Source organism: Oculina patagonica, chromosome 5 (genome assembly GCF_052425735.1).
Source record: "Oculina patagonica isolate OP01 chromosome 5, crgOcupat, whole genome shotgun sequence".
NCBI lineage: Eukaryota > Metazoa > Cnidaria > Anthozoa > Scleractinia > Oculinidae > Oculina > Oculina patagonica.
In genome coordinates this window covers 7915042-8059220 of record NC_135762.1, presented here as the reverse complement: position 1 = coordinate 8059220, position 144179 = coordinate 7915042, and the positions used below count along the sequence as shown (strand labels likewise).

At 40.0% G+C, this 144179-nt stretch overlaps 7 protein-coding genes and 1 long non-coding RNA gene across 15 annotated transcripts in view; 6 read left to right on the top strand and 2 right to left on the bottom strand.

Moving 5' to 3' along the window:
* The window catches only part of LOC144655311 (scm-like with four MBT domains protein 1), a 21159-nt gene extending 11297 nt beyond the window's left edge, over positions 1 to 9862 (top strand). The window contains exons 10-19 of the mRNA XM_078515531.1: positions 439 to 768; positions 866 to 954; positions 1493 to 1733; positions 2206 to 2288; positions 2682 to 2911; positions 3463 to 3593; positions 3963 to 4197; positions 4808 to 5013; positions 5679 to 6034; positions 6852 to 9862. Coding sequence (XP_078371657.1) covers positions 439 to 768; positions 866 to 954; positions 1493 to 1733; positions 2206 to 2288; positions 2682 to 2911; positions 3463 to 3593; positions 3963 to 4197; positions 4808 to 5013; positions 5679 to 6034; positions 6852 to 6980 — 2030 coding nt within the window. The 3' untranslated portion in view covers positions 6981 to 9862. The remainder of the gene's footprint in view (positions 1 to 438; positions 769 to 865; positions 955 to 1492; positions 1734 to 2205; positions 2289 to 2681; positions 2912 to 3462; positions 3594 to 3962; positions 4198 to 4807; positions 5014 to 5678; positions 6035 to 6851) is intronic.
* A 2224-nt stretch (positions 9863 to 12086) lies between these two features.
* Positions 12087 to 14689, top strand: LOC144655281 (kelch-like protein 2). The gene has a single exon (XM_078515497.1). It carries the CDS (start codon positions 12158 to 12160, stop codon positions 13865 to 13867), a length of 1710 nt encoding a protein of 569 aa, XP_078371623.1. The 5' UTR covers positions 12087 to 12157; the 3' UTR covers positions 13868 to 14689.
* A 33128-nt stretch (positions 14690 to 47817) lies between these two features.
* LOC144654018 (kelch-like protein 7) lies at positions 47818 to 51227 on the top strand. Its single transcript, XM_078514140.1, has 3 exons — positions 47818 to 49588; positions 49941 to 49972; positions 50038 to 51227. The coding sequence occupies exons 1-3, from the start codon at positions 47823 to 47825 to the stop codon at positions 50367 to 50369; spliced, it is 2130 nt and encodes a 709-aa protein (XP_078370266.1). The 5' UTR covers positions 47818 to 47822; the 3' UTR covers positions 50370 to 51227.
* Positions 51228 to 74655: 23428 nt separating this feature from the next.
* LOC144655279 (kelch-like protein 7) lies at positions 74656 to 79178 on the top strand. Its single transcript, XM_078515495.1, has one exon. The coding sequence runs from the start codon at positions 74661 to 74663 to the stop codon at positions 76425 to 76427; it is 1767 nt and encodes a 588-aa protein (XP_078371621.1). The 5' UTR covers positions 74656 to 74660; the 3' UTR covers positions 76428 to 79178.
* Positions 79179 to 91713: 12535 nt separating this feature from the next.
* LOC144655321 (GATA-binding factor 2-like) lies at positions 91714 to 112244 on the bottom strand. Of its 7 annotated transcripts, none has more exons than XM_078515551.1 (5): positions 111896 to 112244; positions 97058 to 97933; positions 96159 to 96307; positions 95382 to 95507; positions 91714 to 93052 (listed from the first exon to the last, which is right to left on the bottom strand). In XM_078515551.1, exons 2-5 carry the CDS (start codon positions 97905 to 97907, stop codon positions 92696 to 92698), a joined length of 1482 nt encoding a protein of 493 aa, XP_078371677.1. In that variant the 5' UTR covers positions 97908 to 97933; positions 111896 to 112244; the 3' UTR covers positions 91714 to 92695. The 7 variants fall into 7 exon arrangements, with proteins under 7 accessions (XP_078371677.1, XP_078371678.1, XP_078371674.1 ...); XM_078515552.1 differs by lacking the exon at positions 111896 to 112244 and adding an exon at positions 109281 to 109588; XM_078515548.1 differs by lacking the exon at positions 111896 to 112244 and adding an exon at positions 106780 to 107303.
* Positions 101875 to 116898, top strand: LOC144655350 (uncharacterized). Of its 2 annotated transcripts, none has more exons than XR_013571075.1 (3): positions 101875 to 102238; positions 106575 to 106736; positions 116489 to 116860. It is a non-coding gene; the product is annotated as an uncharacterized LOC144655350 (long non-coding RNA). The 2 variants fall into 2 exon arrangements; XR_013571074.1 differs by lacking the exon at positions 101875 to 102238 and adding an exon at positions 105801 to 106019 and having other exon boundaries at positions 116489 to 116898.
* Positions 116899 to 126193: 9295 nt separating this feature from the next.
* Positions 126194 to 135931, bottom strand: LOC144655278 (synaptotagmin-7-like). Its single transcript, XM_078515494.1, has 8 exons — positions 135605 to 135931; positions 133672 to 133892; positions 132806 to 133043; positions 131917 to 132093; positions 129633 to 129709; positions 128053 to 128185; positions 127332 to 127463; positions 126194 to 126815 (listed from the first exon to the last, which is right to left on the bottom strand). Exons 1-8 carry the CDS (start codon positions 135812 to 135814, stop codon positions 126744 to 126746), a joined length of 1260 nt encoding a protein of 419 aa, XP_078371620.1. The 5' UTR covers positions 135815 to 135931; the 3' UTR covers positions 126194 to 126743.
* Positions 135932 to 140744: 4813 nt separating this feature from the next.
* Positions 140745 to 142406, top strand: LOC144654017 (uncharacterized). The gene has a single exon (XM_078514139.1). It carries the CDS (start codon positions 140745 to 140747, stop codon positions 142404 to 142406), a length of 1662 nt encoding a protein of 553 aa, XP_078370265.1.
* Positions 142407 to 144179: the final 1773 nt, after the last annotated feature.

Below are 144179 nucleotides of genomic sequence, written 5' to 3'. Positions count from 1 at the left end.
GAGGCGAACCTTTAACCGTCTACACACACACTTGTCACTAGAGACTTGAGGGAGCTGGACCATATAATTACAATCTTGGATGGAGTGAAAAAAGAAATGCCCCCCCCCCCCCCCCATAAAAAATGATGAATATGTACTAAAGCTAAATTGTCATACTGCGAAGGTTGATTTATCTCTACTTGCCCTAGGCCATCCCCATGTTGTTTTAGATTAGAGGACACACAGATGTATACTATACACAAAGTACGCACAGATGTTTGCATCATGCATTCATTATCATGATAGGAAGAAATCTAAACTTCAAAGGAATAAGATTCAATACAATTCACTTTTTAGGGAAGAACAATTTGATAGTGAGCTCTTGAAGACTTACTATGATAATCAATAAATTGGAAGTACATTTACTAACAGTATTACTAATTTTTTCCATCTCTTCAGCCATCAGAGAGAAATGTGGCAATTGGAGGGATTACCTGTTCAAGTGTCTCTCAGGAGCAAAAACCTTCTCAGTAGAATTTCTACAACAGATTCAAAGCCAGTCATACAATCGATTTCAAAAGGGCATGAAAGTCGAAGTGGCTGATCGTAAGAATATGTACTCCATGTGTGTTGCGACGATAGTTGATGTGATCGGTGACCGTCTGAGAATGCGATATGATGGTCTTGATGATGATGTCGCTGAAGACTTCTGGTGTCATTATCAGTCAGCGGAGATTCATCCCATTGGCTGGTCATCGCTGGTGACACACACGTTACAGCCACCTATTGGTGAGTGTAGTTAATGCTCAGGCTCTTTTAGATCTTGTTTGTTGTTTAAAAATATGTCGTAAATGTAAGCCAAGTTCTCATTTCTCTTGGCCTTTAGGTTGGAAACACAGTCTCAGCAAGTGGAACGAGTTCTTAGCAGATGATTTGGCAAATTCTTTAGATGCGCCTCAAGAATTCTTTGTACAGGTTTGCTTTTTTTACACATACATGATTAAAGTAAGAGACGCACACGAGTGTATGCACTTCACAAGTCAAGGACTTTCTTCCGGATCCTAAAAATCCAGTTTCAAAGTTTTGAGAGATAGAAATTTTATAAGCCTAGAAAGCCTACAAACAGGGAGAAGATGGCCGACACAGCCGGAAAAAAAAGGGGCGAAGCACAAACCCTAAAGTTGAGAGTCTCTTGAAATCAAGATAAATTATTTGCCACACCCCTTCAACTAAATAATAACAAACAAACAACAATGCTCATAGCTTTCATTTAAATGGTCACACATTAGGGTTTCATTAGGGTTGCCACCACAGACGTAAAAATAAGAATCACTTTGTACAGCTTATAAAACAGTACCACATTAAAGAACTGCTCAATAGCTTTCACTTGAATGGTCACACACTAGGGTTTCATCCACAAGCTTAAAAGTTAGTAACAAACTGCAAGTATTTTTTTTCTTCAACCTTGTCAAAGAGATGACAACACTCCATAATACAAATTCTTGTTTTCTAGGATTCAACTGGAACTGCTCCAGGCGTTCACCAGTTTAAAGTAGGCATGAAGTTCGAGGCAATCGACCCGTTTAACCCAAGCCATGTGTGTGTAGTGACGGTGATCAAAGTTCTCAAGTTTAATTACTTTGTCCTTGGAGTTGACTCGCTGGCGACGTACTTTGTGTGCCACGCTAACTCAATCAACGTGTTTCCCTGTGGATGGGCCAAAGAACATGAACTTCAGTTACACCCGCCAAGAGGTAGGGAACGAGTGAACGAACGAACGAACGAACGAACGAACGGTGTTAAGCTTAACAATACTTTGTTGACAGAATTAGAGCAGTTTTCAATTGAGTGTCGTAAAGCCAAAAAAAAGTAATTACTCTGGCCAATCACAAAGGACACAGACAATCCAGTGAACCAATCAAAACTCGAAGCAAATACATGTAGCCGACACGAAGCGCGGGAAAACGTGCGCGAGCGATTCACGATTGGTTTTGGTTTTAGTTCTGATTGGCTGAGAAAGTGGCGCGAGATTTTTAAGCCAATCACTAAGCGTAGCAATGCAAAACCAAAGCAAACGCAAAGTACTTTCGACACTCAAGTGAAAACCGCTCTATTAGAACAAGAGAATTAAATTAAGTACTTGAGGAATTGATAAAGCACATCCTGTATTTTAATCGCAGTCAGACGCATTCACGTAACGTAACCTTGTGCTTTATATTGTTTTAGACTATACTGTGGAGACGTTCAGATGGCCTGAATATCTTGCTAAGACGGGTGGTTTCGAGGCTCCTATTCAGCTCTTCAGACAGGTAATCGCTTACTCTGGTTCGACATTAGTACAGCATGGGTATAATGTCTGGTGACATCTTGGCAACTGGCAATCAGGGTATAGGGGTGGGGGTAGGGGGTTAGCTGTGATGGACTTGCCATCCCCGGGAAAATCGACAACGTTAGTCCTCCTCTGATTATTCCATGTTTTCGTCGGGGGATTGGCGCAGTGTCTCTCGGCCCACGCTTTTCCCGTTGTTGCTGGGACTGACTTCACGTATACTTTCGTGGCTCGTGACGTGGATCGATGATGACTCCTGTTCTTCAGAGATTCGAGAAAACGATCGTTGTCTGTTTGACGTTATTTTCTTTCTCGTCTTGACACCAAATCCTCTAACTATCATATTTTTGGTCTTGCTTCTTTCCTCAACCAGGACCAAAGAGGTGAAAACAGCTTCAAAATCGGAACTAAATTAGAAGCAGTAGATCTGCGTGAACCCGCTCTCATCTGCCCAGCAACAGTGACAGACCTGAAGGGACCTCTACTAAGAATCCACTTTGACGGCTGGGACGAGTCTTACGACCAGCTTGTTGATAAAGACTCGCTCGACATCTTCCCTGTTGGTTACTGTTCTTCTGTGGCTCATCCATTGCAGCCTCCAGGGTAAGGCATCGCGTTTGTTTGTTTGTTTGTTTTCTTTTTCCTTTTTCTGATGTTTCCTGAGTTTCGCGCGGTAAAGTTTTCCGTTTGCGTGTTCTTTATATTTGGTTCCCAAATTCCTTAGCCAATCAAAGAGCGAAAACAACCGCACGCGCAAGTTGTAGGCACTTGGCTGATGTTCATTGGCTTTTACCACGAGAAACCAACATAAAGATACGACTCTGATTGGTTATTGTCTGGTATTGATTTTCCCGCGCAAAAAGCAACCAATCAGAGACACAACACGGAGCTCTGTGGCGCTTAGTTGTTGCTATGGAATTACTTCGGGTCTCTGTTTCATTCAAAAACAAAAATTTAAAATACAGTCGAACATCTTTAGCACAGACACCAAGGGAATAGGCCGTGAGTGCGTCCGTGTTATTGAGGTGTCCGTAATGGCGAGGTTCGACTGTACTGACAAATCTCTTGTTCACTTTTTTTATTGGAAATCTTATAAAAGCGCAATGCCAGTGAATACAGAGCTTACATGTATCTACCCGTTGTCTTTGTTGTAGACCAATGCCTGATAGATATGTGGAACAGTACGGCCCAGGAGCTGACGTCAGCCGTCAATCAGTGCCCAGACCCCTGAGCCGGCCTGTCAAGAGACGAGCGTCGACTGAGGACGACAGCCAGAAGAAAAAAGGTTGTTATTATTTCTATTTTAGCTTCTCGATTAAGAAAAATGTTTAGCAGAGCCAAGTAATTCTCGTTTGCTTTGGTTTTTCATTACTACGCTTAGTGGTTGGCTTAAAAAGATCGCGCCACTTTCTCAGCCAATCAGAACTAAAACCAAAACCAATCCTCATTCGCTCTCGCACGTTTTCCCGCGCTTCACGCCGGCTACATGTTTTTTTTTTCGAGTTTTGATTGGCTCACTGGATTGTCTGTGTCCTTTGTGATTGACCAAAGTGACTACTTTTCTTTTGGTTTTACGACACTCAATTGAAAATTGCTCTAGTGTACAACATTTCTCTACCAAGTCACCAATACGTATTTTCCTCCCCCATCTTAGCCAAGTCTCTGTACCCCCAAGAGATAGTGTATTTGAACAAGCGATGTTACCCGGGTCCACTACTCAGTCGTGATTTGATGCGAAGCCTTCCCGATGCCGTACGAGGCTCCGTGGTCGGACCAGAGAAACACAACATCATGCGACTCTGTATGCAGCACTTGGTGTCTGCGTCGATCAATCCCAAACAAGTACTAGAGCTGTTCAGCCGCGAGTTTTACCAGAGCAAGAAAAACAGGTGGGAATTGTGGCCTTTTTTGCTCGTAGTTACGCCTACTTTGAATTAATTGAGCCTGCGATTTACGTCAAGGATGTTGCTAAGCGACTGACGTATGCTTTTGACGACAAGCTGACGTGACAACTCTCGGCGTGCACACGAGCGCCCGTGCAGTTTTCTGATTGGTTATTATATTCGGGAACGTTTCCTTTTTGGGACTACAGTCGAGGGAAATAAGTGCCGGTTTTGGCATATCTTCGTTGGAGCACTCGAATAATTTCCGAATTATTTCATCCAATAAAAAACTAGCTCGAGCGCTCACGAGTACTCCGAAAGCAATCGCGCGTAAAATACGTCATGTTGCTTAGCAACTTCTGGGACGAAAACCGCGGGCTCGGTCACTTCCTGGAGAAGTGATGTCGCCATCAACTAGCACTTGTTCCCCCGACTGGTCTAGGATCCGGTTGTTTTTGGATTGAAAGGTATAAGCTCGAAGAAACTGCGCCACCGATAGTGTCATCTGAAAAAAAAGTTGATAATATTTGTAATTCTCGTCACCAACCTTCCAAACAACTCATTTTTGTAAAGAGAGTGAACATATTCACCGCTTTTTCCCCCTTGTTTCTTGCAGGGAGTTACAGCTCGGCGGCACAGTGTGCATTGAGACCAAAAGCAAGAATGGCAAACGACTCATGCGCCGTGTTCGTGTGGTAAACAAAGCAGAGCACCTTCAGCCGTATCTTCAGCGAGTCTGTCAGGTGTTGGGATGCTGTTCAGAACTTGTGAGCGGCACTCGTTATCCACTGGGCTACTGCAATCAAGCGAGCTGCCTAAAAGGTCAGAAAACAAGTTATTTTTTTGCCCCGTGCAGTGTTCTGAAGAAAAAAAACTTAAAATATTTGTTTTGAAAAGAGACCTTGCTCTCCGGTAATTTTTTATTTCAAATCTTTAAATTTTTCAACCAGTGAAACCGCAATGATAATGAATCTTAAATGCCAAAACGAGGCCATGTTGCTAATCTCGTAATGCTTTTCTTATTTTTTTAATTTTTCAAGTCTGATTTCTAATGGGAACAGGTCATCTTTTCGTTATTTGCAAAGGGTCTATTCCTATTAATTTCTTAAAATTTCTCTTTCGAACTTCAAGACATGCCTAAAGTTTTCAATCCATGAACTAATACATATTTTTAATACATAAAACGATGTATTAATTTTAGCCCTTCTCCCGTTTTCAATGTTGTTATCAAAAACTGATATCAAGAAGTAGTATCAACATAAAAGTGATATTGATCAGGGGGGGGGGGGGGAAAGTGGGTATCACCAAGTAGAATTTTACGGGGGGGGGGCGGATTTTTCACTCGAGTGACTTCAAATTCTTAAAATCGTGTTGAATGGTAACCTGCTGAACAGGCGCTCTTTGGGCTTGTTATGCTTCGTGATTGCGTGACGAGCACAGAGAATATCCTTGTTCCCCGTAAATATTGTAACGTAATCTTGTTTTAGGAAAAGACAATGGCGTGACATCCTCAAGCGACGGACGCGCCCTCCAAGAAACAACCGTCCATGTTCCGCCGCCCCCGGCTTTTGCTGGCTACCCTCCTCCCAGTCTAAAGGGGCACTATGACAGCTCCGCTGCCGTCTGGCTACAGCCGGCGGAGAGAGATTCGTCACACGATTCAATGGTATCTTCCACCAGTAATCTTCCTTCGTCTGCGGCTCGAGAGTCGGACGCCGCCTCGGTCCTATTGTACCAGAGCTGTAACAGCGGGAAAGATCCTCGCTTGTGGAACGTGCAAGAAGTCACGGGCTTTATGTACTCCATCGGCTGCTCGAATTACGCGGACGCCTTTGTTAAAGAGGTACGTTTTGTTTGCATTTGTTTTCTTTGCGAGGCACGGTTGCCTCATGGTTAGCGCTTTGGGCTCCGGTTCCGGCGAGCGGTACGGATATGAGCGCTACTGGGATCACTGTATTAGAGCGGTTTTCCTTGAGTGTCGAAAGTAATTGCGTTTGCTTTGGTTTTGCAACGCTAAGTGAGCACTCCCCCTTTCTCCCAATCACTCCCCATCGACGCTGCGCACGTTTTCCGCCTTCGTGCCGCTCATTTTGCTTCGGTTTGTTGGTTCACTGGATTGTCTGTGTGTTCTGTGATTGGCCAGAGTATACTTGTTTTGGTTCGCACTCATGCTGCTCTGTTCTGGTGCCCTCTCCGTCCCTTTTCGTTTCCCCCAGCAATTAAATGGGTACCAGCAACAGTTTTGTTAGACCACTGCGAAATAAGCCGCTCAGTACGTTCTTACGTTGCTTAGTGAAACAGCGTCTAGTCAAAGTTACAAAAAAAACATTGCAACGAGAACTTTGCGTGACCGTTCATTTCCAGGTATGTTAAACTACAATGAGCGCCAAAAGTGTTGAGACACTTCGCTATTTTTGAGTACCTCGGACAAATTTCACCCCTCACCTCTTTGATATACCCCCTCCCCCCCCCCCCCCCCACCGAAACGACTTTGGAATTGCCAACAGGGGGAGGGGGGCGTTGATAATCTACATCGGATTTGAGTAGAAAAAAAGGAAATATTAAAATGAGCACTCATTTCAACCAACTGTGTCAACTACTTTTGACGCCCATTGTAGGTGAATTTTCATGCATTTTTCGTTTCTCGTCTTGTTTCACAGGAGATCGACGGTCGCGCTCTACTATTATTGACGCAAGAAATGTTGGAATCGTTAACAGAGAACAAACTGGGACCCATGACGAAAATCCAGAGCGCCGTGAAGGCCCTTAAACAGGCATGGGGCATATGAAAATATGAATGCAGATTATTATTATTATATATCATAAACGTCACAGTTTTATTTCGAATTCACAGTAGCGGTGATTTTGCTGACTGTACAAGTTTTTGTAGTAATATTTTAATTTCTTTCTTCTTTAACCCTTCAAGCCCCGAATATCAACGTACAAACTCTCCATGCGGGTCTGCATGCATTACCGTGGCATATGTTAGGAGAATTTTTGAATAATCTTATTGCGATCAGTTGCCTGCATGCCTGACTTTGTGGTGGTGTTAAGGAGAAATTTATTGTTGATTGATTTGTTAGGGTTCGAGGGGTTAAAGTAGGCTTATTGTGATAACAGTATTATTATTATTATAGTGGGCTTGAATGCGTGACATGCAAATAGTATATCAGAAGCCATTAGAAGCGATTTAAAGGAGGCTGTCATCGACTTTTCAATAAGAATGTTTTCAAAAAGCTTAAAAACAATCCTAAATCCAAGCAAACCTTACAATAATAGTTTTATTTTGAAGAACAGCTCTTGACAAATGACATGAACCCATTGGAAAGTGAAGATGACTGACGATGGCGAGGATGGAAATGGATTACAAATGGACAACGATGAAAACGTGACACTCGCGTTTCCAAGTCTCCTCCGCAGCCATTTTTTGGGATGTCGCGCAACGCTCCCCGTGACATCCCAAAAAAACGGTTGCGAAGGAGAATACTCATTTCTATGCTTGCCTCGGACTCCATAAAAAATTTTGCCATAGTCTCGATGCTTACAGCAAATTTCTCTTGTTATTTGAGAAGAGTTCCTAAAGTCTTTTTCATTGTGATAAATGGGGGGAACATTTTGTGCGTTTGATGGCAGCACTCCTTTAAATGTGTTCTTCGATATGTATTCGTTTTTGAGAGGTTTCTGATGTAAGACGCTTCTAGTCAAAAAGCTTTATTTATGCTGAAGTTGTTAAATAGCGTATTTGTTTAGTTTAAAAGACGTGCCGCGAATCTAGTGTATCGCGAAATTTTTCTAGAGTTGTGTATAGCTCACCCAAATCACTTAGTTTAACAGTTTTAACAGGGTTTTCTGAAGGCTTAAAATAACACAATTACTCAAACGTGAATACTGCTTCCAATTTAATGCATGTACAGTAAAATATTCGTAATTATAAAATATGACAATATATCCACTTGCAAACGATCGGTCTACAAAAATTTCCCTTCCAGAGGAAAACGTTACGGTGTAGTTATAGCGTAGTAGGATCTTCAGATTGGAATTTAAAAAGAAGATCTGTGGTTCAGAATTGATTTTGCTTTTTTATATTTCAAACTGCTTTATCAGTGACTTAAGTACTAGCTTTGCTTTTAACTGGCTTCTCGCTGGCCTGAGTTTATGATTGGTTTATAACAGCCCGTGGCCTTTTTTCCCGCGCTTTTTGTAGGGTCGGTGCTCTAGTTCGAATTTTGGTTGGTTTATTTTGCTTTGCGTAGCAAAGGTACCTTGTTTACTTTTGCGATAATTTTATGTACAACGGGTATTGGAAATTTGTTCTTGTAAGTAAAATCTTGACGAGATATATCATTTGTCTTGTACATTAATAATTCTTCATAGATAAATTCATGTCGCCAGTTGGAAGTTTTTTTCTAAGATAAATTTCTCGATAGGAGAAAAATATTGAAACTTTCTCTGCTCGACCGCCCGTTTGCTCGAAATCGAACTGTTACGTTATCAGAGGGTTTGTTTTAAACTTCCAGCCCCTAATTGTTGTCAGTTTAATTAAATTATTCAGTAATTTACGAACAAATCTTTGTCGAATCTTTCGTGGGAAACAAGCACCACTTTCGCTCGGAATTGGATTGAGCCAGCGGCTTTTGGAAGTGTCGTTGCTAAGCAACATGACTGGTCTTGATGACAACGAGGTGACGTCATAACTTTCGTAGTGCACTTGCCGTTTATGATTGGATGAAAAGATTCGGAAACGCTTCCGAGACTTGACGAAGATTTTCCGAAAACGGCACTTGTTTCCCGGTCTGTTTTAAACAGAAAGTTTCGAGAGAAGTTTACGCTCAATTGTTCAACGTTTTCTTTCCGAAAAAACTAGTGAAAGGCGGGCAGTATGTTAGCCTGCGAACGCAAACGTATTTCCTATAAACGACAGTCGGGAATAAAATTGCGTTCGCAGGCTTGCAGGATGTTGGAGAACGAAAAACCAGTGTTTGCCCTTGTATCCTCCGTATCTGCGAGCAAACTCTTCGCTTGTGGTACAGATCGGAGAGTCTGCTCGCAGAGTGCATCCCCAAATTTCTCTAGTAACCCGCTTTCAGTACACTCGAAGATGTAACGTAGACACGTTCTCTTTCTAAGTAGGGCACCAGTGTAAGCACAGTTCCGTTGCCACTTGTCAAATTTGATTGTTTTTTGAGAGCTTTTTTATGTGTTCTGTTTGATTTGTCAAATCAAAATGTTCCAAAATCTAATGAGTATGGGAGGAGTTCCCATGGCAACTGGTACCGGCGGGAAATCTGACAGTTGTCATGACAACTCCACGCCAACCTTCTTAACGTATGTATGTTCGATTGGAGAAATCAAAAGAAACTAATAGAAAATTGTCAAAAATTGGTCAAAAAACTTAAGTGACTGGTGAACCGCGCTTATTACTGCACTGTAAAGTTAAGTTTTGTTTTTACTGGCATGGTAAACTATACGATGTATTTTGTAACGGACTTAGAACGGGAGTTTACATAATCATGATAATCACATTAACAATGAAATAATGTTACCTATAAATGTAACAATTGAAGGATTGTTTAAGTGTAATTTACAAAAAGAAAGAATGAATCTGCTCATTTCTGTAAAAACCTGTGAAAGAGAAATGCTTCAAAACGCTCTTTGTATCCAGCGCTGTTTATTCAAGACTTGTGTTTTCAGTCGGACAAACAGGTTTAAGCCTGAAATTTCTGGTTTTCACTAGCGACGGAGGCGGAGTAGGAGTCGTGATCAGAAGCGCAGAGTGCTACGATCTACTACTGACTGATCAGACCGACGGAGTCATCAGCAGAGTTTCCGATTCCTTTTTTAACCCTGTTGCTTTTGACCCAAGAATGTTTGCCGATGACACCAATCTTACGTTAGCTGCTAAAACGCTAACTGAGCTTAAGCTGGCTTTAGCCCCTGAATTAAATAGCCTTAGTTGTTGGCTGAAAGCTAACAAGCTCAGCAAAACAGAGTCAATGATAATTGGATCAAGGCAAAGACTATCTGTTCAATGTGACGACGTAGAAATCAGAATTGATGACCAAATTATCGAGAGAGTTGATCATCATACCAAATCTTTGGGTCTTACCATTGATGCTCATCTCTCTTGGTGTAAACACGTTGAAGAGATTTGCAAAAAAGTTTCCTCGGCTATAGGCGCCCTTAAACGAGTGCGCCCCTTTGTATCGAAAGGAACTGCAATTCAAATTTATAACGCTTTAATTATGCCACATTTCGATTATTGCAGCCCCGTTTGGGACTATGAGTGGTTACTTGGGTGACAAGCTTCAAAAATTACAGAACCGTGCAGCCAAAGTTATAACAAAATCACCTTTTGATACGAGTTCAAACCACCTCCTTTCCACACTGGACTGGGAGAGGCTATTTTCTCGAAGAAAGAAACGGAAAGCCTTAATAATGTATAAAACCATGAATGGACTTACCCCAGATTACCTACAAAACCTTTTCTCAGCGTCACTCTGTTTACAACTTGAGAGACTCTGAAGGAAAGCTGACGCTACCCAAACCAAATACCAACTATTTAAAACGAAGCTTTTCTTACAGCGGCGCTATGCTCTGAAATAACATGCCCAAATGTCTTAAAAATGCCGCATCAGTTAATAATTTTAAGAAAATTATCAAGAAGGTAACTGACGTATCGGATTCCCACACGGCAATCATGTAAAGCAGTTTTAGTTTTAGTTTCTTTAATACTTGAGCTTATTGTAACTGATGGTTTCCCGTGTTTAAATAAAGTTTTTACATTACATTACCCAGTGAAAAGTGGATTGTCGGAGTCGCTAGCAGAAAGGAAGTACTCGGACGGCCTGAACACTAGCATTGTGATTGGCTGGTTCTTCTTTTCTGCATCAAGTTTAAATGTTGAAGTCATGAGCGGAATCGGATAAAAACGGAAACGTTCTGATTATGCGACTCCGATTTTGTCGAGCGTATGACTCTGCTTACGACTCGATTTTCACTAGGTCACAAGCGCTCTTAAGCGGCCTTCACACGACAAAATAAAGTTGGCAAACTCAAGTTGGTGTGTGTGAACGACACAACAACAGTAGGCAAACAAGGTGGCAAACTGTTGGTGAGAATAGAGACAAGTTCTATTTTGTCGCCAACAGTTGGCCAACTTGTTTGCCGTTGTTGGGTCGTTCACACACCATCCACACGAGTTGGCCAATAGTTTGTCGTGTGAAGGCCGCTTTACGATTCCGTCGCTAGTGAACCTTTAGCAGACACGGCGTGTTTATTGAAAATCTGAGAATCTGATTGGCTCTCTCAATGTCTATTCGCTGATAGAACACGATCGCATGCGCGTTACCCTTAATCGATTTTTGGCTCAGAAATTGTAGGCTTTTAGCTGTAATCAGAGCATCTACTCTAACAGTTAGAGTAATCATCCTCGTTTTCTATGTGCGATAGTCATCTCGCCTGCACCTCGACTATGTGCTCACAGAAAAATAAATCAGTCTCGTAACAGTTCTAAAGACCATCGCACTTAAAGCACAGTGTCAGAACCGCACAGTGCGTTACCCGGTTAATTTTTGTTCTCAATGCTGCGGAAGTGTAATGTGATATATATATTTTTTTTTCGGTATTTAAAAAATTGATAAAAAAAAAAAAAAAAAGAAAAAAACAAAACCAAAATAAGTAACAATAAGGATCGCCCCGATCGCTCAAGAGGTGGACAACTCTATCCACTGGATGAATCACTATCCAGTGGGAAAATGTTAACAAAACAAACTACACTATTTACTAGATAGTGATTTATCCTGATTTATCAAATGGATAGCGTTATCCACTCTTTGAACAACTGGGCCCAGAAGAATAAGTATAATTTATGCGAAACCACAGCAACCAGACAGTAAAATTAGCATAAGTTATGACGCATGCAAATTGCGTTCGAAAGTGAAATTTATAGTTTCCTTGTCGTATTAAAATGGCGGATCAAGAAGGATCCAAGACCCTTTCTGTATCAAACGAACAGTACAAGGATGTTCTTTTAAAAACCACCGACCAACTAAGAAAAGAGGGAGTACTTTGTGATGTTCGCCTGCTCGTGGAAGATCAGTTCTTTCTCGCACACCGTGGCATTCTCGCCGCTAGCAGCCCGTATTTCCGAGGTTTATTTACAAACGACATGAAAGAGAAGATTTTGATGGAGTGTAAACTTGATCAGCTGCAAGCATCGGTCATGGAACCTCTACTTTGCTACATTTACACTGGAAACGTGACTCTCGCGGAGGAGAACGCGCAGAGTCTCGTAGCGGCCGCTGATTACTTGCTCATTCAAAGCCTCAAAGATATTGGGTGTCAGTTTTTGGAAAGCCTGTTATCTCCAACGAAATGTTTCGCCTTAAGAGACTTTGCAGAGAAATACAGCTGCGATTCTCTAAAAAACTCCGCTACGAGCTACATTGTAAAACACTTTACTGAAGCCTGCGACACCGAAGCTTTCAAATCCGTCGACTACAGAGTGTACACCGAAATCATCGCGCGCGATGACCTCGAGATTTCGCGCGAGGAAGACGTTTACGAGACGCTCATAACGTGGGTGAAACACGACTTGGACACGCGAAGGGAGCATTTTGAAGAGCTTTTCAGCAAAATTCGTCTGACGTCGTTGTCCAAGCATTACTTGGTTGATCAGGTAGAAAACGAAGAGCTTGTAAACAGCAGTTTTTACTGCACAAAACTCGTGGTAAAAGCCTTGAACGCGTTCGTCCTTTACGAACACGATGATCGCGAACGCGCGCGGAACAATCTTAAAAGGCACTTGGATGTCATCACCGTGTGCGGCGGAAATTTAAGCAAAGAAGCAACTTGTTTTTCTCCGGCGAAGAAAAGATGGCTGCCACTAGCGGACATGTTGAAGGCTCGAGACGAGCACTGTACAGCGGTACACGACAATGTGCTGTATGCATTCGGTAGCACCCAGACCGAAAACGGCCAGTCTGTTGAGCAGTACAACGCCCATACCAACTCCTGGATAGCGGTTGCAAACATGCCTCAACAGCGCTGCGCAGCCACGGCTGTGACTTGCGGTGATCATATCTTTATCATTGGCGGGAGGATACCAAATGGCGGCTCCACCAAGCAAGTCATGCGCTATGAGGCAGACATCAACAAATGGTCCATCGAGACACCCATGTCTTCAAAACGCGCTGGTCTTTGCTCGGCGGCGTGTCACGGGTTCGTGTACGCGATCGGCGGTTTGAGCGACAGAAATGAGTTCCTGCGAACAGTTGAGCGCTACAACCCAAGAAAGAAGGTATGGAACGACGTCAAGCCAATGCAAGTGGCGCGGTATTTCGCCTGTGCGGTGGAGATGAACGGCAAGATCTTTGTAATCGGTGGCCAATCATCGACCGGAGCGTATCTCTCTTCCTGCGAGATGCTGGATCCTGTCACTGAAGAATGGGCTTCGCTGCCAAACATCTCCGTCCCGCGCCAGGCGGCTGGTGTCACAAGACTTGGAAACCGGATTTACCTGTTTGGAGGCTGTAATAACTCGGGGAGTCTGGATAGCGTGGAGTGTTACGACGAGCGCAAGAGGAACTGGGAAACAGTCAGCAAGATGCCTTGTAAAAGGTCCTGGGTCCAGTGCGGCGTGCTCAGAGTGGCAAAAGATATTTTTCAAATTAATTAAATAACATTTTTTATCGATTTCCTAAAGGAATATTAAGTTTACGGTATGACGAGCTTAGAAACTTGTACAATCTAAAGCCGGTGATGGTCTCTTGATATTTGCATTGGCTTATATATCGACAACTTGTCCAGCTTCGGGTGGGCTGTAAACTGGGGGGGGGGGAGGGGGTTATGCACGGCGGACCTTATATGTGGTATAAAGAATGTTTTATAAATGGGTTGACAAGAAACGACTATAACTCTTATGAGGGATTTATTGTAAGAAAGTCACTGTATCAAACGCTTTTAGCTGTCGGTTTTCTTTGCCTATTTCAACGTTCTGTGAGTTGGTTATGTTGTTATATGTTATATGTTCTGTTACACAGGAGAGGGTTATATCCGGCGGGCTCATAGCCGGAATATATTATTTTTGAGAGCCCCCCCCCCCCAATTCTAGGGTCTGGATGATCGTCCCGCCCCCCCTCCCTGAAGGTCTTGATCAGCCACTAAGATTTAAAATAATGTACAAAAATTCTGATGACTGCAATTTATTGTTACAGTCTCGTCACCAGTTGCTGTTTTTTTTTACGTTTTTTTTTTCTGATTCGCGAAATGAGAATAAAGTTCTCTCTATACCATCTCACGGCTCGTGCATAACTATTGTAAAAGGAACCCTATATTTAGAAAATTATATCAGCTATATTCATGGCAAGGAAGTATGTAAAATTACTAAGTCATTATTTTCATGAGGAAGAAAAAGAAGGACTAACAAAAATGCGGTCAATAAAAAGACATGCAATAGTTTGACGCTTGAGCTTCGCCTGACTGCAACTCGTGTCATAAAATTATGAACATTGCACGTACTTTTTCGTAACGATCCACTCGAAATACCTAAAGCAGAGCGACACGTACTAAAGGCCATGTTACGCGAGGCAATTTCTTCCCCGCCCACACTGCAAGTTTCAAAGGGAGTGTCACACGCTCGCAATTTTTGTTTACAATTTGCATGCAACGCACCCATTAGAAATTATTATCTTGAAATCTCCCCCGAGCGAAAGGTGAGCTCTGATTGGTTGATTTTAACAAAATTACATTGCAAGTTGCGCTTGACATGTCACACGCAGCAACTTGTCTCGCAACGTTGCGAAAAGTAGAGGATAGTTCTACTTTTCTTGTAACTCGCAACGCAACATTTTGCTACATTGCAGGTTGCCATAATGGCGTGTTACACGTGAATTTTTTTCGCAACTTGCAACAACGTTTGTTGCGTTGGAAGTTGCCTTGTGTAACATGGCCTTAAAGCTCGACAAAACCTCGGGATCGCGCGCGATGAGAGGTCAAATGAATGTGTTCCATTTCAAATAAGGCAGATGCTTCTACATCCCTTCCTCAAAATTTCTGGTCACTTATCATCAGCCCACGATAATATGCAGGCTAAAAAAACTGGGAATTCTATATTTATCAGAGTAAGTATTTTGGTTTATACTTCCGTGTTTATGGTTGGGGACCCGGAAGAACACTTCTGTGATTTTTCTGAACACGTCTAAGATAGTCTCACATATTTTGCTAGATAAAAAGATTGTGGTAGGTTCAACTTCAACTTTATTTATTTTTGCATAAAATAAAATTTTCATTATTTTTGTTACACGCATATAGCTAGTTGCTAATCGAGAACGGTAGCAAATAAGCATTAGAAAAGAAAAGTTACAAAAAACAATAGGAACAAATTTCAAAAGTGTAAACAATAAATAAGTATTACTATTCCACGATATGGCATGGATAAGCTTATAATAAATAAAAGGAATCATTAAGGAAGTGACAAATCCATGGTCTATTAGTGCTGTAGTTTAATTTTTGAAGGATCGGATCAAGAGAGAATTAGTTTCTTCCGCTTCCGTGAATTGTGAACGTTTGTTAGTCACTGGGTCGCGCTTCCGGAAACCCTGACCCCATACCCTGTGGGCCGCATATTTGAACAGCTTATGTAAGGGGGCACTCCTCCCCCGGGTTGTCAGTCCACCGTCCTCATTCCCAGCTGTCCGGGGCAAGTCACTCCGCTCATGCCTTTCTCTTGAGAGTTTCCAAGAATTGAAGTACACATCGGATACAATCTTTCTCCGAATTCAAGCTTTCTTTCCAAGAAAGTGAAGGCTTTCTCCGAATTCATAGACGCGGAGCTCTCGAATATCATGAGACTCCACATGAAGAATGCAATCGCCAGTAAATTCATGTGAATTGAGAAACTAATTGTGATCTGATCATGCAACAAGACAAAGAATGCGGAAAATATCCCGATAACTAAAGAGAAAACGATTTAAAAAATAAATAAATAAAACTACAACGCGGTAGCACCATGTTCTTCCGCAACGTAATCTCAAATTAAATTAATTAATTAACTAAAGTCAGGTCACAAATTATTTTTGGTCTTCAAGACGGAAGAACTGGGAGACTGGGTTCATTCATGCCGCATCACAGGGATCCCAAATCATTAGAAGCACATTTCGGCTACAAACATCGGAAGGCTTAGGCAGTAGGGATAAAAACAAAAATATTTAGAGCTCAGGGGACTTTGCTTTTAGAATGTCAAGGCTCTACATAACAGTAGATAGTCCACTTTGCATGGAAGGGAAGGAAGTTAACCAAGTTAAATCGTTCAAGTACCTAGGAGTCATATTAGATGAGTGTTTATCTTTCAACGATCACATAAGCTATGTAAGGTCAAAGGTTGCCAGCAGACTTGGCCTCCTGTCACGACTAAGAGGGTTTAACCACGGAAGCAGCAAATAAGATCTATTTGTCCACAGTATTACCAATAATAAGCTATTGTGATCCGTGCTTTTGCCCTTTGGGCAGCACTAACAGAAAGTCTCTTGAACGCCTACAACGACGAGCTGCGAAAATAGTATACGGTTTTAAACCTGACATAGCCACGGAAACAATACTCGAGAACCTACGTTGGCCGCCTCTTACAAAAACTATGGAAAAGCACTGTGCACTGTTAGTTAACAAGTGCTTGGTCGGAGACGTTCCCTCATATTTTAAAGACTATTTCCTGTTACGTAGCCAGGGCGACAAGCAACATGTTTTTAATCAGAGATGCACTAGATCGTCTTTTACCGATATTATACTTCCAAACATTCATTTAGATGTCGCTAAAAAGTCTTTTTATTATCATGGTGCATCCATTTTTAATTGTCTCCCGACGAACATTAAGACTATGCAGCCAAAGGAACGTTTCCAAGCTATCTCTGCTTTTTATTCTTAGGTTATTTTTAGAACATTTTTAATTCGTAATTTACTTATTTTTATGAGAACACTGGTACTTCTTTTAAACTTTTTTTAGCATTTTAGCGGTATCTTTTTAAAGTAGTTTTTATAGATAGATAGATACTTTAAATTTATTTTATTTTACACAGGGCCCCCGTTGATACCAGTCTTGCGACTGAAGGGGTCACCCTGTTAAAATATCGATTATTATTATTATTATTATTATTATTATTATTATTAGTAGATGCTCTTCACACTCGAGTGCCTTGCTAATTAGATGTATTTACCAATTAATTCACGCTGAAAATAAGTTGCTACTGTTATCTTACCTCTTACCTTGGCAAACTTATATTTTGAGGTTTCCCTCTATTTGAAGGTAGCTTTGTACATCATAAAAAAGTACTCACTATAATATGACATAGCCCCTTCAAAAACGCTTTGAGTAGCAATCATTTTCCACCAAGAAAATATGAATCGTGAAAGTGACAAACAAAAGAGTTAATATCAGTTTATATTAACTGAACCGTGTCGCATCACGCTTTGGAAATTGAATACCGTATTACACTCCTTCTTATTAAAGCGTGAGCACTTAAAATATATCTGGAATGTTCTTTGTGTTTTAACCAATCACATGCGAGAACTTCAGACCGCAGAAACCACAAACAACGAATGATGGGTTTCCATCGGTCACGGAACAATATTCGGTTCTCGTTTCGCTCCAATTTACAAGGAAACACTAATTGTGTAATAAACTGGTTTGATTAACGAACGGGTTTATAGGGTTTAGGAAACAACTGCATGAAGAAGTAATGTTGACTAGCTCAAGGCATTTATTAATCTGGGCGTAATCATACAAGAACGTGGTTGATATATTCGATTATCTTAGAGTATAAAATTACATGTCAATCAAACACAGGATATCGGTATTATTATTACATCTCCCTTTTTGAAAATAAAAGCATATCACTTAGAGAGGTTAGATAACTGTGTCTCGAGCTAGACAAAAGTAACGACATTTCCGGTAAAAAAGAGCGGTACACAATTTAGTGTCCAATGTTCAGAAATTCATGACATAGTCCTTGAATTTGGTGGGAAGAGCTCTGGTTCTGGTGGAAGTGCGTCGAGGAGGGGATGATGGAGACTCATCGGCAGGTGCTGTGGTGGGAGGCTGATTTTCCGTTGCGGGAGGTTGGATGGTCTGAGGAGTCTCCGTGATGTCGTTGTCCAAGGGTGCTGATATTACTGGAGGAGATTCTCCAGTCTGCAGCAGGTCCTTGCGATTGCGGCGGTACTGTTGTCCGGTGGCGGTTGTGACAACGTAAGATCGTGGTGTTGCTGCTTTCTCGGTTACAATAGCAGGCATCCAGGTTTTCTCTTGGCTCAGGCGGACAACTTCTTGTGGCTTTAGAGGTGTTAAGGGCTTATACCATGCCCGATATATTTTTCATAAAATTGCTTGAAATTTTGTTACGCGTAACTTGGCGTAACACGTAACACGTAACATTGTTGACCTAAAACACACGAAGAACACAATTGCAATCTATATATGTCAGATAGCGTATAATTGCATACATTTACCAGCCTACATGCACATTAAAAAAAAAACTAAAAAACTAGCCTGAACGCTTATTATCATTAACACACCATGTCAATTTTTAACTCCGGGTATCACGCCGTTACAGTCTGTAACAGGCAAGTAACATGTGGTATCACCCGGTTACACGCCGTAAATCTAAATAACTTTGCGTATCACTAAGTGACATGCAGTAACTCCCAGTATCTGTCAGTAACTTTGCTTAACAATATGTAACATGCAGTAACTCCCAGTGTCTGTCAGTAACTTTGCTTTACACTGATTGACATGCAGTAACTCCCAGTATCTGTCAGTATCTTTGCTTAACAATATGTAACATGCAGTAACTCCAGTAACTTTCAGTAACTTTGCTTTACACTGAGTGACATGCAGTAACTCCAGTAACTTTCAGTAACTTTGCTTAACACTGAGTGACATGCAGTAACTCCAGTAACTTTCAGTAACTTTGCTTAACACTGAGTGACATGCAGTAACTCCAGTAACTTTCAGTAACTTTGCTTAACACTGAGTGACATGCAGTAACTCCAGTAACTTTCAGTAACTTTGCTTAACACTGAGTGACATGCAGTAACTCCAGTAACTTTCAGTAACTTTGCTTAACAATATGTAAAATGCAGTAACTCCAGTAACTTTCAGTAACTTTGCTTTACACTGAGTAACATGCAGTAACTCCAGTAACTTTCAGTAACTTTGCTTTACACTGAGTGACATGCAGTAACTCCAGTAACTTTAAGTAACTTTGCTTAACACTGAGTGACATGCAGTAACTCCAGTAACTTTTAGTAACTTTGCTTAACAATATGTATCATGCAGTAACTCCAGTAACTTTCAGTAACTTTGCTTAACAATATGTAAAATGCAGTAACTCCAGTAACTTTCAGTAACTTTGCTTTACACTGAGTGACATGCAGTAACTCCAGTAACTTTCAGTAACTTTGCTTTACACTGAGTGACATGCAGTAACTCCAGTAACTTTAAGTAACTTTGCTTAACACTGAGTGACATGCAGTAACTCCAGTAACTTTTAGTAACTTTGCTTAACAATATGTATCATGCAGTAACTCCAGTAACTTTCAGTAACTTTGCTTTACACTGAGTGACATGCAGTAACTCCAGTAACTTTCAGTAACTTGGCTTAACAATATGTATCATGCAGTAACCACCTTGCACAATTATATATCAAGGTTCTCAAATCTGCCGACTTATCTTTATTTTTGCTGAGGTTTTATAGCCCTTTTTGGAACTCTTTAACAATTGGTTTTCCCTGCTCCTTATTGTACTGTCCCCTAGCCTTATTAAATAAAAGTGCTTTCTGCAATCTTTCCCTATTCATCCAAAATCCCGCTCTCCTTAGTTAACGTTATGGTCACTCATGGTGTTCGATGTTTTCTACTGTCGTCGCTCTGTTACTTTTTTTTGTTCGTTAGTAATATAAAGGAATTAATCGCACTACACACCTTAAGGCTGCTTTTCTCTATATTTTTCTTATTACTTACTTAATTTATACGTTTCCCCATTGATCTTCATCATATTATTATTTTTTTTTTCAACAGAAATATTGCCTTGTAAGAAAAAACAACTTAGAGGCAGCGCAAGAGATAGCGACGGAGGAAAAATAGCCGATCCTCTGGGTTTCAAGACCGTTTCAGCTGAAAGCGAAACTTGACGTCCTTGCGGTTACCCACAGTCGTCGACCTCTAAAGAAAGTGATTCCAATTGAAAAATGGTTTACGTTTTAAGTCGCTACGCTCACAATAACTTAATTTCTTTTCTTCCTGAATACTGCTCTGACACGACATCACACTAATGACCAATAATTACGATTGGATGCTTAGGTCCATTTTCGACTGTCATCCGACTTCTTACTTGAATATGCGAACTTAATTGGAAATACTTTCAATGTTGTGTTATCCAGAAATTTAATTTAATTTACCTTAATTTAATTTAAATAGCCCTTATGCATGTTTACGTCAGACTGGCTAGTTTCACCACCAAGCCTCGCTTTCGAAGTGCGAAATTGCAAATTTTATCGTGAACGAATTCCCTATGCAGCAAAGATGAAAAGAATACCCACGTGAAAACTAAATGAAGATGACAGAAGGTTAAAAATTATTCGCGTAAACGAGGCTTATTGGCCAAATTTTGAGCATATGACGTTATCATGCACAAGGCCTGTTCAATTGAAATAAAATGTAATTTAATCTAATTTATACGACTCGTATACTACTGTCTCGCTACTCGTACGATTCGTATGACTGGTAGGACACACTAAGTCTCACTAATCGTATGAACGTCAGCATCGCCCTTTGTAAGGTAATCCAAAACAGTCATGGATTTTGGATTCCGTGCTGCGGATTCCAGATTTTATGGACTGAATTCAAGATTCCCCAACATTGGATTGCTGATTCCAAAAATGGCTGTATTCTTGAGTTTAGTCTGTTTTCCTGCGTTTTTTTGTATTTCCTTTGCGGATTAGTGGAAAACACGGGGTCCCGTGGTCTAAAAATAAAAAGATTTAGACGGTGGAAAAAATTTTCTGGTTAAAAAGACATGTATAATAGTTTATCGTCAAAGTTATTACATTCGTAAAACGTGTTTCCTTGAATTGAAAGCCTATTATTCATGTCGTTAAAAAGCCATTCAAGTTTGTGAATCATATACTTGTCTTTGCGATCCTTTTGAATATCGTATTTTTTCCATTTTTAAAAAAGAAACTAAATATGACTTATATACAATTCGTTAGTTGGAAATAACTTTTTTTTTTGCCAAAATTAACCTACAAATTTTTATCCTGAATTCGAAAATTATGTCAAACTACGCGCCAGCATCGTACATGACTGTCACTGCGCTGACTTCATATAGGAAACAAGAACATTGAGAAGCTTGAGAAGCTTAAAATCGGGCGCTTTGCCTTGAAAGGCAGAGTTCAGTACAGCAGAAACCACGAAGCAGTTACTTAAGTAGCACTCAGTCCGACTGTGTTTGTGTAAGTCACAGGGCTTGCATGAGCTGTATTAGTGTGCATAATATAATATCTAGAACGTTGTCGAGATTGCATTATTACTTAATGACATGATGGTTTCAATTTATAAATGTATCTCACACAATACAAATAAACGATTGAAGTAGACGACTAGACAATGTAAAGTTTTAAGACTTAGCAAAGTGCAGTGTATTGGTAATACTGTAAGGTGTGGTTTCACCTGAAGGTCGTGTGCTTTTCGGTATTTTCCAGGCATTGCACTTTGATGGGACAGTACTACAACTGTTTACCGGGGAACTACTATTGTCAAGAAAATGATCACAACTTGTTGATGAATGATTGAACATTTGTTTCATACCATTACTGTAATAGCAATTGATGAAGGCTTTTAGTCCTGAACCAAAGTATAAGGACTGGGAAATACTGAAACCCATTATCAGCCACCTTAAACGGAAATATCTTGTTGGTGTTTCAAGGAATCCAAGGAAACTTCACTCATCCCATGTATCTATGTATTGCGGTATTTTGTAATTTTTTGAGTGATTTTTGGGGATGTTTGGCAGGTGATAGTTTTTTTAAAAGAATTAGTAAAATTTAGACAACTAAGAAATATTGAAAATTTAATGTGAATTTAACATTGGAATTTGAAGTTAGAAATTGGCAGACGGACACCAAACAGTCCCGTGACATCCTGGAGTGTTTTTGCATGGGGGTCAACTGTGTGATGATGTTTCCATTTTTTCTTCAATCCCCACTGATAAAGAACTGTTGTTGGTGTTATCACATGTCAAGCCTTTAACAAGGTATGAAAGAACACAAGGATTTAAATTATTCTGGTGCTCAATTTTTGCGTAACTAAAATTAATGTTACTCAAATTCCTGATGGATTCTGTCTTAAACTGTTACGAGCTTAGTATTTCCAAATTATTGCATGTCAATGTAAGGCAAGACAAGACATGCCTTGGTTCTTATGTAATTCTCTTAAAAACACATAAGATATTGACTATAATTTTGTCTGTGCTATGGCAATTCACAGTGGGGTGGTCTTGATGTGTCTTTAACTTGTGGACTGGACTGGACTAGTAAAACGCGGACTTGTAAAACGCCTCTAGACACTTCGAATTCCTTGGCCACAATCATCTTACGGCTCTCTTCAATACATAATGTCTCAAAAAAACAGTAACCTCAGAAAGAAGTCAGAAGCAAATAAGGTCGAAAGACCGAATTTGAACATATAACGGCAAATGTTCTAATGTCACGAACGTAGGAGTCGTGTAGGCCCGTCACCTTTATTTACCACATACTGCCCCCAAATTAAAACAGTACCCTCAGAAAGAAGTCAGAAGCAAATAAGGCCGAAAGACCGAATTTAAACATTTAACGGCAAATATTCTAATGTCACGAACGTAGGAGTCGTGTAGGCCCGTCACCTTTATTTACCATTGACTGTTGATTTCTGGACGGGCCCCGTTCTACGTCGTGCGAGCAATACAAACGACTGCACTCAACAGACGTCTAGTAGTGGAAAGAAAGAAACATATGCACACAACTCATAGCATCAATCCCGTTGTTTTAGTAGGGGTTTGCAGAACGAACATGTGCTATACTGTAAAAACATCTCCACGCTAAAACAGACCATAGAGTGCTCAAAAAAGCTAGAAATATGCCGTTGAAGAAACACACAAGAGCTTCAAACACAAATTGTTTCGCTCGCTAAACCGTTTAGTTTTATCCGATTTACAAGCGCTTGTTTTACAAGTCCGCGTTCTACAAGTCCGTGCTTAACAAGCCCTCGGTTTACAAGTCCGCGTTTTACTAGTCCTCGTTTTACAAGTCCGCGTTTTACTAGTCCGCGTTTTACTAGTCCTCCTTTTACAAGTCCGCGTTTTACCTGAGTCCGCGTTTTACTAGTCCGCGTTTTACAAGTCCGCGTTTTACTAGTCCGCGTTATACTAGTCGGCGTTTTACAAGTCCGCGTTTTACTAGTCCGCGTTTTACTAGTCCAGTCCAGTCCTCGAAATACAGTATCCCAAAACTCCCCGCCCTCTAAAGATAAGTCCTTGACGGTTCTTGTCGTTTTTCGGTGCCTATTCATCTTCGGCATCTTTCTCATCCACCTCTCGTTCTGTCCTGTGTCTGTCATCACACGAAAGAAAAGCTGATTCTCAAAAAATCTGCCACAAAAGGAAATTGACAAAAACAATATGAAAACCATATATCGAAAGTTTCTTATTCTAAAATTTTATCATATGTCTTAATTCAGAGCTACAAAGAAGTTCCTCCTTTTGAGTTATTGATACTGTTCTTACAGTACCTCTTTCCACTAGCGAAATTTTACAAAATTCCTTCGCGGCGAAAAGGTAGCGCGAATCCAGAACAGACTCCAATCGAGAGTGGGTTAATTCTAGATTACTATTAATTAACTATTACAACATTTATTTTTAAAATAGTTTCCCAAGCCGACTAAGCTATTAAACTAAACGTCGAGTGTATCTTTCAGTAAACAAAACATGCCGTTATGACGCCGGAAATCCAGCTCACGCATACTTTACCCCGTGACTCACGCAAACCTCCGACTTACGTGCTACTACAGTCATTCCTTTCTAAACATTTTTTTTTTTTTTGACCACCACCGTACCTTTCTACCCAAAAAACTCATGAAACCGCCCGGTTTTAACCTGTTTTAACCTTTCAAAAATTAGAGCGTTCGAAACTAAATAAGATCCGTAATCACAAACAACATACAACCGTTTTCCAGCACTCTTTAAAACTCCTGAAACCCTTCAAAATCAGGCAAAATAAATCTTTGAAATAACCTTTATCAATGTTTCTTATTTTTTATTCAGTTCTATAAAATGCCTTTCATACACTACTGTCAAACAAAAATTTCAATTTCCTCAAAGTTTCAAGACAAAAGAATAACAAATATTTCGTGCACAATGTAATTTGATTAAGCCAATATTATCACGTCTAAAAATACTTCAAGCAATTCAGTGAAAACCCGTTTTTTTTTTTCGTATCAACGAAAACCACTTTCGAATAATCAATACATGAAAATAACAATAAGATCAAAAGGAAGAAAGGAACCTTTCTAATTATTTGAAGACTTTCAAAGCCGTGATATTATGCATCCAATCCGCGATAAAATTTAATTACAACAAAATCCAAGTTCTCATTTTGAAGTCCATTTTTTTCAGTTGATACCTTTATCCAACTTGTGAAAAATTCCATTCAAGTTCCTATTAATACTGTACATTCCCAATGTTTTGCTCAGGTCTTCAGAAGCGTCTTACTAACCAAATCTAAAATAATTCCAAAACATGCTGTACAAACATTCTACTCTTTGTGACAAACGACTTGACGACCAATTGTTCAGAAATGAAAATCGACACAGTTCTTGCTAAATAAAAAAAAGTTTTACGGCGGAGTCAGGCTCAAAAAATATACCGCAAGATCACACCCCCATTCATAGTCAGAAACCAGCAAACCATCTAGTTTGCTAAAAAAAACACTGCGTGACATCAATGACGTTACCTTTTTCATTTACAAAAATAACTTTAACTTGTCAAAGTAAGTGCAATTTCACAATGGTGAATATCAGTACAGTATGGGGCCCAGTTCTCGGCCACTTTGTGTTTAACGCGTTTTTTCACACTCCAGTTGAATCAAAAGAAAAAGGTATTTCCTTCAAACTATAGACTGATTCATGTGCTTTAAGTATCTTGAGTTTGATCGTTCAATTCGATATAGAAAGCTCACACGTCGAGTTTACGCGGAGGTAGGTGAATTTGCATTCCCGAAAAAGTTGTTTGTTTACAGCTCCAAATTCATGGATGTAGTTCAACCAAAAGCCCCCACCATACGAGCTAATTTTTGGCATGTGAAACGTAGAATAATTCAGCTTTCTGCTTTAGTTAACTTTTCGTTGAACCGTTGTATTTTTTGGTCTTAATTTACTTCGAAATTTTTTCTTGCGACGTTTGCGTATTTGCCAGTTCTCGGCCACCCTGCTCGCTATCACAGCTTAGCGCTTGGTTTTTAATATAATTTCATCTGCTGCTGCCAGAATGAAAGAAATAAATGTTTTAAAAATAAAGTTCAATCTTATCTCTAAGTTTTGAGCTGACTCTTGTCTTGTCTATTATTTCTACAACACCTAAATCTTTCAAGACCTTTTCACTGCAAAATAAACCATCTAAATGCACGGGTCACACAATGCGGTTTTGCCAGAACCTGCACATAGGCAACTAGGCGCGTTAAAATCCTTCTTTTCTAAAGTAAAACAAAGCATCATAAAAATAATTTGGGATCGATATAGTATAAATAGGTTTACAGAGTGATTTTATGACTGTGAAAATTAATTGAGCATTTTTTTACAGATAATTACGCACAAGCTTTTTAGTGGCCGAGAACTGGGCCAAGGTGGCCGAGAACTGGGCCCACAAATGGAGCTTTTATTTTTATTATTGCTCGGGCAAATTAATTTTTGACCGGTCGATAGCTTTACACTAAAAAGCTGAATAATCTAGCTAGCTCTGGGAGAAATTTCAAGTTCCTGCGGTTCTTCTGAGGTAAGAAATACAAGTTTACGTCAAAAGTGGCCGAGAACTGGGCCAAGGTGGCCGAGAACTGGGCCCACAAATGGAGCTTTTATTTTTATTATTGCTCGGGCAAATTAATTTTTGACCGGTCGATAGCTTTACACCAAAAAGCTGAATAATGTAGCTAGCTCTGGGAGAAATTTCAAGTTCCTGCGGTTCTTCTGAGGTAAGAAATACAAGTTTACGTCAAAAGTGGCCGAGAACTGGGCCAAGGTGGCCGAGAACTGGGCCCACAAATGGAGCTTTTATTTTTATTATTGCTCGGGCAAATTAATTTTTGACCGGTCGATAGCTTTACACCAAAAAGCTGAATAATGTAGCTAGCTCTGGGAGAAATTTCAAGTTCCTGCGGTTCTTCTGAGGTAAGAAATACAAGTTTACGTCAAAAGTGGCCGAGAACTGGGCCCCATACTGTACTTTTCCCCGTAAGCTTTTTTCTCTGTCCTTCCGCCGAATCAAAAAAACACAACCTGATTACACATTAACCCAAAAGTCGACCAAGTGTGCCTGCAACGATTTCCTGTCAAAACTAAAATGAAAACCATTCCGGTATGCGTCACCCGTAGCGGTTTTGTAGCAACCCCGAGCTATCCCCGTCTTTTTGGCCGCGCCAGGAGACTACGCTCTAGGACGACCAAAGGGTAAACCTTAAATCGGCCACGCCCGATTAACAAGAAGCTTGAGAAGCTTAAAAAGCTTAAAATCGGGCGCTTAATAATTAGCTATTATTTTTGACTTGAAAGGCAAGGTACAGTACAGTAAAAATCACTGGAAAAACAGCTACTTAAACCTATTCAGGCCGGGGGGGGGGGGGGGGGGGCTTTTGTGGCCCGCGCTGACTTTGGACGCTTATAACTTTTTCAAGATTATCTAAAATTTATCTCGCAATAATTTGGTAGGATTACAGTCAAACCGGATGTTCTTTTGATGGGAACTTTGCAATGTTGCGGCGCAATGTTCCAATCTTGATTGACAGTTTGCTCGTCGCAACTTGCAACTTTCAATTTAAATTTGCCTGAGCAAGTTGGAAACATAATAATTCCTCCATTGTATCAAAGAAGGATGAAATAATTGTCCTAAGGTCGACTGCTTATCAACAGACTGTGATAAATTAGCGACAGGCATAGTTGAAATCGCCAAACTTGAAATTGCGCTTAAAAATTCAAATTTGCTCCGCAAGTTACGGCTTACGTTTGTAATTTAGAAGCGTAATTCCTAACTTAGCAATGTAAGCTAAGCCTGTCGCTTATTTCTCGCATTCTGTTGATGAACAGTCGAATAAGGGGAAATAATTTTCTGTTTCTTTGAAACAAAGGTGGTACAACCTCGTTTTATACGGCAAAATGAAAACCGGAATTTCAAGCAAATTTGAATTGAAAGTTGCAAGTTGCGACGAGCAAACTGTCAATCAACATTGGAACATTGCGCCGCAACATTGCAAAGTTCCCATCAAAAGCACATCCGGTTTGACTGTAGTTATTGTGCCAGTAACTTGTAACCATGGCAACGTCAATTTGACAGGCTTGTTTTCCCAAATTTGAATTGTTCGTGTTTCTATTTTAATAATGAAAATCTGGAATGTTTTCAAGATTGCATTATTACTTAATGACATAATGGTCTCAATTTATAAAAATATATTTCGCACAATACAAATAAACGATTGAACTAGACGTCTAGAAAATATAAATTTGTAACACTTAGCAAAGTGCAGCCTTTTCGCAATACTTAACAAGTCCGCGTTTTACTAGTCCGCGTTTTACTAGTCCTCCTTTTACAAGTCCGCGTTTTACCTGAGTCCGCGTTTTACTAGTCCGCGTTTTACAAGTCCGCGTTTTACTAGTCCGCGTTATACTAGTCCGCGTTTTACAAGTCCGCGTTTTACTAGTCCGCGTTTTACTAGTCCAGTCCAGTCCTCGAAATACAGTATCCCAAAACTCCCCGCCCTCTAAAGATAAGTCCTTGACGGTTCTTGTCGTTTTTCGGTGCCTATTCATCTTCGGCATCTTTCTCATCCACCTCTTGTTCTGTCCTGTGTCTGTCATCACACGAAAGAAAAGCTGATTCTTAAAAAATCTGCCACAAAAGGAAATTGACAAAAACAATATGAAAACCATATATCGAAAGTTTCTTATTCTAAAATTTTATCATACGTCTTAATTCAGAGCTACAAAGAAGTTCCTCCTTTTGAGTTATTGATACTGTTCTTACAGTACCTCTTTCCACTAGCGAAATTTTACAAAATTCCTTCGCGGCGAAAAGGTAGCGCAAATCCAGAACAGACTCCAATCGAGAGTGGGTTAATTCTAGATTACTATTAATTAAGTATTACAACATTCATTTTTAAAATAGTTTCCCAAGCCGACTAAGCAAACTTAACGTCGAGTGTATCTTTCAGTACAAAACATGCCGTTATGACGCCGGAAATCCAGCTCACGCATACTATACCCCGTAACTCACGCAAACCTCCGACTTACGTGCTACTACAGTCATTCCTTTCTAAACATTTTTTTGACCACCACCGTACCTTTCTACCCAAAAAACTCATGAAACCGCCCGGTTTTAACCTGTTTTAACCTTTCAAAAATTAGAGCGTTCGAAACTAAATAAGATCCGTAATCATAGAAAGTGCGCCGTACGGATTTATATTCACGAGTTGCAAAATTTTGGGAAACGAACGAGTGAGCGTAGCGAACGAGTGAGTTTTCCAAAGTTTTGCAACGAGTGAATAAAAATCCGTACAAAGCACTTTCTATGCTGTAATTTGTTTATTATATATATAACGAGAATTCAACCATTGAGCACTTTACGCCGATTTTTCCAGTTTATAACCTTTAGCATACAACAGTTAAACGGCGCGAGAAAACAAAGCTGCAAATGCACATAGCTTTACAAGCGAATTCGCTATTTCAATAATATGAAAGAAAAATTACTGGCGACAAACTCTCCTAGCAAGAACTTTATTTAAATAAACACACTGCGTTACATTTATAAACTTCGTATCGCATCGAGGAAACTTCGCCACAAGCGAATAAACTACTGGCGAATCAACTGGCGAATTTTGAACAAATTGTGACAACACAAGGAGTCGGTTAATTAAACTATAATTACGACGTAAATCCAATTAAAAAATACAATTTACTTTACCAAGACGATCCCAAGAGTTCCTGAATACTCTTAGAAAGTCCTTGGATGTGTTGTAAGTTCCGATGAAAGTCTTGTCTTCAACTCGCTTTCACTTATCGACACTTCGCCTTCGCCTGTCTTCCGACTTCGCCTTTGAAGAGTGATTTTTATCACTGCTGTATTCTTTAGGTTTTGCTTAGCGAGTTTCTGTTGGCTTGCATTTCCATTAAGTTCTTAAAAGGCAAAGTTTTGTAAAGAAACAAAACATGTAGCTATGTTTTCAAAGCATAAACTGCCGTCGAGAGCAAACTTGCCGCTCGCTTTCTCAACCTCGTTGGAAACCATTTAAATTCTCGCGCTGTGATTGGTTTAGTCGTACTAGTCTAGATGCTGATTGGATATATTTTTCACATGTGAAGAAAGCTATACGCGAAGCTGATTGGACGTATCGCTTTTTTCACATGTGAAAATATAGCAAATATAGAATTCTATTTGCAAGGTTTATTGCTCAAAATTCTCGCTATATATATAATAAAGCCGCTTACCAGCACTCTTTAAAACTCCTGAAACCCTTCAAAATCAGGCAAAATAAATCTTTGAAATAACCTTTATCAATGTTTCTTATTTTTTATTCAGTTCTATAAAATGCCTTTCGTACACTACTGTCAAACAAAAATTTCAATTTCCTCAAAGTTTCAAGACAAAAGAATAACAAATATTTCGTGCACAATGTAATTTGATTAAGCCAATATTATCACGTCTAAAAATACTTCAAGCAATTCAGTGAAAACCCGTTTTTTTTTTCGTATCAACGAAAACCACTTTCGAATAATCAATACATGAAAATAACAATAAGATCAAAAGGAAGAAAGGAACCTTTCTAATTATTTGAAGACTTTCAAAGCCGTGATATTATGCATCCAATCCGCGATAAAATTTAATTACAACAAAATCCAAGTTCTCATTTTGAAGTCCATTTTTTTCAGTTGATACCTTTATCCAACTTGTGAAAAATTCCATTCAAGTTCCTATTAATACTGTACATTCCCAATGTTTTGCTCAGGTCTTCAGAAGCGTCTTACTAACCAAATCTAAAATAATTCCAAAACATGCTGTACAAACATTCTACTCTTTGTGACAAACGACTTGACGACCAATTGTTCAGAAATGAAAATCGAAAGTTTTACGGCGGAGTCAGGCTCAAAAAATATACCGCAAGATCACACCCCCATTCATAGTCAGAAACCAGCAAACCATCTAGTTTGCTAAAAAAAACACTGCGTGACATCAATGACGTTACCTTTTTCATTTACAAAAATAACTTTAACTTGTCAAAGTAAGTGCAATTTCACAATGGTGAATATCAGTACAGTATGGGGCCCAGTTCTCGGTCGGGTCCGGTTCTCGGCCACTTTGTGTTTAACGCGTTTTTTCACACTCCAGTTGAATTAAAAGAAAAAGGTATTTCCTTCAAACGATAGACTGATTCATGTGCTTTAAGTATCTTGAGTTTGATCGTTCAATTCGATATAGAAAGCTCACACGTCGAGTTTACGCGGAGGTAGGTGAATTTGCATTCCCGAAAAATTTGTTTGTTTACGGCTCCTTAAAATTCATGGATGTAGTTAAATTCGTATTTTATCCAAAAGCCCCCACCATACGAGCTAATTTTTGGCATGTGAAACGTAGAATAATTCAGCTTTCTGCTTTAGTTAACTTTTCGTTGAACCGTTGTATTTTTTGGTCTTAATTTACTTCGAAATTTTTTCTTGCGACGTTTGCGTATTTGCCAGTTCTCGGCCACCCTGCTCGCTATCACAGCTTAGCGCTTGGTTTTTAATATAATTTCATCTGCTGCTGCCAGAATGAAAGAAATAAATGTTTTAAAAATAAAGTTCAATCTTATCTCTAAGTTTTGAGCTGACTCTTGTCTTGTCTATTATTTCTACAACACCTAAATCTTTCAAGACCTTTTCACTGCAAAATAAACCATCTAAATGCACGGGTCACACAATGCGGTTTTGCCAGAACCTGCACATAGGCAACTAGGCGCGTTAAAATCCTTCTTTTCTAAAGTAAAACAAAGCCTCATAAAAATAATTTGGGATCGATATAACATAAATAGGTTTACAGGGTGATTTTATGACTGTGAAAATTAATTGAGCATTTTTTTTACAGATAATTACGCACAAGCTTTTTAGTGGCCGAGAACTGGGCCAAGGTGGCCGAGAACTGGGCCCACAAATGAAGCTTTTATTTTTATTATTGCTCGGGCAAATTAATTTTTGACCGGTCGATAGCTTTACACCAAAAAGCTGAATAATGTAGCTAGCTCTGGGAGAAATTTCAAGTTCCTGCGGTTCTTCTGAGGTAAGAAATACAAGTTTACGTCAAAAGTGGCCGAGAACTGGGCCCCATACTGTACTTTGCCCCGTAAGCTTTTTTCTCTGTCCTTCCGCCGAAGCAAAAAAACACAACCTGATTACACATTAACCCAAAAGTCGACCAAGTGTGCCTGCAACGATTTCCTGTCAAAACTAAAATGAAAACCATTCCGGTATGCGTCACCCGTAGCGGTTTTGTAGCAACCCCGAGCTATCCCCGTCTTTTTGGCCGCGCCAGGAGACTACGCTCTAGGACGACCAAAGGGTAAACTATAAATCGGCCACGCCCGATTAATTAACGCGTCATGAAATTAACGCGAATTTCAAAACTTCGCGTTAATTTAAGTCGCGTTAATTTTTGTTAACGTTAATTTCCGCACCGTTAATTAAGTGGAGCGTTAATTTCCATGACCTTAATTTCTATTATTTTGACCCCAATTTCTCGTTACAGTCCAGACTTTCTTGACTCAAATAAAAAATCGTTATTTTAAAAGGGTGGACATCTGCCGCTATCACTGATACTGCGAAGACACCCTACTAAGAAAAAACTTAAAAAAATTTAAACCTATTATTACAACTATTACAATTAATAATCTAAAGTTAAAATAAGTTTTAAAAAATGAAGCTATTTACATAATAGAAACGGGTAAAAAAGATTGTTTTCTTTATGTGATAAAAAAAGACTATATACATGGCTATTATTAATAGTCAAAGAGGCGGCAATTGCAGCGTTCATCCTACTTTTAACCTACAAAGCCCTTAGGCTGCATTCATTATGTATGCTACAGGAGGAGGGGGAGGGGGGGGGGGCGAGGATTTTTTTTTTCAGCGGCTCTTTTTTTTTTTTTGTATCCCCCCTCCCCGAGGTCCATTCAAATTTTCATAATCCCCCCCATGCAATCAGCCGAAAAATGAACCCCCCTCCCCCTCCTCCCTCACAAGAAATATCAAAATACAGTCGAAGCACTCGTAAGCGGTCACCCGGGGATAAATGGCCGCTTACGGGAGCATATGCATCCCGGGATGCATGTAAGGGGTGTTTCGAAAATGAAACCAGACGTGGATGACGGCAAAACAACACTGAAATATGGTATTGTAATTACTGTAAAATCATTGTGACGAACGGCGATGTGAAGTTGATTGATAAAAATAAGATACAGAGGTTGTTAATAGGATTTTCCACTAATCCTTCGTTTGCTAATATTTCTATATTAAAGATGTTTACAGGAAAAGGACAACATTACCATTTTTTCGCATATGGAATGAAAGAATAGGTAATAATTTCCCAGATTTGTAACTTAAGTTATAGCGGGTCCAAAAAAGGTTTGGCGGGATGCGGGATGGGGCTCACAATCAAGGCGGGATGGGGGGTACAGTCGAAGCTCTCATAAGCGGACACCCTCGGGACGCGAAAAAAGCGTCCGCAACTGGAGCTGGCCGCTTACGAGAATGGTTCTTGTAAGCGGCCACTAGAGGTTTAGGGGATAGATGGCCGCTTACGGGAATGTCCGCTTAGGAGGATGTAAAAATACAGAGTTTGTATGGGAGTAAAAACTGGGTTTCTAACAAGGTGGCCGTAAGTATAGCTGTCCGCTTACGAGAGTGTCCGTTGAGAGAGCTTCGACTGTATTAAAAATTGTTTGTTACCATTCGTAGGCGGGATATGGGATGACATAGTTCAAAACGTGATTGGAAGAAAGTCAGTTCATTGTGTATTAACAACGACAAGCTCTATGTCGCACACCAAAAAGGAGTGGAAGAGGTATCACTCTTTAATCTGCGTACAGTACGTGTCATTTGTGCTGGAGGTGAAGAATGCCTAATGCCACACGCTCTTGTACCAAATGGGGACGGAATTGTTGTGTCAGATCTTGAGAGACACTGCGTCCTGAAATAGTCCAGTAGCGTAAGAAATGTTCAAGTGTTCGCTGGTGACACCACTTCTGGAAACAATGATGGCATAGCGACAAAATGCAGATTTTTCCAGCCCTCCGTGATCTGCTCAGAATTCATTTGTGTTTACATTTGTGACACACAAACAAGTTGTATTAAGGTGTTCACTACGCTTAAGAAGACCGCAGAATTCCTAAAGGGTATTGAAGAGTTATTTGCCGCATTCCCAATCCACGAAAAGCACCACAAGTACGACTTGTGTCATCTTACAACAGCCATCCGTAGAGTGGGCATGTGTTTACAGGTTCTTGAGGAGAACGTAGCGTCCATCAGAGAGCTAAACATTTGTTTGCCCAGTTCCTTAAATGGCCCTGAAGGAAGTGTTGCAGCCAAGATGCTGGATTCAGTTAAGCTGCTTAAATGGGGCTTGGAACGCCTGGAGCAGAATCTTGACCCGCTTGGCTTTGAAAACACTAACCTCTTAACTGTATGACACTGGATATCGAAAACCTACATTCAGTCCTTCATCACAAGAGCCAAGTCTCCACAGCATTTCGGTATGCACGCGACTTTGGAAGCACAACAAAAGAGGGTCTTAAGCGCACAACGTCATGGTCGGCCTATTATTTCACGAGCCGTGGATCCTTGTACCCATTTCCTGAGAGGTCCCTTTGTTTTTTTTGAAATTCCATCAATTCCACTACCTCCAGCGATCAAAGCGTCCCAAGAAGAAATTTCAATGATGCGAGAGTGAGCTAAAGCTCACGGATCGTCTGCGAGACAGAGGAATGTGCGCCAGGCAACCACAATGGCAAGGGCCGGAACGCTGCCGGTCTACCTGTACCAAAGAGATATCCAGGTTGGAGAAAAAATCTACCTTTCTTTAACCACCTCACCGGCAACAACAGAATCCCACCCAGAAGAAGAAGAAGAAGAAGAAGAAGAAGAAGAAGAAGAAGAAGAAGAAGTGCCGAGTACGATTCGAGCAGCGACGAGGAAGCTTGCGAAAGTGACGCATTTGTAGAGGAGGACAGTGCAAGCTGTAGTTTAGGAAATCAGCAGATAACTCGAGATGTTGATTTTCTAGTAGGGATAACATCCAGATTCGGCCTTCCCGTGCGGTTTAATAGTCGATTTGTTTAGTAGTAGAAAGATTGCCTTTGCCATCAGGCCGGTGTTTATCCTCGTTTTCGTAGGAGTGTTTCTGCTCCTCCCCGGGGATACGAAACGATGCAATGTTCTCTTTAACATTAGATCGCCGGTATTCATTTAAACACCAGGGTGTAAAGAGGCACTATGAAAGTTACGTGTCTAGCCCAAGAACGCAACACAGTAATCCTGTTCAGGTTAGGATACACACCGCTCGATTCGAAGTCCAGTACCGTGCCTTCCACTAACCTAAACCTGGTGAAACAGTCGCATTCGGGCCACAAGTGGCATTCAAAGCCGTAGTTCTAAAACCCGATGTCCATAAAATGAAGGAACCGGAAGCTCTTTTACAAAGCCTGCCGTTCAGTTTAAGCTTACGTAAGTTACGTTTTTCTTTCTTCAGAGTATTAAAATTAAATAACTGCTTAGTGGATGTAAATTGCGAAAATATTTTGATTTAATAATAGTACATGAAAAATGCGCGGAAACACGTTTTGTTTTATAACTTAGCAGGCGGGATCGGGATGAAGACTCTCATTAAGGGGGTATGGCGGGATAAGGGGTAAAAAAAATTGGCGGGATGCGTTATAAACTCTTGGCAGATCTGTTTGCTATAAAATACTCATTTGATAACACTAGGCTTTAGCCGATATTGCAGAATCTACAAAGAACAGTCGAACCCCGCTTTACGGACACCCACACAATACTGACACACCAGTATTACGGACAGTTTCGTTCGTCTCGACGAAAACCTCATGCATTTTCTCTTAAGTTAACCCGCTTAATACGGAAAGCCGTTCATACGAACAACGGACACTTATCCGAGTCCCGAGTTACAAACTGGTGCGCAATGTCAACCACGCTTTACAGACACTGTTTATCTGTGTACTGTCAAATTTCAGTGTCGCGATTATTAATCACTTGAAGACATTGTTTCTTTGACTGCTGTTGTTATTTATAATTTTCACTTTCTTCGCCTTTTGCTTCACCTATCACTTGTGTCGCAAGTGAAAAGCTGCTGTGCAAAGTAAAGGTATCTAAAACGTTTTGCTGTTATTGAAATGCGTTTCATTTCTTGTATATAGTTAAGTTGCATCATTTTCAAATAATTCCACTGTTGAGTTTATTAAAGTCTAGTTCGAGTGTATGACTAGATCTTAAGTTTTTTCGGAGACATTATTAATTTTAGTCAGAGCGTTCACAGTCGGCATTTGTTACAAATTTGAAAATTCTCCAACTGGTTTCAGAGCCACCTTCAATTTTCCACATTATTATATACTATTATATTAGCAAAGACTGACAACTATTTGAGGTAATAAAGGAGTACCGTCGTATCCCCTGTAACCCCTACTAAAATTTCCAGCTCTGGAAGCGGTGAAACAATCATGATAATATTACAATTATTATGTCATTTTTTTAATTAGGCTTAGGTCTTGCCTTCTCCAACACTTTTTTCTTTCTCTCAATTTCTGTGTCTTTATCTGTTTCTGGTTATATCCTAAATTCGTTGTTTCCCTAGTTGGTCCCTCTTTTACTTCTTTAATCCTTGCTTTTGGGTACTTTTCTCCCACTTTTATCGGTCCTTTTCTCCTTTTTATTTTTATAGCTGTTAACATGTGTTTGCTTTTTTTTAACCGAACCCTTCTCGTTGAATTTTTGTTGCTCTTCGTTGCTTTTCTGACAATTTCATGGGTTCATGAATTCTTGGAGGTGCTTGAGATAATGGCTTTGTCATTATCGCCTCAAGTGGTTTGTGGTCACTTTGAACAACAATGTCATTTCCGTAGACAAATTGATGAAATCGTTCGCACGCGAATACGATCGCCAACAGTTCTTTCTCAATTTGAGCGTAGTTCTGTTCAGCAGTTGTTAGCGATCTCGATGCGTAGATGACCGGGTGTCCTTCTTGGAGGAGACAACTGCCAATTCCGCTTTGCGAGGCATCGGTTTGGATCGTGATTAGCTTGTCGGGGTTGAAATATTGCAGAACAGGGCTGTTCGTGAGCGCGTGTTTCAGCTTATCTATCGCGGATCTGTGTTCTTCCTACCACACCCATTGCGTGTTCTTTTTCAGCAGTGCACGAAGAGGGGCCGTGATTTCTGACATGTTTGGAATGTATTGCGATGGATAGTTGACCATGCCAAGTAGGCGTTGCAAATCTTGTTTGCTTTGAGGTTCCGGCATGTCGATGATTGCCTTTATCTTGTCAGGATCTGGTTTGAATCCATCGGCGGTCACGATATCGCCAAGATACTTGACTTGACTAACGCGTAGCTGAACTTTGCTGCGGTTAAACTTGATGTTTCGCGATCTTGCGCGTTCCAGTACTTGCTTTAAAGCACTGTCATGTTCTGCAGTGTCTTTACCAGCGATGATGATGTCGTCATGAACTGCGAGAACTCCGGGAATATCGCTGAAATTGTCGTCCACCATTCGTTGGGCGACGTCACTGGCTACACAAATTCCGAACGGCATTCTGTTGAATTTGTACCGTCCGAAAGGCGTGTTGAAGGTGCAGAGATAGGACGATTCTTCATCTAGCTTTTTGTGCCAGTAACAATTGCTCATGTCGATGACTGAGAAAATTCGCTTTCCGTTTAGTTTGCTGGATATTGTTTCAGCTGATGGTGGCTTGTAATGCTCTCTCTTGATCGATTTGTTTAAATCTTTTGGATTTAAACAAAGTCTCAGTGATCCGTCCTTTTTCTCAACAATCACTAGGCTATTGACCCAGTCGGTTGCTTTGTTGACTTTGCTAATGACATCCATTTTTGTCATATCTTCGAGTGTTTGCTCGAGTTTCTAAGGCTCAATGGAATCTTTCTTGGCGGGTGTATTGTCGGTTTTGCGTCATCGCGCAGCTCAATGTGAAATTCGCCATCCACTAACCCAAGTCCGGTGAAAACGTCTTGATATTCGTCGAGGATGTCAGTTTCTTTAGCATTTACTTCACTCACATTGTTATTAATGCTTATCAGTCCTAATTCTTGGCATGTTTGTAGGCCAATTAAGGGCTGGGCATTTTCAACGGCGACAATAAAGAACTTAGTATCGATGGCTTTACCATTTTGCTTGACTTTCATGGTGCATGTTCCTTTAATAGGTACGCGTATACCACCATAAGCCGTCAACTTGACTCTGGTTGTCTGTAGGCTAGGCTTTCTTGTCAGCTTTTCAAAAGCATGTTCCGGAATAACATTGCACTGTGCACCCGTATCAACTTTAAAACGAATGTCTTCATTATTCACGTTTAAGTCCGTGAACAGTTCGTTCTTGTCGTTTTGTGAAGAGCCTAATTCTCCGAGGAAGAGATCTTCGTCTGTGTCGGTATCGGTGTCCGACTGCTGCTCAACCTCGTGGAGTTTTCGGTTGCCAGAATTTGGGTATTTGGTGAGGCACATATGGGCAAAATGATTTTTTCCTTGACATTTTTTGCATATTTGACCGTATGCTTTGCACTCCCTTGGCTTGTGACGAGAACCACAGCGACCACATGTTTTTTTGCTCTGTTTCGGGTCTGCCTTCGGGTGTGGATCCCTTGGCTGTTTAGGAGGCAGATCTCTTGGCTGTTTCGGCTTCCTGTTTTGGCCGTTGACGTTTACAGCTGCTGCTTCCAAGGCTGGATTTGTTAGTGCTTCAGTTTGGGTCTTGCTTGTTTCTGCGGCTCGTACATCGTTGATGGCAACTTCTAGGGTTAGTGCATTGTTGCGTAGAAGCCGCTGCCGTACGCTTTTGTTATCTATTCCACACACAATCCTGTCACGAATGAGACTATCGTGAAGGGTACCAAATTCGCAGGTCTTGGCTTTTGTACGTAGGTCAGTTACAAAGACGTCGATTGGTCTGCCATTTTGTGTGCAAGAAAAGAACAGATAGCGTTCGTACGTTACGTTCTTTTTTGGCGAACAGTAGGCCTCAAATTTTGCGATCACAGGCTCTATTTTGTTTTCTTCGCCTTCTGTAAAGGTGAAAGTGTCGTACACTTCAAGCGCTTCTTCTCCTATGGTGTGTAGAAAGACTGCGCATTGCGTTTCTTCATCTTTGGCGTCTACTCCGCTAGCTTTGGCGTATAGCGCCCATCTTTGCTTCCACTTTTGCCAGTTTAAGGCGACGTTCCCTTCCATTCGTAGAGGTCCGATAGGCTTCACGTGTTCCATGATTGGCCACTTCTGACACCATGTAATAAACTGGTTTGATTAACGAACGGGTTTATAGGGTTTAGGAAACAACTGCATGAAGAAGTAATGTTGACTAGCGCAAGGCATTTATTAATCTGGGCGTAATCATACAAGAACGTGGTTGATATATTCGATTATCTTAGAGTATGAAATTACATGTCAATCAAACACAGGATATCGGTATTATTATTACATGGAGCCTTTACAGTTTGCAGTCTTACGATCACGGAACCTCTGATTGCCTTAGGGTTGAAATCGTTTGCCGAAATAAATCGAATCCCTTGTTCTACCGAAAAGATTTACAATCAGTAACGAAAACTCCACAATTTTGTATTTTATTTTTGGTTTATCGTGTTTACATCTTATGTCTAGACGTGTCTACAACATACTGCATGCACTGAACCATGTCGTATAACGTCGCTGAAGGAACCGTCCTTTTTTTTCCCTTCAAAAATCCCTGAAACCTTGTTCTGGATGGCCCTCGATACGACAGAATAGCAGTTCTTTAAATTCCTGAAAAAGACAGAGCGTGTATCCTGAAACAAAATAAGAACTAAAGTTGCTCCGTGACCGATGGAAACCCATTTGTTGTTTGTGGTTTCTGCGGTCTGAAGTTCTCGCATGTGATTGGCTAAACATAAACATTCCAGACAAATTTTTTAGTGTTCACGCTTTTATAAGAAGGAGTGTAAATACCCCCCATACAAACAATTAAGTTTTCGCTTTGGAAATTGAATACCGTATTACAATATGACTGGCAGACAGCAAAATGGCAAACGAACGACGTAAGTTTAACGAAAGCAGCGAGGTTTCAGAGGTTTCTTATTCAAGCCAGATCCTTCGAACAATGAACGATTTCAGAAAAGAAGGTATGTTGTGCGATGTGACGATCAACGTACAAGGGGGACAGAAATATTCCGCTCACTGCACCGTCTTGGCCGCTTCCAGTCATTATTTTCGAAAGCTTTTCACTTATGATTCGCGGCCAAGGGATAATTTCGAAGTTGATTTACAATGGCTGTATCCCGAGGCTATGGAAGACATTTTAGACTACATGTACACCGGAGAGATACAGTTAGGAGAGAACGCTGAGGTGATCTTAACAGCTGCGGCGTATTTCTTCATCGAAGGCCTGTCAGACGTTGTCATTGAGTTCATGCAAGAGCACTTGGATCTTCAGAACTGCTTCTCCATTCTATCTTTGGCCGACGGACATTCGTTTCAAGCGTTGAAGTCTGCGTGCACCCGTTTTATTAGTGCTAATTTTGTTCAGGCTTGTGGTACGCCGGCATTTCTCTGTTTAGAGAAGACACATTTAAAGGAGGTCATCTCGAAAGATGATCTTGTGGTGACGAATGAGAAAGACGTTTTCAATGCTGTTGTACGCTGGATTAGCTACGACTTAGAGAATCGAGCTTGCCATTTTAAAGATCTTTTCACGTGTATCCACTTGGTTGGGATGTCAAGAGACGCTCTTTTGAGCGTCGTTGCCGGCGAGACGTTCGTTCGGGAAAATGCCACGTGCTTTACTCTCGTACAGGAAGCACTGAAAACAGTCGGCTTAGGCCAGATTAGCACAAGTCCCACTCAAGTCTCTAAGAGATCACCAACTGAGTTTATTAGCGCTATTGTTATGTGTGGTGGTACTGGTAGCAAGTATGTTACACAGAATATTAAACACACCGCTTGCTACGTGCCTTCAAGTGATCAGTGGCTCGACTTACCGGATATGCTTCATGGTCGTAAAGGTCACTCGACAGCCGTGTGTAGCGGTGTTCTTTACAGCGTTGGATATCATTCCGTTTTCAGCCAAGAAAGCAGTCGGGTGGTTCAGTGCTATGTCCCAGGTGACAGCAGCTGGAGTACCCGCGCTTCCATGCCAGTCGGAAGCTGCTTCTCCGCTGCAGTCGCTTTTCAAGGGCAGCTCTATGTTATCGGCGGCATCCACCACGAGAATGATCATAAAACGGTTTCCGCCCGAGTAAGTCGCTACAATCCCGCAGTGGACAAATGGTACCCTGTCACCAGCATGAACTGCGCTCGGCAAGGCTTGTGCGCGGTGGTTCTCGACGGTACTATCCTTGCCATAGGAGGATGCGGTGTTAACGATACCTTCCGGCGCACGGTAGAGAGGTACGAGCCGCAGCACGACCGCTGGACCTTGGTGGAATCTATGGTGAAGAAGCGCTGTTTCGCTTCCGCAGCGGTCGTGAACGGTAAGGTGTTGGTGGTCGGGGGTCGCGAGACCGACCATGACTCGGGAATTCTCAACTGTTGCGAGATGTATGATCCTGTCAGTGGTCAGTGGACTATAGAGCCTGGAAGACTGAACACGGCGCGCTGTGCTGCCGGGATAGGAGCACTGGCGAATCACGTGTTCGTATTTGGAGGCGAGAGTGAAGATGATGCTCTGGACAGTGTGGAATGCTGGGATGCTGAAACGCGCCAATGGACCACAGCAACACACATGCCTTTCAGCGCGTTTTACGTTCAAACTGAGGTTCTTTGCCTGCCCAAAAACTTGATAAGTATTTAGTGCTCAGATAAATATCAATCTGTTCCAGGTTACCACAAACAGAAACGTGATTTATATTTATGTGTCTGGAGTGGGTCGATTTAGGCGATTCTTTGATCAAACTGGTTAAAAGCGAACGAAATTGCTATGAAAGAATACATGTACAAGGCTCAATCCACCGTACGGATAAAGAACGGATAAAGACGGCGGCTGTACATTTTACCACCACAATACCTTGCACAGCCCTTCAAGTTTGAATTTTTTAGAGGTTTTCTGTTCGTTTGTGTTTTTATGAGCATTTTTAGTGTTTTCGCGCGCTTTGAGCTATGGGTTAATGTAACAGTCGACATCTTTTTCGGTTCTGTGGATTAGTAAGCACTCGCGCGTGCTTATCAAGGAACTCCGTACTGAGTGACGTAGGACTAGTGATAAACAAAAAAAAAAACAGAATCGGTTAACTGGTTAAAGCTGTAACAGAAACACTGAACGGCCAAAATGGAGATCGAATGGACAAAACGGAATGCAATAAACTGACAAGACGTCAGATATACATTTTAGCACAATATTTTTTGATCGCAACGGTGAACGGTAGTGTTCCTCAAAAGGCGGCTGGTGTCACGAGGCTTGGCAACCGGATTTACCTGTTTGGAGGCTGTAATAACTCGGGGAGTCTGGACAGTGTAGAGTGTTACGACGAGCGCAAGAGGAACTGGGAAACAGTCAGCAAGATGCCTTGTAAAAGGTCCTGGGTCCAGTGCGGCGTGCTCAGAGTGGCAAAAGATATTTTTCAAATTAATTAAATAACATTTTTTATCGATTTCCTAAAGGCCGATATTAAGTTTACGGTATGACGAGCTTAGAAACTTGTACAATCTAAAGCCGGTGATGGTCTCTTGATATTTGCATTGGCTTATACACGTATATCGCCAACTTGTCCAGCTTCGGGTGGGCTGAAAACTGGGGGAGGTTATGCACGGTGGGCCTTATATGTGGTATAAAAAATGTTTTGAAAATGAGTTGACAAGAAACGACTATAAGACTGTCACTGTATCAAACGTTTTTAGCTGTCGGTTTTCTTTGCCTATTTCTATTTGAAGTACAACGTTCTGTGAGAACGTTGGTTATGTTGTAAAAAAGGTCATGGGCTCCTGTGTTGTTATGTGTTATGTTCGATAGGGGAGAGGTTATATCCGGTGGCATTATAGCCGGAATATATCTTTATTAGCAGAATGATTGCCTATAACCATATTTTTGAACAAAAAGGGGCCCGAAGGTCCGTGAAAAATTATTTTCGAGAGCGCTCCCCCCTAATTCTAGGGTCTGGATGATCGTCCCCCCCCCCATCTCCCTGAAGGTCTTGATTTGCCACTAAGATTTACAATATTGTACAAAAATGTTGATGGCTGCAACTTATTGTTACGGTCTCGTCATCAGTTGCAGATAAACAAACTCTCGTTCACCCCAGTTGCTGTTTTTTACGGGTTTTTTTTTCTGATTCGCGAAATGAGAATAAAGTACTCTCTGTACCATCTTCTCGCGGCTTATGCATCACTATTGTAAAAGGAACCCTATTTTTAGAAAATTATATCAGCTATATTCACGCATCTGTCTAAAATTACAAGTCAATATTTTCATGTGGAGACAAAGAAGGACAATAACAAAATGTGATCAATAAAAAGAGATGCAATAGTTTGACGTTTGAGCTTCTTCTGACTGCAACTCGTGTCGTAAAATTATGAACATTTTACGTACTCTTTCGTAACTATTCACTCGAAATACTTAAAACAGAGCCACCACGTACTAAAGCCCATGTTTCACGAGGCAATTTTTCCTGCAACTTGCAACGCAACGGTGACGACTGAAAAACATTGCAAGTTTCAAAGGGCATGTCACACGCTCGCAATTTTTGTTTGCAACTTGCAATGCATCCATTAGAAGTTATTATCTTGAAATCTCCCCCGAGCGAAAGGCGAGCTCTGATTGGCTTATATATTACAACAAAATTGCGTTGTAAGTTGTGCTTGACATGTCACACGCAGCAACTTGTCTCGCAACGTTGCGAAAAGTATAGAGGTCAGTTATACTTTTCTTTTAACTCGCAACGCAACATTTTGCAACCTCGTTTCCAGGGTCTCTCTCTTCGACCCCGCTCTCATTCTCGTCCCCATAGCCCTTTCGTTTCTCTTAGCCGGCTGAGCCTTGGCACGAGAAAACGAAGGGCTCTGGGGACACAGAATTTCCAGTCCTAGATTCTAGGACGTCCGGTCTTCATGTATGCAGTCATGACGTTTCAAAAGAATGTATGAGAGAGTCGTTACGTTTTCGGCTTCCGTTTAGGAATTCTTTGTTCCAAACAGCCAATCAAAAAAAATCGAATTAATTCAAAAATCCTATGTCCCCAGAGCCCTCCGTTTTCTCATGCCAAGCCGGCTAAGAGAAACGAAAGGGCTACGGGGACGAGAATGCCCCGCTCTGGGCGCGGGGTGAGAGACCCTGGGAACGAGGCTAAACATTTTACTGGACTGCAGGTTGCCAAAATGGATGGAGTGTTACACGTGAAATTTTTTTCCAAACTTGCACTGCAACGTTTGTTGGGTTGGAAGTTGCAGAAAAAATTGCCTCGTGTTTCATGATCTTATAGCTCGACACAACCGCGAGATCGCTCGCGACGAGATGTCAAATCAATGCGTTCCACTTCAAATAGGGCAAATGCCTCTATATCCCGTACTCAAAATGTTTGTTACTTATCATCAGCCCACGATTATATGCAGGCGAAAAAAACATAGGAATTCTATATTTATCAAAGTAAGTATTTTTGGTTTATACTTCCGTGTTTACAGTTAGGGACCCGGAAGAAGATATGAAGACTTCTGTGATTTTCCTAAAAAGATAGTTACCAGACACGAGATCGCGACAGTTTTAACTTGAACTTCAACTAAAACTTCCAAATTTTTGCTACAAGCAAATAGCTAGTTACTAATCGAGGCCGGTACCAAATAACCAATAGAAAAGAAAAGTTACGATAGGAACAAATTATGAAATATAAAACAATAAGTAAAAGGAATCATTGAGGAAGTGACATATCTATGGTCTATTAGTACTGTAGTTTAATTTTTGAAGGATCGGATCAAGAGAGAATTAGTTTCTTCCGCTTCCGTGAATTGTGAACGTTTGTTAGTCACTGGGGCGCGCTTCTGGAAACCCTGACCCCATTTCAGATCAAGATATGCGATACCGTAAAATTCTGGTTATAAGCCCCCCCCCCCCCCGCTTATAAGCCCCTCCGGTTATAAGCCCCTCCGGTTATAGGCCCATCTATCTGGAAACAAAAAAATACATCCGATTATAAGCCCCCCCCGGATATAAGCCCCCCTCTGTCGGATGACAGTACTGAACAGGGCTAACTGTTTCGCTTTATTATGCGTTTTAAACTTAAAAACGTATTTCGACCAACCACTACCGTGGCTCGTTTTGAAACGGATTTTTTTATTCCGCTTATAAGCCCTCCCGGATATAAGCCCCTCCGCTTATAAGCCCACACAAAACCCCTTACGAAGTTGTATAAGCCCAGGGCTTATAACCGGAAGTTTACGGTATTTCGGTTCGGGTGGCGTAATAAACATTTGAGATGGGCTTCAAATTCCCAATGTTGCTTTAATCGTAATCCAAATTACGATAAGATAGCATGCATGCAAAAAAATTTTGCCTAACATATCAAGAACTGCTACAGTCTACAATTTCTTTTCGCAGTTTATTAAACCCCTTCGAATAAAAGACAATTTCCAATTTGATTCTGTCAAATTCACTCACTCATTTCATCTATGCAGACAGACGCAATCTTTCCTCCAAAACGTTGCATGATGAGCTACCTCTCTCACTCATCCTTTTCGCCCCTGGTGAGGCATAAGGCATAGTACACCGACGATCTCAGTCTTTTGCCACTGCCTAGCTTATTTTTTCCTGGTTGTATTCATCTCAAGTCAAACGCTCTCCTCTAATCTTTTATAGGTGACTAATAACAATGATAAAAATTAGTTTCTCTTAAGAATTATACCTAATTGCCGACCTGAGTGGACAAACCACACCCTATTTCAGTCTAATATGGACAAAGCCTTTTCACATTAGACCAAAACGCCTCGAAACCCATCCTTTTTAGGGCCCATGTAACGGAGTACCCTTATCCCACCGGGTTGTTAGTCCACCGTCGGCATTCCCAGTCACCACTCCTGCCTTTCTTCAAGAGAGTTTCCAAGAATTGAAGTACACGTTGGTACAATCTTTCTCCGAATTCAATCTTTCTTTCCAAGACAATCAAGGCTTTCTCCGAATTCATAGACGCGGAGCTCTCGAATATCACGTATCTCCACATGAAGAATGCAAACGCCAGTGACTTCATGTGAATTGAGAAACTAATCGGTGATCTGATCCGGCAAAGCATTAAAATACAAGACAAAGGATGCGGAAAATATCCCGATAACGAAAGAAAAGACAATTAAATAAATAAATAAATAAATAAATAAATAAATAAATAAATAAAACTACAACATGGTAGCACCATGTTCTTCCGTAACGTAATCACAAAGTAAATTAATTAATTAAAAGCAGACCACAAATTATTTTGGTCTTCAAGACGGAAGAATTGGGAGACTGGGTTCATTCATACGCATCACAGGGATCCAAAATCATAGACAGCACATTTCGGTTACAAACATCGGAATGCTTGGGCAATAGGGATAAAAACAAAAATATTCAGGGCTCTGGGGACTTTGCTTTTAGAATGACAAGGCTCTACTACACTAGATGCTCTTCACGCTCGAGTGCCTTGCTAATTAGATGTATTTACCAATTAATTCACGCTGAAAATAAGTTGCTACTATTATCGTACGCTTACCTTAGTAAAATAATATTTTTAGATTTCCCTTTATTTGACGACAACTTTGTACATCATTAAAAGTACTCACTATACCATGACATAGCCTCTTTAAAAACGCTTTGAGTAGCAATCATTTTCCACCAAGAAAATATGAATCGTGAAAGTGACAAACAAAAGAGTTAATATCAGTTTATATTAACTGAACCGTGTCGCATCACGCTTGAACACTTAAAATATGTCTGGAATGTTCTTTGTCTTTTAACCAATCACATGCGAGAACTTCAGACCGCAGAAACCACATGGGTTTCCATCGGTCACGGAACAATATTTGGTTCTCGTTTCGCTCCAATTTACAAGTAAACACACTAATTGTAATTCCTTCCTTTTTGAGAACATTCACTGCTCCACTGAAGAATAGGTTTGAGTGATTTTTTTTTATAGAAAAAATTGAAAAACCGATGCGCCCAACGCTACGATTTGCCCCAGTTGCCGCCAATTTTCAAAAATTGTAACGAATTCGTATCTGCAGTTACCGTTCGCCTGATGGCATGTTACAATTTGTACTGAGGTAAGCTTGCATTTTCCGGTTTTTATCTCACCCCAACTATTGTAGCAGACCTAAACACTGATAGAAGGAAGGTTTGTTTCTTCGATAACAGCGAAACGATAGCGGGAAGGAAAAGCGAAAATCAAACGATTGAGCGATTGAGGTGTTTACTTTGCACCAATCACGCCAACATTTTGAATAATTTTCGTCTGGAGCCTTTGCAGTTTGCAGTCTTACGATCACGGAACCTCTAATTGCCTAAGGGTTGAAATCGTTTGCCGAAATAAATCGAATCCCTTGTTCTACCGAAAAGATTTACAATCAGTAACGAAAACTCCACAATTTTGTATTTTATATTCGGTTTATCGTGTTTACATCTTATGTCTGGACGTGTCTACAACATACTGCATGCACTGAACCATGTCGTATATCGTCGCTAGAGAAACCGTCCTTTTTTTCTTTTAAAAATCCCTGAAACCATGTTCTGGATGTGGCCCTCGATACGAAAGAATGGCAGTTCTTTAAATTCTTAAAAAGACAGAGCGTGTATCCTGAAACAAAATAAGAACTAAAGTTGCTCCGTGACCGATGGAAACCCATTTGTTGTTTGTGGTTTCTGCGGTCTGAAGTTCTCGCATGTGATTGGCTAAACACAAACATTCCAGACATATTTTTTAGTGTTCACGCTTTTATAAGAAGGATATTCCATAGTATACCACTCGAAAGCGTTGCATAACTAGTATATATTAACTGAACCGTGTCGCATCACGCTTTGGAAAACCGTATTACGTAATGACTGTAATTTGTAAGTTTTCGCTTTGGAAATTGAATACCGTATTACAATACTGACTGTACTGGCAGACAGCAAAATGGCAAACGAACGACGTAAGTTTAACGAAAGCAGCGAGGTTTCAGAGGTTTCTTATTCAAGCCAGATCCTTCGAACAATGAACGATTTCAGAAAAGAAGGTATGTTGTGCGATGTGACGATCAACGTACAAGGGGGACAGAAATATTCCGCTCACTGCACCGTCTTGGCCGCTTCCAGTCATTATTTTCGAAAGCTTTTCACTTATGATTCGCGGCCAAGGGATAATTTCGAAGTTGATTTACAATGGCTGTATCCCGAGGCTATGGAAGACATTTTAGACTACATGTACACCGGAGAGATACAGTTAGGAGAGAACGCTGAGGTGATCTTAACAGCTGCGGCGTATTTCTTCATCGAAGGCCTGTCAGACGTTGTCATTGAGTTCATGCAAGAGCACTTGGATCTTCAGAACTGCTTCTCCATTTTATCTTTGGCCGACGGACATTCGTTTCAAGCGTTGAAGTCTGCGTGCACCCGTTTTATTAGTGCTAATTTTGTTCAGGCTTGTGGTACGCCGGCATTTCTCTGTTTAGAGAAGACACATTTAAAGGAGGTCATCTCGAAAGATGATCTTGTGGTGACGAATGAGAAGGACGTTTTCAATGCTGTTGTACGCTGGATTAACTACGACTTAGAGAATCGAGCTTGCCATTTTAAAGATCTTTTCACGTGTATCCACTTGGTTGGGATGTCAAGAGACGTTCTTTTGAGCGTCGTTGCCGGCGAGACGCTCGTTCGGGAAAATGCCACGTGCTTTACTCTCGTACAGGAAGCACTGAAAACAGTCGGCTTAGGCCAGATTAGCACAAGTCCCACTCAAGTCTCTAAGAGATCACCAACTGAGTTTATTAGCGCTATTGTTATGTGTGGTGGTACTGGTAGCAAGTATGTTACACAGAATATTAAACACACCGCTTGCTACGTGCCTTCAAGTGATCAGTGGCTCGACTTACCGGATATGCTTCATGGTCGTAAAGGTCACTCGACAGCCGTGTGTAGCGGTGTTCTTTACAGCGTTGGACATCATTCCGTTTTCAGCCAAGAAAGCAGTCGGGTGGTTCAGTGCTATGTCCCAGGTGACAGCAGCTGGAGTACCCGCGCTTCCATGCCAGTCGGAAGCTGCTTCTCCGCTGCAGTCGCTTTTCAAGGGCAGCTCTATGTTATCGGCGGCATCCACCACGAGAATGATCATAAAACGGTTTCCGCCCGAGTAAGTCGCTACAATCCCGCAGTGGACAAATGGTACCCTGTCACCAGCATGAACTGCGCTCGGCAAGGCTTGTGCGCGGTGGTTCTCGACGGTACTATCCTTGCCATAGGAGGATGCGGTGTTGACGATACCTTCCGGTGCACGGTAGAGAGGTACGAGCCGCAGCACGACCGCTGGACCTTGGTGGAATCTATGGTGAAGAAGCGCTGTTTCGCTTCCGCAGCGGTCGTGAACGGTAAGGTGTTGGTGGTCGGGGGTCGCGAGACCGACCATGACTCGGGAATTCTCAACTGTTGCGAGATGTATGATCCTGTCAGTGGTCAGTGGACTATAGAGCCTGGAAGACTGAACACGGCGCGCTGTGCTGCCGGGATAGGAGCACTGGCGAATCACGTGTTCGTATTTGGAGGCGAGAGTGAAGATGATGCTCTGGACAGTGTGGAATGCTGGGATGCTGAAACGCGCCAATGGACCACAGCAACACACATGCCTTTCAGCGCGTTTTACGTTCAAACTGAGGTTCTTTGCCTGCCCAAAAACTTGATAAGTATTTAGTGCTCAGATAAATATCAATCTGTTCCAGGTTACCACAAACAGAAACGTGATTTATATTTATGTGTCTGGAGTGGGTCGATTTAGGCGATTCTTTGATCAAACTGGTTAAAAGCGAACGAAATTGCTATGAAAGAATACATGTACAGGGCTCAATCCACCGTACGGATAAAGAACGGATAAAGACGGCGGCTGTACATTTTACCACCACAATACCTTGCACAGCCCTTCAAGTTTGAATTTTTTAGAGGTTTTCTGTTCGTTTGTGTTTTTATGAGCATTTTTAGTGTTTTCGCGCGCTTTGAGCTATGGGTTAATGTAACAGTCGACATCTTTTTCGGTTCTGTGGATTAGTAAGCACTCGCGCGTGCTTATCAAGGAACTCCGTACTGAGTGACGTAGGACTAGTGATAAACAAAAAAAAAAAACAGAATCGGTTAACTGTTTAAAGCTGCAACAGAAACACTGAACGGCCAAAATGGAGATCGAATGGTCAAAACGGAATGCAATAAACTGACAAGACGTCAGATATACATTTTAGCACAATATTTTTTGATCGCAACGGTGAACGGTAGTGTTCCTCAAAAGGCGGCTGGTGTCACGAGGCTTGGCAACCGGATTTACCTGTTTGGAGGCTGTAATAACTCGGGGAGTCTGGACAGTGTAGAGTGTTACGACGAGCGCAAGAGGAACTGGGAAACAGTCAGCAAGATGCCTTGTAAAAGGTCCTGGGTCCAGTGCGGCGTGCTCAGAGTGGCAAAAGATATTTTTCAAATTAATTAAATAACATTTTTTATCGATTTCCTAAAGGCCGATATTAAGTTTACGGTATGACGAGCTTAGAAACTTGTACAATCTAAAGCCGGTGATGGTCTCTTGATATTTGCATTGGCTTATACACGTATATCGGCAACTTGTCCAGCTTCGGGTGGGCTGAAAACTGGGGGAGGTTATGCACGGTGGGCCTTATATGTGGTATAAAAAATGTTTTGAAAATGAGTTGACAAGAAACGACTATAAGACTGTCACTGTATCAAACGTTTTTAGCTGTCGGTTTTCTTTGCCTATTTCTATTTGAAGTACAACGTTCTGTGAGAACGTTGGTTATGTTGTAAAAAAGGTCATGGGCTCCTGTGTTGTTATGTGTTATGTTCGATAGGGGAGAGGTTATATCCGGTGGCATTATAGCTGGAATATATCTTTATTAGCAGAATGATTGCCTATAACCATATTTTAGAACAAAAAGAGGCCCGAAGGTCCGAGAAAAATTATTTCGAGAGCGCTCCCCCCTAATTCTAGGGTCTGGATGATCGTCCCCCCCCCCCCCATCTCCCTGAAGGTCTTGATCTGCCACTAAGATTTACAATATTGTACAAAAATGTTGATGGCTGCAACTTATTGTTACGGTCTCGTCATCAGTTGCAGGTAAACAAACTCTCGTTCACCCCAGTTGCTGTTTCTTACGTTTTTTTTTCTGATTCGCGAAATGAGAATAAAGTACTCTCTGTACCATCTTCTCGCGGCTTATGCATCACTATTGTAGAAGGAACCCTATTTTTAGAAAATTATATCAGCTATATTCATGGCATCTGTCATTATTGAAGAAGTATGTTAAATTACAAGTCATTATTTTCATGCGGGGACAAAGGAGAACAACAAAATGCGGCCAATAAAAAGAGATGCAATAGTTTGGCGTTTGAGCTTCTTCTGACTGCAACTCGTGTCGTAAAATTATGAACATTTTACGTATTCTTTCGTAACTATTCACTCGAAATACCTAAAACAGTTCGACCACGTACTAAAGCCCATGTTACACGAGGCAATTTTTCCTGCAACTTGCAACGCAACGGTGGTGACTGAAAAACATTGCAAGTTTCAAAAGGCATGTCACACGCTCGCAATTTTTGTTTGCAACTTGCAACGCGCCCATTGGAAATTATCTAGAAATTTCCCCCGAGCGAAACGCGAGCTCTGATTGGTTGATCTCAAGAAAATGGCGTTGCAAGTCGCGCTTGAAATATTACACGCAGCAACTTGTCTCGCAACGTTGCGAAAAGTATAGAGGTCAGTTATACTTTTCTTTTAACTCGCAACGCAACATTTTGCAACCTCGTTCCCAGGGTCCCTCTCTTCGCCCTCGCTCTGGGCACAGGGTGAGAGACCCTGGGAACGAGGCTAAACATTTTACTGCACTGCAGGCATTCTCGTCCCCATAGCCCTTTCGTTTCTCTTAGCCGGCTTGGCACGAGAAAACGGAGGGCTCTGGGGACATAGGATTTTTGAATTAATTCGAATTTTTTTGATTGGCTGTTTGGAACAAAGAATTCCTAAACGGAAGTCGAAAACGTAACGACTCTCTCATACATTCTTTTGAAACGTCGTGACTGCATACATGAAGACCGGAAGTCCTAGAATCTAGGACTGGAAATCCTGTGTCCCCAGAGCCCTTTGTTTCCTCGTGCCAAGGCCCAGCCGGCTAAGAGAAACGAAAGGGCTATGGGGACGAGAATGCACTGCAGGTTGCCAAAATGGATGGAGTGTTACACGTGAAATTTTTTCCAAACTTGTAATGCATCGTTTGTTGGGTTGGAAGTTGCAGAAAAAATTGCCTCGTGTTTCATGACCTTATAGCTCGACAAAACCGCGAGATCGCTCGCGACGAGATGTCAAATCAATGCGTTCCACTTCAAATAGGGCAAATGCCTCTATATCCCGTACTCAAAATGTTTGTTACTTATCATCAGCCCACGATTATATGCAGGCGAAAAAACATAGGAATTCTATATTAAACAAAGTAAGTATTTTTGGTCTATACTTCCGTGTTTACGGTTAGGAACCCGAAAGAAGATATGAAGACTTCTGTGATTTTCCTAAAAAGATAGTTACCAGACACGAGATCGCGACAGTTTTAACTTGAACTTCAACTAAAACTTCCAAATTTTTGCTACAAGCAAATAGCTAGTTACTAATCGAGGCCGGTACCAAATAAGCAATAGAAAAGAAAAGTTACGATAGGAACAAATTACGAAATATAAAACAATAAGTAAAAGGAATCATTGAGGAAGTGACATATCTATGGTCTATTAGTACTGTAGTTTAATTTTTGAAGGATCGGATCAAGAGAGAATTAGCTTCTTCCGCTTCCGTGAATTCTGAACGTTTGTTAGTCACCGGGGGGCGCTTCTGAAAACCCTGACCCCATTTCAGATCAAGATATGCGATACCGTAAAATTCTGGTTATAAGCCCCTCCGGTTATAAGCCCCTCCGGTTATAGGCCCATCTACCTGGAAACAAAAAAATACATCCGATTATAAGCCCCCCCGGATATGAGCCCCCCTCTGCCGGATGACAGTACTGAACAGGGCTAACTGTGTTGCTTTATTATGCGTTTTAAACTTAAAAACGTATTTCGACCAACCACTCCCGTGGCTCGTTTTGAAACGTTTTTTTTTTATTCCGCTTATAAGCCCTCCCGGATATAAGCCCCTCCGCTTATAAGCCCACACAAAACCCCTTACGAAGTTGTTTAAGCCCAGGGCTTATAACCGGAATTTTACGGTATTTCGGTTCGGGTGGCGTAAACATTTGACATGGGCTTCAAATTCCCAATGTTGCTTTAATCGTAATCCAAATTACGATAAGATAGCATGCATGCATAAAAAAATTTTGCCTAACATATCAAGAACTGCTACAGTCTACAATTTCTTTTCGCAGTTTATTAAACCCCTTCGAATAAAAGACAATTTCCAATTTGATTCTGTCAAATTCACTCACTCATTTCATTTGTATACCGAGAAAATACAAGTGTCTTGTGGGATATTCCATAGTATACCACTCGAAAGCGTTGCATAACTAGTATATATTAACTGAACCGTGTCGCATCACGCTTTGGAAAACCGTATTACGTAATGACTGTAATTTGTAAGTTTTCGCTTTGGAAATTGAATACCGTATTACAATACTGACTGGCAGACAGCAAAATGGCAAACGAACGACGTAAGTTTAACGAAAGCAGCGAGGTTTCAGAGGTTTCTTATTCAAGCCAGATCCTTCGAACAATGAACGATTTCAGAAAAGAAGGTATGTTGTGCGATGTGACGATCAACGTACAAGGGGGACAGAAATATTCCGCTCACTGCACCGTCTTGGCCGCTTCCAGTCATTATTTTCGAAAGCTTTTCACTTATGATTCGCGGCCAAGGGATAATTTCGAAGTTGATTTACAATGGCTGTATCCCGAGGCTATGGAAGACATTTTAGACTACATGTACACCGGAGAGATACAGTTAGGAGAGAACGCTGAGGTGATCTTAACAGCTGCGGCGTATTTCTTCATCGAAGGCCTGTCAGACGTTGTCATTGAGTTCATGCAAGAGCACTTGGATCTTCAGAACTGCTTCTCCATTTTATCTTTGGCCGACGGACATTCGTTTCAAGCGTTGAAGTCTGCGTGCACCCGTTTTATTAGTGCTAATTTTGTTCAGGCTTGTGGTACGCCGGCATTTCTCTGTTTAGAGAAGACACATTTAAAGGAGGTCATCTCGAAAGATGATCTTGTGGTGACGAATGAGAAGGACGTTTTCAATGCTGTTGTACGCTGGATTAACTACGACTTAGAGAATCGAGCTTGCCATTTTAAAGATCTTTTCACGTGTATCCACTTGGTTGGGATGTCAAGAGACGTTCTTTTGAGCGTCGTTGCCGGCGAGACGCTCGTTCGGGAAAATGCCACGTGCTTTACTCTCGTACAGGAAGCACTGAAAACAGTCGGCTTAGGCCAGATTAGCACAAGTCCCACTCAAGTCTCTAAGAGATCACCAACTGAGTTTATTAGCGCTATTGTTATGTGTGGTGGTACTGGTAGCAAGTATGTTACACAGAATATTAAACACACCGCTTGCTACGTGCCTTCAAGTGATCAGTGGCTCGACTTACCGGATATGCTTCATGGTCGTAAAGGTCACTCGACAGCTGTGTGTAGCGGTGTTCTTTACAGCGTTGGACATCATTCCGTTTTCAGCCAAGAAAGCAGTCGGGTGGTTCAGTGCTATGTCCCAGGTGACAGCAGCTGGAGTACCCGCGCTTCCATGCCAGTCGGAAGCTGCTTCTCCGCTGCAGTCGCTTTTCAAGGGCAGCTCTATGTTATCGGCGGCATCCACCACGAGAATGATCATAAAACGGTTTCCGCCCGAGTAAGTCGCTACAATCCCCCAGTGGACAAATGGTATCCTGTCACCAGCATGAACTGCGCTCGGCAAGGCTTGTGCGCGGTGGTTCTCGACGGTACTATCCTTGCCATAGGAGGATGCGGTGTTGACGATACCTTCCGGCGCACGGTAGAGAGGTACGAGCCGCAGCACGACCGCTGGACCTTGGTGGAATCTATGGTGAAGAAGCGCTGTTTCGCTTCCGCAGCGGTCGTGAACGGTAAGGTGTTGGTGGTCGGGGGTCGCGAGACCGACCATGACTCGGGATTTCTCAACTGTTGCGAGATGTATGATCCTGTCAGTGGTCAGTGGACTATAGAGCCTGGAAGACTGAACACGGCGCGCTGTGCTGCCGGGATAGGAGCACTGGCGATTCACGTGTTCGTATTTGGAGGCGAGAGTGAAGATGATGCTCTGGACAGTGTGGAATGCTGGGATGCTGAAACGCGCCAATGGACCACAGCAACACACATGCCTTTCAGCGCGTTTTACGTTCAAACTGAGGTTCTTTGCCTGCCCAAAAACTTGATAAGTATTTAGTGCTCAGATAAATATCAATCTGTTCCAGGTTACCACAAACAGAAACGTGATTTATATTTATGTGTCTGGAGTGGGTCGATTTAGGCGATTCTTTGATCAAACTGGTTAAAAGCGAACGAAATTGCTATGAAAGAATACATGTACAGGGCTCAATCCACCGTACGGATAAAGACGGCGGCTGTACATTTTACCACCACAATACCTTGCACAGCCCTTCAAGTTTGAATTTTTTAGAGGTTTTCTGTTCGTTTGTGTTTTTATGAGCATTTTTAGTGTTTTCGCGCGCTTTGAGCTATGGGTTAATGTAACAGTCGACATCTTTTTCGGTTCTGTGGATTAGTAAGCACTCGCGCGTGCTTATCAAGGAACTCCGTACTGAGTGACGTAGGACTAGTGATAAACAAAAAAAAAAAAAAACAGAATCGGTTAACTGGTTAAAGCTGCAACAGAAACACTGAACGGCCAAAATGGAGATCGAATGGTCAAAACGGAATGCAATAAACTGACAAGACGTCAGATATACATTTTAGCACAATATTTTTTGATCGCAACGGTGAACGGTAGTGTTCCTCAAAAGCCATGTTTTTTTTAATTCGTTTTGTAGCTGAGATTCGACCAGGAAACTAAAACGCTGATTTCCATTTCAAGGTTCGCAGCTTGTAACTAAATAAGGGGCACAGGAATCCCGCCGCACCAAAAATAACCTGACCTGGCCTCTATTTTAGCAGGTATCAGCATAGCGGCCCAATTTCACGACTGTCAGCGAGCCGTTGAAGACCAATTAGTTGCATATTATAACCATATCCTTCTACGAGAGAATAATTTTTATGTGTTCCAAAAATAGTCTTTTTAAACCCAAAACAGAACATGGAGAGACTGATTGAGGTGAACAGAGGTCACCGAGAATTAAGTGAGAATTTACCTTAAGATTACTATTGTTAGCGGCTCCTAATTTTAGCGATTTTTTTCTGAGCAAGATTTAGCGGGTACTAAATTTAGCGATTTTTGTCCAACTCGCTAAGATCGCTAAAATTAGTAGCCGCTAACAATAGTAACCTTAAGCAGGTAGTACACAGATCGATCTTTACAGCTAAATCGAATGAGGTGAAATCAATCTTACTTCCACTGGGAATAAGACAATATATTCAAACTGAAATTTAGCGAAAATTTTTAGAGAGTTGTAAGACTATCCCAAACCAGCTTGGTTACAGGTCAGATGGTTTCACCTTCTGAAAATGTCAATGAAACATGTTTGATTTGAACTAGAAGTAGGAAACAATTATACCAGACTTAAAAGCCGATGTGTTCTCAAAACAGATATCATGCTTAATCCAATTTATGTCTAGACTATCTACAAATTGAGAAACGCTGGTTTTGTTTAACATACTCAAAATTTCAAGACGCTTTATCTCCAAAGTGAAGCATGATACTTTTTGCTGTATTATAGTACTGTCAGTGTGTGAAAATTGACTACGAAATCATTTTGAGCCTTGTCTCTCAGTTTATAATTTATTACCTATCAAATTAGGGTGCTACAAGATAATTCCACGAGATGAGAGAATTTACCCTCTAGGCAAATGAAATGACATTCACTTAAGGTATCACGGAAGGAAAATTGGCGTTTTCGTTCCAAGCCAAATTGTGTGCAAACCATCAATGGTAACCCCAATAAAGTTTATATTTTCTGAAAGCTTATTGAATAAAGATTGTAATTTTGGATTTTGTTTTGATAAAATAGACCATAATAAGCAACGTCAGCATTTTGTTTGCAATTATGATGTTGCGCAACTTTAGGTTTATTTGAGAACACATTTATGTGAGAGCCAAAACTTTTATATGGAATTTGATCTACATATATTGGTCTAAAAAACGGTGTCTCAGATTTTTCTTTTTTTGCTCCTTTAATTTTTATGAATTTTTAAACTTTAAAATGGCGTTATTAGGGCTTCTTTAAGTTTAAAAATTCATAAAAAATTAATGGAGCAAGAAACGAAAAATCTGAGACACTGTTTTTTAGACCAATATATGTAGATCAAATTCCACATAAAAGTTTTGGCTCTCATGTAAATATGTTCACAAATAAACCTAAAGTTGCACAACACCATAATTGCAAACAGAATGCTGACGTTGCTTATTATGGTCTATATTATCAAAACAAAATCCAAAATTACAATCTTTATTCAATAAGCTTTCAGAAAATATATACTTTGTTGGGGTTACCATTGATGGTTTGCACACAATTTGGCTTGGAACGAAAACGCCACGGCCCGCGCATGCGACGGCGGTCTGCAAAATTTTGAATAAATTTAACTTTATTCTCTAGTCTCGGGCCTAAATTCTTGGATCCTTTCAATACGCGATTTATGTAAATACCAATAATAGATCTAGACTGCGAACGAGCCTTTCCCAGTAGCCTCCCCACCACGGCGCCTTTTCCACGATAAAGTTCCATGTGATTTGATTATTGGTCAAATATCGCCAAACTTCCGGTGATCGTACTAATTTTCGAATGTCCTTGCTTGCGGACTTGAACGTTTTAGCGTTGTCAGATTGAAGATTAGCTGGAAGTCCCTTTCTGCTGGTGAATTTTCTGAAAGACAGAAGGAAATCTTGGACTCCAAGTCCGCGGGTCAACTCTAAGTGCACTGCACGCGTTGAAGCGCATGTAAATAAACATACGTAAACCTTGATACATTCAGCGTTATGGGCATTTTCCTTTACGTAGAATGGCCCAGCGAAGTCGAGTCCAACATTAGTAAAAGGTGGGTCGTCGGAGACTCGGGTGTTTGGAAGGTCAGCGAACGGTGGTGGTTTGCATGGAGCTGCATCGAAACGTCGGCAGACGACGCAGTGACGAATGATTTTCTTAACTGTCTCCCGACCGCGTAGAATCCAGAACCGTTCTCGTAGGGTTGTAAGCGTGTCTCTTATCCCAGAATGCTTGACTAAATCGTGAATGTGTTTTACCGTGAGATTGGTGAAGGCATGCTTGGATGGTAAAAGTATCGGAGTTTTTGTAGAAACCGATAGAGGAGCATTTGTGATCCGTCCCTTGCACTTGATAATTCCATCGTCGTCGAGAAACAGTCCAAACTGTGAAACACGTGTAGGTGGCGTTAATTTCGGATCCTTTCGCGTTAAGAAAGCAAGTTCATCAGCAAATGACGAAGCTTGAACCGATTGTAACCACAGATTCTCGGCGTTCTTCAATTCGGCGGTTGTTAAATCTTCGAACTCTCCTTTCCGGTTTTCAAGTGTTCGGTTCTTGAGTTTGTTGATGAACTTGATTACATATGCGGTTACTCGAAATAATTTCGTTACGTTGCTGAACCGCCCAATCCCGGGGGGGGGGTACTCCCATAAATTTCGGATAGGGGTGTGCCGCCAAGGTTCTTAAACCCTGACCCTATTTAAGGATAAAGAAAGCGAAAATTGATACCCTTTTTAAGGCCCAAAACCGAAAAATGACACCCTATTTAAGGGGAGGAGAAACGTTCCGTGACGACCCAAATAACGGCAAACCGCGTACGGCAAGACAAAAATCTTTATAAAATCGCTTTTCTAATACCTGAACTGAAAATTCAGTTTTCAGATATCTTTTTCTCGTCTAGCTGGGCGTTTATTTTAGCTAATAGAATTTAGGTACCCTATCTAAGGATCACAGCGGGAACACATTGCCAAAAGTAGCAAAAATGATACCCTATTTAAGGACCGAGAACCTCAAAAACCATACCCTATCGGGCGGCACATACCTATATAGGCCACATATGGGAGTACCCTCCCCGGGCGCCCAATGTCGATTATCTGGTCAACCTTCGGGTTGAGTTTATCGTAGACAGTGGTTACAAGGGAATGCGTTACATCTGGTACGTTTTTGACTGCTTCCTGTAAAATTTCTTCGTTCAATGGTTCCGTCTGAGAGGTTTCAGGCCATTCAGTCTCGGGTCGATAAAGAAAACTCGGACCGTTCCACCATGTATTGCTGTCAGAAAGTTCTTTCGCTGGTAGTCCTCGTGAGGGTAGATCGGCAGGATTTAATTCTCCTGGACAGTGCCTCCATAAATCTTTGGGAGTTAAACGTCGAATTTCTTCTACTCTTTGAGCGATGTACTGCTTCCATACTCTTTCATTTTTGATCCAGCAAAGAGCGGTTGTAGAATCACTCCAGAGAACGGTACGGTATTCAGCTCCAACAGACTTTAACTTGTTAACAAGACGGGCCAAAATTAATGCTCCTAGTAACTCCAATCGAGGAATTGTCTGCCTTTTGATAGGAGAAACTCTCGATTTTGAAGCGACCAATTTAACTTCGACTCGACCATCGCTGTACGTGTTTCGAATGTAAACCACCGCGGCGTAGGCGCGTTCTGAAGCATCACTGAAGCCATGTATCTGAATGGTTACTGGTTGTCGCGAGAAATAGCATCGAGGAATACGATAGCTGTCAATGAACTTCAGATCTTGGAGAAACGATTTCCATCGGTTAAGCAAAGTTCCTTGTAATTCGTCGTCCCAATTTGTTTTGTTGATACAAAGTTCTTGAAACAAGATCTTCATCTCTATTGTTAGAGGCGTCAAAAAGCCCATGGGGTCGAAGATCTTGGCCGTAACCTTGAGAACAGATCGCTTGGTGAGAGGAAGTGAACTCGCAAATGAGCAAAGGTCGGAAAAACTGAAGAACATTTCGTCAGTGAGAGTGTTCCAGTTCATTCCTAGAATTTTAATCACTGTATCCTCGTTGTCAGAAGTCGCTGAGTCACAACCAACACTCGATTTAGCGAATGATTCGTCATCTTCTTTGTTGACATTCATGACTTCCTGTTGTGTGTTTGTTGATCCTGGTGAACTTTCAAATTTCGCAATTTCCATTTGTAATTTTCTCGAATTGGATCGCCACTTTCTGAGATTGAATCCTCCACTTGACATAACTTTCTTGCATCTCTTGTAAACAGCGAGACCTCTTTCCTCGTCTGACTCCCCCGTTAACAGGTCGTCCACGTACAGAGATTGTTCCAATAATTCAGCAATTTCGGGGTCACTTTGTTTGTTGAGCTGCAAGTGATGCAAGATTGTCGCGATCATTACTAATACACCACACGAGTACTACGAGTGACATACGGGTAACATACGAGTAACACACGGAACATACGGGTACATACGGGTACATACAGGTAACATACGAGTAACATACGGATACATACGAGTAACATACGGATACATACAAATAACAACGGATACATACGGGTGCATACCAGTTCCTATTTCATTTCACTTTATTTTATCTTATTTTTCATTTTTATTTTATGCTGGGCCGTTTGCAACAAAACACTCCCCTTGTTACTGGACGTCGAAGTTGTTAACTGAGTTGTTGGGGTTTCTGCATTAGCCGTGTTGAATCGTGTGGCGTTACCATGATTTTGAACTTGTGTCTCCGGTTCGCTTTGAGGCGAATTTTCCTTGGGAGTTGGTGGCTGAGAATTCAGTGATTCACCGGGTGATTGTGCTTGACAAATCGATTGATGATGTCTTCGCTTGCAATTTCTACAACTCTTGTCGCACTGATCAACTAAATGTCCCTTCTTCAAACACATAAAACACCTTTTGTCGCGTCTAAGAATGTCTCTTCTGGCGTTGATATCTGTTACCTTGTTGCAAGACGCTGAGAAATGTCTTTCAGTGCAGTAAACACATTTGGGAACAGTCGATTCTGGCTTTGAAGTGGCACCAAAAAAGGCTCCAGCTGTCGGCAACGGAGGTTTGGGGGGCGGTGGACGCTTAACTTGCTCGGTCGCGGCCTTTATCTTCTCGCTAATCTCTCTCGCTTCAATTTCACTTTGTATAAGATCAAGCAAAGACTCGATTTCCCAAACGTCTTGAGACGTATTTCTCGCCACTTGTACGCGAATTTCGGCAGGAAGTTTCGCCATAATGATTGGAATAAGCAAGCTGCCATACTGATCCGACTTGACTCCCAGAGCTTCAAGTCCCCTGATGTTTACGCTTATTTTGTCGTACAGAAAACGAAGTTGGCTTGGTTTATCCACCGTACAGATGTTCAGTTTAAGAAGCTCTTCCATATGAGCGGAAATGAGCTGTTGCGGTTTGCCGAATCTCTTTTTCAAGATGTCCACTGCTGACTCGTAGTTTTCCTCTGTTACTGGCAAACCTTCAATCGCGCGTGATGCACTACCTTCTAATAACGAAACAAGATAGCTAAACTTGTCGACGTTTGTCAACCCAGGATTAGAATGAACTGCACTTTCGAACGTGTCCCAGAAGGTGCGGAATTGTGTAACATCTCCTTTAAACCTACGAAGTGTCAGTTTTGGCAATTTTGTTCGAGCCACTTTCGGAGTTTCTGTTCCAGTTCCCGAGTTTTGCTGCTGTAGTGATGGACTCGCTGAATACGATCCAGGTGGTGGAGGAGGAATGTAAACATCGTCCGTTCCTTGAGATCCTTGAGATCCTTGAGCGAGGTAAGAGGGTTCACTTGAACTAAGCGGGTTAATGGGCGTTGTTCCTTGTGAAATAGCTTCGATCGCATCCATTACGCGCATTTTTAAATCTTCAGCGTATTCGATTTCCTCTTCGATATCCTCTACCTTGCATACCGCAATGATTTTCTCGTCGAATTGATGAATTAATTCTAATTTTTCCTTTAAAATCCTTTCGATTCGCGCCAATTGATTCCTTGCCTGTTGATCGAGTGGATTTTCACCATGTAATATAGTGTCGGCTTTTCCGATGAGCTTTGTAACAACTCCCTTGTTGCCGCACGCGTCGCTCGCAGTCTTGGAAGTGGTCCTCCTTTGGAAGTTGATCTTCATTCGGCTCAGTTTGATCCCCTTCTGTCGATGTCATGTTTTCCCCAATGTCGTGAATCAGTGCCCCACGTTGGGCGCCATGTTTTGAAGACGCACAAAATTCACGCTTGTTGCTCGATTAAACCATTTATTCCAACTGAAATTGAATCTTCAAAACAATTTTAAAACCGGAAAATCAGGTTGTCAATCCACAGGCATCAATCAAGTTGTGTCTGTACAAACAAAACCGCAAACGTGACTTGTGTTACATAACAAAAATAAAAACGTGACTGTCCGCAACATGTTGCTTTAATCGTAATCCAAATTACGATAAGATAGCATGCATGCATAAAAAAATTTTGCCTAACATATCAAGAACTGCTACAGTCTACAATTTCTTTTCGCAGTTTATTAAACCCCTTCGAATAAAAGACAATTTCCAATTTGATTCTGTCAAATTCACTCACTCATTTCATCTATGCAGACAGACGCAATCTTTCCTCCAAAACATTGCATGATGAGCTACCTCTCTCACTCATCCTCTTCGCTCCTAGTGAGGCATCAGGCATAGCACGCCGACGATCTCGGTCTTTTGCCACTGCCTAGCTTCCTTTTTCCTGGTTGTATTCATCTCAAGTCAAACGCTCTCCTCTAATCTTTTATAGGTGACTAATAACAATGATAAAAATTAGTTTCTCTTAAGAATTATACCTAATTGCCGACCTGAGTGGACCAACCACACCCTATTTCAGTCTAATATGGACAAAGCCTTTTCACATTAGACCAAAACGCCTCGAAACCCATCCTTTTTAGGGCCCATGTAAGGGAGTACCCCCATCCCACCGGGTTGTCAGTCCACCGTCCACCGTCCGCATTCCCAGTCACCACTCCTGCCTTGCTTCAAGAGAGTTTCCAAGAATTGAAGTACACGTTGGTACAATCTTTCTCCGAATTCAATCTTTCTTTCCAAGACAATCAAGGCTTTCTCCGAATTCATAGACGCGGAGCTCTCGAATATCACGTATCTCCACATGAAGAATGCAAACGCCAGTGACTTCATGTGAATTGAGAAACTAATCGGTGATCAGATCCGGCAAAGCATTAAAATACAAGACAAAGAATGCGGAAATATCCCGATAACGAAAGAAAAGACAATTAAATAAATAAATAAATAAATAAATAAATATATAAATAAATAAATAAATAAAACTACAACATGGTAGCACCATGTTCTTCCGTAACGTAATCACAAAGTAAATTAATTAATTAAAAGCAGGCCACAAATTATTTTGGTCTTCAAGACGGAAGAATTGGGAGACTGGGTTCATTCATACCGCATCACAGGGATCCAAAATCATTAGAAGCACATTTCGGTTACAAACATCGGAATGCTTGGGCAATAGGGATAAAAACAAAAATATTCAGGGCTCTGGAGACTTTGCTTTTAGAATGACAAGGCTCTACTACACTAGATGCTCTTCACACTCGAGTGCCTTGCTCATTAGATGTATTTACCAATTAATTCACGCTGAAAATAAGTTGCTACTGTTATCTTACCTCTTACCTTGGCAAACTTATATTTTGAGGTTTCCCTCTATTTGAAGGTAGCTTTGTACATCATAAAAAAGTACTCACTATAATATGACATAGCCCCTTCAAAAACGCTTTGAGTAGCAATCATTTTCCACCAAGAAAATATGAATCGTGAAAGTGACAAACAAAAGAATATCGTAATACAATACCGATGGAAACCCATTTGTTGTTTGTGGTTTCTGCGGTCTGAAGTTCTCGCATGTGATTGGCTAAACATAAACATTCCAGACATATTTTTTAGTGTTCACGCTTTTATATATAAGAAGGAGTGTTCAGTTTATATTAACTGAACCGTGTCGCATCACGCTTTGGCCGTATTACGTAATGACTGTAATTTGTAAGTTTTCGCTTTGGAAATTGAATACCGTATTACAATACTGACTGGCAGACAGCAAAATGGCAAACGAACGACGTAAGTTTAACGAAAGCAGCGAGGTTTCAGAGGTTTCTTATTCAAGCCAGATCCTTCGAACAATGAACGATTTCAGAAAAGAAGGTATGTTGTGCGATGTGACGATCAACGTACAAGGGGGACAGAAATATTCCGCTCACTGCACCGTCTTGGCCGCTTCCAGTCATTATTTTCGAAAGCTTTTCACTTATGATTCGTGGCCAAGGGATAATTTCGAAGTTGATTTACAATGGCTGTATCCCGAGGCTATGGAAGACATTTTAGACTACATGTACACCGGAGAGATACAGTTAGGAGAGAACGCTGAGGTGATCTTAACAGCTGCGGCGTATTTCTTCATCGAAGGCCTGTCAGACGTTGTCATTGAGTTCATGCAAGAGCACTTGGATCTTCAGAACTGCTTCTCCATTCTATCTTTGGCCGACGGACATTCGTTTCAAGCGTTGAAGTCTGCGTGCACCCGTTTTATTAGTGCTAATTTTGTTCAGGCTTGTGGTACGCCGGCATTTCTCTGTTTAGAGAAGACACATTTAAAGGAGGTCATCTCGAAAGATGATCTTGTGGTGACGAATGAGAAGGACGTTTTCAATGCTGTTGTACGCTGGATTAGCTACGACTTAGAGAATCGAGCTTGCCATTTTAAAGATCTTTTCACGTGTATCCACTTGGTTGAGATGTCAAGAGACTTTCTTTTGAGCGTCGTTGCCGGCGAGAAGCTCGTTCGGGAAAATGCCACGTGCTTTACTCTCGTACAGGAAGCACTGAAAACAGTCGGCTTAGGCCAGATTAGCACAAGTCCCACTCAAGTCTCTAAGAGATCACCAACTGAGTTTATTAACGCTATTGTTATGTGTGGTGGTACTGGTAGCAAGTATGTTACACAGAATATTAAACACACCGCTTGCTACGTGCCTTTAAGTGATCAGTGGCTCGACTTACCGGATATGCTTCATGGTCGTAAAGGTCACTCGACAGCCGTGTGTAGCGGTGTTCTTTACAGCGTTGGACATCATTCCGTTTTCAGCCAAGAAAGCAGTCGGGTGGTTCAGTGCTATGTCCCAGGTGACAGCAGCTGGAGTACCCGCGCTTCCATGCCAGTCGGAAGCTGCTTCTCCGCTGCAGTCGCTTTTCAAGGGCAGCTCTATGTTATCGGCGGCATCCACCACGAGAATGATCATAAAACGGTTTCCGCCCGAGTAAGTCGCTACAATCCCGCAGTGGACAAATGGTACCCTGTCACCAGCATGAACTGCGCTCGGCAAGGCTTGTGCGCGGTGGTTCTCGACGGTACTATCCTTGCCATAGGAGGATGCGGTGTTGACGATACCTTCCGGCGCACGGTAGAGAGGTACGAGCCGCAGCACGACCGCTGGACCTTGGTGGAATCTATGGTGAAGAAGCGCTGTTTCGCTTCCGCAGCGGTCGTGAACGGTAAGGTGTTGGTGGTCGGGGGTCGCGAGACCGACCATGACTCGGGAATTCTCAACTGTTGCGAGATGTATGATCCTGTCAGTGGTCAGTGGACTATAGAGCCTGGAAGACTGAACACGGCGCGCTGTGCTGCCGGGATAGGAGCACTGGCGAATCACGTGTTCGTATTTGGAGGCGAGAGTGAAGATGATGCTCTGGACAGTGTGGAATGCTGGGATGCTGAAACGCGCCAATGGACCACAGCAACACACATGCCTTTCAGCGCGTTTTACGTTCAAACTGAGGTTCTTTGCCTGCCCAAAAACTTGATAAGTATTTAGTGCTCAGATAAATATCAATCTGTTCCAGGTTACCACAAACAGAAACGTGATTTATATTTATGTGTCTGGAGTGGGTCGATTTAGGCGATTCTTTGATCAAACTGGTTAAAAGCGAACGAAATTGCTATGAAAGAATACATGTACAGGGCTCAATCCACCGTACGGATAAAGACGGCGGCTGTACATTTTACCACCACAATACCTTGCACAGCCCTTCAAGTTTGAATTTTTTAGAGGTTTTCTGTTCGTTTGTGTTTTTATGAGCATTTTTAGTGTTTTCGCGCGCTTTGAGCTATGGGTTAATGTAACAGTCGACATCTTTTTCGGTTCTGTGGATTAGTAAGCACTCGCGCGTGCTTATCAAGGAACTCCGTACTGAGTGACGTAGGACTAGTGATAAACAAAAAAAAAACAGAATCGGTTAACTGGTTAAAGCTGCAACAGAAACACTGAACGGCCAAAATGGAGATCGAATGGTCAAAACGGAATGCAATAAACTGACAAGACGTCAGATATACATTTTAGCACAATATTTTTTGATCGCAACGGTGAACGGTAGTGTTCCTCAAAAGCCATGTTTTTTTTAATTCGTTTTGTAGCTGAGATTCGACCAGGAAACTAAAACGCTGATTTCCATTTCAAGGTTCGCAGCTTGTAACTAAATAAGGGGCACAGGAATCCCGCCGCACCAAAAATAACCTGACCTGGCCTCTATTTTAGCAGGTATCAGCATAGCGGCCCAATTTCACGACTGTCAGCGAGCCGTTGAAGACCAATTAGTTGCATATTATAACCATATCCTTCTACGAGAGAATAATTTTTATGTGTTCCAAAAATAGTCTTTTTAAACCCAAAACAGAACATGGAGAGACTGATTGAGGTGAACAGAGGTCACCGAGAATTAAGTGAGAATTTACCTTAAGATTACTATTGTTAGCGGCTCCTAATTTTAGCGATTTTTTTCTGAGCAAGATTTAGCGGGTACTAAATTTAGCGATTTTTGTCCAACTCGCTAAGATCGCTAAAATTAGTAGCCGCTAACAATAGTAACCTCAAGCAGGTAGTACACAGATCGATCTTTACAGCTAAATCGAATGAGGTGAAATCAATCTTACTTCCACTGGGAATAAGACAATATATTCAAACTGAAATTTAGCGAAAATTTTTAGAGAGTTGTAAGACTATCCCAAACCAGCTTGGTTACAGGTCAGATGGTTTCACCTTCTGAAAATGTCAATGAAACATGTTTGATTTGAACTAGAAGTAGGAAACAATTATACCAGACTTAAAAGCCGATGTGTTCTCAAAACAGATATCATGCTTAATCCAATTTATGTCTAGACTATCTACAAATTGAGAAACGCTGGTTTTGTTTAACATACTCAAAATTTCAAGACGCTTTATCTCCAAAGTGAAGCATGATACTTTTTGCTGTATTATAGTACTGTCAGTGTGTGAAAATTGACTACGAAATCATTTTGAGCCTTGTCTCTCAGTTTATAATTTATTACCTATCAAATTAGGGTGCTACAAGATAATTCCACGAGATGAGAGAATTTACCCTCTAGGCAAATGAAATGACATTCACTTAAGGTATCACGGAAGGAAAATTGGCGTTTTCGTTCCAAGCCAAATTGTGTGCAAACCATCAATGGTAACCCCAATAAAGTTTATATTTTCTGAAAGCTTATTGAATAAAGATTGTAATTTTGGATTTTGTTTTGATAAAATAGACCATAATAAGCAACGTCAGCATTTTGTTTGCAATTATGATGTTGCGCAACTTTAGGTTTATTTGAGAACACATTTATGTGAGAGCCAAAACTTTTATATGGAATTTGATCTACATATATTGGTCTAAAAAACGGTGTCTCAGATTTTTCTTTTTTTGCTCCTTTAATTTTTATGAATTTTTAAACTTTAAAATGGCGTTATTAGGGCTTCTTTAAGTTTAAAAATTCATAAAAAATTAATGGAGCAAGAAACGAAAAATCTGAGACACTGTTTTTTAGACCAATATATGTAGATCAAATTCCACATAAAAGTTTTGGCTCTCATGTAAATATGTTCACAAATAAACCTAAAGTTGCACAACACCATAATTGCAAACAGAATGCTGACGTTGCTTATTATGGTCTATATTATCAAAACAAAATCCAAAATTACAATCTTTATTCAATAAGCTTTCAGAAAATATATACTTTGTTGGGGTTACCATTGATGGTTTGCACACAATTTGGCTTGAAACGAAAACGCCACGGCCCGCGCATGCGACGGCGGTCTGCAAAATTTTGAATAAATTTAACTTTATTCTCTAGTCTCGGGCCTAAATTCTTGGATCCTTTCAATACGCGATTTATGTAAATACCAATAATAGATCTAGACTGTGAACGAGCCTTTCCCAGTAGCCTCCCCACCACGGCGCCTTTTCCACGATAAAGTTCCATGTGATTTGATTATTGGTCAAATATCGCCAAACTTCCGGTGATCGTACTAATTTTCGAATGTCCTTGCTTGCGGACTTGAACGTTTTAGCGTTGTCAGATTGAAGATTAGCTGGAAGTCCCTTTCTGCTGGTGAATTTTCTGAAAGACAGAAGGAAATCTTGGACTCCAAGTCCGCGGGTCAACTCTAAGTGCACTGCACGCGTTGAAGCGCATGTAAATAAACATACGTAAACCTTGATACATTCAGCGTTATGGGCATTTTCCTTTACGTAGAATGGCCCAGCGAAGTCGAGTCCAACATTAGTAAAAGGTGGGTCGTCGGAGACTCGGGTGTTTGGAAGGTCAGCGAACGGTGGTGGTTTGCATGGAGCTGCATCGAAACGTCGGCAGACGACGCAGTGACGAATGATTTTCTTAACTGTCTCCCGACCGCGTAGAATCCAGAACCGTTCTCGTAGGGTTGTAAGCGTGTCTCTTATCCCAGAATGCTTGACTAAATCGTGAATGTGTTTTACCGTGAGATTGGTGAAGGCATGCTTGGATGGTAAAAGTATCGGAGTTTTTGTAGAAACCGATAGAGGAGCATTTGTGATCCGTCCCTTGCACTTGATAATTCCATCGTCGTCAAGAAACAGTCCAAACTGTGAAACACGTGTAGGTGGCGTTAATTTCGGATCCTTTCGCGTTAAGAAAGCAAGTTCATCAGCAAATGACGAAGCTTGAACCGATTGTAACCACAGATTCTCGGCGTTCTTCAATTCGGCGGTTGTTAAATCTTCGAACTCTCCTTTCCGGTTTTCAAGTGTTCGGTTCTTGAGTTTGTTGATGAACTTGATTACATATGCGGTTACTCGAAATAATTTCGTTACGTTGCTGAACCGCCCAATCCCGGGGGGGGGTACTCCCATAAATTTCGGATAGGGGTGTGCCGCCAAGGTTCTTAAACCCTGACCCTATTTAAGGATAAAGAAAGCGAAAATTGATACCCTTTTTAAGGCCCAAAACCGAAAAATGACACCCTATTTAAGGGGAGGAGAAACGTTCCGTGACGACCCAAATAACGGCAAACCGCGTACGGCAAGACAAAAATCTTTATAAAATCGCTTTTCTAATACCTGAACTGAAAATTCAGTTTTCAGATATCTTTTTCTCGTCTAGCTGGGCGTTTATTTTAGCTAATAGAATTTAGGTACCCTATCTAAGGATCACAGCGGGAACACATTGCCAAAAGTAGCAAAAATGATACCCTATTTAAGGACCGAGAACCTCAAAAACCATACCATATAAACCACATATGGGAGTACCCTCCCCGGGCGCCCAATGTCGATTATCTGGTCAACCTTCGGGTTGAGTTTATCGCAGACAGTGGTTACAAGGGAATGCGTTACATCTGGTACGTGTTTGACTGCTTCCTGTAAAATTTCTTCGTTCAATGGTTCCGTCTGAGAGGTTTCAGGCCATTCAGTCTCGGGTCGATAAAGAAAACTCGGACCGTTCCACCATGTATTGCTGTCAGAAAGTTCTTTCGCTGGTAGTCCTCGTGAGGGTAGATCGGCAGGATTTAATTCTCCTGGACAGTGCCTCCATAAATCTTTGGGAGTTAAACGTCGAATTTCTTCTACTCTTTGAGCGATGTACTGCTTCCATACTCTTTCATTTTTGATCCAGCAAAGAGCGGTTGTAGAATCACTCCAGAGAACGGTACGGTATTCAGCTCCAACAGACTTTAACTTGTTAACAAGACGGGCCAAAATTAATGCTCCTAGTAACTCCAATTGAGGAATTGTCTGCCTTTTGATAGGAGAAACTCTCGATTTTGAAGCGACCAATTTAACTTCGACTCGACCATCGCTGTACGTGTTTCGAATGTAAACCACCGCGGCGTAGGCGCGTTCTGAAGCATCACTGAAGCCATGTATCTGAATGGTTACTGGTTGTCGCGAGAAATAGCATCGAGGAATACGATAGCTGTCAATGAACTTCAGATCTTGGAGAAACGATTTCCATCGGTTAAGCAAAGTTCCTTGTAATTCGTCGTCCCAATTTGTTTTGTTGATACAAAGTTCTTGAAACAAGATCTTCATCTCTATTGTTAGAGGCGTCAAAAAGCCCATGGGGTCGAAGATCTTGGCCGTAACCTTGAGAACAGATCGCTTGGTGAGAGGAAGTGAACTCGCAAATGAGCAAAGGTCGGAAAAACTGAAGAACATTTCGTCAGTGAGAGTGTTCCAGTTCATTCCTAGAATTTTAATCACTGTATCCTCGTTGTCAGAAGTCGCTGAGTCACAACCAACACTCGATTTAGCGAATGATTCGTCATCTTCTTTGTTGACATTCATGACTTCCTGTTGTGTGTTTGTTGATCCTGGTGAACTTTCAAATTTCGCAATTTCCATTTGTAATTTTCTCGAATTGGATCGCCACTTTCTGAGATTGAATCCTCCACTTGACATAACTTTCTTGCATCTCTTGTAAACAGCGAGACCTCTTTCCTCGTCTGACTCCCCCGTTAACAGGTCGTCCACGTACAGAGATTGTTCCAATAATTCAGCAATTTCGGGGTCACTTTGTTTGTTGAGCTGCAAGTGATGCAAGATTGTCGCGATCATTACTAATACACCACACGAGTACTACGAGTGACATACGGGTAACATACGAGTAACACACGGAACATACGGGTACATACGGGTACATACAGGTAACATACGAGTAACATACGGATACATACGAGTAACATACGGATACATACAAATAACAACGGATACATACGGGTGCATACCAGTTCCTATTTCATTTCACTTTATTTTATCTTATTTTTCATTTTTATTTTATGCTGGGCCGTTTGCAACAAAACACTCCCCTTGTTACTGGACGTCGAAGTTGTTAACTGAGTTGTTGGGGTTTCTGCATTAGCCGTGTTGAATCGTGTGGCGTTACCATGATTTTGAACTTGTGTCTCCGGTTCGCTTTGAGGCGAATTTTCCTTGGGAGTTGGTGGCTGAGAATTCAGTGATTCACCGGGTGATTGTGCTTGACAAATCGATTGATGATGTCTTCGCTTGCAATTTCTACAACTCTTGTCGCACTGATCAACTAAATGTCCCTTCTTCAAACACATAAAACACCTTTTGTCGCGTCTAAGAATGTCTCTTCTGGCGTTGATATCTGTTACCTTGTTGCAAGACGCTGAGAAATGTCTTTCAGTGCAGTAAACACATTTGGGAACAGTCGATTCTGGCTTTGAAGTGGCACCAAAAAAGGCTCCAGCTGTCGGCAACGGAGGTTTGGGGGGCGGTGGACGCTTAACTTGCTCGGTCGCGGCCTTTATCTTCTCGCTAATCTCTCTCGCTTCAATTTCACTTTGTATAAGATCAAGCAAAGACTCGATTTCCCAAACGTCTTGAGACGTATTTCTCGCCACTTGTACGCGAATTTCGGCAGGAAGTTTCGCCATAATGATTGGAATAAGCAAGCTGCCATACTGATCCGACTTGACTCCCAGAGCTTCAAGTCCCCTGATGTTTACGCTTATTTTGTCGTACAGAAAACGAAGTTGGCTTGGTTTATCCACCGTACAGATGTTCAGTTTAAGAAGCTCTTCCATATGAGCGGAAATAAGCTGTTGCGGTTTGCCGAATCTCTTTTTCAAGATGTCCACTGCTGACTCGTAGTTTTCCTCTGTTACTGGCAAACCTTCAATCGCGCGTGATGCACTACCTTCTAATAACGAAACAAGATAGCTAAACTTGTCGACGTTTGTCAACCCAGGATTAGAATGAACTGCACTTTCGAACGTGTCCCAGAAGGTGCGGAATTGTGTAACATCTCCTTTAAACCTACGAAGTGTCAGTTTTGGCAATTTTGTTCGAGCCACTTTCGGAGTTTCTGTTCCAGTTCCCGAGTTTTGCTGCTGTAGTGATGGACTCGCTGAATACGATCCAGGTGGTGGAGGAGGAATGTAAACATCGTCCGTTCCTTGAGATCCTTGAGATCCTTGAGCGAGGTAAGAGGGTTCACTTGAACTAAGCGGGTTAATGGGCGTTGTTCCTTGTGAAATAGCTTCGATCGCATCCATTACGCGCATTTTTAAATCTTCAGCGTATTCGATTTCCTCTTCGATATCCTCTACCTTGCATACCGCAATGATTTTCTCGTCGAATTGATGAATTAATTCTAATTTTTCCTTTAAAATCCTTTCGATTCGCGCCAATTGATTCCTTGCCTGTTGATCGAGTGGATTTTCACCATGTAATATAGTGTCGGCTTTTCCGATGAGCTTTGTAACAACTCCCTTGTTGCCGCACGCGTCGCTCGCAGTCTTGGAAGTGGTCCTCCTTTGGAAGTTGATCTTCATTCGGCTCAGTTTGATCCCCTTCTGTCGATGTCATGTTTTCCCCAATGTCGTGAATCAGTGCCCCACGTTGGGCGCCATGTTTTGAAGACGCACAAAATTCACGCTTGTTGCTCGATTAAACCATTTATTCCAACTGAAATTGAATCTTCAAAACAATTTTAAAACCGGAAAATCAGGTTGTCAATCCACAGGCATCAATCAAGTTGTGTCTGTACAAACAAAACCGCAAACGTGACTTGTGTTACATAACAAAAATAAAAACGTGACTGTCCGCAACATGTTGCTTTAATCGTAATCCAAATTACGATAAGATAGCATGCATGCATAAAAAAATTTTGCCTAACATATCAAGAACTGCTACAGTCTACAATTTCTTTTCGCAGTTTATTAAACCCCTTCGAATAAAAGACAATTTCCAATTTGATTCTGTCAAATTCACTCACTCATTTCATCTATGCAGACAGACGCAATCTTTCCTCCAAAACATTGCATGATGAGCTACCTCTCTCACTCATCCTCTTCGCTCCTAGTGAGGCATCAGGCATAGCACGCCGACGATCTCGGTCTTTTGCCACTGCCTAGCTTCCTTTTTCCTGGTTGTATTCATCTCAAGTCAAACGCTCTCCTCTAATCTTTTATAGGTGACTAATAACAATGATAAAAATTAGTTTCTCTTAAGAATTATACCTAATTGCCGACCTGAGTGGACCAACCACACCCTATTTCAGTCTAATATGGACAAAGCCTTTTCACATTAGACCAAAACGCCTCGAAACCCATCCTTTTTAGGGCCCATGTAAGGGAGTACCCCCATCCCACCGGGTTGTCAGTCCACCGTCCACCGTCCGCATTCCCAGTCACCACTCCTGCCTTGCTTCAAGAGAGTTTCCAAGAATTGAAGTACACGTTGGTACAATCTTTCTCCGAATTCAATCTTTCTTTCCAAGACAATCAAGGCTTTCTCCGAATTCATAGACGCGGAGCTCTCGAATATCACGTATCTCCACATGAAGAATGCAAACGCCAGTGACTTCATGTGAATTGAGAAACTAATCGGTGATCAGATCCGGCAAAGCATTAAAATACAAGACAAAGAATGCGGAAATATCCCGATAACGAAAGAAAAGACAATTAAATAAATAAATAAATAAATAAATATATAAATAAATAAATAAATAAAACTACAACATGGTAGCACCATGTTCTTCCGTAACGTAATCACAAAGTAAATTAATTAATTAAAAGCAGGCCACAAATTATTTTGGTCTTCAAGACGGAAGAATTGGGAGACTGGGTTCATTCATACCGCATCACAGGGATCCAAAATCATTAGAAGCACATTTCGGTTACAAACATCGGAATGCTTGGGCAATAGGGATAAAAACAAAAATATTCAGGGCTCTGGGGACTTTGCTTTTAGAATGACAAGGCTCTACTACACTAGATGCTCTTCACACTCGAGTGCCTTGCTCATTAGATGTATTTACCAATTAATTCACGCTGAAAATAAGTTGCTACTGTTATCTTACCTCTTACCTTGGCAAACTTATATTTTGAGGTTTCCCTCTATTTGAAGGTAGCTTTGTACATCATAAAAAAGTACTCACTATAATATGACATAGCCCCTTCAAAAACGCTTTGAGTAGCAATCATTTTCCACCAAGAAAATATGAATCGTGAAAGTGACAAACAAAAGAATATCGTAATACAATACCGATGGAAACCCATTTGTTGTTTGTGGTTTCTGCGGTCTGAAGTTCTCGCATGTGATTGGCTAAACATAAACATTCCAGACATATTTTTTAGTGTTCACGCTTTTATATATAAGAAGGAGTGTTCAGTTTATATTAACTGAACCGTGTCGCATCACGCTTTGGCCGTATTACGTAATGACTGTAATTTGTAAGTTTTCGCTTTGGAAATTGAATACCGTATTACAATACTGACTGTACTGGCAGACAGCAAAATGGCAAACGAACGACGTAAGTTTAACGAAAGCAGCGAGGTTTCAGAGGTTTCTTATTCAAGCCAGATCCTTCGAACAATGAACGATTTCAGAAAAGAAGGTATGTTGTGCGATGTGACGATCAACGTACAAGGGGGACAGAAATATTCCGCTCACTGCACCGTCTTGGCCGCTTCCAGTCATTATTTTCGAAAGCTTTTCACTTATGATTCGCGGCCAAGGGATAATTTCGAAGTTGATTTACAATGGCTGTATCCCGAGGCTATGGAAGACATTTTAGACTACATGTACACCGGAGAGATACAGTTAGGAGAGAACGCTGAGGTGATCTTAACAGCTGCGGCGTATTTCTTCATCGAAGGCCTGTCAGACGTTGTCATTGAGTTCATGCAAGAGCACTTGGATCTTCAGAACTGCTTCTCCATTCTATCTTTGGCCGACGGACATTCGTTTCAAGCGTTGAAGTCTGCGTGCACCCGTTTTATTAGTGCTAATTTTGTTCAGGCTTGTGGTACGCCGGCATTTCTCTGTTTAGAGAAGACACATTTAAAGGAGGTCATCTCGAAAGATGATCTTGTGGTGACGAATGAGAAGGACGTTTTCAATGCTGTTGTACGCTGGATTAGCTACGACTTAGAGAATCGAGCTTGCCATTTTAAAGATCTTTTCACGTGTATCCACTTGGTTGGGATGTCAAGAGACTTTCTTTTGAGCGTCGTTGCCGGCGAGAAGCTCGTTCGGGAAAATGCCACGTGCTTTACTCTCGTACAGGAAGCACTGAAAACAGTCGGCTTAGGCCAGATTAGCACAAGTCCCACTCAAGTCTCTAAGAGATCACCAACTGAGTTTATTAGCGCTATTGTTATGTGTGGTGGTACTGGTAGCAAGTATGTTACACAGAATATTAAACACACCGCTTGCTACGTGCCTTCAGGTGATCAGTGGCTCGACTTACCGGATATGCTTCATGGTCGTAAAGGTCACTCGACAGCCGTGTGTAGCGGTGTTCTTTACAGCGTTGGACATCATTCCGTTTTCAGCCAAGAAAGCAGTCGGGTGGTTCAGTGCTATGTCCCAGGTGACAGCAGCTGGAGTACCCGCGCTTCCATGCCAGTCGGAAGCTGCTTCTCCGCTGCAGTCGCTTTTCAAGGGCAGCTCTATGTTATCGGCGGCATCCACCACGAGAATGATCATAAAACGGTTTCCGCCCGAGTAAGTCGCTACAATCCCGCAGTGGACAAATGGTACCCTGTTACCAGCATGAACTGCGCTCGGCAAGGCTTGTGCGCGGTGGTTCTCGACGGTACTATCCTTGCCATAGGAGGATGCGGTGTTGACGATACCTTCCGGCGCACGGTAGAGAGGTACGAGCCGCAGCACGACCGCTGGACCTTGGTGGAATCTATGGTGAAGAAGCGCTGTTTCGCTTCCGCAGCGGTCGTGAACGGTAAGGTGTTGGTGGTCGGGGGTCGCGAGACCGACCATGACTCGGGAATTCTCAACTGTTGCGAGATGTATGATCCTGTCAGTGGTCAGTGGACTATAGAGCCTGGAAGACTGAACACGGCGCGCTGTGCTGCCGGGATAGGAGCACTGGCGAATCGCGTGTTCGTATTTGGAGGCGAGAGTGAAGATGATGCTCTGGACAGTGTGGAATGCTGGGATGCTGAAACGCGCCAATGGACCACAGCAACACACATGCCTTTCAGCGCGTTTTACGTTCAAACTGAGGTTCTTTGCCTGCCCAAAAACTTGATAAGTATTTAGTGCTCAGATAAATATCAATCTGTTCCAGGTTACCACAAACAGAAACGTGATTTATATTTATGTGTCTGGAGTGGGTCGATTTAGGCGATTCTTTGATCAAACTGGTTAAAAGCGAACGAAATTGCTATGAAAGAATACATGTACAGGGCTCAATCCACCGTACGGATAAAGACGGCGGCTGTACATTTTACCACCACAATACCTTGCACAGCCCTTCAAGTTTGAATTTTTTAGAGGTTTTCTGTTCGTTTGTGTTTTTATGAGCATTTTTAGTGTTTTCGCGCGCTTTGAGCTATGGGTTAATGTAACAGTCGACATCTTTTTCGGTTCTGTGGATTAGTAAGCACTCGCGCGTGCTTATCAAGGAACTCCGTACTGAGTGACGTAGGACTAGTGATAAACAAAAAAAAAACAGAATCGGTTAACTGGTTAAAGCTGCAACAGAAACACTGAACGGCCAAAATGGAGATCGAATGGTCAAAACGGAATGCAATAAACTGACAAGACGTCAGATATACATTTTAGCACAATATTTTTTGATCGCAACGGTGAACGGTAGTGTTCCTCAAAAGCCATGTTTTTTTTAATTCGTTTTGTAGCTGAGATTCGACCAGGAAACTAAAACGCTGATTTCCATTTCAAGGTTCGCAGCTTGTAACTAAATAAGGGGCACAGGAATCCCGCCGCACCAAAAATAACCTGACCTGGCCTCTATTTTAGCAGGTATCAGCATAGCGGCCCAATTTCACGACTGTCAGCGAGCCGTTGAAGACCAATTAGTTGCATATTATAACCATATCCTTCTACGAGAGAATAATTTTTATGTGTTCCAAAAATAGTCTTTTTAAACCCAAAACAGAACATGGAGAGACTGATTGAGGTGAACAGAGGTCACCGAGAATTAAGTGAGAATTTACCTTAAGATTACTATTGTTAGCGGCTCCTAATTTTAGCGATTTTTTTCTGAGCAAGATTTAGCGGGTACTAAATTTAGCGATTTTTGTCCAACTCGCTAAGATCGCTAAAATTAGTAGCCGCTAACAATAGTAACCTTAAGCAGGTAGTACACAGATCGATCTTTACAGCTAAATCGAATGAGGTGAAATCAATCTTACTTCCACTGGGAATAAGACAATATATTCAAACTGAAATTTAGCGAAAATTTTTAGAGAGTTGTAAGACTATCCCAAACCAGCTTGGTTACAGGTCAGATGGTTTCACCTTCTGAAAATGTCAATGAAACATGTTTGATTTGAACTAGAAGTAGGAAACAATTATACCAGACTTAAAAGCCGATGTGTTCTCAAAACAGATATCATGCTTAATCCAATTTATGTCTAGACTATCTACAAATTGAGAAACGCTGGTTTTGTTTAACATACTCAAAATTTCAAGACGCTTTATCTCCAAAGTGAAGCATGATACTTTTTGCTGTATTATAGTACTGTCAGTGTGTGAAAATTGACTACGAAATCATTTTGAGCCTTGTCTCTCAGTTTATAATTTATTACCTATCAAATTAGGGTGCTACAAGATAATTCCACGAGATGAGAGAATTTACCCTCTAGGCAAATGAAATGACATTCACTTAAGGTATCACGGAAGGAAAATTGGCGTTTTCGTTCCAAGCCAAATTGTGTGCAAACCATCAATGGTAACCCCAATAAAGTTTATATTTTCTGAAAGCTTATTGAATAAAGATTGTAATTTTGGATTTTGTTTTGATAAAATAGACCATAATAAGCAACGTCAGCATTTTGTTTGCAATTATGATGTTGCGCAACTTTAGGTTTATTTGAGAACACATTTATGTGAGAGCCAAAACTTTTATATGGAATTTGATCTACATATATTGGTCTAAAAAACGGTGTCTCAGATTTTTCTTTTTTTGCTCCTTTAATTTTTATGAATTTTTAAACTTTAAAATGGCGTTATTAGGGCTTCTTTAAGTTTAAAAATTCATAAAAAAATTAATGGAGCAAGAAACGAAAAATCTGAGACACTGTTTTTTAGACCAATATATGTAGATCAAATTCCACATAATAGTTTTGGCTCTCATGTAAATATGTTCACAAATAAACCTAAAGTTGCACAACACCATAATTGCAAACAGAATGCTGACGTTGCTTATTATGGTCTATATTATCAAAACAAAATCCAAAATTACAATCTTTATTCAATAAGCTTTCAGAAAATATATACTTTGTTGGGGTTACCATTGATGGTTTGCACACAATTTGGCTTGAAACGAAAACGCCACGGCCCGCGCATGCGACGGCGGTCTGCAAAATTTTGAATAAATTTAACTTTATTCTCTAGTCTCGGGCCTAAATTCTTGGATCCTTTCAATACGCGATTTATGTAAATACCAATAATAGCTCTAGACTTGCCTAGACTTGGATATAGGCCAAGGGGCCTAGAGTTAAAAGGCATGGTGTCCTTTTTGAAAATTACCTGACTGAAAAATTGTTTCCAGGCTGCAGGGTCTTCCTTTTCCCGGAAAAGGTGGGTAACCTTGGGAGGTGGATAGGCCCCTGTATACGCCAATGAATACATTCTGTGCTATTTATATTATGTCAAGTTAACGATCTTCTAGATTATTACAGAACTGTACAATTCACTCTTATCTTTAACAGCATTTACTTTGCTCTACTATTATATTATATTATACTTTCTTTTTCGGCTGTTTGAGTACAAAAATATATAACTTTTGTAAATGATGACTGCGAAATTAAATACGATTTCTTCTATCGTTTTAGGTTTATATTTTTCAGATACTTAGATTCATATGCACTGGAAATGATGCGAATATAAACGCGTATAAAAATTCCAAACAAACTTAAAATTCCAATAGTGCCTGAAAAGAACGACATTTTTTTGGCTAGCGTTTAAGGTGGCTCAACTGGTTCCCACCCTACCGCCCGTGCCTGGGATGTGGGACCCTCCTCTCCCCTCGCCGGTGATCTCGGCCCAACTTCCCCCTTCCGCCCTACATAGGCCCTCTTTCCGTAAAATCCATGGTTTTAAATTTTTTCCTTTTGTAGGCAAAACACAGCACCTCGACGTTTCTTTCTCCTCATTTTTGATTTAATGAATGGGCGCGTCTTTTAGCATCTTAGTATTACTGTATTATAGGCCCGAAAATTCCGAATTAGCTTCTAGATTTCAGCCATCGGCGCCTTGTGGTCAGTCCTTTGAGCGATTTTCGAAAAATCTCCTGGTGCCGAGTAATACGAGCGAAAGTAAAAAACGCAATGACGTCATTTCGTCGCTTGCATCTGATGTCAATATCACTGGTCATAAAAAAATTCATCTTTATCTATACAACTGTGGTGATCGTTTTTCGATAGCTGTTTTGGCGACGTAGTTATTCTCAAATTGGCGGTGTTACCCCTTGATAATCCAGTTGAGCACCTTAAAGATTGATATACCAATACTAAAATACACGTTTATATTCACTCGTAGTGGGCAATAAAAGGAGAACCTCTCTCTGACCCTCTTTAACACCAAGAAAATGATTTAATAAGATGTTTATTATAATTGTCGCTCTGTAGAAAGGAAGGCATTTCAAGTCAAGGGCGTGGCTATGCCATCGTTGACTATTCGCTGATAGTTCCCATACCGTTTATGGCGGTAAAAAAAACATGAAATATGTTTCTATACCGTAATGATTCGATTTAGCGCCCTCCTTCCAATAAGCGCCCCCTTCCGAATAAGCGCCCCCCTTCGAATGTGTTTTTGTAAATAAGCGCCTCTATTCCAATAAGCGCCCCCATTCTAATTAGCGCCCTCATTCTTATAAGCGCCCCTATTCTAATAAGTGCCCCTATTGTGGATAACTGGCCCTACTGAAGTCATTGACGTCAACTAAATAAACTCCTGGCCGTTCACCGTACAGTTTATGTATATATTTACTGCTAAAATGAACAATTATTTTAAAAGTAACTGAACTTTTAACAATTTCTAACTGTTACAGTTTCTGTTATTGTTAGATATATTTGGTTGTTTCTCAAAAAATTAAATAAGCGCCCTGTCCCGAATAAGCGCCCTGTCTCGAATAAGCGCCCTCCCTCGAGATGCCAAAATTAAATAAGCGCCCCGGGCGCTAAATCGAATCATTACGGTATATCACTCACTTACTCATCCTCTTCGCTCCTCTGACTGGAGCATAAGGCTACATATTTCTATATATAACACCTTACAAAAAGTTTTAAGTCTACAGTCGAACCTCGTTATCTCGAACTTAAATCCATTAAACTCGGACGTTACAAACATTGAAAAAAGAAAGGATAGCGTGCAATATGATACTAGATATGATACTTTAGTCCGAGCTTACCCTCAGAGTCATTATACGTAATACCCTGAAGAAGAAAGGCAGTGCCTTTCGAAATAGCCTGCGAATACAGCCACCTCTCATTCGCTCCCGCTACTACGTGTTTCGCACATACCGGTAGTAGCGGGAGCGAATGAGAGGCGGCTGCATTCGCAGGCTACTTTTGAAATATTTTGGCATTGACATAAAATTCCTTTACTGTCAAAAACACCTTGAGTTTTGTCAAAACTCAAGGTGTATTTGACAATACATGTCAACGAGAACAGCCAGGGAGCTCAAATATTGCAATTCTTTGGGTGTTTTTAATAAAACAATTATTCCAAGAGCGCGCGTTTAATATAGTAAAAAGTTGGCTATGTAATATCCAACACGTGCTCATGTAATAATCGGCGTACCCCCTCCCCAGGTTTGTCAGACTGCCCTAACAGATATCGTGTTGATAACCATTTATACACCTCGCCTGAGAGGGGCACTGGAAGAGTAAAAAGTCTTGCCCAACGCAATGACCGCATCCAGGGTTTGAACCCGGACAGTTCGATCTTAGATGCAGCCTATAAGAATGAGCATTATGAAAAATATGGTCGATTTCGTAGCTCATATAGGGTGTGCGCCCTTCCTAAGCTCATCTTCAGAGTGCTTTTTCTTTTGATCTGTCATTCCCAAATTGAAGAGAAAAGCGCCTACAGCGGTACAACCGCCCTCCTTTTCCAGTAAGAGACTAGACTACCTTTCTGGAACCTATATTTCCATGCGCCCGTTGTAAACACTACTACTATTTTGTTTTCTTGGGCTAGGGGTATTGTTATGACCTGTTATCTACTGTTTTAAGAACCAATGAAGTAACTCGTTCCGAGAGGTAGTGGCGACACTCCTTTTCCCTCGCCCCCACCCCACCACACCCCACGGGCTGTCAGTTCAGCTAGTGTTTAATTTAAAGAGCCTTGACGAAGTGGGAGTATTCAAAGCGACTAAGAAAGGAGAAAAATCGGACTGAACAAATACAATGAAACGACGGAAATGGAGGGCGAATAAGAAAACCTTTTCCCAAACTGTAACTGCTGTTTTCATTTCATTTGATGGCAATTTAAAGGATAAACTGCGCAAAGTACCTTCCCTTGTTGGGAGATTTTTTTGGCGAATAAAAATTATCGGAAAAGTGCGGTACCGAGAACTTTTTATCTCAGCAGAATGCGTTGCGCGGAAAAAAAACAACAACAGAAAAGCACAAAACTACCTTCGAATTGAAAGAAGGCCCTCATAAACTTTTTCCAATTATCAACGGTTTTTTTTTCAAATTATGTTATGTATGACGTATCTCCTTTATCAGAACATAAAATATAGGGAAAATACACTGTTTTTTATTGACGAGGTGGTACTCCAACATATTGTTGTTGAGTTGATATATAAAAAATATCGCGAGATCTTGTTCTGAACAGTTATTTACTTATCACGAGTTTAAATTTTCCGCTCACAACTGGCAGTTTCCAAACACCCACAGTGGAAAGCCGCCTCCCAAAACACAGTTTATGTATTATTGTTATCTTTTAAGATTTTTCCGTATCCTCCTAAACAGTAGTTAACTTTCCACGAGTTCCAATTTTCTGCTCACATTTGGTCAGTTTCCAAACACCCACCGTGAAAGTCTCCAGCGAATCTCGGTTGGAGAGAGCATTAGTTCTCAATAGATTCGCCGTCAGAGTAACAGCTAATTTGTGAATGCATATTGTTCATTTATTTACAATTTTGTCAGACAACAATAATTTCGCAGTGAATCTAAGTGAGATAACTAAATTAAAACGTCGTTAAAAGTATATTTGAGACAAAGTGTTTGGCGACAAGCTGTGTGACATGTGGATTTTAACTGAGCCACTGAAATCGTCGGAAATTTATCCCTGTTCGTAATTCTACACCATACGCAAAACAGCTGGTTTTCCTAAGCCGCTATTCTTAAAATTTGTATATTATTTTGTAAAAAAAACCTTTGTTTGAAATCCTTGAGAATTCAAGAGAGCCTTGAATAATAAGTAAAGCGTGCCTTGTTATGTTAAACTTGATTTACATTTAGTGCACGACCGAAGCTTGATCTTGTCTGAAAATATCGTTTCTCATCAAGGTTATTATATTTTATCGAGTCTTCATTGGTACCCTAATAATTATCATGTTTCTTCAATCTCTTTTCATGTCGCGTTCGTTTTATATCAATATGTATTTGAGCAGTGTTTGTTGAACTCAATGTTCCATTCAACTATTGTTGAGTCTTCGCAAACAAAGAACAAAAAGGCTTCGTGATTCATTCAAAGACCAGCTTAAGAACAAAGATAGCCTCTTTCTTTGCCAAAGGGTTTTATTCAATCAAAGGAAGACGGGTTATCTGCATTATACAGTGTAGAAATTGGATAAAAAATTACCGGTAAAAGCCGTTTTATAATAGGCGGCCAATTTTGTATGTATATGGAAAATATCAATTACAAACTAATCATAAAAGCATTGATGGTAGACTTGTAAGGTCTCGCGGAATAACAAGTTTGCTTTTGTCGTGTCATAATGATATACGTGTTTCAGGAAATTGCAAAAACTTTCAGTTCTTGTCATATAGAAGCGCGGCAGCAAATTAAGTAGATGCCTTAAGGTTTCGGTAGAATTAGCTTAAATACTTACAAAATGTCAAGCTTCCTAAGTGGCTTTTAGGACTGAATTGCTATTTTAAGAAGAATCACTTGCAAATTATAAAACGAATTGTATACTAGAGTAAAATACATTGTGGTTTTCAGGCAATTGGAGATTTTGAAAACTTTGCACACATAATTCGATTTTATTGTTCTTATTAGGTAGACACAGAAAATTTAAACAGAAAAATCGTCGGACGTAACAAGACAAGAAGACAGATCCAAAGTTATATCACCAAAAAACCTATAAAAACTTATCTAAATTGAACTTTTAGAATTGATTACTACCAATTTGGTTGTCTACCAGATATTGAGATCACTAGGAGAATTAATTAGACATTATGGGCTATGTGATAATGTGTTTCAAATTGGCAAAACATATGTATAATTTCCTGGGTTTTCGAAGCTCATTATACTAGCTTTTTAGTAGATTTCTCGTCTTGTTTTGCCTGCGGGAATCAACGAAAATTAAGCGTGGCGGTGCCATTTAAATCCTCATAGAAATCGCTTTCTTTTTGCACTTTGTATCTGACTGGATGTCCCACTGTTAAAGCAGTAAACATCATTTTATCCCATGTTATTGATTATTATCGAAGGCAAGGAATAAACCACAAAATTTTACAGTCAAATTTGCAGGGTGGGAATCAAATTTTTGTCGCGCGCTGTGAAAGCTAAGCTGTTTTTTGAGAACTTAGCATACAAACGTAATTTGGTTAATTTAGAGGAAGGAAATATCGCTCGTGTTATTCATTTTCGGTTTCTAAAAGCCTATTTCCTCGAATATTGGGTAATTTAATTGTTAAAGCCGTTTTTCATGTATATTTTGCGTTTATACCGATATCCTCGACATCTGTTCTACTTTTATTAAAGGTGTTATTTTGTTCTTAAAGGACACAACAAAGGAAATAAAGCTTACGATATTATTTTCAATCTAGCAATATCAACTTCCTTTCAAATCAGTTTTCAATTGCTTTTTAGTGTTCAGCATAAGGCTTCACTCCAATTGACACGAAGATAAATACGGCCCTCTCTAAAACATGCGAGGTACATGAGTTTTAAACAGTTGTTTCTTGTACAGTGACTTAATGATTTTAGTTCCCCATCAAAACAACAGCATGTATATTCAAATAAGGTTAAATTAGGGACTGATAATAAATTTGAAGAGATGATTTAAAAAGATAATTAATAATATTTCGTCTCAAAGCTTTCGACTACGATAGGGATGCAAAAGTAAGCACGCTTTCTGCGCATTTTTTATTTAATTTCCACACGCCATCAAGTTCGTATGCCTTCTGCGTAATTCTAGGCTTGTTGTGTTAAATTTGAAAACAGGCATAATTCAATCGGTGTACTAAACTGAGCTAGGAAGCGCCCAGTCTAAAACCAAAACAAACCTATGTGAATTTTCTTCATCATAGAGGGCTGTTAGCTGAGATAAAATACTTCAATTTAGAGGTCATTGCCACCTCATGTTTTGTGCTATATCACTTCTTTTGAAGCGATATTGAGATTCGCTGATAATCAAATGAAGGAGGGCCACCAAAACACATGTAGCTTTCTCTCACAGCACAAAACATAGTGTTTTAAACAAGCCTATTCTTTTGTGACAAAAGGATGTAGTTGCGAGCTTAAAAAGGTGTAGATTTTTCTGTGGTGTTTTCTCGAGTTTCTAGCGTGATTTCCATAGCTGAAAATGCCGCCAAACAAAAGAACTACTTTTAGTGGAACGACAAGTTGAGTAAAATAAGATACACTATACGACAAAGGACTATTAGTTTTAAATCTATGAATAACAAATTTTAAGTGTTAAATTACCCCTGTTTCGCCTTCGATATCTGAACTCAGAAATCCATGTATTTTAAGAACAAATCTATCCTTCAACAAAAGTATCAGTTGAAAAACATTGTTGAAAACACCTCAACTTAAAGTACGCCGACAATTTACTTTGTCAGTGCTATTAAATAAGCTTAACAGTTTGTCCTTTTTGTTCGGCAATCTTTTGAAGCATCTCAAAATGATTTTGTGTCAATTTTAGCTAATTTTTTCGGCTTTATTTTTTTGTTAATTACCAACAAGTAAACGAAGAAGCCGGGACTGAGAAATCAGGAAATATGTAGCAAGTATTCTTGGTGTACAAACAATATTTAACAAATGACTCCCCGCTTTAACACGAGCAGTGCAAGAACTTTATTAATGATGGTCAACTAAATAAAGATTTCTGGCAGTCATTTTGATAAATTTTGCTCTATTTTATTTGCAGGTAAATAGAGAACTAGCAAATCTTATCTAAGGAACACTAAATGGCAACTTTGGCTAATCATAACATTATTTGACTGATTAAATATGAAATGGATTTCAAGGATATTTGTAATGTTGCAATGCTATAAAACGAATGCTTTCATTTAGGGACCGACCGATTTCGGTTTAAAATGAAGTTTTTAAAATAAATTAAAGGTTGTAATATAATGCTTAAAATCATATTTAGTTTTGAAGTGAAACAAGAGAGCTGTTTTTTTCACTTGGCCCAGCCCGGCTAGCTATATAATTTGCCGCCGTCAGCTACTGAAATTAAAGGGAAAACAAATCTAAAAGGCAAACATTGAAGGCTCTATCAAAGTTATGTGTAATGTGCATCGACGGACTTATGCTTAATTACAACATATATACTGACTTTATTACCTATTAAGATTGCTGCAGTTTTTTAAAGGATGTTTTATGCATCACTACAACATGAACAACGTTAGTGGAAACTGAACAAAGTCGCACTCCTTAAACCCAACATGAAACATTTTAACACAGAACGGCAGCAGTTCTTAAAAGATTGTACTACGAAGGGAGAATTTTTCTCCAATAGGAGTGATTTCTAAATCAATTTGTTTCTTGAATATAATTCAGTCTTTCTAAAGTTTAATACAAAATCATACGTCAAAAGTCATTAAATTGAGTAGATTGGATGAAGAAATAAAGAGATTGACTGGCCAATTTCTTAGTGGATTTACTGAATTTGCAGATTGTTGACATATCTGCATATGTAACACTTCCAGGCAATAAAATATGGCGGACGTTTGGATGCAAGCCCGACAGAAAATTAACCACTTATCTTAGTATTTTACGTTCGAAACTCTGTAATACAATGTCTTTGTTTGAAAAGCGAAACAAGTTACTTAAAAGGCTCAGCAAAGTGTACTGATAAGCTAATGATCGCTGTAATTCCAGCAAATAAGATAGTTATCAACAAAGTTCAAGACGTTCTCCAAGGAAATTCGCGCGAGTGAAACACGTTCGCGCGTGAAAGACGCGCGTGTCTTGTCGCCTTCGATCTTTTAGGTTTGTATGGATGTTCAGCAACTTTTATCGATTATGAAGAACCACAAGGAGAAATACGAAAAACGAGACTTCGTGTTGTTTAAAGAATTTGGACAAACTAACGAATTCTATAGCTAAGCATCCTTGCATATCAAGTCTATCAATAAATTTGAATTCTTATGACTGCTGAAATAGGGTAGCCGATAAACAGATATGTTTTCTTGCAAGGATAAGAATTGACACATATAATGAAAAATAGCAAGACTTGTTTAAAACTGTTTAATCTAAAGTGATTGATAATGATAAACGAGTTAACATTTGACAAACTAGCTGGAATTCAGGTCTCTTAACACTGGAGGTGATTTTAGTAGTGACAGTAGAGACAAGATAAAGTTAATAAATTGTATGTACCTTTAGCGCCACTATATTAACAGTAACTGAATTTACTTTATTTCCACACCGTTTCTGCTAGCTGGGAGAATTTCTTGAAATATTACAACAATTTCTCTATTGAATTATGTTACAACATTGTATGGAGAATTAAGTTTGATCATCCTTCAGTCAAAGGGAAAATCGCCAGTAAAAGGTTACGTCTAAAAAATAGACAGAAATTTCAATTCTTCTCAAATCCATTAAGAGCAAACATGGACCTTCAGTTTCGAGACATGGTATAAGAACGTCCGCATATTTTAGTTAGAAACTCATGCTTGTAAAAAAAAAAAAAAACTAGAAAAGCTTCAAATTAACTTCCTTTGATCAAATTGCTTAAATTTGTGCGTTTTTTGGTAATGTGTTACAGTCATGTTTCAGTGTCAGAGATGAGTTTTTCCGCACCATAAAAGCAAAAATATTTGCTCCCATTTGAAACGCTGTACCGCCTGGAAAAATAATGATAAACCGTTGGACATAGACTGTGATACGCTACTCAGTTTTGTGCGCTTTCTGGAAAACTGAGAAAGATTTTTATCAATCGGGTTATTGGCCTCTCTAAATGTCAGTTTAATCGTCAAGTTTGGTAATTGAATCATGGAAAAACAGGGTTTTGTTCTGCTCAGAAATGCTTGCGGAAAGTTTCGAGCTGGAAGCGGGAAACGGGAAAATTACAAGTACTTGTGTTCGCGGGCGTAACCCTATGTCCAGACCCTTTTTGGATGGCCGCGCTTTGAGGAGAGCTCACGCTTGGCGTAAATATCAGTGCAGCAAACAAGGGCAGCGAACCATATATAGAAAGAAACGAACGTTTTGGAGGATTGAAATAAACTCGGGAACAAACAAACCTCACACTTTCGAACTCCGAGATACAATCAGAAATAAAACGAGATTGTTGTTCAGAAACCAGGGAGTATTTTAGTCTCTTCTATAAAAACCTTTCCCGAGAACGCACGATATTGCTTGCTAGCGAAAATTTCCAATATAAGTGTAAACATTTATTGCTTGTAATAAAAGATTCAAGATAGAGCTTGCCGCAAAAATCATGTTAAGTTTTACGCATGGCAATGAGAACTGTATGAGATTTTCTTTCTTTCTCAGTAACTCGCGCGCTTTTTAAGGTTCGGAAATTTTAATTTTAGGCAACGTCACATCAAATATTTAGACTTTAACTTGATTAAAAAAAAATCGCAAAACACACTTCTCGAAGGTATACCGTAAACTTAATTACATCGAATGAGTAATTAAAGTCAAGAAACTCTGCAAACTGCATTTCACATCAGTGCCAAGGAAATGACAAAAATATTTGTCGAATGAAAAATATCAAATTTGTTGCACGTCAGATTCGCTTATCGTGCATCGCAAATTCATAAATAGTGAGAATATATCTACGATTATTAACAGACATCGCCTTAAGACAGTTCAGATTTTACTCTCATCTTAGAGGATCAAAGATAACATATATCAGAAAATATATACGCTGGTAAAGTTCTTCTAGTGGAAAATGACTACGGTAAACTTAAAAAAAAATTATCAGTGTTGTTTGTATTTTTTTTGAATTTTTATGATAAAATGTCGTACATCAAAAGAAATCAGATTTTAAAATGTACTCGTCCTCTTCTATCTGTTTTATTTTCCTTTTTTGTAGTTACAAAGGTGGAAAAAAAGAAAACAAGAATTTAAATTAATTAAAAAATGGTCAGAAATTTTGAATTTTAAATTTGTTCTCCCTCTAATATTTCTGTTATCAGTCGTTTTCTTCGCCGTGTACTGATTAAATGATAACACCTTGATTAATAGTTTTCGAAGATATAGGAAGAGCTTAGAAAGCCATCGGAAGTTTCTTTCCCCACACCAGCCGATTTCATTGCGGAAAATCTTTGAATACGTTAAAAGCAAAGGCGCTAAAAGACGCTAAAAGGCTATTATGATTTCAAATCAGAGAAAAGACAGTGATAAATAAAAACGTGAAAGTCTTGGCACTTTTCCGTTTTCATACAAATTGGAGAAATTCCACAAAGTTCCGTCCAAGTCTCGCCTAGTAAGCAAACAGAACTTACACGAAATAATTAAAAACTCATTTGGCCTCGAGTTGTGTTTGCGAACTTCAGCCGCCAACACAGGTGTAGGAAATACGCATTTCGGCGTTATCTTGATGGAGATAACACTTTTCGTGCGAATCTTTTGGATATCGCGAATATGAATCTCCTTTATTAACTGCACGCGTATTGGCGCACTGTTCGCGCGCGCTGTTGACAACACGTCAACCTACTTCCAGTCCGAACGCCATCCACTAGCGATGGCCGCTTTGATAAGCTAGTAAATGGGTGAGCGCCGAGAGCGGTTCCGAACTGACAATCAAAACTTTTTATAGCCGCTATCGAAAGCTTATGTACAGGAGATGAAAGTCTAGACCTCAAAAAGCTACGAAACGCGATCTTTTATCTTAATATCTTGCTGATCTCCTTGAAAAAAGCCCCTGTAAATCCGCTTTTTTTGGTCATGAAAACACGAAATATATGTCGATATTTGACCGGGTTTTTACACTGAAATAACCTTCTTTTTAGAAGTTATAAAACCTCTCTTAATAAAATTTCTTCTATCTTGTGTAACGAGTAAATAAAAGAACTTTTTGAAAGTCTGGCCTTAAATCAAGATCAATCTAATCATTTTATCGTGAATGCCGAACATTTTGAAATATTTGGCAGGAAAGAAAAAAAGAAATTCAGATAACTATATCAGAGAAAGTAATTCTGACAAGAAAGTCACTTGTGATCGCGATTTTCTTGATTTCTCTCTTTTCAAAACTTACCCCATTCATATTCGACTGACAACTAAGCATCCCCGTAACAACACATAATTTTTATATTCACCATAAAGAGAACAGCTTTTCATTACACTTCATTACCTTTCACAAATAGAATTCAGGATTTTTTCCCCGATAGCGATCCGAGGAAATGTCAGCCTCAAAAATCATTCTCTTGTCGTCGATATAATGAAATAAATTCGGCTGTGTAAATAATGTTTATAGCTGGAGTAGATATCTCCTTTTCTAGCCCACGTACATGTCTTGTTTTCGCCGGTTAAAATTCCTTTGAATGGGCGGGAAACGAGCTAAATATATTTCTCTGTGCTCTCGATTCTCGTCGCAAAATGGCTGTTTTTTATTTTTAATTTGTATGAACAATTTTTCGCTTTAAAGACGTCTTTATAGAACTAGAAACTGTTCGTTTGCAACTCAGCTAAGACATTTGACGCTTCAAAGTACATGTTATTTTTCTCTCCCTGAATAATTTATTCGGCTTCGTTGAGAAAAACAAAATTCACCCGTTCATCTGAATGAAATCACTTGTCGTTTTAATCGTTAACTCTATTCGAGCACCTTGAAATTCAGTAAAAACCTGCACTTTTTTTTAGACAAATGACAGAACTAAAGAAGCCAGATGATTTAGTTTAGCTATATTCTCTTGCGGTGCGGTTTGCGGAATACCGAAATGCCGTCTTCTCGTCTGAGGATTTGCCCTGGCTCTTGCCCTTTTCAGAAGCGAAGGCGTTCGGTATGTCTTCTGTGCACGAAACCATTGTTAGTTTTATATCTGTTTGTGAATTTGAGTTAGTTTGGTAACCAATTCGTAAGAAAGGAAGGAGATTTTAAAATGAGTTCAATTTTAAAGTGATCTTTGATATAAAGTGTAGGGTTTCGGTTTTAATGGCTTGTTAGTAGTAATGTGTTGTATAATCAACTTCATCTTTGGACAGAAAACATGACTCAAAATTCAAACTAACGAGCCGACATTTGTGTGGGATGCAAAAAAGGAATTTATTGTTCAAAAACGTAGTATTTTTTTGGGCAAAGCGGTTTCTGACGGCAAAACCTTTAGTTACCCAGTTACGTTCGAATCAATACAAAAAAAAATGGCCTAATTTAGACGACTTAGTAGAACTACCGACTTTGTTTTCGATGTAGCTTGCAAAACAAGAGAACCTAAGCCTTCCAATTTTAATGTCATACATCGATTTAAATCATAATTTAATTCCTGTTAAAAGGCGATTAGGAAGTACTGTTTATACCGCTATAAAGTCTTATAATTAAACATAAAAACTTCTGCAAGTACCGTACGGAAAAAATTTCAGTCGAGCAAAAGCTGTAATTTAGCGAGAGGTATAGAGGTCTGTGGATTGTATTTTAGTTTCACCATTATGATTTCTGCTGTAAAAACAAGATATATTGATCACTTTAGCAGTCATTTGCTGCCGCGAGACTTCAATGTTCAATTGGAAATATTAGGGCTAATTTACACCTTTAGGTTGCTTTTGTTTTCGTTGCTCGGAGCAGCGTAATAGAGTCACAAATATCGAGGAAGATTCGCTTATTTATCTGTTTCAGAATGGCTCGAGATTCTGAGCTTGAACTGTCCTAGTATTTCAAGTTTTTCAACTGCTTTCCCGTGTCATATTTTTAAACATAAAGCCTGATAGAACATGCATAACTTAAAAGGCTTTGGTGACTTTGTATGGTCCCGCTCGTTTTAATAAAGCAAGAACAAGACAGTTTTCCAGTGGATTTCACTTTATTTATTTAAGTTTTTTTTGGAGTCTCAATGTTCATTTATTTATATATAATAATTATAATACTATTCTTGTTCGCTAACATAGCGAATGACGAGTATAGACATTCATACAGGTCTTACTATGGTGAAGGTGGAAGAAAGGATTGATAATTCAACGAACGCTACGATAGGAAAAACTACATGAACTGCAAGATAGAATCTTTCTTTGACGATAACCAGAATGAACTATAGAAGAAATCTGTGTCGATAACATAACCTGTATGAATACATTCAGTATTTTCTCGAGTTTAATATTTACAGCGTATATTTTCTTTTCAGGGCGATACGGTCTCGTATCTCACGGATTTTTGAGCCTTGAGACAAGAAGCGATATACGAGTACACGATAAAGCTTTTAATTACACACAAATATCATGAAATCAAATATGAGGACTTTTTATCATCTTGCAAGCAGGGCGGCTTTATCTGTTGCAAAGTTAAATTCTACGGCGTAACACCTAATCTTATCACGGGCTTGTACAATATTTAACCTGTCCAAAACTGCAAAACGAACAACATTACAAACCTCTTCAATTTGTACACAACCGAATCGCTCTGCTTGCTTCTCTTTCCAACACAACTTTTTCAACGAATCTTGCTAAATTCTCGCATGGCTATTCCACGCGTGAAACGGACTTAAACGACGAGAACGGATTTGAGGTACGCACTTGTAGCCGTTTTTCTTTTTCTTTCCCGGCCTTTCTGCGGGTGAAAATTTAATTAATGAATAGATATAGGAGAAAGTTTGTACTTATAATATAACTTGATATCGAGTACGTTTTCTTTCAAGCGAACTTGTTCAACAAGAGACGCTTGTCGTTACGATAAAACATGCAGTGTTCCTCAAAGTTCCAGAAGGAATTCTCGCTGTAAAATGTTTTTCTGTTTCCTCGAAGACGTCGTTTCATGTCTTTCCGTTAGTTTCCTACGAAGCGTTCATGGATACGGCCGGTGGAGCTGGTAGATAACTTGAAGGATTCGAGGTCGGAGCAGGAATAAGCGGTCCGTATAGACCTGGGTGAAGCGTTGGTATCCCCGTCATTGATGGTCTTGAAAACGCGGTTGGCGTGTAAACTGAAGGACTTATAACTGGGCTGATCATGCTTGAAGCTGAGCTCCCTGGGCCGATGTTTGACATGGAATCACGGGTATTCATTAGCTTCTCTTCGCTGCCATGTTTTTGTTCTTGTTTCACACCCTTGGATTTGTTCTTGTTTTTGGAAGAAACTTTTCTGTTTCGTGTCTGGATGCCATCTTTCTTCATCGAAAGCGGACGGTTCACCTTTGAAATAAAAGACAAAACCAGAATTAGTCAAAAAATTAGCGGCAATTACGAAAGGGAAGTGTAAACCTCTAATCCCTTGCGTAAACTATCGACTCTAAATTTGTCTTCATCTCAAAATCAGAAAATGATCAATTTATATCCAGAAGTTTAACAAGTCTTCCCGAATCAATCTGTATAGAATAGAAATTCACGGAAAAACTACGGAATCGAAAACCCATAAATGTTTGAATATCTACTGGCTAGACTAAGTGCGATGCAAACTTTAAGAGAAAAAGGAAACTTTAGAAAAACCCTAACCGCAAAATCGGATAATTTCGTGACTCGCGAGTGAGAGCACTTTCAATTTTTTTCCATTAGGAACGGAAATTAGATTAGAGTCTGAAGTAGTGCACAGAGAGAAAGGCGAAAGTCTCGTTTTTCATCAAACACAATTGCATAAACTCTAAAGAAAATCTGCTGTATTTTTAACGTTTATAACCAACTCAATTTACTTCAACAGACGAAATTCGGCAGTTTAAACACGCATTAGTATCAATGGCTATTTCCCGCTTGCCGGCAACCTTTTTTCTCTCTCCATTGTTTGTCAATGTGCATTTTTATTAAAACGAACTATTATGACAATTCGGCTAAAACGGTCTCTAGTAAAATTTGCCGAAAGAAATCGTCTCGAGTTTAACTGGTTTCGTGGCAACCACACGTAATTCTCTCAATTTCTTTCTTTAATGCTGTGGGCCGCTCTTTTGTAAAACAAAGAAGCCATACGTTTCAAGACTATATTTTACCGCGGCCTTTAAAATGAAATACAAAGGAAAATAGGCAGGTGGTCTCTGGTTTAAAATACCATAGATCCTTGTTTGACCATTGAAAAACCATTTTATGTCTTTGCAATGCCTAAAGCGAGATTGAAAATCACTATTTTAAACAAGAAAAGAATTGTGCCTTTCCAATTGAACGAAATATGTACTTGCGTGCATAATTTTTTTTAAAATCAATTCACAGAATGGTGATAAAAACAGTACAATTTGTAAATTAAAAATTCATGCAAGTAACTCATTATGTGTTAAGACAACGCGAAAAATAAAAAGACCTTCGAGTACACAAAAAAGTTTAAGGAAGCCAGCGTGATTACCTAATAAATAATCAGACAAAAGTATTTTTTTAACCACAATTACGGCCTTGGCGTTTTATTTGAAAGCTGAAAATTCAAGACATTTGTTCGTTGACTTATTGAAAGCGCGATAACACAAGAAATATTAAACTCTCATTATCTTCGTAATGCACAGGAAACAGCAGAAAATTCAATTCCCGCCAGCGTAGAAAGGAAGCTATTAACTCGATATAACCGACAAGTTGATGTCTTGAGTTAAAATTCAAGCCAAAAACACAAAAGGCTCTTGGCTCACCAGAAGGCTGCTTCGCTGACAATTAAATTAGCGCAGGAAATACATGTTTTTCGGTGTTTAACGGACACAGAAGTCATTAAAGTTTAATACATTAACATTAATTAGCATGAAAAGTCCAGCTTTTCGCTATTGAGAAGGTGTCGAAGCCGTGTTTTTTGAATCGTGTAAAAGAAATTACGAATGTACACAATACAAAACAAAAACCCCACTATTTGCTTGAAGCCCGCGCGCCATGTGAAATACTTATGCCACGCTAAGCCAAACAAAAGTCATTGAACATGTAAAAATATTTACAAGCCTCGCAAAAAATCGGAAGCCAAAAAAGCACAGCACATTAAGCTTTTACTCAAAATAACTCAACCGGATATTGAGATGAAATTACCCCAACTTTGCTAAAGACTAATTGATGAGCTTTGTAATAAAATATAATCATCTACACATAACGGCTTTCGCAACAGCTGGAGACGATCTCAGCGAACGGCTTGGAAAGCTTGTTCGTCAAAAGAGCGATTCACATTTTATTCAATAAATAAAATGCCCAGCTCATTTGCATTCTTGATTTGAATTTTATTTTCTCGCTGGCAAACGGCTGAGAAGGAAAAAATCATTGTTCGCGAAGAGATGAGCGATTGCATTCGGAAATTTCTTATCTAAAACGAAGGAAATTCGCTTTTCTGAGCGTCTTAAACCTATGTTTGTTTATCGTTTCTGAGCCATTAAGGATAAATGAATTTCTGATAGTGTGATAAATAAATCAAGCAACCCGCCGTTTTATCGACGAACATCTTATCTTTTGTGCTTATTAATACGTTCATCTCGACGCCTTTCTTTTCCACGAGAAATCTTTTCTACTCAAACAGAAGACGCTTAACTGTTTTCTATCCACGCGCGAACACACACGCTCCACTCACTCACTCACTTACCGCGTGAAGTTTCCAGTAAAGTCCACACGCATTGCAGACAGGGTCTCCGTTTTGGTTTCGACGCCACAGTGTAGTTTGTGTGGTATGACAATTAGCACACGATGTTCCAGCTCTGCGGGCTGCCGACTGTTTGAAACAAAAAAGAGAAAAGCAAATTACAATTAAGAAAGAAAACCTCACAATTCACAAAAAGAGAATAGCGTTGAAGAAGCCCCACTGAAAAGACAGTAAATAAACGCCATGAATTTGAAGCTCCTCGCAGGGGATTTCTTGTGCCATCAAAAGCATTTTAAGGGTTCCATTAGAGGCGTTGACAAGTCGCAGTTTTGTGTTAGCCATAATTTATACAAGGTCTGTTCGCAAAATTTACGTGAAAAGGAACACGAAAGTTCTAATTGCCAGATTATGCATCGCGCTTAATTTTTTTTATCAAATTCCCCATATGGAAGACTATTAAGATAAATAAAATTAAAAATTCCTACGCCCCTCAAAACGTTTTACTCGGGCTGTCTGTCTGCATTCATTCATCTCCTTGAGTCTTTTAGTTAGCAATTATATTGAAAGGGCTTTGAAAATTTTCACACTCTTTGCTGTCAACGATTGCGAGCGCATCAGATGTCGACCGTCAAATCTTAAAGCGACAATTCGAAAATTAGCTTAATGCCACGATAACGTAGGAAGTTTTTAATTTCGATGCGTGCCTCTGAAAAAATGAAATTAAAAAAGAACTTCTAGCTGGATTTACGTCTTTTTTTACAAGCCTACCAGATGACTCACCAATCTTCGTTTAGGTTTTATGAGAGGGCGGCTGGCTCCGTTCATCTTGTGATACAGTCCGCAGGCGTTGCACAAGTAATGTCCTCCACCATCTCTGCGCCATAGCGGGGTTGAAGTTGCGCCACAGTTGACACATTCGCGCCCATCCGCTGGTTGAAAAGACGAACAGACCCAAGATCAGCTTGTTTCCGCGTTTCGAGGATTTTTCTACCTTCCCCTATGGTAACCACTCGCGAGAAATTCAAAATGAAATGTTCATAATAAAAACAAATGTGTGCCCGGCTTTTACATTATTTTGTGTGTGTTTTGTCTCGTTAGATCGAATCGCGTTCCTTCAAGTAAACAGCTTTCCCAAAAGGTCATTCTTCACGACAACAAACGCGTCGTTTTATTACACAATCATCCTTCTTTGCTAGATCTTAATAACTGCCTTTCAAAATAACCGTTTTGTACTAAAAACTCTTTCTTCACGCTTTAGAGAAAACCGCCGGAGCTAGAAGCTAGAACAAAACTTTCGTTCAGAGAGTCTGTTGAACACATCTTAGCGCGGTGGTTACCATTCATAATCTAAACTAAAATATTTAACATTTATAGCACAAGACGACAAACTCACACACATATATTATCTATTTATCAAGGAGTTTCTGAAAGCAGGAATGCCGCAAGTAGGAGAAGTTTCAACGGTGAAAGTTACCGCACAGTAATTAGATTTATTTAGGGGCATAATTAGAGCCTCCAAATTGGAACAGGCGTAAAAGAAATTTTGCGGAGAGAAAAACTTCAACTCCCGCAGGTTCTGTGGAAGGAAATAACGCTAATCTCGCCGGGAAAGTGGCATTTTGGAGATAATTCGATTTGGCGATTAGTTTTTGTTTGCTCGACTCTAAATCCGTACTAACCTGAATTCGATCGGCTCTTCGTTCTCGTTCTAGGAAAGTTTCTATTCGCCATTAGCCCGGGCAAACCCGGCAGTGGTGCGAAAGAGGACATATTAAACTCTGAACCAACGTAATGTGGGAGAGCACCCGTGAAAGGAGTCGTGTCGGGTCTTGGGGAAACAAGCGGCATTCCGGCTTTCAAACGTGCCTTCTCTTCACTACCGTAGCTGAAAATATCATTGCCAATGACTCCGCTCTCGCCAGAGTTATCCTTTGGCGGTGTTGGCGGGAAAGGAAATAAATGCGCTGAGCTGTGAGACAGTGACATCGAGCCCGAAACTGCCGAAGGTGGCATGGAAACAGGAACGGGACTTGGTCGATGGCCCTGCTGGAAAGAAGGACACCAAACGGACGGTGGAGTTGTCGTGGAACAACCGTGCGACATCAGTCCAGGCGCTGGCTTGCTTTCAATCCACTGAATAGGAGTGTGAAAGTGCGGACGGCAAACCTGGCCTGGCGGAACGCGAGCGGTTGGCAAGAACACCCGGCTGCAGCTTCCTTGAGGGCCAGATTGGCTCTGAGGATCTTGAAACGCTGTAGCACCGTGCGCGGCCATTTGGCACATTGACGGGCGGTAGGCTCGACCGCCAGGAGTGTACGACCAATTTGTTGCGTTTCCCGAGCTGTCTAGGTGGTGAAAGAAAACGTCGACTTCGTCTGGTGGCAGAAGTTGGTTGGTTTCAACCAAATTCATGTTGTTCGGTGCGCAGTTCGAGGCAGAAGACTGCATTCTATCGCTGATATGAGCGCCTTCGTGCTGCTGGCTAACTGCGGGATGAATCCATCTGTGGTCTGGGTTGACTGCTTCCATCTTCAGAGTGCCAACTCGCGAGAAACCTTCAAGAGAACAGAGGTGTTGCTCAACGCAAATAAAACACAGAACTGACAGAGTGGCATATATTTAAATGGTTTAATAAGTCCCATAACAATAACTACAGGAAATAATAGGTAAGAGGAATTTCATTGTCATGGCATTATATTCAATGGGAAATTCGTCGAGCGGTGCAAGGCGTCAAGACATAGCGTGCATCATTAAACGGAAGTCTCTATTCACAGTTTTACAAGTAAAATGAACGTTGCGCTACTTATCAGATGAACACACTCTAGAAATCTGTAGAAGCTATTCAAATAGATATGGAATTTCTCCAGGGCTCCTAACACACAAAGGGAGATCTCCGAAGCTGTAGGGAATGATGATTGGGCAGATAAGGCGCTAAAATAAAGTGTGAGGCATTAGCTTTGTTAGCCATCGATAGCGCGGATCTTCGTTTGTACGTGACGCCGGACGGACAGAGTGAGAGAGAGTAAAAAAAAAAAATCCCCACGGACTCTAAACTCCACTGCGCACCTCGTGAAAAGCCTGTCCTTCACCCGAAGTAGGTCGCTGAAGAACCCTAACGTGTTTTGTAAATAGTCGCACTGTTGAGTCTTATGGGATAAACCCCGCAATGCACAAGCTGAGATGTGGTGTCTGGTTATATTCAAACAATATTTGAAAGGTTTTGTAAGCAAACCAGTCTACAGTTCACTCCCGCTTGGTTGGCGCCTACAGACCTGCTTGTATATACATTAGGAGTGACAGGTCAGCCGATCAACCAATCGCCTCGCGCGCTGCTTGACATTTTGTTAGATTCTCTCTTCCATTCAAAACTTCATTGGTACACAAATCAAACAATCAATTCCTCGGCTAAAGTGAGTTGTCAATCAAGCGGTTGGGCGCCATGTAAAGTTTTCAAACAGTAAATTAGCGGCAATATTTTCACGTGAGCTCTGTTTAGCATCGAAAACACGTGATGGACGCGCGTAAGCATAGCAAAGGGATCGTGCGATGTCGCCATATGTATTTTGGCAAGCTCTGCCAAGGAAAGAATGTATACCCGGTTTGAACTTCAAAACACTTCGGGTTCGCGCCTGCATAGTTTAAATACACAACTCTTCAAAGTCAGATTTAAATTTAGATCCGGGGCAAAGAATTCCTCACTTATCTATGTAAAATCAACCTCTTTGACTGTATTTGTTATCATTATATACTTTTCTTACAAGCGATAAATAATCATCCTATTTGACGAGCAAAAATTAACGGCTTTGTGATCCGCATTAGTGATGCCCCAGTGGTTTTTCCATGACATCCCGAGAAAACATCCCGTTGTGTATGTTTGTCGAGGCTATTTACTCAAGCGGTGTTCGGCTTGATGGGCGCATCCGCCATTACAGAGCAAAGAAAAACAACATGGGTGCTTTGCTTTACAACTAATTATCCGATGCTGCGCGCTGATTGGCTGTGGTGTTAAGTTCATTGTTACGACAGGTGGAACGTGACCGCAAGATAAAACCGATAACAAAAGATAAGCTCCGCAAGGATTTTATTGCGTATTTCAGGGCTTGTTATCAGTGTAAATGTTTGCAAACGAAAACCTCTTTACGGATGATAGGAAATAAATTGAACTCTTATTGCACTCGGTGGCTCCGGACTGTCGTGCAACGCTTGGCCACAAACGCGCCCGTATTCGGTTCAAGTCGCGCTACACCCTATCATACATCGGTGATGACCTTTCGCGCGAAGAATGAACAGAATGACAATGTAATTGGTTAGTGTTATCTGAGTTTCAAATGTTCAACAATGTTGATGATTTGCGTGCGTAGCATTAGAGCTTGCAGACAGCACGACGCTAGTTCGCAGCCTGTTAAATCGAGATCTCGACAACTCGAGATGAAGATCATGAAGCATTTCCCGACCTCCGGAGTAGATACGACTGTTTGATGCATGAAGCGAGGACAAAAAGAATTCCCGATTTTGCAAATCGCTTATTTAATCTCTCTGATCGAATTCCTGCAGAGTTTGTGTCTCGAATAATGAAAATATTTATGCTTTTATAATCACGAAGCAGCAGAAATTCGTAAACAAGCAATAAACATAATCGCTATAATCACAGCGATTACCTAGACAGTGCAAAGTTTGAAATGTGTGATAAGAACGAATCGATCATGCAATTTACACTCTACACTGAGAGTGCTCAAAATGTACAATGTGTACCGCAAGAATTACACTTGGGAAATGATATTGAAATCCATAGCTACTAATATTAACGGACAACTGCTGCTTGCAGCGAAAATAATTTTTTTCTTTTTCTTAAATGCTGAATCATTAAAATTTCTTCGTCCCACCTGCGGGGCACAAGAAAGAAACACAATAAAACCGAAGACAGGGTATTTACTTGGTGCGGTCGAGGGCACAGGCCCACGTGCCGAACGAAACGAACATGAAATCGACCCCTTTTCGCTTCGCTTCATTAAATGCGAGAAATTTCTCTTTATACGTGATGTACTTTCGCTGCTCAAAATAGTCGCTCTATATATTTTCCCTCGGTTGTTGCGTTATCAACATTTCAATTATTTTCCATTATAAGTCATAAATGTTTAAAGCCAAAACTCTTTAGGATAACAAGAAATAAAGATAACCCTTTTATGAAAAAGAATAATAGTTTTTGAAAGAAATTAGTGTATTTATTTCAACAAATGAAACGCGTTGTCCTTGAGAAAACATACTCAGCTGAGAGCACGAAATAGCCAGCGCTTGAAAAAAGGTAAAGTCTTTTAAAGCCTTCATTAAAATATAGCGCAATTATGAGTTTTTAAGAGCACGAGCTGTTTAGAAATGAGTAAAGTTATTTTATCGTAATTAAGATCGAGAAATTGAATTACTTAGCTGCTCAGGAAGAAATAACTTTTTCATAAAAGATTCATGTTCGGCAAATTCCCAGAGCTGCCATTGCGTATGCGGTTTGTTCAATTAAACGCAACTTTCGCTGATGAAAATAAAAATGTCCTCAGCTCTTTCACTTTGAAGGAAGACTTAAAAATGTTGGCTGTCCCTTTAGAAGGCCAAGGTATTAAAATTTCTACTTTACTAAAGTGTGTCTTTGTTTTATACGGATTTATTTTGATCGCGTGGGGTTGTTTTAACTGCTGGCTCCGTTGTACAGTTAGAATGCTATCTAAATTAAGAACATAAAACATTTACCAGGAAGAGGCGTTCGAAGGCTCTCGGGCACAGCTCTTCCGTAAACTAACGGGCATAGACTCCCCAAGATGCAGGTCTCTTGGTTAACGCTTTCCACAGACATGGTCAAGTTCCCTACTTTGCCGGCTACTACTTTCATTTGCTACGCACCCAAACTGCAACGAGCTGCGAGGTCCGCCGCTTATAGCCTCGCGTCACGGCAGCTAGCTAGATATATCTATCAGTACACATTGCCGCTCGTCTAAATCCGTAAAACACACAAGCATCGCTTTGCTGGCGAGATAAGTCAAAAGAGGAAAGGGGTTATCAGTCAAAATATTCCCATTTTCCTTTGTGTAAGGTGGCGATGAAATCTTTTGTATAATCGCCAGCATGCTTGATTGCATTTCTGATTTCTGAATACACACAACTGTTTATTACGCGTTTTCGTCCTGTTTTGAAAATTTAATCTTTGGAAATCCTTGAGCTTTCTAAGCCGCCGCCCACAACAAAAGACCTAGACAAGGCTCAATGTCGCCGTACATGGTTTCGTGGCTAGCAAGATCCTTGAGCCCCGTGAAAAAAGGGTGATAATTTGAAAACTTCCACAAACAGGAAACTCCGTTTAGCTTTATCTGATGCTGGGGTGCCATATCTTGCTCACATACTGAGCACGGTCTGGTACAGTATCAATTGATCGCTAAAACAAGTTTTAATGTCCGCGATCGATTTTATATCTGGAAACTGAACTAGAGGGCTTTAAAGCGCCCTCGACAGGGCAAACTGATAAAGCTTTGAATCGTGATAAACACGGATTATAGGCATAAACGGCCGCCAAATTTACAAGCGCTGCGACCAGAGAAATTGAGCGCGCGTCTTCACTTGACGTGTGAAGTTGTTCACACAAAACATGCAAGGTGTTGCATAAAAACACGGAAAAACAGATCTATTGCTGGGCCATAACAAAGATCGTAAAGTGATATATTTTCATAGCGCCAAGACAATTTATAGCTGGGAGATATATCGGTTGAACATCAGATGAATATCGAATGCTCCAGGCTTCGTGGAGTCGCTGTACATGCAGGAATTTTTATGGAAAAAAACATCTGTGGTATCATTTGTGACTGAAGCGTTTATCCGCGGTAGGTAACTTTGATTTTGCTACTGTTTCATCGTTGGAGGGCCTGTAGCTGTTTTTCATTGAACAGGGAATGGCTTTCTTCACAGGAAACGCTGTCGAAGGAAATTAGAATTATGCTGACAATATGAAAGAGCGTGTAGCACGACCGCAGGAATCTGCACAACAGAAGTGCAAAAATTGTGGCAAAAACGGCTTCAAAACGCATTTAGAAACAATCAATTCAGGTGTCACTGCGCTTAAATTGCTGCGTATCCGCCGTTGTGGACAAAATATTAAGTCGATGATTAAAAAGTTTAAAACAGACGACGAGTTGATGGTTTTTTTCCGTTTGCGGAAGAAAATAAGTAATAGTGAAAGACATCGTTTTGTTTTTTCTCGAGTCGACAACTGCAATGGCAGTTGTGAACAGACACTAAACAGTATCGACTAAATCGGATCACTTTTATACCACACACAAGTGAGGCATGGTTTGTTTTACATCAAACTTGTTGAAACCCGGTTCGGAGCTAGCAGTACACCACAAATCTGCTTGCGTTTTCCCAAGTCGTTTTATCTAGTTAAGCCTACCTTTTAATACCTTAAATAGGATTGCCATAAGTTGCCAAACAGGAAATTCAGCGATTCTATTTGGGTTTTATACAAGATCAGTACAGTTTCTATCTTTAGCTTACTCAGTCCAATACCGAAGTGAAACAGTCAATGACTTCTAAGCTATATACGTTTTACAAGCTACCTCTATATTTATGATAGTGAGTCCTGAGGCATATATAGATTTAAAAATAGATTTCTGCCCAAACCCTCGCCTTATTCAACTTGTGACCTCGAGCAATAATTTGATTTTTTTGCATAAAAAAGAAACTTATCTATTCTTCTGTTGCTCAGTATTAATAATGGCAGACACATCTCTTAACTAAACTAACAAATCTCGCACACGTAAACAGAAGTGTTATCTGCACGGAAAACTAACAAAAGGTTAACCCAACAAAAACTCGTGAACAAAAACGATAAATCCGTGTCGCACATTTGACACACGTAAAATTTCCATAACAATGAGCTGGCTAAAGCAACTTGTAAAATTGGGAAGGCGTTTAAATGACAGGATATTGGTCTGGATATATCTTACAAAAAAAATTAACTGAGAAACTCTGAAATTTCGAAGTTTGAAAGAAGATAGTTTGGAAGATTTTTTGCATTGCAAGCTCTTCTCTAAGCCCCTTCGGTATGACACACGAGTTGGTAGACGCCCGAACGATCAGCCTCCGCATGCAAATTTGGCTCTTGTGGACACGAAAAATGTCTTATCAGTAATAAGCAATTTACTAGTCCTTAAAATTCATCATTTCGCTGCGGAGGGGTTGAAAATTACAAAGCGAAACGTCTTGAGGTGGTCAATTGAGTGCGCGAGAGTTGAGCTTTCTTGAAGAGTTTACGTGATTCATTCTGATTGACACAAACGGTATTTCAAGTCTCTTGAATTTGATCCACTCTGCGTCTCTAAACGGCTCTCGAAGAAGGATTACTTTAAACAAAATTACTACAGCAAGCCAATTTAGGCCTAAATGTCTTAACTGCAAGGCTCTTATAAGCGGATTCAGATCTCTTATTGAAGGAACTCAAAAAACTCTTGAACTTTGAAAAGCGCGTTATGTAAGAGAACGTTGGTCGGAGAGAGAGAGCATTGTTCCTTTGTGATTTTAAACATTTGTGAATGCAAATAATCCGTCGTGAGCTAAGTACATTATTAAATTCACTGAAATTACGATGCGTAAAAAGAGACAAACGATGCAGCAATTATATGTTATGGTTACTGTCGCTAGAGTTTTATTCACGCACGGTAGAGACCTCGCTTTATGTTGTGATTGTGTAGATTCACTCCATTGCGTGAGCCGTTTGTTTGCAAATGGTGTTAAAAAATAAAAAGACCATTGTGTATAATTCGATAAAATTTACGAGAAGTTTGCCTGTTTCCTTATCGCCTTTTTAAGGGCGCAATCAGGAAACTTGGGACCTGACCAAGAGATCACAGCTAAAAAACAGATAGGAAACAAACTTTAATCAAAGTGGTTTTCTTGGTTCAAGAACGTACCCCTCAAGCAAAGTCGCGACAATCCGACTAGAAACAAAGACAGACGCGTGCTGTTGCCGCTTTAGAAGAATACATGTTTCTGAAACTAGTGACTCTTTTATCTTCTCAATTTGCTTAAATTTTAGGGGCGAATGACCCGGAACACTCTGTACCATTGTTCTTTGACTACAACAGTTCTTATTTGACAAACGTGCGCACGTATGGTCTCTGGGCGTAGGATACAGTTTTATAAAGACGCGCGAAGCTTCTCTTAGGGAGAGTTTGCAATGGACACGAGCAAATAGGGAACCTCTTTGAAAGCTAGGCTGTCAACTGCCCTCGATTCTGTTGAAGTAACCGTGTGAAATAGCATTTTTGGCTTAATGGGAAAATTCTTTGAGGGTCAGAGTGGCGACAGAGAGTCGGTTGTCGGTGTCTTTGATTTCTCAACACTGTGATAGCCCCTCGACAGTGCAGTTTGTGTGCAAAGTGTTTCCAAGTTCCTGTCCCAGACGTTTATTTATCCAGCGCAGCGCAACCCAAAACAATTCTTCTCCGACATTGCTGCAAACTTTGCAGAGAGTGTAAATTCTCGCGGAACAAGATAAATGTGATCGTGGTTTGCAGCCGGAAATGCCATTGAGATCTCGATATAGCTAGCCACGTTCCCCTCTAATACCTGCCTCAGTTGAGGTTCCTGTCAGAGAGGGCTCGTTCCAACTTATCAATCACTCTATCTAAAATCGATAATTGCATAATTATCACGTTTTTGGATCTAAGCTCGATACTGAATGATATGAATTTTTACCTACCAATGTTGAGAAATTTTTCTTGGTTCTGAATGAAATCGGTTCCAAATAAGCGCTGCGTCTGTCGCTGACAATATTTTTTGGCTGTTTTCTTCTTTCACGAATCGCATCGCACCCTTTAACCCGACCACATGGTGGAAATTGCGCTGGTTTGCAGCCTAGAATTTATTGCCAAATAAGCGCGCTAAATAATTAATCTTGTGTCGTCTGTTCTGATTTCCCACCCTTTTGGCGTAAAACTCAATAACTCGGTGATTTGATGGTAATAATTGTTTATTCAAAGGGAGCACTGGATAAATATTTCTCGATATTTGAACAAACCAAAGCTGATATGATTGTTAGAAGTGAGAACATTTCCCACCCCCTTCATTGGCAAAAGTTACGAAAGCAAAACTGCTTTAGCAGCGTCTTTGATAGGCTGTGAACTATTATGCTTTTCATTCAAGAATTTTGTCGAGCTATTAATTTTTGATGACTCTGGCCATCCGGCCTCATTTCGCTACTAATTGAATCCTTATAAACGCATTTTAAGTTTTTTACGAAGACGAATGGCTTGCTGTCAGATTCCCGCTTGCACTCGGTCAATTCTTGTTGTCTGTGTACTTGTATAATGGCTTTGCGACACGAGTCATCCGCATATCAATGGCAAAAGATAATACGCTAATAACAACGGCCTAAGTAACTTGTAGCAAACGGGTAACAGATAATTGCTCAATCGAAAACCGAAACAGTTCCCCGTCTAAGTTTAGCTCAACGGGCCAATATAGGCCAACGCGAAAACGTCGCGCTCGGCCACTCGATGGAACCGCGAAAGTGTCTTGCAATTAGTCGATCGTGGTTTTTCCAATATTTGCGTGGAGCATCTGCGGGAATAAGTGAGGCAAAAAAGCTGTCTGTAAAAAATGGAGGTAATTTCATAATGGCAAGGCTTTTGTGCTGTGCGTGATAATCTATGCATAAGTGATGAAGCAAGCCATCAAGTTCTCACACATTTCTAATGGTTTGATAATAGGTTTTTGGCAAATTTTGTATTGAGGCAGCTGTTCTTGGCCCTCGAAAGCCATAGTGCTTGTAGATTATAATTTTTCACTGACCGATAATTAAGCAAGGAGCTAACGTGGACATAGAGCGAGTCACTGCTATAACATGACATTCGAAATACACGCGTAGGATCTTACAAACTACATAAACTTTGCTGTTCGATTCGAATTTGTATAGGCAACCAATTCAACGAACGAAACATAGATATTGGATTATCGACACCACTTAGCGATAAGGCGGGTGGTTTTTATTAATATTCTCTGAGAGTGATGTGTAGGTATTTACAGAAATCAGTTTGTTGTTCCTCGAACGAGAGCTTGCAGCCTTATCGAGATAAACCCATCAACCTCCCGGTGTGATAGCACCGATACAGCAATTTCATTGATCAGTGTGATTAAGCGGAGTCAAAATCTATCTTTCAGCGCTACAGGGAGCTTGTTCTTCTAAATTAGTGTATACAGAAATCTGGCTGGGACTCGTAACTGCTGCCTCGGTCCATTGGCAAGTAAAGGACCATTCTTCCTTCGCACCACAGAACTCGCTGAGGTGAACACGCAAAAAAAAAACCTCGCCGCAAACACAAGGTAATCCGATTAGCTTTCCTCAAGTAAAACAAAAGCTACTCACCTCGTTGGCGATTTATTTGTTCAACGAGCTCCAGCGATCGCCGACTTTTTTTCTGCTACAGAAAGTACTGTTTGAAAGCCTGGGCTAGTGTTACATTCTATTTATATGACTTTAGCGCTGAGGCGCCAATTCGGCGCCTAGCGAACCGGTCTAATTCACTGCTTTGTCTAACGTACACATGCTTTGCTTGTGCCGACTTCTAAGCACGCAAGATGTAGCTGAGATTTCTGCGAAATCCACCGATTTATTTCCTGCAATGCCTCCAGAACGACCGAGCAAAGTGGTCGAATTAAAGCGAATACCTCACAAGTCGTTCCACGAGTTACTCAACTGTGACGGATTTAGTGAATCATATCCGTGCGGAGCGTTGGCGCCGAAGTCGCGTATTGCGCTGGATACGCCGTTTGATTGAATCCATTCGCTAGGCAAGGCAAGCATTTGCAAGCGCGATGCACCCACATCTAGCTAGCCCCTCGCAGAAGGGAGGGGACGAGCACCGCGGCGAAAGAAGCGATAAATTTCACACTTGTTACTTTTCTAAAATGCGTTACATGCCCTGGAATGACCCGATTACGTACGGAAATCGAAATTGTTCACGCTGACATTACTCGAGGGTGGGTAAGTGAAGCACGCAAGTAGAGGAAACCAAAAATTTAGCGTCAAATAACAAAAAACGAAAGCCTATTAATTTTTGGTTTAGGAGGAGTTGACAGACTTCAGTTTTTCAGGATATTGATCCGGTGGGAATCACACGATATCCAGTTATATTTCTTTTTAAATCGATCTTTCCTTTGCCACTTCAGGCAGTCTCGAGATGTTCTCGCGCGTTACTCGAGAAGAGGAAAAAATCTCATCAGGGAAACATCTTTTCTGCCGAAACATCCTCAATGCGGTGAAAATTTTGATTGAAAAACGCTGTTGAAATTTAATTACGAAACACAAGAACCCTATTTTCTGTAATAATCGAGATATAAACCCGCAAACAAGACGTTTTTAACACGAAGAGTCGAAGACGGATTGAAAGACAAGAAAGTTTGTCAATTCGATAATTCCTCGAGACAGGCTGTGATTTATTTCCTTAGACCTTCCGTAAGACCTTAAAAACCAAAAAAACGCAACTTTGAATTCGGCTTGAGTGACGTTTTTCTGGCGAGAGCGAACTGATGGTATGACTAATTATAAATACATTGTCACTTTTTGAGCAAATTCTTCAACCCATCTGGCTACTTTGGAGCCGCAAATCTTGTTTCCGTATACAAATTTGCCCACCTACGGGAGCTAAATAAAAAAATGCCTGTATAAAAGGCTGGATAATAACAAATTAATGAGTCTATGGGGAATCTGTAAACACCGTATTTTGGCACAAAAAACTAACGCGGCCATGCCTGTAACATCTGCATTGCCGCACTACCGAACAAATCTTTGCATTCGTACTTCAATTTCGCTGCCGGCTTTCTACGTTTTCAACAAAAGCTGCGCTTGTAACGAGATCCCTTAATTTTGACATTGATATGTTGTATATTAGAAATTGTTTGAATTTCTCTCTCGTCCACCAAGACTAGTGACGCCAATGGGTTATTTGGTGAATTTGTATAGTTTTGCTGTGTGCTACACATCCATGAAGGCGGGGTTTTATTGTTAACTAGAAAGTTCTGATTGCCATTCGCGTACAAGGCCGGGGGCACGTTTTAATCGTTTTTATTCAGGCTTTAAAAAACGTAGGGAAATTGGCGTTTTTAGCACGCCAAATAACTCTTTTATGTTACGTGCGCGCGCTCATTTACGAATCTTTTAAAACAAAATTTTCTCAATTCTATTAAAGACAATGATTTCATCTTTTGTAACTGATTACATTGATCTTTGCACATCATCAATGGGAAACCACATGCTTTGAAAATCTAATTCTTTACTTTTCGTTCGCCTTCACCTTTGCCCACAGTTACAAGCAAGTACCATCGCAATATCTTGCTTTGATTTAACATGTAAAATGCACGCAAACGGTTGTTCGACAAGATTCATTTCAAATTCCGAAATGACTGTGTATAATCTTCCACAGAGCGATAACTCTTAGCTCTCATAAATTATTAAATCTATAAAGCTGTTAAGGTTATCTCTGGTTGAATGTTTTACCTACTAGTTTCCTGTAGCCAAACGCTGCGAAAACTACCTCAACTTCTGTTAAAAATGTTTCTAAATTCGAAACAGTTAAACTTTGCAACGTCACCGCTAGATTTAACGGAAGGGACCTTTTGAATACGCATTTCCTTCTTCGGCTCTACGCCTCCTTAAAACCATAAACATCACTCGTTTCCTCCCGGCTCCATATTCTCTTAGCCTCAGAGGAAACTGTTTCAGTTGACTCGAGCGGCATAAACTTCGCAATCTGGTGTCATTACACTAAAACAACATGCTAGATCTTAAAGAGCTGCCTTTAGGTTTATCTTAGATTTTCAAGGTAGATATTTAAGCTTAAGTTTCATAACAGAAATCTAGAATCTCACCTCAGGAAAGATTAGAAGCTTTCGTGAATGATTTGATTTATCTTTGATGTGAAGGCTCCGGCTTCTGCGTATACAAAATTCAAGTGTTTGCGTTTACAAGTTTAATAAGGTGAGAGGTGTCAAAATAAAATTTTGATTTGTGGAAAAAGACCCGAAAGGTCACTTGAACATAAAACTGATCCTATAAACAAGGCCTCCTTTGCACAACTTGCTTTGGCAGAGAAAACGCTATGAAAAACGCTATTTTACAAGAGCGAGATAAAAGACGAAAAATATAGAACCACTTACCGTATTTAAGTTTGCGCCAAATCTAATGCTAGAGATTTGAGTTGAAATTTCGCGTTTTTCTATTGTGATATTTCCTTCACAATGGTACAGTTTTAATCAGCAGAGATTCTATTAACTGGGGGAAATTGAAACATTCTGCGTATATTTATAAAACATATTAACCGCATAATATAATGGGACTGTTTTACATGCATGGGCGCTCAACCAATCTCGCACGCGCGTTGAGTGGCGCGAGCAACCCACCCACGTGACCCAGCTTCGAGGCGGCAGATGTACTGCATCGGTCACTCGAGTATGAAAAGATCAAAGACATCAAAGTCATTCTGTTTTCTTTATAAAAGAAATAAAATGGAGGCATTGCTCTAAAGTAATTGCAATTAAAGGATCTCTTTCAAACATTTAGGAACACAGTTTTAATACGGCGTAAATGGTTTTCCTAATTTTACAAAAGGATTTCCACTCAACATGGGTTTGAACGCAGCGGATGGTCGTTTGCGTGTCGAAAAAAAAATTGCGTGCTTAAAACGACAGTGGTTTTTGTAGGTCTTACTTAACTGCATTTAGTGTCAGATTTCATGGGATTAAAGTTTTAAAATTTAACATGTGCACGACCTTTGTTGAAGAATAATTCACGCCCTAATATGATGGAACAGTAATCTAGAAGTGAATGTTTAATACGAGCCAAAATAATTCTCACTGTGGGATTTTTTTTTTCATCTAATAACTAATCGTATCTTTTATTCCACGGGTACTTTTCTTGCATAGCCATCGAAAGTACTGTTCGATAGTTAACCATTTTTAAAATAGTGTCAACTAATGGAGATTCAAAGATAGTTTCATAAAGTTATCGAATGGAGTTGTGAATTTCATTTTGGTCTTGTCTTGTTTTGCAATCATTCAAAGGCGTTGTAATGGCGTTAAGTTCGAGAATTATTCCTCTTAAATCTGGTGTTAAGTCGCACCCCTGACTGACAATATCTCTGTTTATGCCGTATTTTTCTGTGTAAACCCAGTGAGTTAATGTTCTTAAGTAACAAAAAAACATATCTCAAACATCGAAGGAAATCGGAACAAGGCTCATATCTGAAGACTGTTCGATATATGCTTAATATCTATGAATATAAAACGAAACAGAAGTTTCCACAGTTTCATCTAGGTCAACTGAGAGAATCTAATAGTGTTAAAAAAATTATTCGAAGTCTCAGAATAACATTTTCAATTTCAAAAAAGTGGATTAAACTCTTTGTAATATCCTGCTTGAGTGCTTTTAAGTCGACACGGTGTCTCGAACTCGCGATTTTAAAGTGCAAAGTAGATTCCGATAAAATGGGCAGGAATGTGTTTCTTGAAGTATACATAACCGATTTGTGAAGTGCCACCCTCTTCTACGGTCACAACAGCGAGTTTTCCAGCCAGTCTTGCCTTTAAAAAAGAATTAAATGTGAACGAAGGCCTTCTACAAGTAGGTCTGCGAAAAAGTGTGCTGTGTGCTGACGAAACATCTCGATCAGGAAACCAAGCGAGATCTTTAGCTTACCCCGTTAAGAGGATCAGCTATGATACCTAAAACCCCGAAATATAATCCTCTAGCCTTCTCAATCTGATCTATGTATATAAAACATGAATAAAGTTAACAAGTGAGGTTTAATTGCAAGATAAAACTCTTTTTTACATGTAGTTTTGTCAAGGGTCCACCAACAACATCACGATAGGGTTTGAACTCTTTGCATGAATATCACAAGGCAGATAAAACTCGAGATGGTGGCCTCAAATAAGGGTGACCAACAACAGATTTAGCTACAAGATAAAAATTCACCTTACTAGCAATACTAATGCACACAGCACCTAGTATGACATGATAGCAAAACTTAAGCCAGCGATGGAGATTTAAATTAAACAAAAAAGGTGCCAACAGACCGCTGATGTATTTGTCAATAATTTATCAGTGATCGCGCTTTAGAAAACCTATCTTGGAATAAAAATATCGCAAAATGTGTCTCAGCGAAATATTTAATCAGACATGTAGATATTTCAATTTTAAAGTCCTATATTAAACGCGTCAAATTTTTTTCTCTAAATTCATGCTTTCTTTATCGATAAGATAGGCGCGTATTGCTAATGTGAAGCTCAAACTTTGCGGAGAATCAAAACACGTTCACTTCTCGAAATGTAGCAACGGGAGCAGGCTACGATCATTCAATATTGTGCAAAGACAATCGTAAAAGGGGACAGCTGTAAGGAAGGACTGACCAACATTTATTTCATCGGGAAACATTCAACATGGATAAGAACTGAAGACAGGAAAAAAAAAGTTTTAAAACTCCCACCTTTTCCAAGATGTCGTCTGTGTTGAATCAATTTCTTCTTTTTAAATTTCTTTTCTGAAGTGACAGCCTTCGCTCTGCTGAAGTTCGTCTGTCTTGGACCGGCAAAGCTTTTGAGAACTCTATTTGAGGAAGTTTTTTTTAATCCGCACCACTCTTCGCTTATTTTAATAATCAGACGGTATCAGCACTTTTCGGATGATCTTTAATTTGTTTATTTCAAAGGCCGGGGCGCGGTAGGGATTTGAATTTGGACTGCGACAAACTATTCGATTTTTTTTTCTTTCTCATGCCGCATTAGTTTCTAATAGGAAAGAAATGAGTTGAATACATAAACATTAGTGCAATGAATAGCTAGACAAAGTGCGGTGATTTGAGTTGAATGTGATTTTCATTTTCAATATTAATCAACGCAAAACTCTCCTCTCTGTCAACACAGAGGCGATCTCATTGTTTCGTGATAACGATCATTGCATGCATATTTCATAGAGGAAACACATTTCACAAGCCCTGCCAAGCCTTAGATTTCTCAATCTGATACGTTCTGTTTTGGCTTGTTAGGTGCACTTTGCATAAACAATTCGGCCACTGAATTCCGTCTTCCGGATGATCTCGAATCAGTCTCCTTCTTGGAAGTGCTTTGCTATCGCTCGATCTGTTATCTGTTTTCTTTAAAGTTTTCATCTCGAGAGGACATGATGAGTCAGAAATCTAATATCGCGTTTGTTTCCTGTTTTATTTTTTAACTTTTCCTTTTAATTCGATGTCTAAAACTTAAGCACATGAGTAATATATTTTATTTTCCTAGAAAGCCATTCAGTGCAGAGAGCAAATACGATGAAAACATTACCGACGAAAAACGACGCATTAATAAAAAGATTAATAACTTCCTTAAACCCTTTTTAAAGCCTTTTTAAAAATCAAAATGCCTTCCCTTGTCAGCGACAGAAATCTTATCAGGCTTAACCTAACATTCGACATTAAAAATATTGAAAGCAAACTGGTGAACCGCTCTGTTTGCACCCAACTTTTTCATTGTTTTTCCTTTCGCCAAAATTCAACTTTGAGATTTGAATTGTTCCTCATAATTTTTTCCCTATACTGAATAAAACATTGAAAATTATTATGACTCACTTAAATTTTAGTTCGCACGTGTACAGTATTCAGTTATCCTGTCGTTATTTAGATCTTAGTTTGGCTTGATCAGTGGGACATATCTTACTTAAAGTGCCTCTTCTGACACAATCTAACACACCTTACGCACTATCGGGAAACATCTCACTTTATAAAACAATCCCTTACAACAAGGAGGCGACAATTCCGTGCAAAAGCTTGACCTTTGCGTGAGTGTTTTGGTAATATTCTCGCTTCTCTTTGCAAATTGCGTCATCCTTGTAAAGCGGCAAGCCGTACGAAAAACGTAACATCACGCACGCGATGCGCCATTGAACACGTTCTCGCCTGTCTTCTTATCACTCAATTTGAGTCAAATTCTGCTGCTGGTTTTATTTAGTGCGCAAATAATCTACACAAACGCAAACTTAACAAAACGTGCTGTGTCCCCGCATCTCCTTAATAGCAATCTCACACGATATAATCTTTGGCGCTTAGTTTGGTCAGAAGCGTGCGGTCTGGTAAATCCCTTCTCAACAACCTCAATTTTTAATCACCATTTTTCGTTTGCATTTTGATAACAATTTTGCCGTTCGCCCTTGGAGCAACGGGAGAATCTTGTGGCGCTTATGCTTCGATATTATGCCCCCGAAAAACAAAGATTAGAATAACCTATTACTTTTAGAATTTACCGTGTTATTGTATTATTTATTATCAGTTTTTTTTTTTTTTTGCTGAAAAGCAACCCGAAAATAACTAAGTGCGTTTTCATGTCATTTCAGCTGTAGTGGTAGTTCTCACAGTTTTTCGCGAGTTTTTAACTTGGAAAAACTTTTTTTCTCTTTTGCTCCTCGGCGGCGTAAACGTCCAATAATAGAAAACAAATGTTGGTACACTTTTAAACTCGATTAAGACACACATAAAAGAAGTCAGGTGACCATTCACGTCCCAAAGACGATCAGGACCTCGTTTCTCCTTACAGTACTAGCACATGGTCAAACAGGTAGGTAATGAGAAAACAGAAAATCATCAACTGAGAAATACCGTCTTGATAGACAAGGAAATGAGTAAGGAGAAAATTGTATTTATTTTTTACAAAAGTATATTTTTAATATAATTATTTTTTTCAGCATGGGGCTGAAAGGCGGTATATTAAACAGAGACCTCGAGGTTTTTTCATATTAATCAGTAAAAATCTTTTCATATCAGATTTTTTTCTGTCATCAGTTTACAGTAGCAATTTGTAAGACAGAATTTTGAATGAAGTTTACATCTTTGCGTAGAAGTGCTGCCGGCGCCCACTTATAGCTTAAAACTCACTGGGAGTTTTAACTCAATGAGAAGAATATATTTCAAAAAATAGATTTGCAGCCTTTCTTTCTATAAAATGCTTACTTCATAAAATAAAACAGTTTAATATTTCCCAGATGAAGCCACTGAAACCTGCGGTTTCGAAGGTTACCCTTCAAGATCAAAGATTCCGTGTTGTTAAGGAAAACGGATATCTGTAAAAAAATCAAAACAAAAATGTTGTTTTGGCTTGAAACCCCACAAACAGCTTCGAAATTTTAATGGCTTCTTCAAATCCATGCAAATAGAATTGCTGTTTACTAATTTTCCAGACCGTTTTCCCACGGTATCGGAAAAGTTTTCCAAAATTAGTGGAAACTGATACGAAAATTCCTTACGTTTGACCCCATGTCCAAGACATTCAAGTTCTTTGACAAGTCCATCTCTCCGAAGGCGACAACTTGCTCCAGCTAGACAAAATAAAAACTCACGCCAAACTCTTTTAACTTGGCAGGAAAACCCTTTTACGTGCCGTGCGTTTTTGTGGAAGGATTCCATTTATTAAAACAACAAAATAAAAAGTCGGCGAGGTGAAGCAATGCGAAATATTAAAATCATACAACGAGAATTACTGAGATTGGGTAAAGTGAGGGTTATGTGGATAAGCTGTTTACAGACTGACTGTGTAGGTTATAACGGTTTTTCAGTAGAGATACGGAAGTAAATTTAGAAGTTTTCCATGATTTGATAACTCTGCCAATGGGAAATATCGATTTCACGAGTAAATACATATAAAGCGGGCATAAAAAAAAATATAGCTGGTTAAAGGTGACTGAGGAAGTCAATAAGATGTTAATGGGCGTAGTTGTTGATTTCCGTCCCCATTTCTTGCGCATTTCCTTCTATTTGGAAACATTTTGCTTTCCGTTTTAGCTTATTCATATTTTTGGAAACCTTTGAATGATGGTTTTAAATACTGGAAGAAAAAAGAAGTTGTAAAATTTTGAGTAAATGCGTCAAGTCGAGCCATCAGGCTATGACGTCGTTTTTGTAAAACGTTTTTCAGTTCTGAGTTCAAAATGTTAATTTTCCTTACAAACTACCATAAATTTGTGTTAAATACAGTGCGGAGAATTCGTGATAAATCAATACAATCTCTCAATCTCGCCGAGCTGATGATTGCCACTTTTCTCCTAACCCGTTTGTGCTGAAAAAGTATTAGTACTGTAAAGAGATTTTAAAAGTGGATCAGTTTAGGAGTTAAAGGTTAAACTGTACGTGCTGACAAAGGAAATGTTTTGTCGTTGTTTGTTGTTGCGCCCACTGAATACTTTACAATTTTGAGCAAGACTGTAACACGTCAAAGACAAAAACAACAGGAAACGCTGAGTGGAGAATTGAGAAAACAAAATAAAAACAGAAAATACTTGAAGTACTTCCTCTTAAAATTTACTCACGAACTGGTTTGAAATTCTTTGGCTGTTTTATGTTCTGCCCTGAATGCGTTTTCTCGAAAGCGCTGTTTCTACGTGAAGGCTTTCCCGGTTCTGTCTCGCTGAAGTCTCGCAGGCAAATCTTGTCTATCACTATTTAGATGATTAAATCGAGATCTTCTTTTGATACGCCGACTATATAACAATAAACAAGTCTCGCACGCTCCCATAATCTATTCAAGGTGCCATGACTTTGTGTAGATAAGCTGGAAGAACATTCGCCGATTTATAAACAATGTTGTGTGTAGCATTCCTCGATGTTATTTTTTTGGCTCAAGTTTTCTCAGCTTAAAAGCCTTGCTCTATAGACAAGTGACCTAGAATTTAAGCGTCACATGTTAAAACTCTGCTTTCCGTAGTATGGAGCGATTAGAAATATTGCTGTTCCCCTTGTAGTACATTTATCAGGCTGACTCCTCACCCGGGTGGGGAGAGGAACATGAATTCATACAATCTCTGCGCCCCCCTTTCCTAGTCCGACGGTTAATTGAAGCAAATTGACTTATTAAAAGGCAATTGAGGCCTAGAACAATCTAATCAATTACTCTGGCGAAATCAGCCATTTAAAGAAGGGCGAAATTGTGACCAAAAAAATGTTTTTCGGTCTCATTCACGCAAAATAACTTTAGTGTATTCCTCTGCACGCATGTGTCAGTGATAAATATTCACCAAATTGTTTTATGTTTTGTATCTTTAACAGGCGTCAACGTGGTACTCCAACAAAAATGAGGCGGAAATTGAAACGAGCTCCAAGTAGAAAACATTAAGGCGCGGACTTCAGCCATTGAAAAGTGGAAGAGGTGCTCTTTTATGGAGGCGTGGCCTTTTGGTATACACACGCACCTTGTTGTCAAGGAGAAGAGTGGTTCTTATTAGGGGGAAAAGTTAACAACTTAAAAAAGCTTGCGCTTAGAGCAGTTTTCAATTGAGTGTCGTCAAACCAAAACCTAAGTAATTACTCTGGCCAATCACAAAGGACACAGACAATCCAGTGAACCAATCAAAACTCGAAGCAAATACATGTAGCTGGCACGAAGCGCGGGAAAACGTGCGCGAGCGAGTCACGATTGGTTTTGGTTTTAGTTCTGATTGGCTGAGAAAGTGGCGGGAGATTTTTACCCCGGCGTAGATAAGAATCTCTTCGTGTTGTTCTGGCGGGGGCGCAGCACGGGGACTGATCTGGGTGAGTCTGGCGCGAGATTTTGAAGCCAATCACTAAGCGTAGTAATGCAAAACCAAAGCAAACGCAATTTACTTTCGACACTCAAGTGAAAACCGCTCTATAAACTTAAAATGGTGACCTTTCCAGATTCGCTATGGTTTTTAATTTACCTTTACCAACTTCTAGTGGATAAAAAAAAGCTTCAAGTGGATAAAGGTGCTATAATAGACACTATTATACAAGCAATGATAACAAGCCCGGCTTTTGGAATTTTGCGCGTCCAAAATGATTGAACTTATCTTTGAAAGCGATTTTGCCAATGAAAAAATTTAGGTGCACCTAACAATATTGTTTGATAAAACACTCAAAACATGACGATATAGATATAGAACACAAAACATGCTCCACATGTCGTCAAATGAAATTAAGGTTTATTCTCCAACGACATAAAATGCAAAAACAAGATCTGCAGTTTACAATTGGAAGAAACGTTTCATCCATTAGATTAAATCTAAGCACATGGGCTTTTTGGGGGAGGGGGACTTAAAATATGATCAACTGGAGAATAAGCCAACGAACAAGGGACGAGATTTTCTGGCTCGATAGGCGAGAATAAAACAGGAATAAGTACATTTCTGTCACAGACGATTCTGTAACAACATCGACGGTTTGTTTCAGAGATATCGAATGTGTTAATTCTTGACTGACTGAAACGGCTGGAAAAAGCGAAGAAGCGACAATAAATATTTAAATTCACTGAATTTAAATCAGTGATATAAATGATCAATAAATAGGCTCAAGAATGCAAACAATTGGCTCAGTTTTCAGTAAAATTCAGTTCAACAAGTAAAGCGCTTATCGTGTGTTCGAACCACTGATCAGCAGGGAGATTTTTATACAAGAAGACCAACAAAACACAATATATGTTGGCAATTTTTTCAAGAGCACGTAATTGTTCTACATGTTAAACGAGAGAAAACCTAAAAATAGGTTCACTTACCAGACCTCCTCTACTTTAACCGCTAACTCTCTTTTTGGCCCTGTATTGCTTGCAGTGTAGCTCTGATCCAAGGTTTATGAACTAGCCGCACATAAAACTGACAAAGGCACTCAAAACTGATCACTTGAACTGAGTTATTTTTAATATAATAAACGCCACCACTACACCAACTCGAAAAACAGGATGTTGTAAATTTTTTCTTGCCCAAAATATTTTGGAAACTGTAAACAGTTTGCCCCACGCTGGCATGATGTTATGTAAGCTTATTACACGCGCCCTTTTCAATTTTGCTGGCTTAAAATTTTCTAAGTATTGGACCGGGTTAAGTTTTTGCAGCATTTTTTCAAAGTCGTGTAATAAATCTCTTATTAACCAAGCTTGCTCGGGACCGTGCTGGGACATTATCGGCCCTCGGTCTTTTCTGTTCTGACCTCACTGCATTCGATGTGATCATGACGTAAGGTCGATATTCTTCTAGTATAGCAGGGGCGGATCTAGGGGGAGGGTGCAGGGGGTACGCATCCCCCTGAGATGACCTGCAGCTTTCTAATACAACTGGTATTCTGCTTAAAAAAATCAGTTAGAAATTCCTAGTGGTACACCCCCTACTAAGAAAAATCCTGGAATCGCCCCTGTATAGCCTTTCGCTTGGAGACCTACAAATAGTTAAACGATCAAAGCTATGAAAATAAACTAGTGAGAGCCTTTTCCGATGTTCGCTATGGCGACTTCTCAGATCATTTAAATTAACCCCACGCCCTGACTACCTGCCTAGAATGTTTGCTTCCAAGCCAGATGGAATTTGAGCATACCGTAGTTAACAATGGGAAATGATGAAGCCCGGAAAAGTTCTTTGTTGTAGGTTTTTGTTCGCTATTTTGGGGTTGACCCTGCACAAAATCTGACAAAATACAATATGTGATTACGTGTGTTCATGTAGCCTGAATTTCAGACATTCCTCTGTGGTCGCCTGCTTCCCATAAGCAGGCGACCACAGAGGGATGTCTGAAATTCAGGCTAGTGTTCATGCAACTAACCAATAAAAAACATTCGATTACGTAACTCGTGCATAAGTGTATGAGCGCAAAACAAAAGATGTGCTCTGTCATGGACCTCCCAACCTAACTCTTGGCCTCTTTGTTTGCTCATTTTATGTTTGTTGGGCTTCTTAACTATTTCCCTCTATTAAGACTATTAACTGTGGTTTGAGGGAGTATTAATTATAGTGCAGTTAAACAATAAAAGAAAATAAACAAGTGAGAACTCTATTTCATTTTTGAGTCTTTTTGACCGACCGTTAGCCATGGCGACTTTTCAGATCGTTTTATGATTATCCCCCACGCCCTTACTACTTGCCCAGGTGGGTCCCGGAATGTTTTTTCCGAGTCGGATTGAGTTTGAGTGAGTCTTGATTATAGTGCAAAACATTTAAGGGCAAATCAAACAATTTTAAAATAATTTTGACTAAGCAAACAATTTAGCAGTTCTCTTGATACTACGTAAGATGGTTATGTAACTCTTTAATTCTCTGCTGTAATAACGTAAAGTTCTCACGAATTTGGTAATACCTGTAAACATCTGTGAACATCTAATAAAGTTTCAGCATTTGGTGTTAAAAGCAGAATTTGTCTTTTGTATACTCAATTTGTTATTGACCTTTTCAAGGTTTCTGGGCCTAAAGGAACTGGCTTACTATGGTGCTACTCGATATTTCTGGTGGGTCAGGTGGACCCCCTTCCGGATTTCGAACCCTTGTACAGCCTATATATAGAAGCACTTCTTAAAAGGACAAATACATTAAACAACGCACCCATGTATGGCCAAAGTCCAATTAATACGTAAAATTTCGAAGTTACGTAATTTTAAGTTACATTTTGAGCCGCGTTAGATTGTTTACAAAATCTACAGCGTGAATCCCGATTTTTCCATCTTCTTGATAACTCGAACCGAAAGTACACAGTCGAACACTAATTTAACCCCCGATTGTTCGAACTCCAGATTTTTTGAGCCAATTTCCATTTTACACAGGTCATTTTTGTGGGTTCTGTCTTTCTAATGAAGGAATAGATAACAGAATAAATGAAATTATTTATACGGAGGAGAGACACAAGCGATGAGTCGCAATCCTCACGGTGAGTCCACCAATTTAAGCAATTAGGGCTAGGAAACCTGACAAAAATGCATGGCTTCAACGGGAATCGATACTGGTGAAATGCTCTATCAACTGAGCTATGAAGCCACACATTGGGAGCGAGGTCATTTCTGTGGGTTCCATCTCTCTGTTTCCTTGGAGGTTAAAACTGAAAGGGAAATCTGCCGGAATTCGATCGTATATGCTGTAGTTTTAGTCTAATCACTATTAATATTAGAGCAGTTTTCAATTGAGTGTCGTAAAACTAAAACCAAAGTAATTACTCTGCCCAATCACAAACGTCACAGACAATCCAGTGAGCCAATCAAAACTCGAAGCAAATACATGCATATTAGCTGGCACGAAGCGCGGGAAAACGTGCGCGAGCGAGTCACGATTGGTTTTGGTTTTAGTTCTGATTGGCTGAGAAAGTGGCGGGAGATTTTTAAGCCAATCACTGAGCGTAGTAATGCAAAACCGAAGCAAACGCGAATTACTTTCGACACTCAAGTGAAAACCGCTCTATGCTGTAGTTTTAGTCTAATCACTATTGATATTATGGTTCATATGTCTTTAAAAAAAGAGACAGGAAGAGAAAAAGAAAAGCCGAACAAAGCATTTGCGTTGGAAAGACTGATTCTGGTCTGAAACTAAACCATTATCCATGGGTGGGACTTGATGAAGATGACAAAACCCCTGTAGTGAGAACCTGTTATTTTCGATCAGGACCTCTTCTTCTCCTTTCTGTCAGGACGTTGCCGATCGGACAGAAACGAACTTTCAGTTGAACCCAATTTTATTGGGTCGGTGATCGAATACAAACACCTTCAAAATGTTTTTTTAAAAATGGACCTGTAACCAGGTGGTTGATTCATTAAGAAAATAAAAACGTTACTCTGGTTAAAAATTGTTGTAAAATGTTCGTAAAATATCCGCAATGTCCCAACGTTTCGGCTTAAACTAAAGCCTTCATCAGGGGAAAGTGATAAGTGAATAACAAAAAGCACGTTCTTATATAATATGCAAATCGAGAGCTAATGTTTGTCCTTAAAGGCTAAATTTAGAAATTTTTCCAGCTATCAGACGCAATCAAATTCTGGATCGGTGATTGCAAACATGGTTAACTTACGACTGAATTTGATTGAAATATAGATCTGGTATGGAAATTTTATGGTGCATGCTTCACTTTTTGCAAAAAGTTATTAAAGGAAGAATGTATGATTATTTGTACAGATATTCCCACAATCTGTGAAGACAGACTTTATTATATTTTTGGTTTGTTATGTCCTACTAGTCAAAAACAGTTGTGTCAGTTTGCCGCAACTGGATCAGTTCAACAAGAAAACACTGAGCGAATAAAACACGCGGTATTTTTTTTTTTATAACAAAAGCGGAAGAACTTCAAGCGAGTGCTTAGTAAATTGTATCAACTTTACTCACTGTATCTCTTCTGTACTTCAAGAGCTGGGTTGTTCTTTTGGCTTTGTGTTGTTTGCTTGTATTGTTTGGAGCGTAATTGAGATCCGAAGCTGTTGAAGTCTTAAATGTCTTCATATACTAGCTTCAAATGCCACACAAACACTCAAAATGTAATTCGAAGTTATTTTAAACACAATAAATGCCACTAGTCTTGCAGCTGTTTAAAACTCAAAAAATAGCCCGTTGTTTTGTTTACCTTTCCGAAAATATTTTAGAAAGCCGTAGTTAGTCGTTCTTACGATCGAGAAAACAATATTAATGGGACTACGCGCGGGAACGCGCAAGGGCACCCGCGGGATTCTGCGGTGGGGTACGCGGGCTTTCAAACTAAACAGGTCTGAAGTATTCTATAACTAGTTGTTACCTTGTTATCTCGAAAGGTAACATAAGCAACAAGTGTTAGGAATGAGCCTAGACCGTACATAGGACGCAAAGTCTGCGAAAATCGAGCTCAAAGTGGGTACACGCGAGATACAGTCACAAAACACGCGCGTGTGACGCCTTGTCCACGAAAAACACGCTTTCTCCAACTATCAGCAACTCATAATATAAATGGAATCCGTTGAAAAATTATCAACTAAATCTGTTGAAATTTGCTGTGAATCCTCTTTAGTGGACATATATGGGTGGCCAAATAAAGACAAAAAGTGAAAAAAAGACCAAGAAAAAAAAAATTGCGGAGTTTGAACCAAAGTTTGATGATGTTTGTAAGCAAGTGAAGGGTACATGTGGTAGAACCATTAGTCATGTAAACAACTAGAGACACTTTATTTTTTACTGCAATCTAAAGCGTCGCTGTTTTTAGTTGTTGAAGCTTTTTTTTGGTGTTTATGTCAACATGTTTAGCTGACGGCAGCTGAGTTCTTAAGTCAAATCAAAAGATTAATTATAATTAAACAAAAGCCAGAGGCCAAATGGTTTTCCGATTTCATTCGGTCAACAAGGCCAGGTGAAAAAGTTATTATATTGTGATTAAACTGTCACGTATTTTTATTTTATTTTTTCTAAAAGGATTTTAAAAGATTTGTCGATTGAATCTTGTCGAAAGGCGCTTTTAACTACTGGAAGTCAATTTCAATTTGTATATGCTGAAAGATTTGCGATTACAGCCAGTTAATAAACGCCTAATACTCATTCTTTGTGCGTGTGTTTTTTTAACTTTCTTTGAAAAAGGAAGGTATAAAAAAGACCAAGAACGAAAGAAGTGGCTGAAAATCTTTTAACAGTTAGAAATAAATTTAACTGCGTCATTTGAAAACGCGCCATTCAAGGCCTTCTTGTGGTTACCAACACGTGCCCTCAAGTGCAAACTGATTTATTCTTCTGTTTACTTTCGAAATGTGTTTGCGGAATGGATTTATACAGCTGCTCCGCTAATGCAATTTGAAGATGAGAGTTTGGCTGTATTGATTCTAGCCTGTTGGTAAATATTTGGCTAGTCTTTTGGTAAACAGAGAGCTCTTCCATCTATTGTTCACAACTCGCTTGTGTTTTGGCTGTGAAATCGGCACCGCTATTACCGTACTTGCAAAACAAATCAGGGTTGATGTCATTTCTAATGAAAACCACAGTTGTTTTCGTAACGCTTGGCCAAGACTATTTGTTAACAGTTTGTTTTTTGCTGAAATTATGAAAAACAATAGAAGTCATCTTTTAAATTAAACCTTTCGTTGATTAGAATTTACCTTTGTCTTCCGCTTACCAAAGTATGGCAACCTTTAACATTTGCGGAATCTGATAGACAAATCATTTTTACCGATAACTTTGTTGATGCTTGATTTTTAATTTGATGAACAAGACTTGATAACGTTTATTAAATAATTGTTTTACACCGCTTTCAACACTAGAGCAGTTTCCTTTTGTTTTAAGATGTATATATCGCCATGTTACCGAGATCGGTTAAAAGATAGCACAAAAACTGAATACTAACTGGCTAATTTGTTGTGGTCGCTGAGCTTTTCACAATGAAACAAAGAGTGCCGCACGAATAGAGATTTGTTTTGCTAGTCTGTTGAGTTGAAACATGAAGGACGAGGGGTTTAAGAAACGGTTTACAATAACACGCAGTATCATTTTGTTTTTATCTGCAGTTGGTACTGATTAAAATAAAGTCTATAAACGATCGCGAAACTGCGGGACTGGCAATTCTGGCTCGATCGCAAGCAAAACTGTATTGAAAAACAGTTTTTTTTTTTGCACTAAATTTCCTTTAAAACAAAAAAAATACTTTTGGCTGGTATACGAGGAATTGATTTTTTATAATCAGCCATAAATCAAGAAGATAAAGAATAAACGGTTTTATCGTTATCGAAAACTTTAAGATTAGCAACACCACAGCGAACAAACCGATGCGAGGTGTCTAATCTCTTGTAGACCTTGAAAAATACTTTGATATATATTAAAATACTTGATATATTACGAATAAATGTTAAACTGACCCTTACAGCAAAGAAACAAAGACTAAATATGCTAACTTATTATAGCATTTGGCATTTTATCTTGCTTCTCCATTAACGCTGATTATCTAAGAACATTAATCTCAAAGATGATAATTAACGTCAGATTAGTATTAGGGAAAGGGAAAGCGAAAAACGCGGGCGAGGGAGGAAAAAAACGTCGTCGTCCTGCCTCATTTTTTCCTCACTCACCCGCGCGCGTTATTCGCTCTCCCATAACTACCGAGAGCCTGGAACAGGCTAGATTAGTATGAAATCAAGTCGCCTTGAAAAACCCTCGTACCTGCCCGATAAATTTACAATTAGTTTTGGTAAATATACTTTATATTGGTGACATCTGAGAAAACGCGAGCTACCATGAGTTGACTCAACTAATACAATTAATAAGGAATATTGAGTCAAAAGAGGAGCTACAAAACTTAAACCGGATTTTGACGCAACAGGCCGTTTTGTGCACTAATTGAAAAGTACACAAACGCGTGTTTGAAAAAAAAATGAAGCCTTTATTTAACCTTGTAAAACACCTGAGTAATCGCTCGGTTGATTAACAAGATGAGCGTGGCGTTAACGAGTCAAACAATTATTAAACAACTTGCCCGCAGGTCAGTGAACCAAAAAAGACAAAATGTCGGCCAGTGGACAATTCTTTGTTGCCCACCCACGGAGACGAAGTTAACAAGATCGCGATTTATTGTTCCATTGTTGTGGCTCCGTGGGAATCAACGTGGACGGTGACTAAATATTCTGCTAAAGAAGACAAAATGTCGCCCAGTGGACACCTCTTTTGTTGCCACCCGCTGCGAGAGGGTTACCTGCCTACATCGCGAAATACATGTATTGTAATATTTTATTGGAAAATAATAGCAAAAAAATGCTGGAATATTCCTTTAGTAGTCAACAAGTCGCCTGGTGGATACTTCGCTTGTTGCCCACCTACTGAGACATTCAGTGATTTTTTCTGGTGAGGTTTTGTTCTGCTAACGGTACTTTCTTGGGATGTAATGAAAGTTGGCCAAATGTTTATTTAAAAAATCAACTCTAAAATAAAAATTGAAAGCTGTTTAGTCAACTGTTTTTTTTAACCGACATTTCGAATGTTTATGCTTCTGCTTTCTTTACAGAACAAAATATGTTCGAGGTTGTTTCGAGAGGTGAAAAATGCCAACATGCATGTGCGAAGATTACAAAAAAAAAGCAACGTAAAATTTCTACCGGTGACAAATCTTTCATGGGAAACGTTGAGCAAAACTTACATTAAGAAGGTTCTGAATGCGTTAGGAAGTAAATAGCTCCAAAGTATCTTTCGAAATAAAACAGCAAAATTGCACGAGCACAAACGCAACATTTGTTTTGCCTCCCTAGACAAGCAATTAGACCATTGCTTTGATAAATGCTGGGTGATAAAACGAAATAAAAACGGGCTATCTTTTTCAATATCTTACATCTCGTTCAACATATATCACAAGACCTCGAGCTGTTTGCTCATTCAAATCTCGCTCATGAATGATTTGATTTATTGTTTTTGGTTCCTGTCAAAAAGCCGTGATATCTTAGGCGCCATATCTCTGTTTTGCATGTTTGTAGGTCACATCTCCAGTAAAATAAGAAATAATAATGACAGCACTTATTAGAGCCTCGACAAACTTGGGAGTTAAAAAAAGTTACCGATAATTCAGTAAAAAGCCAGGAAAACGAACGTAGGTTCGCTGGGCAGATAGGCTGGCGGTTTTCAATCGACTGTCGTAAAACCAAAATCAAACTAATCACTTTGGCCAATCAAAAAAAAAAAAACACAGACAATCTAGTGAACCAATCAAATACGTGTAGCCGGGACGAAGCGCGGGAAGAAGTAAGCTTGACTTTGATTTTACTTCTGATTGGTTGAGAAAGTGGCCCGAGAATTTTAAGCCAATCACTAAGCGTAGTAATGCAAAACCAAAGCAAACGCGAATTACTTTCGACACTCAACTGAAAACCGCTCTATCATTACTAATTTGGTCGTGATCATTTTTACGAATCACTGCTCTAAAATTTTCCCACGCAATCACTAATTCTTACCTTTTTAACTTTAATCCTTACTTTTCTAACAAGACAACAAGGAGGTTAACAAGTAGTGGTAGAGATTTTTGCCAAAGCAAGGATGGGAAAGACCATGCAAGAACAAAAAGCCGACTATGTTACAAATGTAATTTTTTTTATTAGAACTAGTGGCTATAAATAAAAACGATGAAAATAAATACTTTAGGACTACAGACGAAACTTTTATATTTACACCTATAGACTGTGGTGGCACTACCTCTATAGCTAGTGATAATCGAATTTACCCTAAAAAATACCGTTCATGCTTACAAATTGAGTAAAAAATATAAAATGTCCAAGTCTACCTGGTCTCTGACTGTACCTACGAGTTAAAGACGTATAAACAACTATGTACAAAGGGACTTCGCGCCAGTTGAGAGCTTTCCCAAATTACTTAACCAAATTACGCAACTTGAATTGCCAGCTCAAAACGTTCCTTGATTTACTTTACTTACTAATAAATAAATTTAAAATACTATCTTTCTACAGAAAGTTTGAATTCCCTCCACTGATCCGAGAAGAATCAGATGCCAGTGCAAAACAGGAGGGGCGAGGAGCTGTAATCAGTCAAAAGTATGTACGGATTTTAAAGTTTGTTAGTTCTATGCCAACTACTGAATCAAATCTTCTGGACGTGCTTAGGTTAGTTCAGCCAGGTATGCCATTGACCAAGAACACTTTGGCAGAGGAACCAGCGCTCCGACTGCTTAGTGAGTACATCTACAAGAAACAGAAAGATGAAGGGATAGAGAGGTCAAAACAGCCCAGAAAGATCCTTCCACAAGAAAAATGAACAGTAAACGGATCAGAAAGTTAGTTTCTAAAAGAAACTGTTTTTTGTGTATTGGTACAAACTGCTCTGAGGTTTGAGGGTTAGCCCTTTGGAAACCGTCATCCAATAGAAAGATTCTACGTTTTCCCCGCAGAGCTAAATGACAGTTCAAATCTCTGATGATATTTCTGATATCAGAGGTTGGTGGCTGATGATTTTCTTCACCTGTCAACAGTACAGTGTATCGCCCGTGTAAGGAGATATAAGCTATTGATCATGCACTCTTGGTAACCAAAGGGATGCAAAACACTATGAACTGTTTGACCATTAACTTAAGAACTGACCATGAGATGGCAGCAGTTCAAATAGGGATAGTAAAGTTGTAAGGATGCAAAGCTGCCAAGCAATTTATTAAATCTCAGGTCTACAAAGAAAAGAGCCGGTGTCGCTTTTGTTTGTCCTACCTTTCTTCCTTTTGTTTCAATGCCACGCAAGAACAGCGGATGTCTGTACAAAGCATGCGCATACATGGCCTCTCTGAATTCCTGTGCTACTGCGTTCTGAGCCCATTCTGCTCTCTTGTAAGATTCATTTTTCTACCACAAATAAATGAAAGCTCGTCAGAAACAAAATAACCTATATAATATTATATTATATAATATCAACAAACAAAGTCACAAACGCTTCAAGACTAGGGTAGGAAAGGATGGTCTAAGGGAACAATCTTCCGCTCCTGCGCAGGGCTGGAAGATTTTTCCTTCCCCACGTCATAATGTAGCTCATTACCCCGGGGTGGGGCTCTCCCACATGAATAGAACAGGATGCTCATCGTCTCCCTTAGGGGTACAAATAGCCGTCAACATCTTGTTTAGGCCGGTTGTTAGGGGTCAAAAAGCCTGAGCCACGCCCAGACTGGTCTCCTTTAAGGGTTTACTGGTAATTCAAATTTTCTGAAGAGCATCCTTGTCCCTTTCATATGGGGGAGTCCCCCTTAAACGGGGTTCATTAGGAAAGCAATGCTAACTAGTGAAAGTGATGAATCTCTGGATGAATCTTGTTTTTTTTAGTTCTTTTTAGAAATCACAACCAAGTTGTTTAACCTCAGACATGCATGGAAACGCTAAACGCAAAAAATAAATAAATAAATGAAAACAAATGACGGATGAAAAACGGGGAAGAACCTACCAGATCAGCCAGAGGGTAGCGCTTTCTAATTATTGGCTCGTCCAAGTCAAGGTACTTCAATTCTATGTTGACTTGTCCCAGTGAGTTATTGCTGCCAATAGTTTCTTTGTCAAACATGTGAAACAGTAAAGCCCTGTCAAAACAACCACAAGAGTGTTGAGTGACAACATTTTAAGTTAAAAGACTATCGCCTATGTTTGAGCCTAGCTAGTGGCCCACCAGACCTGCGCTTATCTCTGGTTTTCGTAGCATAAATACACTACTGTCGATTGCATCTACCTGTGAACGCACGCGCTAAAAACGTGTTTTCACGTGACGTTAAACGTCAGCGTTTCAGGTGTCAAACTTTGAAGTTTAGCAGACCGTAACGGCAACTCTCGTGTCGAAAGTTCAACACATTCCGGTTTCTAAATGGCGTAAAGATTAGATATAGAGACTTCTTCTGAGAAACTGATGCTGATATGTGTCGATATGCATACACAGGTTCACTTGAATCATTTCTAGTGTAAAGTTTCGCCCGTACTCAGTCTTTATGGTGAGTATTTTGAGTGCAAAAGTTCCCGTTATGGTCTGCTAAACTTCAAAGTTTGACACCTGAAACGCAGACGTTTGACGTCATTTGAAAACATGTTTTTAGCGCGTGCGTTCACAGGTAGATGCAATCGACAGTAGGAGTATTTCTACTTCCTCTTGGATGGGATGCTCGTCCATCGCAGGGTTATTCTCCAGCATTTTAATTGCTGGTACTCATTTATACACCTAAGCAGAGAGACGCACTGTGAGAGTAAATTAAATTTCTAATAAAACGAGTCTGAAATTGGCCTAACTGCACATTCACAGCGAAATTACTAACTTATTGCTAACCCGAGGTGGCCTCCCCCATAAGCCTTGTGGTTTCTTGGAGGTCTCCTCGCCCTATCCATTTAAGTTATTTTGTATGTTTAATTCTAAAGTGGCAAATAAATGATGATGATGATGATGATGATGATGATGATGATAAAAAAGTGTCTTGCCCAAGAAGACAATGCAGTGACTGGGGACCAGCTTGGGGTTCAACCTGCATCACTCGATTTGGAGTCCAGTATGCTAACTGTACTATTAGGCAACTCCCACAAATGTGTTTAGTAGCTGTCATAAATTGCTTGAAATTTCATACAAAATTAATGCAATTTCCTGGGATTACCAAAGGGCAAGCGACGTCGAGACCTGACAGCCTGTAACCGAAAAGGTTAGAGTTTGGTATACACCTGCATGATGCAGCAGGACTTTGATGAGGAGCACATGAACACTTTCCACTTGTCTGTCTTGTTATTGTTGACACAAATATCGTAAAATTCCAGTTATAAATAAACTCTGGGCTTATGCAACTTTGTAGGGGAGTTTGGATGGGCTTGTAAACAGAAGATCTTATATCTCTTATATCTTATAACCAGATGTATTTTTTTTGTTTCCAGGAAGATAGTCCTATAACCAGGGGGTCTTATAAGCAGAAGACTTATTATAACCAGAATTTTACGGTATGCCAAAAAACGCACTAGAAAATTATGAAGACAAAAATAATACTAAAAAACAAGTCATACCTTGAGGAAAATTCTTCTTGTGGAACTGTGAATTCAAATGTTTCTTCAAATTCTGGAAAAAGGGATCCACTCACAACCTGAAGATAATTAGAACGATTTTTGTTATCGATGTGAGATTTTGTATGGGAGAGTATGGTACAATATATTTCATTGTGCATAACCTGTGAGTTCCTGTATTCAATGGTCATTTTAAATAATAAACAAGTGTATGGTGTTTGATGGCTGGCGATTCCTTTTTTAGGTTTTCACATAGACAAATATAAAAATTTAAATAATTTAAACTTTTCTTAATTTTTTTACTTTAACTTAATAAAATTGAAACAAACATGAAAAAAATCAAATCAAATGAAATGAAATCAAAGGAAAAAATCAAATGAAGCTAAAACGAAATGGAATTGAAATGAAATTGAACTCAATTTTTCCTGTTGGCTGAGCACTGCAACTACAAGCAATGAAGAGAACAGATCAAGTTATACCTGCCAACTCTCACGCCTTAGGCGTGAGTCTCACGCCTGCGAGTTGAAAACTTCGATCTCACGCCAACTCACACTTACGAACCAATTCTCACGCCTAGTTGAAAATTGTGAGTTATTACAACCATAACCGACACACTTTCCCAAAATATCTAAACTCAAACCAATGTGAGAAACGAGAAATCCATGTAAAATGAGTAAATGACGATACTTTCCCCAAAATCTCAGAGTTTTGACAAGAAAAGAATTGGGAATGAGGTTGTGTTTAGCAAAACACGTCCAAAGACTGGGATCGGGATATGTTCAAAATTTCTTCAGAATACTTCAGACGTCTTCGGAAAACTTCAGACATGGTCGTATCCTCTTCGGAAATCCTGGCACTCACTGGATAAAAATCTCACACCTTTGACCCAGAAAATGTTGGCAGGTATATCAAGTCCCATAATCACCTGCCAGTACAAAATTCAGACTGAGACCAAAACTGCCACTTTTTGAGACTAGACTCAACGAGGCACAGTCTAGTTGACTATCGCTCATAGAAAATGAGGGGAGTAGTCTACCTAATTGTTTTACTGAGTAGACAATCACAAGGATTGCTGTCCAAACCCTACGATTTTATGTACAATTATTTAAGCCAAAAATCAAGAATATTCTCCCTTTTAAAATCAACTTGCATGCAACTGTGTCTATCGGTGAATAGAGCAGTTTTCAATTGAGTGTCGCAAAACCAAAACCAAAGTAATTACTCTGGCCAATCACAAAGGACACAGACAATCCAGTGAACCAATCAAAACTCGAAGCAAATACATGTAGCCGGCACGAAGCGAGGGAAAACGTGCGCGAGCGAGTCACGATTGGTTTTGGTTTAAGTCTGATTGGCTGATAAAGTGGCACGAGATTTTTAAGCCAATCACTAAAAGTAGTAATGCAAAACCAAAGCAAACGCAATTTACTTTTGACACTCAAGTGAAAACCGCCTTAAAGAACAATGTGAGAACCAATCATTTGCGTATTTTTAGTAGAACACAACTGAGGGTCTACTACCTGATATATTTACAGTTTTAACTTTAAAAAGTTTCTCTTCTCACAAAATGATTAATGGGCAATAGAGGGACTCTTTGTAATATTAAGTGCCCTCATTTCATGCTAAATAAATTATATTATTATATAAACATCAGTGAAATACCAGGAAATCTTTCGCACGAAAAATCATATCTTCACACGTGAAAATAACATGTTATTTTCACATGTGAAGATATCGATTTCGGAACATTTTTTGGCAAGTTTGCCCTGTTTCAATGCTTAATGTGCCAAAGAAAATCGATATTAAGTCGAAACATCCTCGGATCTTCCTCGCCAATCTTCGGCAATCTTCGGATATCTTCGGAAATTTTCGGAAAAGTTCGGAAAATGTTCGGAAACATTCGTACGACCTTCGGACAACATTTTGAAAATTTTCGGAAATCTTCGGAAAATGGTCGGAAATCTTCGGAAAATCGTCAAAAACATCGTAATTAGTAGGTTTATATAATAAACAGAATATTACATGGTTGCTTGGAGATATGAAGTTTATCTTCTCGTGTTCAAATCAATATCCCACTCGTTCGCTGCGCTCACTCGTGAGATATCGATTTGAACACTCGAAGATAAATTTCATATCTCCGCGCAACCATGTAATATCCTCTATTTATTTTGAACAAAACCAAACCATAAATTGTTATCAAGTTGATATAATTATAATTAAAAGCAAAACTAACCTGCTGGAGTACATTTATTAATTTTATAAAAAGGAATTTGCATGCTTAACACACCTTGGTCTCATGATGCATATTAGTGCCTGATATTGCGCACTTGACAAATGCATCAGACGTGTTCATCAGAGTGTTACCAGCCTTGATGTTGTAAGCTTTATGTATGGTTACAATCAGTGTTTCAGGCTCTTCATATTCAAGGCTGATTTCTAATTCCCCTCTGATGCTAAAGTCAGTCTAAAAATTAAAAATGTGTAAAGGTAAACAAATACAATGCATATATAAGTTTAATATTAATAAATAATTGATTGTATAATATTGAGTTATTGACGTATAATATTGTTTGGATTTTCTGTTTTTAAAAGAAAAAACTCCATTCTTAAAGAAGTCACTCAAAGTTTATGCAAGTCAATCACAATGAGTGACCAAAAAAAAAATAAAGTCGCCACTAATAAGTTTCAAACTTGTGTGGAATTGCCAATGGCCAGGGCTTCAGGGGGAAACACAATGTTCTTTAAATTTACAAGGTGGAATGGTGGTCAGGAGTGGATAAGGGTGCTGGGCTTGATTTCTAGAGGTCCCAAGTCAAGTTAAATCCTCTATGCTGACACTATCTGGATCTGTTCTCAGTTGACCCAAGTTCAACACAATGGCTGTGCTTTGTAGATAGCTAATCTTACAGCAAGGTCAACTTTCCACCAGTTGGAATTTGCAAAATTAGTATCCTTGATTACAGGGTTTTAAAGACAAGCCAGCGACTGGCAGAGGTCTGTCGGCTAATTGACTATATGTCGCCTTTTACTCTGGTCATAGCAATCAGTTTACAACACACAAGCTCAGCATCACAGCTGCCTGTTTTTCCAGTTGCCGACGCCTACTTCTAAAACCCCTGGGATAAGCATAGCAGTGCAAAATATGCCAACACCTAATTAAACTCATATGTATGTACCTCAAGCTGAAGTATAAACCAGTCTGTATGTGTTCCTGAGTTGAGACTTATCCTGGACAAATCCACTACACCTTCACCATTGAAATCATCTTCACCAAAGAAGTCATGATCCCAAACAGCCACTCGCAGCTTAGTGTCTGCTATGCAAGACTGCTCCAGTTGGAAAGAAAATATCTCATTGAATACAGGATTGAGGGTCTTGGACTTGTAGGCAGTCTTTTTCTGCCCTTCTCCTTTCCTGCAGGAAAAGATATTCACAATAGCTAGTTGGAATTAAGCTAGCTATGCAGATCAGTTCAAATAACAGAGGAAAGCCAAATCAAGTTGTACTTAAAGGACCCTAGTCAGTCACGCCTTTGTTTTTGTTTACATACCAGAGTTTCGGTATTATATTTTATGCGGAGCATGTCTAAATAAAAGAGATCACTGTGAAACTGTACACAACTTACAGCAATGCAACAAGATTTTGCTTCACCATACAATTTTCATTTCAGTGGCATTGAAAAATTATGGCAGTGGCTGACTAGGGTCCTTTAAAGTTGTGTTTGGTGTTGGTCAAAGTTACTTTCAAGGTTTACTGACAAATTTTTTCAAGCCAGCTAGATTATTTATTGCTGTTGTGTCAGTTTACAATGTATATTTGGAAAAATAAAATAAAATGCAATGTCAAACTGGTATTAACATTTTAAACCAACAACAAATCAGAGTATATTATATGCATTACGAAATTTGCATTCATTTACAGACTAAGTGCAACAAATGAGAGATCACATCACTGTATTTTTTACTTGTTAGCTTTAGGTGAATGTGTTTTGTTTTTAGGTGAATGTTTTATTGAACAAAAAATGCAAACAGTGCATACTTACACATCTGGAACCAGATCTAAGACAGCATATGGATCAGACTTGCCATTTAGGTCCCTCGGTACAAGATTTCGAGCTCGGATTACTTTGACCAGTAAGAGTTGTTGTCTGTGGTTGTATTTGAGAGAGAGTTGTATATCACCCCTGATGTCGCCAGAGTCTGGTTGTGTCACAGTGGGGTCCATGCGCTTGTATAGTTCTTTAATAATGTCAGTTCCATCAAGCTTGGAAAAGAGTGGAAAAACAAAGTTAACTACAAATAAAAGATTTGTATGACACAAATAAAGTTCATGACAAAATTTTTCAGCAGAGCTTAGTTGTTGTCTGAGTCAATAAATAATGTATCAGTCAATTTCATGTCCCCTCCCAGGCAAACGCTCGGGCATTTGACTTATTAAAGAATTGTGGTCAAATTCCCTGCTGGTTAGGGCTTCACAGAGCATCAAATTCCCCATCCTTTTCGGATTTCGAATACAAATTATTAAGTACAACAAAACAAACATAATGTTGATGTTTACTTTCACTTCATGTAGCTTGAAAAATATGTTATTTGCAAAAGGTTTCTTGAAATACCTTATTGAGGGTAGCAAAGGGTATGTGTGACACGTGAAAAGGGCAAAAATTAGTTTGTGACGCATGAAAATAGGGCAACAATTATACTGTGACGCGTGAAAATAGCTGGGAAAGACACGTGATTCGTGAATTTTGCTGTTTCAAGTACCTATAATCAAAATTTGTGAATTTAGTTAAAATTTGTGCAGGAAAGGAGATCACGACACCCCCTTGCTACCCTCGTTATTGATAAAACATTAAAAAAATTTTCTTCTGACAACAAATCCACACTTAAATGTTTTTCAATAAAGGCAAAAGGATACTGTACATAACAAAAACAGAGGTGGAATCGTGGAATAATGCAAGCTGTAAACATCTGTAGTCATATATAATGAACACTGAATGAATGGATTATGAAATCCTTTAGTTTACGACCACTGACTCTTGCTTCTTCGATGGTCAAATGCCCGACCTGGCAGGCAAAGTTTTGCATCAAATTCCCTGATATACAGGGCAAACCTCGAGTCAAATGCCTGGGGTATGCTCAGGGGGAGGGGATGGCCGGTTTTCAGAGATTCCAACCCTCCCGATTTGATCGGGAGTCTCCCGATTTGATGCGTTGCCTCCCGCTCTCCCGATTTATATCAGATTCTCCCGATTTATCATGAAATTCTGAAAACAAGAGAAAAATTGCTAATTTTTAGTACTTTTTGCGATCTGAGTGTAGCAAAAGTAAAGAAAAGTACCAAAAATGTTTGTGAAAAGAATGAAGACCTTATAGAATAACTCAGAAATGATGTCAAAATGCCTGAAATGGCACTTGAGAGAACCTAAATTTGCAAAATTTCCCGATGGAACATGCTTCCAGACCCCCCTAGAGGCGCACACCTTCAGCGCTAAAAATACTCCCTTTTTTCCTTCAAAAAGGGTTGGAATCTCTGGGTTTTGGAATTGACTGACACATAAGTTCTGCATCATGGATAGTGCATCTTCAAAAAATTGGCCAATTTTTTTAATTTTTTTCAGATTATCAGTTTTCAGTGAAAAATCCTCACAATTTTTGTACATCTGAGTTAATGCCATTAAGAAATATTCAGCAGCAGATCAATAGATGCAAAGTCAATTTATTCAATTTTTGTGAGATTGTGAATATTTACAGCAGCTGTGAATGAACTGAAGTAGATTTTTATCAATATCCGATCCCTCGGCGTTTCTATGTCGATTTTATCAATCCAGAAACATATGAATAAGTCATTCAAATTAAAACTTATTACAGTAAATGGAAATTTATGGAGAAACTTTGGAGATCATTTCTTGATCTGAGTCAATACCTTCATAACGCTTTTATTATATACTAACAGGGACCTAGAAAAGAACAAAATACCTGTTTCTGGAAGCACGCCGTATTTTTCTCTTTATTCTTGATCTTCAAGAACCGGTTTTTGGCTTCCACTAATTTCGTAAGCCCTGTCATGCCTTCGTTAGCGGGAAGGTTCGCATTTGCAGCAGTCCGTGGTCTAACATCTTCCACAGTCGCATTGTCTTCATCAGCTGCCGTCCATTCTCGACTAGATGTACTAGCTCCAGTTCCCATTATTGAACTTTTAAAAATTTTCGCTTATTCACGATTTAGAGATCATTTTTCCTGAGAGAAACATTGTTTACTTCACCACCATGGAAGCCATGTTTGCGGAATTTGGTTTGTGTTCTGACGTCTTTGGTGACGTCACGTCGATCGTTCTTTCTTCTTCGTGTAAACACAACCTGAAGCGTCTCATGCGAATCGAGCCAAACCGGTTTAATACCAAAGCATCCCCCCATATTTTCGCCCCTAAACTGTCCACAGTCTCTCGATTTTTCAACACAAAAAAGCAAACGAAGCGAGCGCGAAGCGCGAGCGCGCGGGGGTAGGGGGGCGGGAAGTGAGCGAAGCGAGCGAAGGAAAAATATTTTTTTTCGCTCCCCACCCCCCCCCCCACCCCCTTGCTTCTTCCGTTTTGCGCTGGCGTCCAGTTCTCTCGCCGTTCTCACCGCGCGCTCATCGATCGAAAAAACACGAAAACGTAGAGGGCTGTGGACAGTCTATTTCTCCCCTTAAAGTCTACTATGGGAGCACTCTCGCCCCCACCACCGAGAATTCAGGCAGTTCTCCGTGTAATGTCTAGCTAGTGTAGCTGGCGAGAATTAGTCCAAACATACGAAACGACCAGATTTTTCATGGTCTACACTCTTTATATATTCAAAACGCAAGTAGAAACACAAGTCGTCATGGTCGTTAGGCGAGTGGTTTTACTGCAAATTTTTGGACATTTTATGGTGTCCTTTCTTATAGATCTTGTAAAGATAAAACAACAACCACAACTTAGTACATACAAATTCTCCGTTACGTTTGGACGCATGAAGCCTTGCGGTCACGTGACTGTCACTCCACTCCTATCCCCTGTGAGCAAAGGAGGGAAAGGAAAGCTGGAGCCTGGGATCGAGCTTGCCACTAAATCACTTTCTGTAAGGTAAGTTGTGGCCTTATATAAACAGAGTAGAAACGTTATTGGCATATGTGCAGACCAAATAAAAACCAATCAAAACACGACGCAAAAGTATGCAAGTCGTGCCACAATGGGTGAAAAGGCGCCTGAAAAAGGTGGGAAATCGTACCTTACAAGGTTACTAAGGGTGGGAAAACGCGGCTACGCCAAGCAAGAGTTTGAAAACGCGCGCATCAAGGACGGGATAACGCCTATGAGAAGGGCCGAAAACGCGCGAAAGACAATACTCTAAAAAGCGTTACTTTCTGACACGCTGCAGTTTTGTTCGCTTTCTCTAGATCTTCTCTTGAAGCTGTAAAGAAAACTGATCACAAATTACTCACAACTAAAAGGAACGGAATCAATGGTTACCACATTCAAAATGAACGTAAAACAGCGCGCGCGTGCTTTAACGTACAGCCACATGGTGACGGGATAATTAACTGTACGTACGTCATGAATCATAATATCGTAATTTCATTTCTCGCCGTTTAGTTTGCGAGTTTCAAAGTCAAGAAACCACGTTTTCAAGTGCAAAGTTTTTTGATAGCTACGCCGGTAAAGAAAAAAGAGAAGAAACATCCTGAACTGTTGAATACACAGGTAAGGTTGAATCTGACCACACCATATGACCACACTGACCAAACGCTCAAAATTGGAAATGCAACTCAAATTGAATTTATCGAAAAAACCCTGTTATTAGCGCATCGCATACAGAGGGCACTGCAGATTGCGCGCACTGATAGCATGACATATGGAAGAAGAAAAGAAAATTGACATTCATTTTGTTTTCAACGGAGGCTCCTGATATATTTTTTGTTTCTATAAAAGTCAAAACAGACTGATCATATTCTTCTTATGTTGCCCCTTATTTTCCACAACTTTACATTCTCCGAACGTGTTTCGTTCTAATCGTATCTTCCTTTTTCTTTTGTTAGTTTTTCCTTCTCGCCATGGTCTCGATCGAAAATATCGAGTTTTTGTTTCCAAGTTGGCTTATTTCAAGTCTGCATTCCATCAACCACCAATGGGAGACTTGCTTGGAGACTTTCAAGAATTACCAAGCCGTGATCATGCGCAGAGCCAGTCAAGCCGGGGAGATTGTCAGACAAGCCATGGAGTTTATTCACAACCATCCTGTGATCGGAGTATTCCTGGCTGTTGTCGCAGTGCTTGGTTTCATCCCCATACTCGCTTTCTTAACAATCGTATCCGGATCCTTTGTAATCATCTTTGTCACAGCGCTTACCATGTTCCAAGGCGTGGTTGTGATATCTCTGGCGCCCTTCCTCACCGTTCTGGTTCCCATACTGATGATTGGAGGTACGGCGGCCGTTTTCACTTACACCGTCTACCGTTCTTTTGTGAAGATTCTGCAGATCATCAAGCGAGTCATCAAACGAATCCACAGGGGACCTAAAGAAATAGCCAATCACACGCTCCCTTCGCGAATTAATGGCAAACCAATCAGATTTCGTAGCTACAAAGTGAAACCACCTGCTATCCCATATGCTTTCCCTCCAAATGACGAGGAACCATTTGAGGAAGAATTGTTCTACAGTTCTCCCAATTGGTTCTAAAAATAGTAACGAAAATAAGAAACAAATACAAAATATAAAATACAAAATCAAAATACAAAACATAAAACAACAAAAATTTCAAAAAATCATTTCACAGTTTATAAATACCACCCCATTTAAAATAATCCCCTGTGTTGAGTCTTTCTGTTGATTGTCCCACACCCGATTTCAAGATAGAACTACCCCCATTACTAAGACTTCCTTTTCTACACCCCTTCCCATTTAGAAATATAAATGTAAATACCCCTTTCCCTATACCCCCGTATTAACCCCCTTTAAATACCCCCCATTTACAAATAGAAATAACCCCTTCTACAACACCCACTTTTAATAAGCTCCACCCAATTTAGTCACTCTCCCCTTCCCAAATAAACAAAACAAAATATTAAACAGAAATTGTGGGGCTTACTCACTGCTTGCTGACATAACCTTGTTTCCGTGGATAATCTTGAACAGATTCCTCAGCAAAATCATAACTGTGGACAAGTTAAGTGAAAACCATTTCATGATACAAATCTCTGCCAAAAGTGCTGCTGTTTTTTTGTATTTTTTAAGTGTAACTCAAGTTAATATTGTAATGGATATTAGTCAACGAGAGAGACAACTTTTAGAACAAATGATTGATGTAACAGGCTGTTATTAAACTTCCATTGTTGAGTATTTGCTGGAAATAACTGAAATAAAATACCTTTATGACTATAATAAGGTTTATATTGTTTTATTTAATCGAGAAGGCATCACTAATACTCTGTAGGAGGGAAAGGTCTTTCCAATGGTGCCCAGATTTGAGTGATTGGGTCAACTGAGCTTGAAATATCCACAAAAATGCTTAGATATTTGAGTAAAAAACTCGTAGGAGAATTTGCCTCAACCACCCTTGGCTCCTCAATGGCAAGAATTTCCTCTTTGGATGATGCTTTCTTGGGAATTCTTGAACTGCAAGCAAGCCTAGTGGAAGGCCAACAACTGCAGCAAAAACATAAGGAAGGACAAAAAAGGAAAAGCGAGAAAAAGAAAATGAAAAACGAGGCCCCATTAGGGGTTTTAGGGATACGGGATATTTGGGGAAAAAACTATAGGAATACGGGATATTTCAAGGAAAAATTATAGGGATACGGGATACAAAGAAAAGAGATTGTGGGGTATCGAACTAATGGGAATTAATGGGATACGGGATATTTAGGCCAAAAATTAATGGGATACAGGATACTCGGACCCCCTAATGGGGCCTCAAAAACTTGACTTTTGCGCGTGCCCGAGCAAAAATATCACAAAATGTGATGCTTGTGAAAAGAAAGGCATGCCTTCATGTTGCAAGTGGCATTTTGAGTAGGCTGTGACCAGAAAATGCCAAACTAAATGTCCAAAAAAAATACATGTTTATGTATTTAGATCAAATTACACAAGTCTGGTTGAATTTAGCCGAACTTTCGAAGAACAGACGTTTAGTGTTAAAACTCTTAAAGATGAATTACAGTCCGTACTGCGCAATCTCGGCTGCAATGTTTATGTGAGCCTCACAAACAAAGCAAAACTAAAAATTATGTGACAAACTTACCTGTTTCTTCATTATTAACGCCAGATATCCTTGCAGAACAAATAATAACAAGTAGAAGAACCTTGACGCTATTTCAAACCGACGTTTCAGCTCATCGGAAGTTCTTGAACGAAGCGAACTGTAATGGCGGACTAAAAAACTTCATGTATGCTGTCACCGAAGTGTAACGTTTCAACGAATTCAAAACAAAAACGTAAACAAACTCCGAGTCTGCGCAGTACGGACTGGAAATCAGCTTTAATTTGTTCGATATTGCAATATACCTCTGTTAAAAGGATACTATCCCAGCCACCACAATTCCAGGACTTTATTTTAACAAGAACTCGCTAACGTTTGTTACATCACGTACTGACCGAAACCAAACTGAACTGGTAAACAACATGGCGGGAACAAATGGCATAAATCTAATTAACTCAACCAATCAGAGTCCAATGTTATAATAGCATAAATTATCACAATTTTAACAATCTTAAGAGTCTCTTAAGGTTTGAGCTGAGCTTGTGTGGACTCGCTGGATTCGCTCTGCTCGCGGAATTTATTTTGCCCTTTATGCTATCCTGAAGTTAACGCCGCAATATGAAAAGAGCTCGGTTAGTTTACGATTTACAAACAGGAACTTAAAACTGTGATAGAAGCATTCAATTATGGCTCCAGGATACTTGAAGTGTTTCAATGTAACAAAGAAGTTTTGGTCAACAAGAATGTGAAGAATAAGGCATTAAAAGACATTTTATTGTTATCAGTAAACCAAGCGACAAACATGGCGTTATAATGCCATGTCAATATAGGCTACCGTAAGCGTTGTATTTTCCGCTTTGAGAAAGCGTCAACAACTAAATTGTGTTATTCCTAAACCTGGTTATGTCGACGTCAAATGCAAGCGTAAATATGGCGCTGGAAATATTCCCAACCGATGTTGCAGTGGAACTAAAATTGTTCGCTGAAAAGCATAGCTGTGGCTGTGCAAAATTACGCTCCAGGCAGTACAAAAGAAAAGACGCAGATAACGAAAAGAGTGAAGCAGAGAAGCACTTGGCATCTTTCAAAGAGAAATGCGAGGGGCTCCTGTCGGAGAGATCTTTCCAAGCTATTGAGTCAATGCTTGTGTATGCCAGTTGGCACGCTGCAAACACAAGGAAAAGCGAACATTGCTGGCGCCGTGGCAGTCGAAAAGGCTACGAGTCCGACGCTAGTAACGACAAAAGAGAAGTGGACGAAGGTTACCAGAACATCGTCAAGGAAGGAGAAATATCCGAAACTCTAGCAAAGAGCGTAAAAGAGATGGGCTGGAGTGCTGCTTGGTTTGCTGCAAACACAATCTTTGGTCACCAGGAAGATGCAGAGCGCCAGAAAGAAAACTTTGATTCATGTTTTGCCAAAATACACGGAGAAGTCAATATAGCGGAAATTCTGTCACAGAGGCCAATTGCAAGAGCAGTTAGTGAAGAAAACGAGGAATCTGGCGATATTGAAGCATTGGACATATTTCCACTTGATATTGCAAAGGAACTGAAAGGGTACGCTGAAAAGGCAGCCTCGCACTGTGCGAAAATGCGCCTCGGCAACCGTGGAGAAGCCGATGCCGACAAAATTGAATCGAAGAACCACTTCGACTCTTTCAAAGAGAAATGCAAGGGGTTGCTGTCGGATAAATCATGTGAAGATATTAAATCGATGCTTTGGTACACAGCCTGGCATGCAGCAAACACCACGAAGAGCAAACGCAGTTGGCAATGTGCTAAGCGTAACCGGTACAAATCTGACGCTGCCAGCGACGAAAGGGTAATACAAGCGAAGTACCAGGACGTCGTAAGTAAGGGAGAGATATCTGAAGCTTTGGCGACAAATGTGAAAGAGATGGGTTGGAATGCAGCCTGGTATGCTGCACACACCATCGTTGGACGCCGCGACGATGCACTCCGCGATAAAGCAAACTTGGACTCGTATTTCGACAAAATACACGGAGACGTCAATCTGGTCGCTATGAATTTCATCATGGACGATGCCAAAATCCTGTCGCAGAAGCCAAAAATAATTTCTGAAAAAGATTTGGTAAACAGAGGTGATGTAGAGCAAACCATGACGTTTAGTTTCTCGATGACAGAAGGAAGAACGCGTTCTACTTCCCATACCATCGGCTTCAGTTATGGCATCAACGCAAGCTTTAGCGCGGGCTTCGCCGGATTTGCCGAGTGTAACTTCCAGGTATCTTTCAGTTTCTCGCACAGCCACACTTTCGCCCAGTCTACCAGTACTGGTACCACCACTACGTTTGAATTCCCACTGTCAGTTCCCGCACATTCCATCTATGTTGCCAAAGGGATTGTGTATGAAGCTGAAATGGATATCCCTTACGAGCTAGTGCTCGACTTTGAAGGCACACACAGAAAAATAAGAGGGCGTTGGAAAGGAGTCGCTTGCAGCAAGGCTACTTATGAAGTCGATAAGAAAGAGGATCTTTTACCCCCTGACCAGGCAGATGGAGAAAATGATACAACGTATTACTATTGTAATATCTTGTAACAATATTTTTGATTTGAAGAAAATTGTGTATACCGAAAAGGTATACTCAGCGTGCGATCAACGTGTGAGCAAATCCAAACAGCTTTGGCTGATTAAATTTGAGTGAGCGTATATGAGGATTGAATATACCCACTTATTACATGAAATTTTCGCGACACGTTAATTATGCGAATTTCCCGATTCCAAAAATATCGCAAAATTTAAGTGGCGCGAACAACTGATAAGTGTCGCGAACATATCATGACGCGAAAATTAAGTGACTCACATTATTATCAATAATCAAGAAAGAATAAGTTTAGTACTACTAAAGGGAAGCATTATCAATCTAGATGGATGCTGTCGTCAATTGACTCAAGAACAATAACTCATGCACGTACAAGCATAACCTACTTGTAGACATGTGAGAACTCCTCTGTTGTTGCTATGGCCGAGATTTAGTCCCGCCCTTGCGTTTTTGTTAATTTTGACGTTGTATTTTTTTTTTTTCCGGGGAGGAAATTTTCTTTGCCCTTTAATTTGGATTGGGGGAAAAATTTTTGTTTGGGAAGTGGGTTTTTTCAAATTTTAAGAGGGAATAATTTAAAAAAAAAAAAAAAAAAAATGAAAAGAAGCCGCGTTTACCGTTCCGTAAACGTCATCTTAATCTCTCTTGTTTTTCCTTTGACGAAGTCGTTTTATTTAATTCAAGGGCATTTAAAATAATATTGCCAAGGAAATGCAAGTCGTATCGTACTCAAAAACGCGAAATTAAAGTGATTCAAAATACAAAAGTTTCGCAGAATCGCGAATTTAAGTGTCGCGAAATATGCTCACCTCAAAATCGCGAAATTAACGTTTCGCGTTAATTTCGTGTAATAAGGTATTTCGCTAAACCTTGATTATAATTTCGTCTTTCTTTACGTAAAGAACCGTTCTTTACAGAATTTTTAAAGTTTTTCATATAGACATGTAGCCGTAGCTTGTTCTGACCTATAGATGGTCCAACATCCCAGTATCTTGTCTTGTCTTGTACGGGTTACCTTGAAAAAAAAAGTCGTTTGTTTTGAAATTTTTATGCTTTATAACACCATTTGTCTCTGAAAACAATGTTGTTAACGAACCAGTGATTGGCCTTTTTTTGACTTAGCGTCGAAGCGAAGGGGATTAAAACAAAAGATATCACATCGATGTTTTTGGAAGGATGAATAATTTCAATTTATGTTTTATTTCCCCGAGCCTCGAAGCCAAGTTGGTTAATTGGCTTACTGTATTTAATTTGCATATTCCTGTGTGTTTCAAGCGTGGAATGCAGTAATTATGGATCAAATAAAAATGACTAAAGATGAAAGACAAGCAGGGCTGTTGTTGAAAACAAACCACTTGTTTACGTCGTGATGCGCAACGCCGTACGTGGCTGACTCTTGGCTCACAACACGGCACATGATAAAACTCAATGACTGAACACCGGACTGGACTCTGGACCGCTGGACGGTTAGTCTCTTGGACGCTGACTACGATCAGTCCCTCTTTTCTCTTTGTCAGTCGAGCATGAAGCTAAAAAAAAGCGCGGGTGGAAAAATTGCAGTGGGAAACTCATGAAATTTCCGACACAACCAACTTGAGATCGTGTTTTCGTACAAACGCCGCCTACCAGGGCCTTAAACACCCTATGAAAGAAACCGCTGACCACTTGTTCGTTCCAGACTTCGCTCACCGTTATTTGACAGAGGATGCCCCGTATGGGCTGGTGGTGATCCGGGGTGTAGCGGAAATTGTACAAGTGGCCACGCCAAC

Coding starts and splice junctions, on each gene's coding strand:
- LOC144655281 (XM_078515497.1), top strand. CDS start 12,158: ATGGCGGATCAAGAAGGATCCAAGACCCTTTCTGTATCAAACGAACAG.
- LOC144655279 (XM_078515495.1), top strand. CDS start 74,661: ATGGCAAACGAACGACGTAAGTTTAACGAAAGCAGCGAGGTTTCAGAG.
- LOC144655321 (XM_078515546.1), bottom strand. CDS start 101,256: ATGAAAGTAGTAGCCGGCAAAGTAGGGAACTTGACCATGTCTGTGGAA. Junction 96,308..97,057: donor GAAGAGCCGATCGAATTCAG/GTTAGTACGGAT, acceptor CTTTTCAACCAG/CGGATGGGCGCGAATGTGTC. Junction 95,508..96,158: donor TAAAACCTAAACGAAGATTG/GTGAGTCATCTG, acceptor TGTTTCAAACAG/TCGGCAGCCCGCAGAGCTGG.
- LOC144655278 (XM_078515494.1), bottom strand. CDS start 135,814: ATGGGAACTGGAGCTAGTACATCTAGTCGAGAATGGACGGCAGCTGAT. Junction 129,710..131,916: donor ATATGCATCATGAGACCAAG/GTGTGTTAAGCA, acceptor AATTATCTTCAG/GTTGTGAGTGGATCCCTTTT. Junction 127,464..128,052: donor GCTACCCTCTGGCTGATCTG/GTAGGTTCTTCC, acceptor TATTTGTGGTAG/AAAAATGAATCTTACAAGAG.
- LOC144654017 (XM_078514139.1), top strand. CDS start 140,745: ATGTCGACGTCAAATGCAAGCGTAAATATGGCGCTGGAAATATTCCCA.
- LOC144654018 (XM_078514140.1), top strand. CDS start 47,823: ATGGCAAACGAACGACGTAAGTTTAACGAAAGCAGCGAGGTTTCAGAG. Junction 49,589..49,940: donor AAAAACTTGATAAGTATTTA/GTGCTCAGATAA, acceptor TCTGTGGATTAG/TAAGCACTCGCGCGTGCTTA. Junction 49,973..50,037: donor CGTGCTTATCAAGGAACTCC/GTACTGAGTGAC, acceptor AACTGTTTAAAG/CTGCAACAGAAACACTGAAC.